Here is a 118849-nt window from a genome sequence, read left to right on the forward strand (position 1 = left end):
CAACAGTTTACAAAAGAAAGAAAATTGCAATCAAATGCATATACTCTTCTAGAAAGATGTGCTTTTTAACTTCTTTTGTTTTTAATTGAAGCAGGGGATGTTAAGAGAAATGGGAACATTGCATTTGCTCTGCACTGCAAAAACAAACTGAAATCCCTCCAAACAAGTGACTGAATATTGTTCTAAATAACGTTTCTCCTGTTGGGAAAGACAGAAACGGTTTTCCTTATTTTTAAACCATATTCAGCTACTCTGCTAAGACGGATCGTTTCTCTTTCGCGGCGTGCAGACCCACGCAACAAATCGGCCCTTTTCGTGGCAAGCACTCAGGCTCACAGCAAGCCTGCACGTCCCTCTCAGTCATCATAATATGAAAAGTCTTACTAGCTTTTGAAATGATGACAATAACTACTCCAAATAACGAGAACAATATATTTGAAGCAAAATGCGCTTTGCCTTCTTCTTTTTTTTTGTTGTTGTTGCTTGAAAAGGGGACGCATCAGGGTAATAAAAGCCCGCTCCATCGATCACAAACTCAACTCCTCACTCTCTCATTGCAACCTAAGTTTGTTTGAAATTAAAGTCGTGTTTCTACACACTTTCCTGTATTCCAGCAGCACAGAGCTGCGATCGTGAGTCCAGAACAGCGCTCGGAGCGAGGTCTGCGTTTTGTTGCATAATCAAGTTCAGCCCGGATCAGGAGCTGAAAAACAGCCCACGTAAAGTCATGGACACTGTGGGTTAGTGTAGCAGGGTGAGATGGGGGTCAATTCTGCTCCGAAACAGCTAAATTCAAGTTGGGAGTTGAGCTCAGGTAAGGTTTAAAAAAAAAAAAAAAAATTCAATCAAGATTTTTCTGCCAGTATCCTCTGGAGGCTTTTAATTTATATTCCATCACCATTAAAAACAAACTGGACAGAATTGACCCCCACCCTGGTAGAAATGCTAGTGAGGAGAGCGCTATTTTCCCCGTTGTTTAAACCCCAGGCACCCGGACTTCGACGGCCCGCTGCGGCGCCTGGTTTCTCCCAGAAACACTGACAGACGACCTCTCCACTCCGTTTCTCTGCGTCCTGCTGCTCTGATAACATTGCAAGGTTATAAAACAAAAAAAAAAAGATCAGTATTTAAAAAACAGCACAAATTTTTTGTTTGTTTGTTTGTTTGTTTACATGGTTAGGAGTCTGATGGCTAAAAACTAAAATCAAAAAGCTTCAGGTTACATTTTTTTGGTGACAATCTAAAAATCTTTAAAATCTACCTCAACCACCTCATGTTTTTAGTTTTGTGTGTACAGTAACATACATATAACACCTTTAATTTCCTGGTTTTGAGCTTTTTAAAAAAAAAAAAGTGGGGGGAAAAAATGCCCATCGTGCAAAGATCGAGCGGGTCGATCTGTGGCCAAACGTCGTCTGTCAGCGGTTCTAGTTTCGCCCTTACGGATTGAATTCGGTTATTAAGGCTCAACGGGCAAGAGGTAAAAGAACAACAAGTGCCCGGAACACGCATTCATAAAAATCTTAAATTTTGATTATGTTTGTCTCAAAAACATGCACACTAACTCACGGACACGCACACGCACTCAGAAAAGCTCCCCTATTCCCTGCACGAGAGTTTTACTTGTATTTTCAATCTATTTGTGTCTCCTCTGTCTTTTTCACAGCCTCAGAAAACAACAAAAAGATCTGACTTTTTTTTTTTTTTTTAAATGTGTTTAGTACGCCAAACTTGGCAAAAAAGAAAAAAAAATGCAGACAGGACTAAAGGCCTTTTTTTTCTTTTTTTGATAAAACAACAGCAACGACGGCGCAAACAAAGCAAATACTCAAATACTGTTATCGAAGAGGGATAAGAAAGGTGTGTGCGGGGGCGGGAGGGGGACAACAACTTGATCGATACAATGAAAACAAACACATTTTTATAAAGTTCACAGTCTTGTAGCTCCCTGTAAGGGGGGTGGGGGTGGGGGGGGTGGGTGGGGTAGCCTCAGACATGTTGATGCTTTTGACGTCACTTCAGCTGCTGTGAATAAAATACATGCAAGCACAAACACAGACTCACACACTGATATGCACAGTTAACTAAATACCTTATCCAAATTTATGATAACTATGTTTTGGTTATTTTGCACCCCTTTTACAAACAATACCAGGAACTAAAGAACCCCAGGAACTACACTATTCCTCTGAATCCACTGCACCTTGAAATCTGAAGACAGACCCAATATTCAGCATTTTTAAAGCAGTTTACAGTCATTTAACTTTAAGTAGCTACAATGATATTTGAAGAGTTTGTCGACAATCCGAACTTCTCCCGTGAAGATATTTTATATTGTCATAAGTTGCCGTGATAAACATCTATTTATGAATGGCCATAGTAAGACAGACATTCTATAAAAACTCAAGAAGTGTTTAGCAAGCTGTGATTGGACGTTTATATGCTGCTTATAAATGCTGAAAGGAGGCTGTGAAGCAAACGGTCAAACACACAGAATTATTTACCTGTTACTTCATCAGAAAGTCCCTTAATATGATCACATTTGCCAATTTTTTTTTTTTTTTTTTTGCCATGGATCCTCAAGTCAATACAGCTGGGGTAGAAAGAAATTCAAAGTTCCCGAGTCCCTAAAAGGGTTCCTGGAAAAGTTGTGGTGGGGACACAGCACCCTCGGAAGTCACCTTTGCTTCCAAGAATCCTTCAAGAAAATAAATTTTGGAGTCACATAAATTCCAAACTCGGGATATGTATAGAATAAAACTGTTAACCAAGAAAAGAGCAGCTGAAGTGACATCTGTGTGTCTCCTCCTCTACCTCTTCGCCTTTTGGATGGACTGTTGCATGTGATGGTTGGATGGATGAATGGATGGATGAATGAATGGATGAGAGTCCCTGCTGCTGGATGCCCTTCAGTCCATCCTTCTCTTTCTGAGAAAGCAACATCTTGTGTGACATCTTATGTGACTGAGTTGGAGGATGGTAGAGAGGACTGCTTTGGGGTGGACGGTAATGATGATAACCACAGCAAAAAAAAAAAAAATTGCGTTACCACCACCGAACAAACACACACACAATTATCCTGTGACTCTGAGATGAAGAAGAGGAGGAGGAGGAAAGGTCCTTTATTCTATCTGCAAGTTGGGTTTAAAATCCCACAGGAGAGCAGAGGGAAACACGAAGTACTGTGTGAGGTGAGGGGCACTGGTACAAGATGTGCTGTGAGGGGGTTTGAGATATCAAAGGGTCAGAGGTCAGTTTGATAGGGAGCCGGGGGCATCAGGGGCGGGGCTGGGGTCAGAGTTCACATCATCACGTGGCGGCGGCGGTGCAGGGAGAGGTGGTCAGACCGGGAGAAGGAGCGGTCGCATTCGGTGCAGCGGAAAGGTTTGATTCCTGTGTGCTTGCGAAAGTGTCGGGTCAGCTCGTCAGAGCGGGCGAAGCGCCAGGTGCAGCCTTCCCAGGTACAGTGGTAGGGCTTCTCTCCTGGAAGAGACGAGGACAAGGGTTAGCAGAAGGGGAAAGGAAGGTAGTGAGGTAGGGAAGTAGGTAAGGAAGAGAAATGTGTTAAAAAAAAACTGATAGCACTGAGTTATTTACTACAATTCTTCCTACTCTACAGAAGGTCCTTCACTATACGCTTGTTGGATAAAATCTGGACATTTTTTCCTCATCTACTGTCTGCGGATCTGTGGAATGGAGAGTAGGTGTGAACTTTGCACTGAGAAATGCTGAGCCACCTGAGGTTATATTTAATTTTGGTAATAAGCAGATAAAATTTAGTCCTCCAAAAAAAAGAAAAAAAGAAATGAAACGCTGCATTTAGTAATCTGTCAATAATGATTTTGTTCTTCACTTGGAGATGCACGCCTTCTTTAAAAAAACGCCTCAGCTGCATTGATTTTGTTGTGACATTATAGGTCCGAACTCACCTGTGTGTATCCTCCTGTGGGCTTTGAGGTGGGAGCTCTTGGTGTAAACTTTTTTGCAGCCTTCATAGTCGCACATGTGGATCCGCCGCCTCTTGATGTCTGGTGAATCTGGGTCGACGGGCTCCAGGTCCATAACCGACCTGAGACACACAGCGAGAGAGAACGGCGCCAGTAATGCTGATCAATGGAGGCCGATGTTCTGATTCTACTCACTTTAAGTGCTCAATAAGAATACGTGTGCCCTGTATACGCACGTTAATCTGAAAAAAACAGTCAAATGCAATTTGATTTCAGCTGGGTCAAATAAAACTTTTCAGAAAGAAATCAGAAGAGAAATTGTAAAATGAAAACAATTCAATCAGATCATTCTTTGTTTTGCATTCTCTCTCATCATGCCTGCTGTTTTGACATAAATCATCAGCACGAATGCTTCTGTCCTCTCAAATACATGGCAGCTTATAAGCTTGGTTTTAAATATAAAAGCTTATGGAAAACAACACAATAATGGAAGCTATGTGCTAAACAGATGTTTATCCATCCTTAGGCAGCTGATCAGACATGTCCCGGAGATAAGACTGCCAATCAATAAGACGAATGCAGGACATTCCCATCACTTCTGTGCACCTTCTGATTTAATGCATTTGCAGTTAAAGTGGAAAAACATGTGCATGACAGTGATCAATACAATTATCCAGGGTTTGCTTTCCCTCCTCAAACCGTTTCTGTCATTAATACTTTACTATAAACATTAAACACCCAAAAATTGAATCATCTCTGTCTGATTTTTGTAGCTCTAAAATGCATCGCATTTGTAACTTATTTACAACTCAAAATGTTTAAGTTACTATCGTCGACAGTTATAAGTAATATGTGTCGCACCCTTTCCTTGGCATCTCAAATGTTGTTTGTTTGTTATCGGAGCACCATGTTTTATTGAGTTAATACACCTCAGTTCAGTGCTAAATTAATATATCAGCACAACAAAGCAAAAACACGACACATCCAGGCTGATCATATGAAACGCTTCCATATGTTTCTGTTGAGAAATGCTGAGGTTTTTTTTTTTGGTTTGTTTTTTCTTTTATGTTCAGGAGAACCTGACACTGATTTAGCCACCAGGGGGCATCAGAAAGTCACACAGCTCCATTTTAACATTCCTCTAATAAAGAATCATTTCACCCTTAAACTCATTTTCTCTTTCTTTCCTCAAACCAACCAGATAAACTCTGTCAAAATAAACCCATCAACTCTTCTCTCTATGTTATCCTTTTCTACCTCCTCTTAAATTATGCTTCAGTTTTTAAAGAATGAGCTCTGTTATCACATTTAAATTCATTTTCATATTCATCAGGCAATCATACTGTAAATAAATCTGAAAAAAAAAAACCAACAAAAACCCACCCCTGATCTCCCTCTTTACAAGGAGGTGTGACCATGAACTGCATTACGTAAGCTTGTTTATATCCTTGTTCTGGGACAGCCCTGCCCTGCACCACACACCCACACCCACACCCACACCCACACACACACACACACACACATAATCTTCCTTACATCCCTTTAAAAAACACAAAATCCACTAAAATGCTTGTTTTCTTAATATAAAACAATAAAACTCAATCTCTCTGTCTCACGCTCACACACAAACACACGCTAGATAACAGCACTGAGCAAACTGTCAACGCCCACACCCTGAATTTCAGTTACAGTCAGGCAGCCTCACCCACTGGGTGTGACCGAAGCTACGTCCTGATTTACTAATAAATGTGCATGACAGAGTCTTCAATGGCACACTACCCTTTAACTCTGCAACAGCCTTTCCAATGTCCACACTTTCCTCAGGAGCGCCTAATGTCCTAATTTATGTAGAGTCTACTGAGACCCACACCACACACACACATGCGCCCACTTGTCTTCCTGTGTTACAGTCTGGGCGTCTCCAGTGTGTTCTGCTGTACAGGAGGGTTATATAAGGTTATATAAGCATCCAGTCATGGCAGCACTGCAGTAATGTAATTAGTCAGGAGCCTGCAGGCGAGGGAGGTGACCCACACAAAAAGAATTCCCCATAAACCCTGTTGTGCATTAGTGTCCCTCTTGCCGACCCTGCTGAGTCGTATTACAGACTCTGCAATCAGCAGACATCACACGGGGATTTATGCCCTTCCACCAGTTTTACAGACATCTGATTTACAGCTGGAGTCTCGGGGTAATATGCTTCTCTAGCAATATTATTTTTTTTCTCCTGCAGTACTTCGGACTTGCCACCAGGAAATCAAGACTTCTGCAGGTTTTGTAGTCCTACATTGCTGTCCATTTGAGTAACTCTATTGCTATGCAAAGTGGGGGATTGTGGGCGTTGAGCTAACACAGAGGTTACGGAGACGCAGCTGCATGGAGCCAACAATCAATCTCGCTACACAATTCACTACAAAGACTGATTCATGTCGCTACGAAGGACTTTGTCTGATATGGCTTCTATTTTAATCGCAAAATTAGGCTACGCAAAAGAACCATGAAGAGCGCAAACATAAAATGCTTACTGGTTGTTCCAAATATCTGACACTGCCCCCTAGTGACACAACATCCAGAACGGGGCCTGCAGCAGCACCTATGACTGCCATGCCCTGCACTCAACTCTGCACACCTCTACCTCTTAGAGACTCTTGATGTTAGTTTTCTTATCTACAGTTTGTCTGCATAGGAGGTTTCCAGTCATGTATTTCAGTGATTTCACATAGGTGTGAAAGCATAATAAACATTTCCAAAATATGGGGGAGCATACTGCCGATGCCTGAAAACTTCCTGTGCCCTGTAACTAAATGCAGCTTGTGCCGATTGCATCACTTTAATTTTCTTTATATTTATTGATTGTGCATAAAATTTTACCAGTGTGGTTAAATACATCTTTACCAAGGACTCACCCTGCATCAAGGCTCTGGGTGCTGATGGAGGCTGATCCAGACTCTGTGCCGCTCTCTGCGTCGCTGTCACTTTGATACTCCACCGGGGATGTTGAACCTGGCTTGATCCGAACTGCAGGGAGAAAAGGATGAAAGGAAGATGGGCGTAAAGAGTGAATGGAAGGACATACAGTGGTAGAAACAGATGAAGGGAAGTTGTGGAGGCGTGGAATTGAAAGAAATTGAGAGGGGGGGAAAAGAAGATGGGGGTTGGGGGGGAAAGAGAGAGAATAGAATAGCAGGGGGTTAATAACTTCTTAACAGCAATGTCTGGTTTCCAGCAACTTAGCAAGACAAAGACTTGCTCCAAGTGTGTGTGTGTGTGTGTGTGTGTGTGTGTGTGTAGGCTTAGGTGTGGTCCGCATGGCTGCAAAATGGATCAAATCTGAGGCCAAGCCCCATGCTGGATTCCTCTGCATGTCTGCTTGTTTCTACATCTTTCTCAAAATGTCTGCTTTAGCCTCCAGTTTCTATTAAAAGAAGCATCTTCCAGTTGTTTTTTTTTTCCCTTTGTTTTTCCTCACTTTCAACAACCTTTTACAATGTCACAGCAGGAGGAAGATGATGTGAGCAGATGTTAATGAAAAATACGCTGAACTCATAGACAATGCTAATTAGCAATTAAGTGAAAGACAAATCTCCCAAAGCTATCGGAGAGCTCCGGCGCTTCTCCTCGAGGATCGGCAAGCTGTTAAAAATTCTCACAAAGGAAGAAAGACGTTTAAACCGAAGGTCCAGCGTTTGTTTCTTGTTGCTTGGCATCGGAAGTGTAAATTCATGTCCTTTTCAGCTGATACGTGAAGGGATAATGGTCTTGATATGATACTACATCATTATAATCATTCATACAGTGATGAAGCAAGATAATTATTACTGAGTCTGAGTTATCTGAGTTATCTGTGTTAGTGTCATGGTCTGCAACTTGAGGTCAGTTTAAAAAAGCAGATGCTGCCTACATAGCACCAGACTAGACAAAGAGCTTTGTGTATTTATGATGTAGATCAACTTTATATGAATTTTTTCTGCACTGACTATGAAATCAGACCGGGTGCATTAATTGTTGGATCTCAAAGTGCCCCCCCGCCCCTCTGTGTGCAGGAATGTGGCAGCTACACTGTTCAAAGTCCACCCAGCCTGGAGAGAGCAGAAAGGGGTGGGGTGGTTGGAAGGGTGACGCAAGGAATTTGGGTGGAGTGTGTGTGTGTGTATGTGTGTGTGTGTGTGTGTGTGTGTGGTGGTGGTGTGGGGAGGGTCATGCACCAAAAAGAAAGAAAAAAGTGGCACTCTTTGTCTCTGGAGACAATTAGGCCACCCCCACCCCTCCACCACTGCAGCCTTCCTCTTTCAAAAGCAGAACGACCCATCTCCTCTCCTTTTGACCCCTCGTGCTTCCTCGCCCTCACGGTATACCCAACCTTCCCTCCCCCCTCCTCGCCGCCTCACCTCACTCCCTTTCTCTGTGCGCCTACCTATCCAGCCTCCTTTTCCTCCCACACAACACCGTAGCACACGAACAGCGAATGTCAGCCGTCTCCAGCTTGTTCGCTTTGCAGGAAGAGAAAAAAAAAAAGAAAAAAGAAATCTAAAAGTTCCCGTCTTCTCCGCTCGCGCCCCTTGTCGTGCTCACAGCCAGAGTCTTTGGTTCCTTTCAGTGCTGTACAGCGACGCGGGGACGTGAAACGTACACAGAAAACAGGTTTTTAAATGAGCTGCGAAAACATGCCGACAACCTTCAGTATCCACTTGGATACTCACTTGATTGATGACTTTAGATTGTTTAGAGGATGCTGTGAGCAGTGAACAAACTGTTAACTGTAAACTGCTCTATCACAGACCTCACAGCAGAAACCTACTCTGGAATCGCGCTCTTGGCATCATGATATAAGGAACAGGACAGACACAAGGGTACGATCTACAACCTACTGGCACCACCTTTAAACTATAACTACCAGTCAAAAAGAAAAAACTCAGTCATACTGGTTTTAAGCAACCCCAACAGGTTGGCAAAAAACATCCTAGCTTAATTTTCAATTATAACTCTGCACACAAAATGAAGGATTAGTACCAATGTTTTAGGTCATTTCTAATTTGTGAAAACCAGCCCCAAGCATTCATACAGATCATGAGGAGAAGTCACTTCATTGCAACATCACTGTCAGGCGTGGCAACAGGTGCAGCGCTGCAGAAACCCACCTGACGTAAAGTTAATCTTCGATACCAAATAACTACGATCATCACTCGCTGAAATTAACACCCGCAAAGTTGACAAACACGACTTTGAATGCCCAGGTCACACTGGTATCGGCACTTCCTTGTGTGATGCAAGTCAACGTGAAACATGATGTTATGTCAGCACATTAGTCACTGAGAGGACTCCCAATTGTAAACAGATAGGCAATGAGTTATGGAGAGGCGGGCAGTTTATTTGGAGAGAAAGAGAGACTTCATAATGACTAATTGGTTTGACCTACAGGCGTGCAGCACGCGCACCGAACGTACATCAATTTTCAAGAGGTTAAGATTTACGTGCCCAGTTATTGTCGTTTTTAAAGGACAAAGAATCCAAAGGAAAGGCTATTAGAGATTGTGCTGCACCATACCAGCAGCTCTGTTTCAATGACAGGAAAAATTACAAAAGGTCTTGTTATTATTTCACTGAATTCTGTTCTACTTGATCTAATAGAAAGGTAATAAAGGAGCAGGGGTGGACTGAATAATTCTCCACCCCAAAGCCCTTAGGCTAACCCTATGTCTTTTTTTTTTTTTTTTTGGGCTGTTGCAATATTAGAATTTCTCTCTGCGTTTAAAAGAAGTTTAAAAAAAGGCTGTTTTTTTTGGGGGGGGGGGGGTATTATCAGTAAGCTGTGTCTTTTCTCTTCAAGGCAAATGAATTAAGCTCGAAATAAGACTTGAGGGGAGATGCAGAGAGAATCTGTATCCAGAGCTGCACAAAAAGATGTCCACAAACAACAACTATCAAGGTTACCTTCAATACCAGCGAGGATATATGACACCCCTCAGGCTGGAATTTCAAATACCGAGACATCCTGAGTTTTTGAAGTTTGCTGTATGCTCCATCAAAAACTCGCTAGGAAGACACCAAACGTAGGACGCAAAAATGAACAGAGCTGGAGGCTTAAACACAAAACCGTGAGACTACATCTTTTAACCAGAGAATGATACACAAAGCGAGCTAAACCTTCCAAATGACTCTCTTTACATTTACACCTCGAGTAAAAACATGAGAAGTCTTCACACACACACATTCACTGAACTTGAACAGCACAAATACACAGTGTTTTTTTTTTACGCTGCACCTCTGTGCATATCTTTAGGATGCATAGGATGCTATGGGTGCTGTGGTGAGAGCATGCAGTTTGTAGGCGAAGGTTACAGAGCATGGACTCTGAGAGGTCCATCAACTCATTTGTGCTTTCATATTAATCGCTGCTCAAATGCACTGCAGCTTAAATTGTCCAGCAGGTCACCGGGAAAAGTTTGCCACTGTACAGAAGCTCTAAAGACACACAAGAAAATTTGTATTATGTTCATAAAACAACCCATTTCCTGTCCACTGTCCCATAATATTGTGCAAGTGAGCACAATGACAGTGCCCTGTATAATAATTATGTAGTATACTGTATGTATGGAGGACCAAAAGTGCCAGAATCAAATGTGATTAAAAACGAAATGATTAAAAATAATGTAAAACATACAGGTAGGCGTTAATTTGTTTATGAAAAAGGTGACATAAATTCATATTTAGGATTCATTTTTATACCTATATGTATTTATATTAGTTATTTTCCGTATCTGTTTTTAATACAGTTAGTCGACAGTCTATTGATTTACTGTATTATATTGGTTCAAAATTCCCACCAATTTTTGTTTCTCCTGGATGATTCATATCTGTATTTTCTTTTTAAACTCCTTAACTCGTTTCTACTTCAGTACACAAACGAGCAGCGTGCCTTATGTTTAACTTTCTGACTGCTGGTTGACGCCAAGAAAAATAAATTAAGTAGTTGCCTCAGGTTATGAAACTACTACAGAATCGAGCTGCTTTATGAGAAAGTAAATAAACAGGGGAATTAAAACAAGGGTAAATAAATAACTACAAATCCTAATCAAAAAAACAAACATCAATTTATCTCACATTCTATTAATAAATGCCTACATTCACTTTTAATATTTCTTGGGCCTTTACTGGCATATTAACTAACGTACTGAGTCACTATTAAACTTTGATTTTCTAAATCAGGAAAGCTCGGGCTGGAAACAAAGTGGGAAAAGGTCAAAACACAAACACACAGCAGCTCCCGGCACGGATGAGTAAGAGTCTGAGAGCATCTTCAGGCCAGTCTGTGTGCTGCAGACTCTTCTGAGATTCAGCGCCTGCCTCGTTTGCATTCCTCAGTCCAGACCGTGCTGTTCTGAATTGAGACCAGGTGAACTTCTCCGACTGCACCGAGGGGACTCGACTACAGTTTGTTAAAGGGGTGGAGACCTATTTTGCTAGCTTGCCTCAGCAAATGTCAAGCTTCCCATCTTGTTTGCTCGGGGATGGATGGACTTCTACCTCACTCGCTGTTGTTCAGCGAGAATCGAGACGAACACTTGGAAGGTTAAGGTCCTCGTTAATAAGTGTCATGACAAATTTTAAGCAGTCAGAAGACGCAGCTCGTATCGTATCATGTGAGGCATACTTGGACTTTTATATATAAAAATATTACAGACAGAATCAGCTGCTCACTGACGAATTTCACCCATTTCTCTACAGCATATGTAACATTTCTTTCTGCAGTTTTCCTCATTTAAGCAGGACTATCAATCATCTGGCACATATGGAGAGTTTCCAGAATGACAAAGATAGACAAGGCAGACAGATGGCAAATCTAACATACCACTAACCACAAACACACACCAGCTCCTTTGGGAGAAACACTGTGCTCCTCCGAGAGTGAGATCCCCCACCCCCTCACCCCTCCATAAATGACAGTTTAAGCAGCGGTGACAGAACATTGCAATGCCAGGCGTGACAGTCAAAAGAGGGAGACTGACATTAAAGAGTGAGGTCTACGACTCATCTCACATTACAAGTATTTTATGACCGATATTGCTTTTGCAACATGTTAAATCAGCACTCAGAGTGCCGTGCTCGTCTTTAACATCCTGTTTCAACATGGCAAAGGAAGAAAGAGGTCCTGAAATGCTACGTCACCGCAACTTAAAACAACTTCCTACACAGGGTTAAATTTATAATTTAGCCTGCTTCTCATAATAGCCAAAATGCAACACCACAGACATCCACACACTACAGAGTTATTACAGTTTTGCTTTTTTTTTTAAATTGAGTTTTATTTATATTGAATTTTAAATTTTTGAATGTAAAAGAAATTGTTTTAGTTCCTATAGATTCAGATTTGGTTTCTATTCCCCATCCAGCTGGATCTGGTGAACTTTCACATCTCTCACTCTACAGTCGAATGCACCTTAAAGTTAAGCATTATAAGGGGTGTGACCACTTTGAGTGGATGCTGTGGAGGCATTTAGGTGTACTCGCAGTATATGGCGGCAACTGCATCTTGTTTCAAGGTATTCCGTTTAATATCGCAGAGGTTACTGATGCACCTCGCTAACCAAGCCAGACAGCAAGTGAACTCTGAGTCAGCGAAGTAGACAAGTGGGTCTACAAATGAATAACACACAAAGTGCTGCTAATGTTGCTAAAAAGCAGAAGTTGTGCTGTACTGGTCCAAATAAGTAACACAGCTGTCTTCTGTTATGCATCCTCCTTGGAGGCTCTCACTGTAACACTCACCAGATCCTTCAGAGCGCCCATCACTGCCTATGAGCGGCACGGTAATGGCTGCTGTGGCGACACCGTCAGTAGGCACAGTGTAGACAACAGGCAGCGACTGCACCACCACGGGGATGGTCTGCAGCTGGCCCACCTTGCTGGGCATGGTCACCGAGGGGATTGTATGGATAACATGGAGAATCTGCTGGCCTCCGGCGCCCTGTGTGGCTAAGATGGAGCCTGGAGAGAGGACCTGGAGGGAAAAGAAGTGAGGAAAACAAGAGGTTGTAACGCTAATGTGCTTTATACTTCTAAATGCAGAAGAGGTAAAGTTTATACTTACCATGGAGCCTATCGATTGTACCGCAGAGGGGACTGGTGTGGCTGACAGGGTGGGCTGGGTCACAGCACTACTGGGTGCTGGATTGACTGTGGTGCTTGTTGTACAAGCGGAGCGAGGTTTGTTGAGCGAGAGGTCGACAGGCTCAGTCTGGTCCTCGGTTGGGCTCGGATGAGGCGAAGAGGGCTCTGTCTTGCACTCTTTCTTCACCTTCAGGTCTGTCGGCTGTGAGCAGTCATTGCCTACATCTGCCTGCTAGAGTGTTAGAAACAAGAAAAGAAACAAAAATCATTCAACTTAAACTAACTACAGTTGATCAGCAAATATTGTTTAATTACAGATTTTACACCTAAAATTGGCAACTTGTGTCTTCAACATAATTGGATTTCAGTTCTCAATGGACAACAATCTGATATGTTAATTAGAACCAAGTAATCATAGTTATGTGAAGCTTGCAAAAAAAAAAAAAAAAAAACACGCTGGTTTATTGTTTAAAAAGTCAGCAGGAGCCAAACAACCCCCCAAAAATGAACTTTGCATTTTTCTTCCATGCTGTAAATCTGAGCTACAGACACACCAGCAGATGAAACACATCATTTGCTTTTCCTTTTACTTACACACACACACACACACACACACACACACACACACACACACACACACACACACACACACACACACAATAGTAGATGCTCATATTAAAAATTGCTAGTTTCCTTCTGTTTAAGGGGGGCTGCCAATAGAAAAAAATAGCCTCAAAGGGAGAACTGGCCAAGCCCAGTATAAGACCATTAGAGATTATTCTAAACTGAATCATGCAAAAATATGCTAAAATTCATGAAAATATAGCACTGGTAGTGAACACAGCATGTGACCTTGAAGGTTTTTTTTTTTCTTTTTTCAGGGTCTCTGTGCTTCGCAGTCACTCTGTATGTCACATGGTCACAGTAAAGAACACCGATAATGCACATCTTCATAAACAGGTGCGTGTAAGATGTAAAAACAAAAACAAGCAGCACTGGACAGAAGAGAAACGCTGCTGGTTGTCTCCATCATCACTGGGACATCAAATAGCAGATGTTACCGATAAATTCCAGGGCGGATTTTTATGTAAAACATTCACCAACGTTCTGCCGTGTGTGCCACTAACAGCCAAGAAAAACCAATGAGCGCTTTTATCAATATTCAAAAGAGTTTAAAAAAAAAAAAAATTCACTCTGCCACTCAAGTGCAATGTCAGGGTAGTATTAGGAACTATGATGGCTTTTTGCCACAGGCTTGATCCATAACAAAGGATGCTGAGACCCATGTGTATTGTAGTAGTTTTCAGCCATTAGGAGAAAAATATAATTAAAAGGAAATTATGAAATTAAAGATGCTTCTGCAACCTCTTCAACCCTTGGGGCATACATCTTTCATGGCCTGACCTAATTTTTCAATGACTGAAAACTGGCAACGATTGGCTAAAGTTTGCATTGAGGAAGTGCTTCAGCCAAGAAAAATGCTTCCTCATAATCCACATCATGGTTTTCCATGCTGTGCAGGAGCATTCGCAGCTTTGATAGGGGAAGGAAACAAGTGTTTGCCTCTACAGTAACCCAGGACTCAGCCGCCATGCAGCTCGAAAGCACAGGGAACAATGGCTGCTGTGTGGCACACTGGGGGGGGTCGGAGGAGAAAGTGAGGGAGACGGCGAGTGAAGGGCTTCATGGGTACAGAGAGAGACTGGTACTGACTGAGAGGGAGAGGGTTTCAAATAGGAAAACACAGGAAGAGCGAAAGACAGGAGAACTGGAGTGCAAGGAGGGAACAGCAGCGAGCTTCCAGTCCCAGAATTGGCCTCCGTCCAGTTCAGCTGAGCGCAGTTTGGCTCTGGGTGAGGAGGAGAGGGTGGAGACTCTGCTACGCCCTTTTATCAGGTCACACAGTTCAGCTGGAGGCTGTTGCGGTGGCATCGGCACAAATATAAGTGGTAAACAACTTGCTGCAGTCAGTGAGCATTATACGCAAATAGCTAGTGTTGCAAAGGTGCGAACCGCCTGTTCTGCATTTCTTTTACTGCATTACAGGTTATTACATGTGCCAATTAGAACATGTCGAGATTTATTTTTAGTATTTGCAATAGGTAATCCATATAAATGCTCACCTTCTGCACTGTGGGTCTAAGGTATTGTCCATTGTTCTCACTTTTTAAAATTGAACAAGTACCCAAAAAAAAGTCATTAACAGTCTCAGCTGTGAAAGGAAAGGAAAGGAAGGGAAAGGAAAGGAAAGGAAAGGAAAGGAAAGGAAAGGAAAGGAAAGGAGGGGGTTTTGCACATAACAGGGAAACACACCCACACACACATACACACTACACCTGCATGAAACTTGGCTGAGGTGAGGAGGGATTTAAGGAGCACTTGTAATAGGCAAAATAGGTAAAATAAGGAGAGAGAGAAGATGAGGAGGAAGGACAAAAAGAGGGAGATCAGCAAAGAAGAGAAGCTGGGCTGTAACGTGATTATACTGAAACGGTCTAAAAAAAAAAACTAAAAAGGAAAAAAGTGAAAAGAAAATGAAGTGTGAAAGAAGTGAGGGAGTGGGTGAGGCAGAGAAAAAGACAGGAGAGGGAGAGAGAGAGAGAGAAAGAGAGAGAGAGAGAGAGTGGGTGGGAAAGGCCAAGCGTTGCCATGGAAACTGGGAGCCATCAGCTGACTCCATGTTTTCCACTTGTTCCCCACCCACCACCAACTCCCTTCCATTTCCCTCCCAGTCCACTGTCTTTCCATCACTTCACCCCCACCTCTCCCTTCCTATTTTTTCTCGCTGTATCGTGACCACACCCCTTTCACCTTTCTCTCTCTCTCTCTGTGTCACATCCCGCCTCTCCCTCCAGCATCTCTCGCTCTTTACGTCAACCACACCCTTGTTTCTTCCCACCTCACCCTTTCATCCCTCGCTGGCTTCATTTCTACCCACTCACCCCCCCTCCGATTTTCCTCTCTTCTCCACTTTTCCTCTTTTCAAGGCTGCTCAGATTAAAACCCACAACTCTGTGCAAAATCCTCAAAAGAAGAGACTGAAAGGCTGAAGTCCAATATTCAAAAAAAAAAAAAGAAAGAGAAAAGAAAAACCCCTCTGGATGCCCGCAAGCAACCCAGAAAGAGGGGGCACAGAGGAAGAAACACTTTCTATGAAGGCAGAGTGATTAGCTTAAAAATGAGGATGTTAAAGAGATCTTTCCTCACTATTTTAATACCCAGCTCCGTGTCAGAGCGATGGCTTTGTTTTTCCAAGCATGTTCTCTATTAAATTTATAAATAATACTCCAGTTTATTAAGTTTTAAGATACCTTTTGCCATCAGCTTTGGTTTAAACTGATTTGTACACCTTCGAGAACCTTTTATTTTCTCATTATATTAGCATTGAAAATGATCGTACTTAATCCTGGAGTCAGAAATTGACATTCGGTTGTAGAGAATACATATTAATACTAACACGGCCAGGTTTGGTAGTATAGCATGCACCATATTATAGTATGGATGTGGATCGATTACCCAATAGTATTTAAATATACCCTGAACACTGGTCAAAAGTGAACATGAGTTGATAGAAATTTTAAAAATACACATAAAATCTGAAGGGCGTCGTTTCTGCAAGTCAATATTTATGCAGATTTCAGGACAGTCTTCTGAAATGTCTGAAGCCCGGCTAAAAGAAAAAAGGAATGAAAGGCAGGAACAGTTTGTTTGGACACTGGCACACGCTGGGCTCTGCACGCCACCACCAAAGATATCTGACTTTCAGCTTAAACTCAAGGGGCTGAACAAAAATATACCCTGAACTACTGACTATTACCATGATCACAAATAAAATGTTAATGTTTAATATGCTGTGGAGAATCCTTTGCAGGCAATGCTGAGTTGAAATCAGCTAGTTTATTAACCATTCTTTCCCTTCAAAAACTTTTAGGCTGCCAAAATCTATTGTGATGGCATCCTAAATTATCGGGCGACCGTCTGATCATTTCCGGACCTAATTGCATACAAATATTAGTAAATCTAGGCGAGCTTTCTCTCACACTCTGCACAAGGCTGTAAAATAACACGATCACAACAATCTGCCACACAAGGCTGTGAGCCTTTAAAACGGCGAACTCAACACGTCAAAATGAAACATGTAAAAAGCTTCACTGTTGCAGTGGAGCTCCGTTCCCCCACCACCGCCACACTTCTCGGTTCATCTGCTCCATCATAAAATGGGTCACAGTCTTCGCCTTGCAATTAATTCATGTGATCTCTAACTTGAATGAAAGTGGGGAGCAGCTGTAGTGGTGAGAGAGCTCAGCGGAGAGAAGGATGTAAAATGTCCAGAGGACTTTAATCACACTCAGTTTCATACACATAAAATAATGAGTGATTAACAGCTGCAATGCAGCTCCGATATCAGTAACGTCACGTGTTCGAAGACGACTTTTTACACGGTGGAGGACAGTGTGACAATATTTAGTACCTAAAGCAGGGAATGAGTATTAACTACACAATTTTCTGTCCTCTTAGCTCCCCATTTGATCACATTAGAAACACATTTTTACTGCCTCTTTAACAAAGAGTTAACAGGTAAAGCTAAACATGAGAGGCAGACTGCTGACAGGGTTATCATGCTCCACTGTCAGCAGCCACATAATTTATTGATGTCAGGTTACATGACATGTGGGGTAAACTGTGACAGCCCCTGTACCAAACTGCCATTAAGAACCTGCTTACTCGCTAAAGAACTGCCTTTGATACAGACAGCATGTCACCATTGAAAGTCACTTCTTTTTTTTTTTTTTTACAATTTTATACACCGCACAGTTTGTAAGTAGAGATATATCAGCCAAATATCGGTATCGGCAGTATCGGTCTTGTTAATTGATATCAGATTATCAGAAAATAAGATGGCACTTAGCTGATATTTATCTGTTGTGTTATGCTTAAGGAAAGTGTGAACAAGAGCTCAAAAGACTTGATTTTTTTCATACAATGAAGGTGTCTTTGCTTTCCTGACACAAAGGGGGAAATAAGCAACTAAAACCAAACACACAGAAATCGGCATCAACTGTAAAGTTAACATAGAGGGTCTTAAATCTGAGTGCTTTCTAATGGCCAGCAGCGTGCAACTAACTTTGCAAAAAGAAGCCTGACTATAAAACTGTCTACAAGAAAATGGCCCTCAGGTCCCTGATCTATGACCTCAGTAAACACTTTCCTGATGAGTTTATGGTCACAAGCTCTAGTTTCAAGTTGTATTTACTACAACACAATGTTCATTTTGTGAATTATGGTCCCCATTAGAGTCAAAATGGACGATAAAAAAGGGTTTGCTTCACAGTAGGTCTACTTTGTGATTTACAAGCTGCTACCATATGAGAATCAGAGACCCTTGGTCTCTCAGTCAAATGCACCCTATGGTCAACCCTGTGATGTTACAGTAGCTACGTACATCTTTTATATACAGTTTATGATTCAAACACTAGTATCAGTTTCAGCTCAGAATCTTACAGTTTTAAAGATGCATAATAATACATGTGATACGGGCATCTCACACTCATAAAAGAAGCTCTTACGAGTCACACAGAACCCTTTTTGATCACAGGGACTTTTCCACAAACGGCTGACACAATGTTATTAATTTAGCTGTTCAAACAAGAAAAAAAAATTGTGCTACTACCTTTTCATATCAGTTTCAAACATCTATTCAAACATAATTTATTCATGCAAATTACACACAACAGCACAAAGACTCATATTTCTTCTGATGCCACATAAATGCTAGAAAGACTAATTTCCCGGATCGTTGGGGAAAATGTTATTTTTTCAAATGGTGCAAAAGGAAACCAGTGGTGACTCTGTAACAGTACCCGCACTGCACCTTCACTGGTCACTGGTGGGGAACATGATCTGCTGTGGTGAAAAGAAAACAACAAAAGGGGCACACAGAGTAAAAAAAAAACCAAAACAACAAAGCTGAGGCCTTTAAGTCTGATGTTTAAATGTTGCTTTTTTCCTACTGGGAAGAAATCAATAGGCCCCGAGGTGAGACAAACACACAGTGACTGTTTATATATGAAAGGAGAGAACGGAGGATGGAGAAGGAAACAGTCGAGGGAAAAACAGAATGACTGAGGAGAAATTAAGTAAGAGGCACATTTGACATGGATTCATTGCAATTTCCAAAGCTTGTATGTGTATAGAATTTATATGTTTATGCACTGTGGACAGCTATATCCATTTATGTGTGTTTGTACACTTGGGTAGCTAAAGTGTGAAGGCAGATAAGGATATGGAGAGAATAAACAACAGCTGGGGAAGACATTAACCACAGGCACAGCCCTGCAGCTCCACCCCTTGGGATCCTTACCCACCCAGTGCAACACCAAGTGCCCCCAGCCTGCATTAAAGCACACTCCCTTCTGCTTCTCTCTCTGCTAACCCACCTGTTAGCAGGCTGATGCTAGCACAGCTCAACGTCTCTCTTAGCCGGAGTCGGTGTTGGCTTCTCAGTCTAATGTTACCTAATAGGAGTTGCCAGTGTTGATTTCCTGGGCGCTTAGTAACTTGTTCACCTCAAACAACTACACAGGACAGCCTGACTGTAAGCTTACAGCAAAATCAGCTCGACTTTAATTACAGCTGCACAGCTTTTTGCACATAAATGTGCACTGCAACAAAAATCCAGACACGCTCACAGCGCAGACCATGACATATTTAAGCTTGTTGGTAAAGAAGTAAATCATAAAAGTAAATGTGTAAGGGTGAAAAGAGGAATCCAATTAAAAGCCACAATGACTAATTATGCATCTGTTGCAAACAGTATTCATTTTATAATTAATGTTGCTATTGTATGCGATTTTTACCACATGTAGGCACAGTAAGCTGGTCTTTCTGCTATAGCTGTCATAAAGTTTCAGTTAGAAGTATCATTACTATTCCACAACCTTTCCAATTAACAGGTGCTTCAATACAACGATCACATTCATCAAGTCATATTTCAAGCCACAGCAAATGTAAAGTTTGCTTCTCTAATTGATGATAATCTGGCACATATAGAAGCCCATTTATTGTGCAACAATATTGTGGCTGATTATACTGATTTATGCATAAGAATCTGAAGAGGGGACAGGACTTCGCACCACAAGTTACTTGGTATCCATTTGTAGCCTGTAGTATTTACCAATCATGTTTAATCTGGCTAAACAGTTTAGGCCTGAGTCACCCAGTCCCAGAGACCTGTTGGCAACCCCTTGGCAACCACCAGTCACAAGGGAAAAATGTGTATCCAATCAGTTGTGAGTGGTTGCTGGCAGTCGATGTGAAATTGATTGCTAAAGCCCCATTCAAGCAGATCTAGAGACCGGTCAGTGACCCCATTTAACCACCGGTTGCAAGAGAAAAGCATGTATTCTGCAACTGGTTGGTGAGTGGTGTCTAGAGGTTGCTGGCAGACACTAGTGTAGAAACTGGTCGCAAAGAGGTAGATAGAGCCCAGTACAGAAAACCTTCTTGTAGCTGCAGCGGTGGCTGTGATTGCCACAGGTGGTTTCCCATAACTTTCATCGAAGACGTTGATTTGTCTGCAAATGCTTGCAAACTACTTGCCAAATGAACATGAAATGATGAAAAGTGCAACGCAAGTTGTGCCTTACTGCTGCACACAAGACATTTAAAAAGGTGCAACTTTTACTTTAAGTTTGCCTTGCACAGAGTAAAGGGCGAGTGTTTGCCGACTAGAGGGCATCTTCCATGGGCAACTGCAGCAATCTGCTAGCAACCACAGCAATCACAATGAGCTTTTTGGTACAGCACCCTCTTTGCGACCAATTTCACCTGACAACAGTCACCAACTTGCAGCAACCACCAACCAGTCAGAGAATAAATATTTTTCCCTAGTGACAGGAGGTTGCCAGTGGATCTCCAACCAGTCTAGGCCTGTCTGCCTGAGGATGTACATGAAAAAGAGACTGGAATGCAATCAATCCACTGATTATTGTCTTAAAATGATTGAACTTGTTCAAATTTGATCTGCATTCATAATCAATGATCAGAACATGGAAAAGGGAGTCTTGAACATGATAGCCATTATAGGCTATCTGGACCCTAGAAGTTCAGAAATGTTGGCCGTAGTTCATCAGAATATAGATGAGATTGGACAAATTACAGTCTGATACAGCTCAATTAGAATAAAATATAAAGTCAAGCATGTCCTTTTTTTGTTTTCTTGTTTCTGGATGTTTATAATAACCCTGTTTCTGTTATTCTTGCCTATTTCATGTGAAGTAATAAAAACATTCATTAATGGAAACTAGAAAAAAAAAAATTCAGTGGTGGTAGCTGTGAAACAAATAAATTTGGTGCTATCATATGCACACCATTGTTTTCACTACCAAAGAAGGATTTACTTGGACTTACCTGTCTAATTATGTGTGTTGGAATGCCCCAAAAATGTCTAAGAATCTCTTCCTGTGTCTCCATCATTATATAGACTTTCATCATATGTAAACATTACTAATAATGGACAGTTTTTTAAAGCCTTTACTATAAATGCCTGCTTCGTGATTCATTTTAGTTTTCCTATATCCGAGCAGGTTTATAAGTCTGTAAGAATGTGCCTGAACTGGATGTGGAAGACACTTATAGAAAGTCTAGGCAGAGAGATAAAACCTCATTAGTTTGGCAAAGTTCATGGCTTTTCAATCCTGACACCTCACAATCGCTTATGTTTCCAGAGCATTTTCTTTCTTTAGTCAGTAAAGAAAGCGTACCATCTTATCAGGTTAACAACGTTATGCTACAATCTGTTTTCTTTCTTCCCTGTTCATATATAATATTATGAAATAAAAACAAAAAATTATCACTAATGAAAAAAAAAAAAGTGCTTCAATGTCCAAATACGATTCTCAAGGACAAGAAAGGCTTTGCTTGTTAAAATCCTCTTTAGAGACAGATACAGCTGAGCCTGGGAATACATAAATTTGCCTCTTTAATTTCATTCAAAAGACCAAAACTGAATTAAGCCCATGACCTATGCATTATTTCTAAATTGTCACTTTTATAAATGGGAAATCTCAAACATTTTGCCTAAACAGTTAAGACGCTGGCGCCTGCGACACCTCGGCTTAACTCTGGGAAACAGTCTGTTTATACAGGAAACCGGTGAATATATTTCGCTCTGCTGACGCTACTTTTTTCCAAGTTTTAATAACATCAGAGTTTGATGTGAAAATATGAGCATGTACAAGCACATTAAAGCAATCATCATGTCTCACCCTTCTCTCTGACAGCCGCTTTTTCACCCAGTCTTCCCGCGTGGCCGTTCAGAACAGCGATTAACAATTTTAGCTTCAGACAACCCGTCACGCAAACTACATCTACATGAAGCATAACCCACCCTGAAGGCTTGACACCTAAAAGACGGAACATAACAAATTGACAGCAGCGAGACGAGAAACAAGCAGCTTGACCCAGGGCAAGCAGCCCAAGCCTCTGATGTATCTACTTGCAGATGATAGGCACCTGACACGTCAAAAATTATCTCCACATATCCACAAGATGACATTAATGATTCCAACAGAAGGTGAGATCTTTCTGAACTCGTTCTAATGATGACAGGAATTTAAGATATCAGCGCTACCTGCATTACTGAAATGATGTCACTATCTCATCAAGTGTCGCTTTTAGTTTTGCACGTCCGCTGGCTACTATTTAATCCCAGCGGCACATGCAAAGTATTAAGTTATATGAGTGTGAGGAGCTGCTTGCACACAAGTTGGTGAAAATTAAATGCCGTGCATCACGTCCTGATTGAAGCTGCCTCTCAAACACATAATTCAAACACGCAGCTCAAGCTGGGGATGCTACCAAAATCTTGTCCGGGTGTTTCAGCACAGTTTTAAAGTTGCGGTACCTTGTTAAACTGGACAAATTATGCCGATATTCAGCTCCGCATTTTTATTCTTTGACTGTACTAGAATAGCTTTGCGTGATTCACACATCAAAATAACCATTTTTCTTATCCTGGGCCTTGGTGCACCAGTTCATTTCTCCATCTGAAACAAGCTGTTTCTGCTTTCTTCTACTTGGCTGCCTCTTGCAAACAGAAGGTTTGTGAGGTGCTGAAAAGCCTACTAATGGGAGTGAAGGATGGTGGGACTCGGAACCACTGTGGACAACCAAGTGAAAATATCAAGTGATCAATTGAATTAATGTGATTTTTTTTTTAAGGGAAAATAAACAATAGTTTGCGGATGCTGTAGAACCGACCTCAACTATATAGTCTGAGAAGAAGAAAATCTGTGGCAAACCAAGGCTTTAGAGCAGACTGCTGCAAATAAGCAGTTATTTCCTAATTATGATTTTGCCCCCTTATTTCAGGAGAATTAGAAGCAATATCTTGGCTGATAACAACCTTTTACTGATGGAGACAGCTTTAAAAAATGTGGCTGCTGCTGCTCCTGAACCCCCAACAACCCCCAACAACCTCAGGCTGTGCTGCGATTTGGAGCACAGACAACATGATCTACTGTGACTGTACTGAACATCAGCCAATCCACTTAATGACCTACATGTTTTCAGATTAGTTTAGAACAACATACTGCTTCCTTTCCCAGTCAGATGTGCTGTATTTGCTTCCCGGAAGCTCCATGCTGTAGGAAGTGGGCTGCCAACAATGACATCATCATCCTGCACCAGCAGAGGTGACTACATCTGCACTGAACTGCAAACCCTCCTCTCTCTCTCTCTCCCGCTCTGCATCCCAAATTGTGAATGTGCTGTCCTTTGAATGGACTGAATGCTCCAGCATAGATGCGCACACACACACACATATACGTGCACGCATATAATATCCCTCACACACACAGACACACACATAATGACTACTAACTAACTCATGCTAGCAAAGCGCTGCTGGCAAAAGCACAGTAAATAGGCCTCGAACCTCTCATGTCTCATGCGTTCGCACACACAAACACACAGGGAGTAATAGAAAGTGTGTGTGTGTGTGTGTGTGTGTGTGTGTGTGTGAGAGAGATGTGGCCTTTCTTTGTGCATGAGTGCTCCTGTTTGCTGGAGGACAACTGACTTGTTTATGTGCATACATCAGTGTGACACACACACACACACACACACACACACACACACACACACACACACACACACACACACACACACACACAGGGCCTCATTGTTTGTTTGTGTGTCTCTGTGTGTGTATGTGTGCATGAGAGAGATTACAGGGCTATTCACTGTGCTGTGCTGGCAGGTATTCAGTGTGTGTTTGCACGTGTGTGTGTGTGTGTGTGTGTGTGTGTGTGTGTGTGTGTGTGTGTGTGTGTGTGTGTGTTCGCCTTTGGCAGAAGTGGTGAGTTAGAAAGGGGGAGAGAGTGAAGAGGGGGCAGGGAAAAGACAGAGAGAGGCACTGGTTGGAAAGGTGGAGGAAAAAAAGAGGAGGAGGAGGAGGAGGAGGAAAAGGAGTGAGGACTGGGTTGGGGGTGTTGGGGGGGTGGGGAGGTCAGGCTACACAGCCTTTTCGGCAACTCCCGCCAGAGCCGTGGTTGCCATGGAAACGGGGTGAGCGGAAGCAGTGCCTCCCTCGACATATCCTATTAGGGTGAGAGAGTGAGAAAGGAGGAGGAGAAAGAGTGAGAGTGGAGAAAAGAGAGAGGGAGAGAAGAAGAGAGTCAAGTGGCAGAGTCTGAAAGAGGAAAAAGAACAATGGGGGAAAAAGAGATGAGAGAGAAAAGTGTGTGACTGACTGTTCTGGGGAAAAACTACAGGAAGAGCAACTGGGGGAAAAAAAAGAAGAAAACTTTCACTGGAAAGCTAAATCTAAGTCACAGAATGAACTTTGACCCCATTCTGTCACTCTGACAAACAATTTAACTTGTATGAACTTGCCATATTGTTTAATCATCTTCCTGTTCCCTCCTCTTGCCCCAACATTTCATTGTCTCCTCATCTCGTCTAAATTTACTGCTGCTCTTGAGTAACGCAGAATTTATGATCCCGCAATGGTTTCCATTTGCGTAGCTCTTTGGTTACGCAGAGAGAGGGATTGTGGGAATTTAACCAACACAGAGGTTATAGAAACTCACTCGAAAGCCCTACGGCTACGGCACCATATGTAGGTCTAATCCTGATGGGTTGAAAAGTCAGCTTCCAAAGAAAAGGGAATATCAGCAAAGAGGAAGGACAAAAAAAATATGAACAAATTCAAAAATGAGAAGCACAAAGAGCGGCTGCAGAGGAGATTTTTAAGTATTTTAAACACTGGTTTTATTTCACTACACAGAAGTTGTTTGTATATTTTTACTTCTGTCTTTCTCGCAGCAGCAGATGAGGCCAAAGGCCGAACAGCGGCACTTACATGAGCAAGTGTAGCCCTCATGTATACGTGTATACATATTTTTTGATACTGATAGTATACAGCTGTGTGGACGTGGTTCTGAAAAGCTCCACGTACCACCTACGGACTGCCAACGCAGTGCCATCACTCGCTGCTGAATGTACAGCGAGTATTTTCAGGTGGTCATTAGATCACATCTATTCCTGACTGATCGCCAAACACTGATCGTTTTGAGTAAAAGTGAAATAAATTGAAAGCAAAGCTGACGAAAATGCATTTTGATCCGGAATTTCAGTAAAAACTGCCCAAATAGGAGAAAGGTACTAATTTTCAGAAAGTCATTCTTCCTCAGGATCCAATTCTACTGACTCATACGAATTACAGCAACTGTCAAAATTAAACTCTTATATCATCTCCATTTGACCTTTTGAACTCTACTCTGATCTTGGATTTGACATTTGTGTTAGCAGGAAATCTGCAATGCTGCAAAGTCATGTTTTTTTAAAAAGCATATTAAAATGTCCCACAAATACTGTTTTTCATTTTTGCTCACACTATGCTGTTAAAAAAAAACACTATGACTCAGTGAAATGCATATAACCTTTGCATTTCCTCTGCTGGTTTCCTGCACTAGTAGCTGATTAAATATGTTTGGTTGTTGAGACATTCATAGACAGACAAGTTCTGAAACCAACTACATATCATAAGATTCTGGGTAACGGATGAAAATGATATTTCTCCATGTTGACAACATCCCACCTAGACAAAAGGCCTTGACCTGGACTTACAGGCCAGACTAAATAAATTCAGCAGGGCTGTATTTGTGAAATGTTATGCTTTCTTCTCTATATAGAACTTTATCTGATGTTTAAATAGCTTGAAATTTTACTATAACCAGATAAGACGACAAGCTGGCAATTTATTTTGAAAACTCAACTATGTAAACAATGCAGATAGGTGTGAGATGTCAACCAATTAAATACCCCGGAAACAGTAACCAATCAGCTATTTTAATTCATCAAAATCCTTAATAAATAGCACATTTTATCTCCAAAGCAGACATCTGCATGCTTCTGAAAGATAGTTGACCAGTGAAATGTGCAAAATATGCACACACACACAAAAAAAATACAATCTTTATTTTCTATAAGATTGTGTTGAAGTTTGTTTTACATATCTTCTAGAGTGGATCCAACATCGTCTCCCATTACTGTCTGAGTAACCACTTCATATGCTGGTCTCACAGACCAGGAGCCAGGCAGCAAAGAACTGCATATAATCCATAGACCATAATATTTTGTATTTCCTGAGGTTTTAATAAAGCTCATCATCTCTTTCTGATGAATAATTTGTTGTGTCTGGCATCTTTTCAAAGTCCTCCCTTGCTACTGCTTGTACTCTGATATATATTTTTTTTACTTGATTTCGTGCCTTCACTCTAGGTTATGTTTTGTCTTGTGGGGACACGTATCCAATCATATGGCAATCATCATTCAAAAAGACCCAGAGTTAGTATTTGGAAAAATTGCATCCCGTTCAAACAAACGATGAGGCAAATAATCATCTTGACAGTTACTGTTTGCAATACATATGAGCTGGAATAAAAGGTACAAAAATGATGATAATAACAGTCTTGAGTAAACGCGTGGCATGTAGCATTAATGTTCTAGGCTCCCGGTGGAGTTCATAACAAGAGGAGGATCTGCTTCCTGGAGACTTTATCTTTGGACAGGAAACTCCACTCCCCTCAGTTAGAGACAGCCACAGAGGTGTGGTCAACACACACACACACACACACACACACACACACACACACGCACACACACACGCACCCTCTGCCTAATGATCTCTTGCGCAATACTACTCCACCCAGCCCCCACCCTTCACTAACCTAAACCACACCAAACCACGCCACAACAATGCACACATATACAATGCACAGGACTCTACTAGACTCCTTCTCCCACATCCCTGCTCTCACAGGCACATGTGAAAATAATTAAGCTCTGAAATATAAGATGTTTCCTTAAAAATAAATAAATCGGCCAATCGGGTTCACCTTGACGTTACACTTTCCTGCAATCAATTCTGGTGTTTAGCCAAATAAATAATCAACTGTGGCAGGCACTAAATGTAACACCAGCATGGCTAATAAACAATCAAGCAAAGTATGTGACATTTTGCTGTCATTTTTTTTCCAGATTCACACCATTGTTTGCATATTTAGTTATAATTTTGCCAACATAATGTATATACATAAAATACTGAGATAATCTAACTGTCAGGGGAGGTAACTGTTGAGGAGTAATTAGTAAAGATGCGAAAGACCAGCAAAAACCTTAGTTTGCCAGTATGATTATTAATCATGTAAATGCATACCGAACTGCAAATATAAGAGGTCCAAGTACTAAGCCTTGAGGAACTCCACACCCAGTTGTACAGTGAGACAAAGTTGTTTCTTTTATGGAGGTAAATGCACAACTATAAGTTCTTAAAACCCTGTGAAAGTTATAGATTTAAATAAACAGAAAAAAAAAAATAAAAAGATTTTACTGCACCAGTAACTGAACTCCAATAACAATCCAGACATCACAGATATGTAACTGGCTTTTTAGTGCAACTTGTTCAAACTAGTGTTGAGAACAGATTTCTAATAATGTGCTTAGAAATGCATGCTGGCCATGTTTTTCAGAAAAGAGCTAAAGTTCAAGCATAAGTTCATTAAAGTTTCTAGCACTCTTTATAAACATGGTTTTCACACACACACACACACACACACACACACACACACACACACACACACACACACACACACACACACACACACACACACACACACACAGGTTACTTTTGACAATTCTGGACATGTATTCATGTCTTTAGCCAAACCTCAACCATAGTCCCAAACCTATCCTTAAACCCTTAAAATCATGACAAGTGTAACTGTAGTGTAACCAAACTGGGAACATTATGACTGTGACACATCCACTAACCAAGTGCCTCTTTTCCACTTCCTCAGCTCATTAAAGAATGCACTAAACAGCAACAACATGTGAATAATGACATTTTATCTCACCAACTCTGTGGCTATTCCCAATCCAGTAAGACAACACACCCTCTGAGCTGGTCTACGAAGACCTGCGGTAGGGGCGGGGCGGTAGGGGGGGGGCTCACTCACACCCTGCAGAATTTTACCACTTATACATATGGACACAAAGACACCCTCCTCTTACTGACAATGGCGGTTAGAAGTAAATGTTTAAAAGTATGAGTTAAAGAGTAATGGTGACCCAAGACTCATTGACGTCTGAGACTTATTTTGGTAAACAAACTCAACCTAATTATGTGATCTGGGAGCACCATTTCTACATGATGTTGCTGAATTCTGACTTCAAATTGCATTTATAGAGACACATTCCTATGATTTTTTCTAAAACCTAAAGACACTACAGCACATGGGTATCAGCTGAGAATGAAAAACAGCAGATTTCCTGCCCGGCATGAAACTTCCCTCTTATATTTATCTCTGCTCCCAAACATACCACTCCCTGCTAACAGAGCTCGGCCTGCCCTTCCCACATTCTCACATACCGTCATAAATGCAAATCTATGCTCGCCCTCCACAGCCGTGGATAAATATGAATCGAGGGATTTTGAAGAGTTTGGGATCACGTGATGCCTTAAAACCTGCTCGGCGCATTGAGGGCTATTTTTTTAATCAGTGAACAATAATGATTATGTGTCACTTTGTGGATCACTGGAAAAGTTAGAGAGTCAATGAAATATAAGCATTTAAAATAACTGTTTAAATGTCAATACTTCAAGATAACAATGTGAATGTTAACTGGTTCGCACAGTTCATGTACCTTATCATTTTTTTACTTGATTTCTTGGATATACAACAACACCTTTCTATGTGCCCTGCAGTTTCTCTCTGTTAGCATTGTTATCTGTCCTGTGTTGAAACCTCAGGGAGAATCTACCCAGACTCTGCACGTCCCTTGCATTTCAACTTAATATAAAACAAACAAAAAATATTGAACACATAGGAGGGTGAAATGGATGGTAGTCATAATCCTGCAGTACAGCCAGTCCTTATCTGACTGTCCACACCCTTTCCACCTCTCTACCTTCACTCCTCTTTCCTCATCGGTCTCCTCGCTGCCAGACTGTTTTTCTCTCTCCCCCCTTTTCCTTTTCCATTTCCAAAAGCTTCTTGTCGTCACACCTCACCCTTCCCTGCCGACAAACACTGTTCACTCCTCTCTCTATAAGTAGGCTTTGGTAATGGCTGCTATACTGTGCGAGCGACTCCACAAGTCTCACCTTATCATTATTGCTCACACCCTTTACTGTACAGCCTTCCCTGTCTGTTTATAACAGGGTGCATCGACCTGCCTATCAGCTTAACAGTAACGCTTGAAATGTCAAAGGTGTAGCAACTTGTCTGCGCTGCAAAACCTGTGAGCCCAGGGCAACACAAAAGCACTCCCATGTATTTATCAGCTTATAATTATATTTAATTGGCGTACAGAAGTCTGGCCACCAATGATCACTGCATCCATAATGAGGATGAGAAACTAACTAGCCACCATGCAAACTAATAACAGCCACGAGAACAGTGAGGGAACCAAGTACAGTTTTTGAAGAATAAGTGATGAGCAAAACAATCTTAAAGCTCTATCAAAGGATTAAAAAGATAAGACATCTAAGCCACTTACCCTTATCAGATTTTTTTTTTTCAATAAAACTGACTCGCTGAACTTAAGTTAGGAGTGTTTTCTTCTACATGAATATTTCCCAGTGAGCCCGAGTGAGCATGACCACTCATAACATGACAAATGAGCTATGAAACGTAAACATATATTGATATATACTGCATCAGCACTGACATCATTTTCAGAGGTATTAAACTTTTTTTTAAAGGAAATGCCAAATAACTATAAAATTATTTTTTTAAAAAGTCAAAGATAAGACGGTCACTCACACACACCCTATAAAAAGCAGTGGGAATAATTTGGGGCTCAGTATTTTGCCCAAGGATACTCTAACATGCAGACTGGAGGAGCTAGCAGTTCTGATTAGTATACAGCCCAATCTACCTGATTACTTACAGCCCAAACAGGACTGAAAATTACCACTTCAGTCTAAAAATGCAGCTACACAAGCAAATTAAAAAAAATTAAAAAATCATGACTTTTTTTTGCCTCCTTGCTCTCATCTCATCGGCCATGTGTTTATGCCTTGGACTGTTCAAACTGTACTGTTTGACAGCAATATTTAAAAATCAATATTTTAATCAAAGAGGGTATTTATACATTTAGACGTGTTTGAAACCAAATAAACAATATGCAACTCAGTATTTTGGTCCCCAAAGAATCAAAAACATGATATATGGGAAAAATCCCCTGTGGCGTGTATATATCTGAGAATAAAAGAGGAACTCCTCCATATAACTCATGAGGAAAAAGATGTAGATATATGCTGCTTAATCTATTAGCTTAATTAATTAGTAAGTGGTCCAACATAAATAGTGTGATCCTGAGAATGAAATCCGCTGGGGAATTTGCTGGGTAACTCTGGCAGGACTTTCCCCAGAATGTATCCCACAGTCTCTTGTCATGTAAAACTTGCTCTGCTGTGACCTCTGACCTCTTCATTATTCATTTCACGGAGCGCATTCTGCTGATGCACTCCCCGAAAAGCCACTCAGGATTAAAAACAAACAAAAGGTGAAATTTGCCGCTTGAAGTGCAGAACCGCAAACTTTAAGAGACGTTTCCACGCGAGAGCAATTAAATGTTTGTTTACAAAGTGTGTTTAATGACTTCCTACAACTCTGTCAGAGCTGCCTAAATCTTCCAGCTCTCGTACTTTTCCGGCATCACGTCAACAGAGCAGAAAGGCTCACTGTACTCTTTAGAGGGCCGTCTCTGATTTCCCACTGACCTGATCCGCTGAACTTCCTGTCCCTCACTCTACCCTTGTGCTAGACAGAGATGCTACAGTACAATCACGCATGCTCCTTTCAGGCGCACTCAAGCAGACTTCAAAGAAGTATAACATGAATTACTACACTTTGATATCCAACACAGTCAAAACAAAGATGACTGTTTCACCTCTTATCACACTGCATCATCTTGCATTTCAAGGAAACTAAACCAATCTCATAACCATACCTCCTCTTCCTCATACTTCCTCAAATCAACTACTGTATCTGCTCAGTCCGACCTCACCTCATCATACATCTCTTTATTCACTCCTCCATCAAATTTGTTGTTACACTTCATCTTTATATCATGAGCTTAAGTGCTTCGGTTGAAGCCAGCTGGACTACTTCTTAGGTTTAAGGAGCTGTTTCACATCTCACATCTGAGGCTTCTTCAGTTCTAAAAGGTGGTGGTGTGGGGGTATCAGGTATTTAACCCCTAGTGGGGGTTCAGGCCCTGGAGGTGGTCCTGAGAATTGTTGACCCGCCCAGTCGTTGTGTGGGTTGTTAAGGTCCTATGAGCCAAGGTGTGAATACTTTGTCTTCAGGAACCTAAAAAAAGAAGTCCAGCTGCCTTCAGCTCCCGCGCTGAAGTAGTGATAAAAATCGAACCTGCCCACTGATGCTCATTGTTTTCTATTTAAGTAAAGTAGCAACGACTACTGAGCTGTTGACTAATAAGTTAGAATGTCATGGTGACAGCTGGCACGATCCAATCGCAAACACGGCCTCTTTTTTTTTTTTTTTTGACAAACATTTGTACCGTGATTGTCTGATTGTCAGCAGGATGTTCAAAGCGGAAAAGGTGTGAAATGGCCAATCATCTCTGATAATCTGAATCTGGGTCTTGTAACACGCACAAACGTTAAGCTACAACTGAAAATGGCGAGCGTCACGTAAACAGCACAAAAACACAAACTCACCGTTGACCTTTCTTAACAGACTGCTGTGACGGAGCACACATTCCTGCTAAACTGCACAACTTGTACAAATGTTTTTTGTATTTGAGAAGTTGATAACCCAGCCAACAGAGACATTATCACAATATTAAGCCTAAAATAACATATACTAACCCTAAAGGGTTTTTATAATAATGGTCAGAGGAAAATCTGAATTCCCATCAGCATGGAGTTTATTATAGATGCAATGTTTTTGCCTCCAGAATTCCTAATCAAACTGATTATATTCAGGTTTTAGCCTGACAGAAAGCACTACAAGGGAATATCCCAGAGAATCCAGTACAGACAGTCCGTATTTGTGCCCGTTTATGTCAGCTCAGGTCTTGCTTTGCAGTCCTAATAAAATTCGATCCTAATTTAATTTTAAAATTTCTAAAGAATAAAACAAGCAAACAGGAAGATTATATGAATAATTTCTCTGAAAACTGAAACTGTAAGTAAGCCCAGCCAACATTGAATTGGTGAGTGCACACATTAGTTAAAGCAAATCAAAGTTAAAACAGGAAAGGGATTGGTTAACTGTGATTTATGTCGCCCTGGGGGGAAAAATACAGTTTATGTTTTCTGCTAAATAATATTACCTCTGATTATTGGCTTGTCATGTTCCCAGATTAACTCAGTGATTACTGCTACAGACAGGAAGTACAAAATTATCAAAATAACATGCAAGTTATGATAAACAAGCTTTTTCCTTTAAGATGCGGGACTTCCGGAGGAAAAGTTGTTAACTTTGACGGCATCAACAGGCACGGAAACGCGCCCTTTGAACGCTGCACTGAATTAAAGTAGCGCCATCGATCTGCTAAAACACCAATCATGACACAGGCAGAACAGCCGAGTGGCACTGGCGTCGGTGCATCTCTGCAAACAGACTGGGGGAGGACAGGCAGACACACCGGGAAGCACCTTTTCCACTTCACAGCCAAGACTAGTGAGAAAGCACCGGATCGCGGTCACTTACAGCAGAAAATGATCTAGCCAACCATAATCTGCGATTAGTGGGCGTAAGTGAAATAAGTGTATGAGATAAAAAAGTTAAACAGCACCGAGTCATGTTGTCGGCCTGGTTTGTGAATTCTTTGTAATTACTTTGTAATCCACTGGCAGAGACCCTGAAATCTGAGCGATCCAGCTGATTACTCATATTGCTTCCTTGCCTGCTCTCCAATTCTCAGGTATTAGGAAAAAATGAATTATGATTAATTTCTTAAGTCAACATTGCACAAACTGATACGTACGACATGACTTAGAGCTTTATTTTTTTTTTTTTTTAAAGCCAGGTAAGTATTAACCCTTCACTGTCTAATTCGAACTCTCCGTGTGTGTGTGCGTGTTCAGTGCGAAATTGACAAAAATCAAACATCTGATCATTGCCGAGCCGACTCCCAGCCCCACCTGTGCACGCCCACCTTGCTCCCCTCCATCCATCCATCTCTCCAGATATCAACTGTTCTCCCTCTTTAACCCCATCCCTTCTAATTAATCAACCAATCACTTCCACTGAACTCCATCTCCCCCTTCTCACCGTGCACTCCATCTCCTCTGGCTCTGGTTTGATCTGTACAGATGGCATGTCTTTCTCGCCCTCCTCCTCTGCTTTCTTTTCTTCCTCCTTCACCCTCACAGACTGTGTCGCCACTTCCTTCAGCGCCTCCTCGCCCAATTCCCCCTTCTCCCTCTGCGTCGGCTGTGGCCTGGTCGCCGGCTCCTCTTTCTTCTCCTCTTCCTGGGCTGCAGGAGGCAGAGGTGATGAGGAGGAAGGTGGTGGTTCTTGTTGGGTCAAAGAGCTCTGCTTGGCTGGGCTCCTCTTCCTCTTCCGGGCACTGACGACACTCTTCTTCTGCTTTGGAGTTGACTGGCACTGAGGAGGAAAAAAGAAGAACAAGAGATGGGTTAAAGGAGGAAGGTGAGTTTAGTCACAAAGAAAGGAAGAATAGAAGGTGGGCAAAGACAGGAAGGGGGGGGGGAGAGAAGAGGTGATAAGGGAGTAGTTAAGGGGATGAAATGGGGGTGGGGAGAAATGGAGAAGAACAAGAGAGGAGGAGGAGGAGGGGTGAGAAGAAGGTTAAAAAAAAAAAAGCCCAAACTTCCAGGCCAGGGAGAGAGGGGGGTCTGTTAAAGGGTATGAGGAAGAAAGTATGAGGAGGAAATGTAGTGAGGAAGAAAGGAGGAAAGAAAATTATATAAAGTGCAGGAGAGTGTAGGAGAAGAATGAAGAGGAGAAAATTGTCAGGTAGGACAGGAAGTAAGGCAGGAAATGGGTTAGTAGAGTTTGGAGGGAAAAGGTCATGACTATAAGCATTACCTCTGCTCTAAAAGCCTGCTAAAAGAAAACCCCCTCTCAAAAATCTGCCAGAAGAGGGGGTAAAAACACACACACACACACAAACTCACACTCTGTCTGAAAGAGATAGAAAATTAAAGGCAAAGAGAGAGACTGAGGAGGCAGAGAGACAAAGGCCTAATCCTGAGGCTGCCAGTGAGGGAATGAGAACGAAAGAGAAATAACAGAGAGAGCAGGGAGGAGTAGCCGTGAACTGACCCCTCCCTCCCTTTCAGTGGCAGGCAGGCAGACACACCCTTTTCTGGAAGCTGAGTGAGAGACAAACACTCACACAGAGAGAGAGAGAGAGCGAGCACTGAGGAGTGCCAAGGCAGAGAGATTCAACACACACACACACTTTTAGAAATGCACACACCCCTTCTCCTCTTTTTGGTCTCAATTTTCTCTCCTTTTTCCTTTCTTAGACAGTTTCTTAGCTCTATCTAAGAATTAAGTCCCTGCAGATAAAACTATCCAAGAACTTGCAAATAGTTTGGCAAGCAGTACCAAGAATGTCCACAGATGTGGAACCCAGTATAATTTGACCTACATTTTTTAAAGAGGTTTAGGGACAGCTATATTTTGAAATGTGTCTTACTTTTGATATGATACCTGTGCTTAAATTATTATTTTTGTCCAAGACTTTCTTTTGAGGCTGCTGAAACAAGGACAGCAAAGCAAGAACTTTGTTTTCTCATAACTGTCAGGAGTCAGAGAAGAATAAATCAAAGCAGCCTGAGGTAAATTAGATCTGCAATAAATTTACTATAACTTTAAATTGGTTATAAGGCAGGCTTTTGGTCCACTTGCATTCATCCGTATTATTTTTCCCCAATGAAACAATAATATAATAATAGCAAGAATTATTATGTTGAGTCTAGTAGCCACCACAGTATACCTTAATACAATCATGACACACATGATTACAAAGCAATTAGTCATTTAAAAACTACATTTACCACATCGTTGGGTATTTTTTAACTCTGAAAATAGCATAAAATGTTTCAACAGTTATTAAAACTTTTTCTTTAATTTCATTGTTAATCAAGTTCATCTAAAGTGGTAGAAATTGCTCATGTAATTTCACTCATATTTTCTTCAAAAAGGAGAAAGATGTCAAAATTAAGTCTAAAGTACACTCATCTACCATTTTATTAGGTATACCAGTTCAACTGCTCATAAACACAAATATATATGCGGTGAAAATGCCTTGTTGAGGTCAGAGGCCAGAGGAGAACGGCCAGACTCCTTCAAGCCTCTAGGCAGGCAACAGTAACTCAAGCAAACACTCATTACAACCAAGGTATGCAGAAGAGCATCTCTGAACACACAACAACACATCAAACCTTGAAGCGGATGGGCTACTGCAGCAGAAGGCCACACCAGGTGCCACTCCTGTCAGTTAAGAACAGGAAAATGACTACAATTCATACAGTCTCAATAAAATCGGAAAATTGGAAATTGAGTTGCCTGCTCTGATGATGATGATGATGATCCACTGCTGCTGTGACATTCAGATGATAGGGTCAGAATTTGGCATAAACAATATGAAAGCACGGATCCAGGCACCAGATCTCAAGCCAATAGAGCACCTTTGATATGTGTTGAAAGGGAGACAAATCTGCAGCAATTGTATGATGCAATCGCGTCAATAAGGACCAAAATCTCAAAGGAACACTTCCAGCACCTTGTTGAATATATGCCACAAAGAATTAAGGCAGCTCTGAAGGCTAAAGGGTCTCTAACCCAGTCCCAGCAAGGTGTGCTTGATAAAGATGGTATATGTCCATTTCTTTCTTTGTTCTTCTATTAAACACGTGCACTGCAAGAAGCCACCAGGTCATGACCCATTATTTAGATACAACTGATTTATACAGACATTCCACCACAAGGTCTTTTTCTTCCTCTGAGTTCAGCTGATGTTGACGTGGTTGTGGTTAAAAAAAATTTTAACTCTTCTGTTTAAAAATCTTTTGGTTTATATCTGAGTAAATGTCAGCAGACACAGCTGGTGTCGAGAAAAGTAACTGTTACAGACTACAAACTAGTGTAAAAATGACAAACACCAACACAAACCACCACCACCCTCAAAAGATTCTCAAACACCAACCAAAAAGGTTTGACGTGTGCGCCTTTCCAGGGCGCCGAGTAGCTCTCAGCCACAAAAACTCTGAAACCCACGCTTTAAAAGAACAGAAACGGGAAGTGATAGTGAAATTATTCCACTCACACGTCTTTATGTGTATTTCTCACGGCGCAAGAAACGCTGATTAAAAAAACAAAACAAAAAAAAGTCCCATACTTCCTGTCTGAGGCGCCGACCCTGCTGCACGCCCAATTAATGGGAAATGCAGTGCTGAGTACTTTGCAGTGCAAGGTTAGCTGTCCATGCAAAGCCCAGTAAAGCCAAATAGGTATCTAAATAATAAAGGTAACAGTTGGTAACAGCAGCAGAGATATGAACAATATTTCAAAAAAAAGCACTTCAACAATTTCAAAATAAAAGTGTGGCATATTATATGAGCAAAATAAGTAAGTAATTGACAGTATGTTATAGCTGCTTTCAGTGTGGAGAGAAGTTTCTCTCAGCCTGGTAAATAATTAACAAGTTAAACTGCCAGCAGGACTTAATGACAAAGCTGGAGAGCATACTCACCAGTATATGCTACTGGATGAAGGAACCTTAAAGAAAGCATCATGTTTTTCCTTCTCTTTTCAGCTCAGCATTTATTTTGCCGGTGAAATACTTAATCTGCCAAAAAAAAAAAAAACCTGCATCCTATTACTACAAAAGGTTTTACAGTACTGAATTCACTGAGCAGTGAATGCAGGTACTTCCAGTGTTACGCCTCCAGCATATGTTGTGCTTTAAAGCAATTAAAGGTAACATACTGAAGGATATTGCTTATAGAAGGATTAGTATTATGTGGGTCAAAGGCAGGTATGAACCACACCTTCTTTCATCATAAATATTTTCTTGCACGAAGCTGTTGATTTTGAGTGAGGACGGCGCTTAATGTGCTGAAAATCTGGCATATTTGCATTCTGCCGAAGCCAAAAACTCCAGGTCAGTGTTAGAAAAGATAGTCTGATACACATTTGTGTTTCTTACTGGGTATTTTTTTTCCAGCTTGTGAAGGCAAACAGAAACTCCAAGTTATGGTGGTGTGTTGCAGGCTGGCATGTGATCCAGCCCCAGTGGATTCCACAGCAAGGTGGGGCCTCAGCCAATCAGCCTGGGTGTGGCTGTATGCACAACCCCTCCCACACACACACACAGAGGACACACACTGGTCTCTCAGTCCCATTGTGAGGGGACAGAGACCCCTCTGTGTCTCTAAACAAAGGTAAAGCCAGCATGATGCCTCACCTTCCCCCCAATTGGCAACCCCCCACAAAGACAGGGCCTGAAGTTTCACCAAACTCCCCTATTGAAATACCTTTTACTTTATTGGGTCCATTATGTGTGACTTTGTAGAAATGTATTCTGTATTAGAATAGCCTGAGGTTTTTCTCTCTAGTAGTTTTTGATCCAACACTAAACATCACACAGAGAAATCATGTAAGAAAATGAAACAGATTTCTACACCAACAAGACCAGCCAAGAATCCACCACAGTTTACACTTCAAGAAATGGCTTCGACTATCCAGTCACTTCAACAATTATATGCTGTTTTGCTGCTTTACCTTTAACTGATATAAAAGGCAAAACTTTTATAAATGGTTCAAATTTGCACACAGTACTCATGTAACTTAATGGAAGTTACAAAATAACTCCATTTGCATTTTAACTACAGGAACAAAAAGTTTAGATTTCAAGAATTAACAGGATGTGCAGTGAAAACAGTGAGAGATGCGCCCTGTTCAAAAGCACAGAGGGTGCTAACTGACATCAACACTGTATGTTCCAGCACACAAAACCTTCCTCCACACCTTGTTCTTTAACCCATTCACTTCTGTAATTAGTGGTTTGGGCCTACGTTTTGTTCTAAAGCCTACGTTTTGTTCTAAAGCGGCCTCGTTATCATCTGTCCTCTTCTGTAAATGGCCACTTTTCAACTGCCATCCATGCCAAACCTGTCCTTTAAGTTCAACAGAGGGGTCCCGAGCAACAACAGCTCTGCTCCGAGACTCATACCAGCCTGAATGAAATCAGACCATTTATAAATAGGGAAAGTAAAAATATAAAACATTTCATTTCCAGCTGAAATCAGATTTGGTACGCCACAGTCAGAGCTTGCTTTAGAGGTTCAAGAGGCAGTTGTTGGGCCATCCTGAGGAGGGAAGATTTGTTGTCTGCTGGGAAGAGCTGAAGGCTGCTGGGCTCCACATCTTAGACCAAACTCTACCAGTAGCTTTAAGTCAAACACACCTCAATTCCAGCTCTTTATTGCATGTGAATGCTTGCTAATTAGCGCCAAACGCAAACAGCTGCTACTTCCTTTGCAAGTTTTCTACCATAGGTTAATCTGTAAATTGCGATTTTGTGAAACTTGGAACGTCTGATTTTTTTTGTTTTCCCAATGCATCAAGCAGAAATCCTTTGATCAAACAGTTTGCCTGAATTTAAGGATCACTTCTGGAGTTGCTGACTTATTTTAGTCTAAACAAAGCAGCAACCTCAGGGGCTGAATGGCAACAGGGAAGCGCCAGAGACTGCAGCTCCTCTCGTGACCACTTTAGGCTGAGTTCAAAATGAGTCAGTCTCATGGACTCCCATGTTAAAATATTCATCTTCACAGAAATAAGCATGTTCACAGCCTTGTACAAAAAAAACCTCCCACTTTCATGACAGCTGTGTATAAAATTTTTCATAACTTGCCCGTTAAAAAATATTGAGGCTTAATATTCTGCATTATTAGGGTCATAGCCACTTTGAGTGACAGGTAGATGTCACATTAGTTTATTCAAAACACTTAACTACACCTCTTGACTATATGTGGGGGCTGGTGCCTTTTGGAGCATGTTGTGCATTTAATTGCACTAAAAGATCATCCAAGAAGTCTGTGCTCCAGTTTTCTAGCATGAAACAAGCAGAAGACAATGGATGAACGGATGGAAATTTGAGCAATTTCTTTAATTGATTTGTTACTTAGCACTAATTAGCAGCCATCTTTATGTGAATGCAGCCATGCAGGCTATGAATGCAGTTCGCTAACACAATCTGCTAGTGTTAGCTGACAACGCTGCACAACAGCCATAATTAGGAACTTGGAAGCAAAACCAACTGATGATGTCCTGGTCACAGAACTGCCAATCTGGTTCGATGGACAGCTGTGGAAAATATGAATATTGTAAAGAAAGGAGGCGTAAATATTAGACTTTGGTCAGTTTTACAGTCTTCTTATTAGAAAAGACATCACCCATGGCCTAGCCTGACAGGTTCATTTGATTTACTGCAGCAGATTTCTTTCCAATGTAGAAAACATGAGACATGTTACTGAAATTACACTCAGTGATTCACTGTGTACTTAAACTTCTTTACACTTACAAAAAAAAGTTAACAATTTAGAGGTGATTTTTAATCTGCCCTTAGACAGCAGCTTTACTGATATGTGGCCCACTATGTAAATTGAGTTTGATACATCATCAGGCTGCAGCACAAAGTCTTGCATTTTGCTGAACTGAGTTCCTTTTCAGAATTCTTAATGACCTTTTACTACATTAATGTTGTAGGAATTAGGAATAAAGCGGATCAGAAAAGTTGCATGCTGCAACCAGACCTGGATTAGCCATGATTTGCAAATAATTCCTTTCCATTTGTTTTAAACCCAATCTGGAGGTCCAGCTGGGTGGAGTTCATAACTCCCGAATAGTTCAGACCATGTGAGGAGTGAATTACAGGGAGGGGGAAAAAAATTCAATTTCAAGCGTTTAGACTTCAGGAGTTGTCCTTCAGCTTAGAAATCGCACCCACTTTATCACTGCAAACAGAACGAAGCAAACACGGAGAATCTTTTTGCAAATCCGACTTGATCCACATCTGCTCCCAGACAAGGCAGCAAAAGAGGAAGGAGCACACAGAGGGGGCCACGAGTTATGTGTGTGCGTGTGCGTGTGAAGAGCAGCACTAACGAGGAGTGATAGTGAGATATGCACATGTTGTGTGTGTATAAATGAGGAATGACAAGGTGTGTGTGTGTGTGTGTGTGTGTGTGTGTGTGTGTGTGTGTGTGTGTGTGTGTGTGTGTGTGTGTGTGTGTGTGTGCCTCCCCGTGGAGGAGGGGTCCCACTGTGGAGTTCCAAGAAAAAAAAAAAAAGGGTGGGGTGGGTGTGACCCTGTCAGCCTCTGATCCTACCACAGGAAGTCAGGGTGGGGGTAGAGAGGGACCAAGAGGATTGAAAAACAGACAGGCAGATTTTTTTTTCTCCTCAGACTCTGTGTAGATGAGAAATCTGCAGCAAACCTTCCTGTGACCCGGCCCACATTTAAAATGATTTCATTTCTCCACAATATAATTACACAAGAGAGATCCAAAGCAACAGCTATGGGGCAAAATGAGCAGCTAAACACGAGTTACTTGCTTTATTTACAAGTTCCAACAGAGTTTTAAAAAAATGACAACAAAGCTAGTCAACACCTAGCTAAGTACTCGTGTTTCCAACCGTTTTTGGTGGGAGAAACACACCAAAAAGATCTGCTCTAAAGCAACACCTGTCAAGTTTTGTATTTAAAATAAGGGAAATTTTCTGCTGCCAAAAAATAGAAGTTGCTATATGATGTCATCACCTAATTTGCATAATTGGTCATTTGCAGTAGTTGCAATCGAGGCTGTAGGAAAGAGAGGAATAACATTTTTGGAGAAACAAAAAGTGAAGCGAGTTCTGGGCGATGCCAAAGCGTATGAAGGGATGCAGTACGAAGGCTTTATGTACGCAAAACACAGCGACAGTGGAGGATTTCAGGTTTCCAGTCTATCTCCAAAACTCTCCAAAAGTCGCCGACGTCACTAGAAAAAGTCACTAAACTTATCGCTAGTCACTTTTGGTAAAAAACAGTCACTACGTGGGGTCTGAAAAGCCGCTAATTTGGCAAGAACTGAGGTCCAGTTGTTGTTCCAGGAACACTAACCTCGCGAGAACTGCCACTCAGGCTACTGCAGGTGGCAGTTCTCGCGAGGCTAGTGACAGAATCCAGTTTGGAGCGGCACAGGAATGCTTTTTTTTTTTTTTGGCCACAGCGGCTTTTTGTGACAGTGGAGAGAGACAGGAAATAGGGGAAAGATACAGGGGAAGACACGCGGGCAAATCGGGGCCGGGACGCGAACCCGTGCCGCCCGTGCCGCCCGCACCGCAGCGCGGCGTGTGTATGTGGTCGCCGGCTTCACCACTAAGCCACCCAGGCGCCCAGGAATGCTTTTTAAAAATTACTATATTAAAATAGGGGAAATTTACAGGAAAATAATAATACGGGAGGACGGCGGGTCAGAGGGGTAAAATACGGGAGTTTCCCAGCCAAAACGGCAGACTTGACAGGTATGCTCTAAAGGTGTTCACACTGTTTTAAAAGTTTGGATGAATGCATTTAAAGTCTGTGCAGAATGAAGCAAATATTCGCCTGTATACAAAAATACAGTTGGACCCACTTCAGAGATAAATGGTACATATATTCCTCACAAACTATATATTATGCACACTGGCTAATAAAACTACAATGAGGTAAAGATTTTCTTTACATTACAGCCTGGTACCAAAAAAAAGCTTTTATATTTATAGCTCATTTTTTATCCCTTTTCAAAAACTGTATTTAAATCTTTACAAAAGGCACATTTTTTAACTGTATTCAGTCAAAGTTATGTATGATTAAGGTCACCCCCCAACAAAGGCTGCTATAGCAGCTAGCTGTCTGCTAGGCTTCCCTTTAGCTAATTCGGCTCACATTAATGGACCTCTTCATTGCGTCTGAGTCATTTTTAACAAAATTATCACATAGATATGGCTCGAAGCCTGTACTCAAATCATTTTGGTGGCTAAAATTCTAAAATTAATTCTAAAATTATGTGTTAGCACTGAGTAGCAGGTCTACAGATGTACCGCGCTAGCTTTTCCTGATATGCTAGCTCTGTTGTTCAAATATGGTCATTTCAGACTCCAAAAAAGCAAAAAGGGAATACCCATGAGGACAAACTCCAAAATGTCCACTGAGCAGCAGTTCTCTGGGTGACCTTGTTGATGTCAGAGGAGAATGGCCAGACTGCTTTGAGCTAATAGGAAGGTAACAGTAACTCAAATAACCACCAAGGTATGCAGAAGAGCATCTCTGAATGCACAGCCTTGAAGTTGATGGGCTACAGCAGCAGAGGACCACACTAGGTGCCACTCCTATCAGCTAAGAAGAGGAAACTGGAGCTACAATTCACACAGGCTCACCAAAATTGGACAACAGAAGACTGGAAAAACCATTCCCTTGACTGATGAGTCTCTTTCTGCTGTGACTGTTAATCTTGAATAACATGAGTGTGACAGAGACAGAGAATCCAAATGTCATGGAAGAGCATGGCAAGGTGGGAAAGGTCACTGTGGGCAAAACAGGTCACTCTGAGCTCTCGTCATTACTCAAAGAAATCAGCAATCAAAATTATAACCAGTTTTAGGCCCAAAAAAGCACTGCAAGAGGACATTAAGCCAAAATTATTGTGGAAATAACTCAGTGAGTTAACAATTTTAGAGACAAACTGGATTTAATGTGGAGTCATTCTGCAATTGCCCGCTAGAGGGTCTGTCCCTGGGCTTCAAACAGGCCAATCTTAATGTTTCTAAAGTCTATTTTTATCCAGTGAAGACTCATTGAGCGTGAACTGAACGCTCTGCTTCATCCTCATATGGTCCCACACATTCACACCCGCTCAGAACAACCAGTCTGTTACTGCTGAGCTGTAGGGAGGTGGAAAGCAGAGGCACGATCCACTACATTGATGAAGGAAGTTTCCCATTCCTTTTCTGCATCCTGGTCTGGGATTCCATCGCTGTAACCACTGCATTCAAATAAAACAACATAAGTACTGGGACCGACCGCAAGGTGTGTTTAGATTTTCTGAGATCTAAAAAGGAGAAAACGTGAGCATATCAATATGAACAGAAAAACTTTTTATCCATGTAAACCAGATCGGCTATGATAAAATTCAGAAGCTCCGACTCAACAAAATGTCTTAATTAAGCCGCAGACATAGCGACATATCTGTATGTTTGTACAGTTTTACCAGGAATAAATGTTGCCAACATCATATTTGCAGCATATCAGAAAATGCAGATGGTGCTAAAGTTGCAGTGCTACAACATGGACTCTTTAAAAAGGTTTATTTTAGTATTGTTTAGTTACTCATTTCTGTTCTGTTGGCTGGAAATGTGAGAATTTCCAGCTTCAGTCTTAATTTACTAAATTAATAAAATCATTTGTTTTTCGGCTATTATTTATAAAAAGCTGATTATTTGACACAACTAGCATCTGCCCCTCGCATCTCTTGGTTGCCAGCCCAGAAACAGTTAAATCTCTTCTTTGTTGTTCATTAAGTTTACAAAGAGCAAAACTGTGAATCCTGCCAACATGTGGCAAGAAGCGAGACAGACACCGGTTCCTCGGCTCATTGAACCTTCGTTCTGCTCAGTGTGAAAGTTCATGCTGGGTTTAAATAAGGCTGAATTCACCATTTGTTTATTTTCATTTACTTATTTTCTGTAGATCTTAGGAAATAAATTGGAACATACACACTTGAACCTTGGTTTCAGAAATAAATACAGTTTTTAAAAGATGCATTTTAACTTAAAAGTTTTAACTTATATTTTCAATCTTTTCTGGCAGAAGTTAGAATAATCATAACTGGAAGATAATGATACCAGCCCTGTTTATGAATACAGCAAAATAAAAACACTTGCAAAGCATATTCTTTACAGTGTGCTTGAGTGAGAGAGGGTGGGACAGAGAGACTATCTGGGTCAGCGCTCTCCTCTCTGTCACTGCTGCGTCTTTCCAAACCGCCCCCCCAGCCCAATACGTGCGTGTGTGTGGGTTTGTGTGTGTGTTATGGGTGAGGGGTGGGGGATTGCCCAGTCGGCAGCACTGTTCATGCCCTGATAGAGACCACGCACAAGCACACATATATGGTTCATGCCTGGCTAGGCCCACACCCCATAAATGCATATGAGATAGTTTCACCAAGCAGGTCCAAAAAAAACGAAACCGAGTGGCAGCTCTCCCAAACAGATTTCAGCAGATGTAAGTTTTCCGTTTCTGTCTGCCTCCATCAGTGTAAACTATGCAGCAGCTTCAGTTTGGGATTCACCATCGTTTCATGTAAGATGGTCAATTAGCATGAACCCCACCCACCACCACCCAATCCATACTGACTGCTTGGTTATACGACTGCGGGTTCAATCCAAGTTCAAAGCGCCGTCTAACATCCTCTCGACACGCTGTCGATAGAATTCAGATATGGAACTGTAATTTGTCACTGAACAGAATGGGACAGCAGTCACACCCCATATTCAAACACAGCGAGAGAATATACATCTTTATAGATTTTATGGCAGCTTAAAGCCTGTTTCTCAATGGAGACCATAATAAAGGGACAGACACAAGGTGCTGGTTGAATCCCAGGTTCCTTTAACCCTTTCATGCATGAATTATGAGAACCTCAGTCAAGATTTTTTTTTTCCCCCCTCGGTGTTTTTATTCCATAAAAAAAACAAAAAACAATGCAATTGAAATTTTGTTTATGAACCTATTTTTCATGGAGTTACAAACATGTCCACTCAGCTGGACATCTGTATGTACTTAACAAACCAATAACAGAAAATGATATTGCGTCCTCAGATCCACTGTCACTACTGCTACCACTGACCAATCCTGATCCTGTGAATTACATTCAAATAAACAAATGAAATAAAACAGCTTCCCATGACTGGCCAATAGGTAGCACTGTATGCAATGACGCACAAGCATCCACTGTGTTATCATAATAATCTCATAAACTGCTCACAGCATAATTGCAATACAGGACCAGCAGTCTTGCTTCACTGCTTCCCACATGGCTAAAAAAAACTGCTCATGAACAGCTCAAAGAGCCTGTACCTCCAAACTCCCCAGATCCCATTTCAATCTCCCATCTATGAGAGGTGTCAAAACACACCCAAACATGACAGGCTGAACCCCACAACACACAGGAAACAAAAGATCCACTGCCACCCATCTCTGTGCCAGACACTGCAGGAAACCCCCCAGAGCTTCCATACCCATGCCCCAAAGGGTCGTGGCTGTTTTGGTGGCTTAATGGAGGGCACAGACAATATTAAGCAGGTGGTTTTATTATTGTGGTGGATTGATGGATATTATATAGCTGTCATCATTTATTTTGATGCCTTGAAACATTCTACAAATATGAGAGGTGATCAGATTGGTTAAAAACCTATTATAGCCTGCAGCAGTTGTTAATGTTAATTTCAGGATCATATTTAAACTTCAGATTCAGTTAGTTTATGGTACAATTTCCATCAACACTTTCTGTGCACAACTGGAATGAGAGAAGAGAAGAGAAGAGAAGAGAAGAGAAGAGAAGAGAAGAGAAGAGAAGAGAAGAGAAGAGAAGAGAAGAGAAGAGAAGAGAAGAGAAGAGAAGAGAAGAGAAGAGAAGAGAAGGAGGTCAGTTCCCATTGGTTTCCAGTTAGGGATCTAAACATTGCACAACGTCTGTAACTGGAGTCCCAAACACATGACAAAAACACACATGCTCCTCCCAATACAGCCTGAACCCTAAGAAGCAAAGGGAAGGAGGCTGTGGAGGAAAACTGAAGAAACACTCAATGTCAGTGTGTGTGAGACAGAGAGCGAGCTATCAGGGTCGAAGCTTTGGCTTGCATTTCCTTCATACAGACAAATTTGAACATGCACACCTGTACACACAAACACAGACCTCTCTCTCTCGACTCACCCTCCCTTCCCTCTCATTTTTCTACCTCTTCCTGACCTCCCTCAGTTTGTGTTCCAGTGGGTATGTAGTAAAGGGTGGGGCTTGGTTTAATAAGTAACAGAGATGAGACGGGCAGTTGGGCAGAGGCTGGTTAGGTGTTAAAAGAGCCATGCCAGCAAAAGTCTGTTTTTGTTCACAAACTGAGCAATGACAAACATTTAAAGAAGATGCATTCGAGCTGGGAGGTTTCAAATCGGCTGCAGACGAATTTGAGATCGGAGCTGTGACAGACATAACAGAAAGACTGTGGCTGTGGCTGTAACCTCAGCAAAACACAGTCACAGGCCTGTCACATCACACCTGTGATGCGCATTGGTTTCACACCATGCCAGGAGCATTTGGTCTGCGGGGGGTGGGGTGTTTTATTCTGAAAACTGACCAGTCGCTCTGTGCCGTTCCTGGGTCTGTGCAGCTTGATGTCACTTCCATAAAAAGTTGCCTCAGCATTATTTATGGCAACGCAGAACAGAGAGTCATTTAGAGAATGCATTTGGTGGACATGCAAGAACTGTCATGAATGGGTGTATTTAGAGTGCTGCAGCCACGCCTGATCTATATCCAGGGTAATGGGATTCTCTCTGTGCACTGTCATGGCAGTTTTTTTCTCATTTAAGATATATATATATAAAAAAAGAAAAAAAGGGGGGGGCAACTGCACCAAACATGTCACTTTTACCATAAACCAAATACAAGCAATAAGCATATCCTCCACCTAATGAAGGTGCTACATAAGAACTTAAGCGAACACCAAAGTAATAAAGTCCTGAGTTGGGAAATGAATGTTTGTAAGGCCATTTTCACACAAGAACTCAGGGGGAGAAGTTGGTAGAACCAGGTCAGGATGTTGCCTGAATTTGCCCTTTCCTACACGCAGCACATGACCGGAAGCAGTCTGCTTCAGATGCATTTTCACTACTGGAAATACTCCGGTTTAGACGAGGAAGTCATTTGGGTAGAAGGTGAGGCGTGTGATGATACTTGCAATCAATTCACATGTGCAGTATAGGCCATTATAGGGACCTTTGCCTCGTGAGCTGGCAGGTTAACGACAGCATAACATATTATCTGACCATGTTGGATATTTGCATTCTCACCGTAAGATTGCATAAAAATGGACACAGAGTCTGGGTGGAAAAAGTGGAATCAAAACCAAAAGTGCCTTAAACCTGGGCAGTAGGGGGAGAAATCAGATTATATTGAAGTCTATGAGGGGGGTGTAGGATGATAAAGCAGGGTATGCTTTAGGGTGGACCTACCTTGTGACTGACTCGTTACTGTATGGGTGTGCAGTGTTTCACAGTCTGATCAAAACCTCAATTGTGACGTCTGGTTTCAGAACATAACCTAAAAGGTTCTGCTCAAGGCTTCATGTCAGAACCTCAGTGTCCACGCCCAACTTTTACACGGAGTCTCACATCAGGTAAACTTACGGACTGCGCTGCACGTGTGGAAATGGTTTATCAGTGGGTCTCATTGAAATGAAAGGTGACTGCATAATTGTTGACAGTGTAAATCTCCACATTTGTTTTTCTACACTGCTGTATTTGCAGTATATTCTGGAGGCACTGGACAGTAATAAAAGTAAAACAGCAGTGGCAAGTTCAAGCCAAGCGATGAAGATATTCTGCATTTGCATCAGATGAGCAGATCAAATTTCTGATAGCCAGAAGCTGGTGTGTAAACAATGTCGTGCTGCATTTAAATCAAAGAAGAAGAAAAAACTTCAACTAGGAATCTCAAAAACAGCCATCTGAATCTGTATATAGAACTGAAGGTGAGAGGTTTTTAGTTTCATCTCCATTTTACCAGCATGATGATTGGTTTTTAGAACACAATCCTATTTAGAAAATGTCTTGATTGCTCTTCTGTATTTGTTACTGTGGCTCGGGGTTAACTAACAAGCAGCAGCATCTCTTACGCCAAGTCCAAGAGGAGATCCGGACAAAAACTATTTAGCAGTAATGGTTTAAATGCAAAAACTGCAAACTGAGTGTACAGTGGAGTAAAGGGAGCGAAGCCCTGCTGTGATCCTCTGTCACACACAGCTGTGACCTTATATGTCTTCCTCCTTCTGTAACTAAAACCACTATTTCTACTAAACGCCCCCTCCTCTTCACAACCCTCCCACACAATCCCTTACTGTTCTAGCCCAGTTTGTCTACAATCATAATGCTACATGTGTAAATTAATATCTAATACATTCAGAGGTAGAGTTCAAATCTTAAAAAGATGTAAAAAAAAAGAATAACAGAAATCATGTGATCACATGACGTTTCAGCATTTCACCATCGCACGCTGACACAGTAAACATGCACACAGCATAGAAACTGCACATTTACTTCTGCTTCACATCGTGCTGTAGAAGACAAACCTATCTCAGTCCCCCGGCCACTCCCTGACAGCTTCCCTCCCCCAACACCAACTTGAGCAGGAGAGAGACCAACGCCTCTTAAAGAGAAAGCCAAGCTCAAGTAAAAGTAAAACAAGTAAAAACACAAATCCTGCTGAAACTATGAAGACTAGATGCAGCATATGCTGGTAAATCCCTTTAACCCTCAAGCCAAGAAGCTATTTTATTGGCTCTATCTGTGTTCATACTTGTAATCTTTCCTTTATACTAATACTAAAACTAAAAGATACACAAAAGCTTTCTAATGCAATTAATGATTTTCAAATCATGTTTCAGCTAAAAATATTCAGGTCAGTGTAATATCTGAAAATTGTGTCAAAATGATGCCTAATTGTGAAAAAAGGACCAACAAACTGCAATAAGATCAAAGCCTATGAAACTGCAAAAACCTGTAGGAGAAAGAGATTCAGGCGTTCATGGCAGCAATTTTTATGATTAAAAATATCTCTATCACATATAAATGACCCCACACAGTCACTTGAAACTTAAGACCAGGTGCAACCTTTGCATGCATGTCCCTCTAGAATTGGGTATGAATCATAGAGCATTTCATTAGTCATCTGTCTTCGGTCTAAATCACATCCAATTCTAAAAGAGAAAGAAAAAGATGTGGGAGAAGAAGGGAGACCAGACATATCCACTTTAAAATAACTGTTACATTAACCCAACAATAAGATATGTCTTCAGCTTCAAATTTAATGATCTATGAAATTAGGGTGTGGCAAATATTGCACAGTTTTAAAGGAATATACATACACATGTTGCAGTCAGTATTAAGAATATTGTATTCCTATATTTAGAGCAGTGTGAAAATCATAAATTATCCATCCATCCATCCATCCATCCATCCATCCATCCATCCATGGAGGTGAGAGGCGGGGCACACCCTGGACTGGTTGCCAGTCTATTGCAGGTCTAACACAGAGAGACAGACAGATACAGACAAACCCCCCCCCAGCCAATTTAGAATCGCCAATTAAGCTGACGTGTCTGCCTTTGGACTGTGGGAGGAAGCCAGAGTGCCCGAAGAGAACACACAAAACGGCCCCAGCCAGCAAGTAGATTCAAACCCAGGACCTTCTTACTGTGAGGCAACAACAGTTCTAACTACTGCACCACCGTGCGCCCCTCATCAATTTATCAATCAATCCACAATCCAGTACTGACATATAACAAATTATGGATTACATACACGCATTAAAATAATCAAATTAGTGATTAAAAGAAATCATCAAAATTCAACCATGAAGAATTACATGAACACTCTCATTATATCAAAAACAAAAGCGACTATTGCTCAAAATAATGAGGCAAACATGCAGTTACTGACAAAGAGGTTAAAAGTTAGAACTGATTTTTTATTACTTTAGATAATTTAAGACTAACTTTTTAAAGTATTCTCATAATGTAAAGATGCAATAAGACCATTTTTGTGGTTTTTGGTTGAAAAATTATTGCATTATTGACTTATTACATTTAAAGCCAACACTGATCCATGGTCAGCATATTACCTATAGTAAATAGTAATCATAATGTAAAGAAGCAGTGTACTGGATAAGGATGAGGACAGTAACAATGTCACAGTCTAAGCTACAGTGACAATATTTTCACTACATATGTGTTCAAAGTATTATAAACATATTAAAGTTGTTTTAGGTTTAATCTATTGGCAACTGTACCATCTTTGATATGTGTGATAATTCATAGTTCAACTAAGTGTCACAGCAGGGAGTACTGGAAGTACTTCTACTAAAGAACATTTCTTCTAAGGAACAGTTTGTCAGACAGGATCACTACCAAATTATCAGTACAGGAACCTGACTATAACTGTTTCAACATGAAAACCAGCCAACCCCTCTGCAAGCCTCGATCTGCATGGAAATGCCGTCACACCAGCAGAATTTTTATTTGCATGTAATTCTCACCTTTTCAAAATCAGATGACTGTAGTTAAGTGTCAATTTACAATAAGTGAAACCTGAAATGGAAATTGCAACGTGTGCTACAACAGAAGGGTCAATGTCTATTGTCAAATCACATCTGATGTTTCTACATCTGTGGAGGCGATAAACTTGCCAAGTCATTTATACTGCCTAATAGTAATTTAAAACAAAAAACAACACCTGTTTCATCACTGACAGTAAATGAGAAGCTTGAACGGAAGCCCTGCACACTGACTCAGTAATTAACATATATATGGCTATATGTTATAAGCTGCAGTTAATTTTTATAGCCATGCATTTGGCTTGGCTTCTTCCTTTTGTTATCAAACAACACAAGCCACTGACATGGTTTTGAATTCAGTAAAATGACGTCACTCAGTGACTCTGGTGCGCTCTGGTCTTGTTCATACTTCACTAACATGAGTCTTGACCACATGCGGAAAGCTCTAAGAATAGGTGTGAATGGCCGAATTACTCACTAAGAATGCACTGGGATCAGATCAAGTCAGATTGCTCAGACTACATTCAAAAGTGGTCCGAGTTACACACGACTGTTAGCGTAGTGTCTGAACAAACTGCACACCACAAACTCAACCAACATCTCTGACTGGAGTCTTCTGCGGAGTCTGCTAATTTCAACTACTGCTTGTGACTCATTTTGCTAACGCTGCGTGGCCGAGTAGAATAAAAGGAAGATGAGGCGTAAGAGTTACATAAATGATTTGGATGGATCCATATTTGACTCGATGATAACTGCAGATTATTGGGTCATGCCAGTAGTCTGCCACAGGTTAGGGTAGAAGTAGTTTTGTAAAATTGGTGAAGTGCATAATGTAAGCCAAGTGTTTATATGGTTATAGGAAGAGGAAGGCAGACCTACAAACGGTCACTGGATTCATGTTGTCAAACAAGACAGAAGAATAAATTAAAAGAAATTTTTAAAAAATCTTTTGAATGGCACCTTCAAAAAAGCTTTAACCTCTTTCCTGTTTTTGTTCAAAAACAGGAAATAGCATATTTTTCTTGCCTGGATTGTTTTTATGTCATCTGAACATTCTGGAAGTCTTTTCATGATTTGCCAGTTACATATTTCATTGATGTGTAATAAAAAAAAAAAAAAAAACAGGTCATAAACGCAAAGACTCATCAGTGCGATGGCTTTGATACAAAAAGTCAAAACTCGCAAGAAGAATTTTGTTTGCAAAATTTATAAAAAATAAATAAATAAATAAAAAAATTTGTAAAATAAAATTTAAAAAATTGGGGCAGCACGGTGGCGCAGTTAGAATACCATCTGGAAGGCCTGGGATCGATTCCACCTTGGCCCAGGTCTCTCCGTCTCTTTGTGTGGAGTTTGCATGTTCTCCCCGTGCTTGCATGGGTTTCCTCCGGGTACTCCGGTTTCCTCCCACATTCCAAAGACATGCACTTACTGGGGTTAGGTTAATTGGCTACTCTAAATTGCCCATAGGTGTGAATGAGAGCGTGAATTTTTGTCTCTCTGTGTTGGCCCTGCGACAGGCTGGCAACCTGTTCAGGGTGTACCCTGCCTCTCACCCTATGACAGCTGAGATAGGCTCCAGCTCCCCCGCGACCCTGAACAGGATGAGCGGAATGGAATGAATGAATGAATTTATAAATTTATAATTTCAAACTACAGTAAAAATCGCCTAAGTCAGATTCAAATGGCCCGTGGAATTTCATCCTGCTCGTAAGTTACGCTTGACTCCTGCGCTTGCCAAGATTGTGGTGAAATGAACTGATTTCGCCCAGTGCAGCCAATCCAGACATCACGTGACTGTCCAGACAAGCAAGCCATCTCCAGGTGTTGTTAGTGTGTGTAGTTGTGCATGAATGAGTGGGCGTGGCGGCAGCTGAGGAGGGCTTCAGCCCTAAACTCATCCGATCACATTTAATTGCAAATGTATTAATATGGGCCCAGAGTTTTCCTCCGAGGCAGACGAAAATCAGACTTGTATGATCCGACTTAGGGGATGATTTTATTGGAATTAACATTAAGGAAAACTGGGACCTGCAGAAGCCAACCGACTAGAGCGAAAATTCCATTTGTGCGACTTCGACTTGGGCAACTTTTACTGTATATTGGATCTGTTACTAGATTAAAATATATATACAGCCTCTGCACCTTGAGCTGTTTGATGGCAACTTTTTTGCAAGTTGTAGCTTCTACTGGTGCCCACTGTTTGGTGGTGAGGAGGTAGTGCACAGTAGTGCAAACCTGGTACGTGTTTATATGGTTAAAGAGAGGAGAAGACCACAATCTAACCAAGTGTTCACCTAAGATGCTTATGGAAATGCATTCTAAGGTGTCAGCTACTTTGAGCTGTCTATTTGTGGCTGGATCACCCAAGACAAAACGCTGATGCCAGGTAGGAACAGGGCCTCAAGCACTTATCTAACCACAAAACTTGCCTCTAAGTTTAAAAAAAAAAAAAAAAACACAACTGACAGCTGTTGAATAACTGAAATGTTTAAAATCAAAATAATGGGATGGAGAGGAAAAAAGAAATGAAGGAATAAATCATAATTTCTGGCTGTGTCAGGGACCGGTGCGTTGTCGTGACTCTAGTTGGAAACACTTATGTGAAAACATCATTTTCTTTTAGCTGAAAAGCGGTGCAGATAATAACTTCATTTCCTTCATTCTCGTTGCCAAAAATAAAAGCAGACCAAAGAACATACTGATGATTCACTCTCCTTGAACACAACAATTTTTTTGTTAATTTTCTCTTTTCTCTGTCATCACTTTGGTATGACTTCTTCAAAACGCAACCTGTTAGCACGATCCTGTTTGTGTTTACAAGTAGTAATATTAAAAAAATGTAAAATAGAAGCTCAGAGCTGTAGAGCTGGTTATTTTTTGTGCATTGTTTACTGTGAGCCACACCTTTTTATATTACGCAATGCCACTTGAGCTATTGTTAACACAAAAGAATAGCTTGTTAAATATTACAACATGTTCTTTAGTGCCAGCTTGTGACCACTGCTCCTCTTCATTGACGCAGTTTATTTGTACTCTCAAGTTGATTTTTTTTACATTTAGCCACACATTATTTGGTCTTTTTAGGAGCTCTGTTACTTGACTCCTGTTGCCACTGATTGGCTCTTTTATGGGCGACAGATGCTGCTAACTGGCATCCCGCCAAACGTGTGCCATCTCTGGATAAGTGTCTGCAACTGCACTTTAGTTACTGGAGATCTTAAAGTCTAAAGTGTGCTTTAAAATATCTGTCTACCTTAATGTAGACCATGCAATGGCATATGGTTGTCTTGCGATTTTCTGCGATATTGGTCAGTCGACACTGAAACACACACACACACTGTGCATATGTGAATAGTGCAGGGAAGAACTGGGTGTGTCTCCATCTGGCTGGTAGAAAGAGCAAGAGAGACCAAGGGAGAGAGAAAGGCTGTCTAGCTGCTATCACACCACACCCTAATGACGCAAAGCCGGCCACCAGTTCTCTACACGCCCTCTTCTCCACATACACATACACACACGCAGACAAGCTAAACAAAGTTATCTGCACAGTTAAATACACACAGATGCACAAAACCTCAGAGCTGTGGTCTGAGCACTTCTCTAAAGCTTAGGCTGAATTCAAAGCACTTACAAGCCAGAACTAACCTCAAACACAAGAAACTGTATGCAGACACACATGCAAACACATTCACAGAATTTAGTTTGTTAAAACAAACGGAACACGTCTCCCATCTGTCAAGCATTCCAAACAGATGGTATCAGATTCAACGTCATTCCTTCTCGACAACATCTGACAAACATCACTGGTCCAGTTTGAGCCGGAGTCTGCAAGGTTCACGTCCCAGACCACTGGGGCACCACAGTGTGGGTCTTCACAGGTCAATTTTTGTCTATCAAGTTGCCAGCGATAACAAGAAAATGCATAGGTTTTTGTCAAATCAGTTAACGGAAAGTCATTGTCTCTACTCTATGAGTACCAATCATGCTTGTGAAAGTAGTAACCCCAGAAAGTACCACATCTATATTTATCTAAGAGGGCACACACAACTGTGTGTAAGAATTTAAACAAGAGAAATCCGTTATTCTTAAACTGTCATCTCGCAAAAGAAAAGCAGCAATAAAGGACGAGGAAAGCTCATTTCACACCATAAAGCGAGCACCTGAGTACCTCCTTCCTCTTCTTAGTGGAGACCAATCAATCCAATCAAGTCATCCGATTGAACCTTCATGTTTCTCAAGTGAAGACCAACACGGGACTCACACAATCACATCAAAGTCTTCAGAGCTGGTTGACTGGTGGCAGGAGGAAAAGAGGAAGACCTCACAGGAGGTTCGTGGATGTAGTGAAGGAGGATATGCAGAGGGTTGGTGTGGCAGAAGAGGATGCTGGGTACGGATCCGCTGTGGTGACCCCCTAAAGGGAGCAGCAGAAAGAAGAAGTCGCCTTCGACGTGGCCCTCTTTCACTGCTAAGATAACGTGAACTTCAGTGACCCAGTAGTTTATTTAAATGGCTAGGAAGGAAACATTTGAGCAGAAGAGCATTCACATGACAGAAAAATAAGGAGCTAGGGTTTTTTTTTTTTTTTTTTTTTTTTTTAAAAAGCGGGGGGCATCCAGTAATTCTTCTTATCTCACACTCAGGATGTGGCCCATATCACTGCTTTCCAGGTAGATTGTGCATTTGAGAATGGATGTGAAGGCAGTACCACAGATAAGGCTGTGATGATGGACACACTGGGACAGTGTATAGCCCTCTTTCACTAGGGCTCCTCTCTGTTCTGGCCATGCAGTGATGAAATGAACCTTGGATGGAAGTCAAGATAGCAAGATAGCACCTCGACACCCCATAACCAGCTACAGAGGTTACAGAGGAATACGCGGCAAATTAAAGTTAGTTTCCCTGCTATTACAAGTGTTACTAGTTTTCTATTCTGTGCAATTCAACGATATAATAGGGCATGATGTTGAGTACAAACTTAAAGAGGGCAGAGAAAAAGCAATTTTAATACACTGAGCAGCAGCTAATAAACACAAGCCTGAATATGAGCCATAAATTTCCAAGTTCTGATTTTATTTGCTGTTAAGCGCAGTACAGATCAAATATAAAATTACATTTGCAGGCTGTAAACCTCTCAGATGCTTTAACGTTTTAATTCATTTCAAACACATTATCAGACTCTTCACACTCGACAATCACCGGCTTGCATTCACGGTCCTCTAAGTCCTACGCGCTCTCTGAGTTGGGCTGACGCTGAAATCATTGTACAAATATACTGCAACTTCATCTTCCTGTACTATAACACTAATAATAAACAGTTAAGTTGTAAAAATATTATATTGTGTGGTAAAGCTGTTTTTTTTTTTTTAATTGTTATTCATCCCTTCTAAAGGAACCCTTTTCAGTGTTACTGCTTAGCGCTACGGTTACATGGTTGTGTTTTTATATATAATTAAGATCTAAAATTCAGGAACTCCCTTTATCATAGCAGAACAGGGTGTGAGATGCTGTTTGAGATAACTGTTTGAATACACATATATAAAAGTCCTAATTAAAAATGTTTTTAAGCATTTACGTTTCTCACTCCAAAAGCAAGTTGTCACGAGTGAGTGACGAAACAAAAACACACCACCCGCGATTTCTCCTGAACATATCTCTCCTGGGAATCTTGTTTACAATAACACTAGATATCCAGGATTTTCACAAGGTCTGGTGGAGCAAACATTAGATTACCGCTGCTGGTGCACCAACTGGAGCTGCAGTTTGAAACACAACACATAAAATCATTTGAAATGTTTCCCACTGACCTTACGTTCACTAACAGCAAGTGTTTTGGGTTTTATGTGGGTCAGTGCAGACAGAGTCTTCCTGTGTTAATGCGATGATGATCAGATGCCCTTCAACACTTTCAGTTTAATCATATGTAGCATTAAAGTGAACGTAAATGCTTCCAACACATCGAGATATAAGATCGATATCACTTTCTCAACGGATCCTGCATGTATGTATGTGCTGATCCTAGGAGCTGCACTGCCATGATTATCTGATCATCTCCCTTTCCCTCCATCAACATCACTATTTTGTATGGCTGTCATTCCCATAACCTTTATCTCTCACCACATAATTTCAGACACACCCTCCCCACCTCAACCACCACCCTCTTCTCTCTCTTTCCCTCTCTCCCTCCTTCACTCCTTCCCTCAGCCCCTCGTTTCCCTCCCCACGTCGCCCTTTTCTTTTCATTGTGGCCTCCTTGGCAGTGCGGCCGTGGTTGCTATGGAGACGGGATTCTTTCCCCACGTTAATGACTGTGCCATGGTTGGCAGGGGGTCACTCTCCACCACCACCACCACCGCCGCTGCCACCGCCGCGTCAGGGCCTAATCTGAGGTGACACAGCCAGTATCACACAAGCACATAGGCACTCGCACACAAACACACACACACACACACACACACACACACACACACACACACACACACACACACACACACACACACACACACGTGTAAGCACAGGCAATGCACATTGGCAAAAACGCCACTAAGAGGCCACTAAGAAGGACGTGTGTGCATGTAAGTGCTAACACACACACACACACACACACACACACACACACACACACACACACACACACACACACACACACACACACACACACACACAGAGCCCTCAGGCCCCACCCCTCAGCACCCTCCCACCACAGCACACGCGCTCATTCACATAATTCACAGTCACACGTTCCCACGAGAGGGACATATTCAGCTATACTCCACGTTCCAATAATGAACGCTCACGCACACACTTCCTCTCCCTTGAACATTCTGTACCAAAAGCTTCTTCTCTGCTTTTTATATTTGATACCAAGGAAAAGACTCGAGGCTACGGAGTTATGACTCCTTATGTAAACATTAAGCCCACTTTTCTTAATTCCAGACTCACAATTTTCAACTTAATCTGTTCTAATTTCAAATGCTTCAAGGGTGTGGTCCAAAAATCCTAAGCCCAGAGTATGTTTGCTTTATGTCTGCATGTGCTTGAACATTGACGGTTGCAACATTCACCGACAAAAGGAAGTAACTAAACAAATTGCATGATGAGAATAAAAATGAGAGAGAGCGGGTTTACACTCGAGTGTAAAGCCCTCTCGTGGCTGGATAATTACGACAGGAGGAAAGGGGAAGAGGAGAGTGATGTCAAACTGACGTCACTTCCGCTGTCACCAGCCGCCGTTTCTGCAGTTCGTACATCTATCGATTTTTGTAAGCTGGCTCATTTGTCATCATAAACTTTGCAGAAAAAAAACACAGCAATTTCTTTGAGTACAGTTTTTGACATCAGCACTGATGCGGCGGTATTTGTCAAGAGGCGACACCTATAGACCCATTTACAGCCTACGTCATCAAAAGATGCGCGCGCATTTTGGCAACAGAAGTGAACTGCTACCCCATTCAAATCAATAAGAACAAGAAGGCTGCGCAGCGTTTAAACGTGATTTAAAAGCGATATCAGCATCAAAATGTCTGGCTGTTGCATGTTTGACTGTCAGAATTTCTACTCTACCAAAAGTGGACTGAAGTTGTACCGAATCCCACGGGATCACAGCTGTTTAAGAGAAAACGGAGGCGTCTGTGGTTGCAAGCCATCAAATGTATTGATAAAAATTGGACTGAGGACACGATCAGGACTGAGGAGAGGATCAGAAATGCTCACGTTTGAAGCGCCCATTTTATATCAGGTAAAGTTATTTAGCTTCCGTTGTTTATACCGGGATGTCAGGTATCTAACATAAACAGTATTAGCTGGTAGGCTATTTGGCTTTTAAACTGTAGTGTGGCTGGCTATTTACAGGTAAGGCATTGCTGGACTCAGGGAGTCCTGATTTTTAAAATATTATTTAATCGCACTATAGATTACAAAATGCAGCGCCAGTCAAAAGTCTGAGTAGACGCACATATGAATGGTTGAGCAAGTCTCACAGTGTAACTGGAACAGTATATATATATATATATATTTTTTTTCATTGTAAATCACTAATATCTGCAGCTGGAAAACTCTTAACAAGCTAGAAAAGCAGTTTGAGGAAGTACTCACGCTGCCATGCAGGTACAATTCGCTGTGAGGACGTAGTTCTCTGACTTGTTTACAATGACCCGAGCCTCATACACAGCGCTCCTGTTTCCTTGTCTTTGACTTGGAAGAACTTGTGCCTTCAAGACACAAAACTCCGAGTCCATGTCATAATATTTGATGTTCGGTACATGGCCGCAAACATAATTATAAGCATCCAGTGACTTATATGCGCTGCAACTCTCCGGTGTGTACGCTGGGTTTCTCCACTAAATACACGTATATATCCGCCCACGGATACTGGGCCACTTGCTAACATACCACAGCGATCGGAGTCGGTTGCTGGTGGTCAAAATTAATTTTTGCAGGTAGTTTTCACGATCTTTCGTTGATAATCCCTTCTCATACATTGAAACGCTATTGAACTTCGCCGTACTTTATTTTGTAAATTACAGACCCAGTTAGAGACAAAAGAGCTAGTAAAGTAAAGCTTTAAGGTTGGCCTACCTTCTTACTGACAATCCACTACTCTATGAACATGCAGTGTCCCTCTGCTTCTCAGATCATTCAACAATTCAACAACAAGATGGCAAATACAAAAATGGTCAGCTCAAGACTTCACTAACCAGCAAGCCACATCATGGTGGTTACATCCACTGTAGCTGTTACAAGGCAAAGTTCCCACTGCAACAAGCTTCTCTTCCATTTCCTTCGTTACAAAGGTTACGCTTCCCGCAGCAGTGACAACACCGGCGGGGCACTTTTGCCCCAGTCTCATGGCCTCTACATCAAACACTAAGGGACTTAAGTGGAACTCTATTTGATTCCCCTGCATGATGAAAAACGAACACCCGGCGTGTTGTGACGCATACAAGTCCCAACCAAGAATCAGTAAATCATAACTTGGCAGTAAGAACAGGTTGAAACTTATCCATAGTTTAATCACAGGCAAGTTATTCTTACTGCTAACATGGGCATCAGGTCAATTTGATGTTCGTGTTGGCCAGAAATATAAGATAAACAAACCAGATTAACTTAGCTCATCAACCAATCCAGATTTCCAGTCTTTATTCATACGTAAATTAAGGCCCTCAAAACCAAAAAGGGCTCTTACTTGTTACAAGATCTGTTAATTTTTGGGTATATGTTTAGTTAAAAAATCCATGCAAATGCAACTTAATTTCAAATGCTCATCCATAAGTAATTTGTTGAAAGTCATGCACACACTCATGTCTGTACACAATCCCATTTCTGCAGAATGAACAGATATAATCTTCAGACTCAGGATGTGTGTGTTTATGCAGACAATTACCTGTCAGAGTTCTGTGGAATTATCATGTACTGGTAGGAAACCCAGCACGGGCGTATTTGCATTACACAGCTTTCAAACTGGAATTCACACTGAAAACACCTGCGCCTGCTCTGAATGATTTATACAGCCGATAAGCAAGTCCACCAGCTTCTTTTTTGTTGCTCTTCAATGGGCACACTTAGTGCTGATGCTAAAACTGCCTCCTTCCAACAAAGGCTGACAATAATTCTGGAAGAAAAGAGGTCCTCAATAAAAATGTAAAAATGGCAGGAATAAAAAGTCTCAGGCCATTGTTTTGTTGAAAATGGAGTCCAGATGAAGCATCTTTAAATGGATATTACCTCACCAGAAACACAATTCTTGCCTCAAAGCTTAAATATGCCTTGACAGCTTACATATAATGTATTATAATAGCAGATGGACTCATTAGAATTAAATGACTGAACTCTATATTTATCTCGTGCAGACTGAATGAACAGCACATAAAGGAGGACTAATGGACTAAAGAATAAAAAAGAACAAAAGGAAAAAACAAGAAAAAGAAATCCCAGAGAAAGAGACATTAGACTCCCAACAAACCCAAGCTTCCTGATGCAGCAGCTCACATGACAAACTCCCAGAAGCTTTATGACCTTCAGATAAACCTAAACTATGTTCCTACTCTTAGAGCCCTTTATTGTTTAGTCCAGAGGACTCTGGGCGTCAGCTCTACACAAAGCAGCCAGACAGTGACACAAGCCACCACCCTACAAGCAAATGGTGAAGTCCTTAGGCCTGTCAGGCTGCAGTGGTAGTAAGCTACTGAACAGCTAGATAATAACTTTTTTATACACAAATGCAGTTATTCTATGTAACTTTGGCAGATGTTATGTAAACAACGCTGTGGCACCACAAATTACACAGTACACATTAGGTCCAGTCACACGGCCTAGAGACCAATCAGTGACCCCCTCGCAACCACAAGTTGCTAGGGAAAAATGATTATTCCCCAACCAACTGTTTGCCTTCAAAGTAAAAGTTGTGCCTTACCTCTGTAACATACTCGTTTCAAAACACTCAACTTTTACTCTGAAGGCAAGTGGGCTCAGTTTCTGGTTTGTGTCGCAGTTTTTCAAGTTTCATTGTTTGCAGACAATTCTTCCATGCAAACCACACATGGCAGCAGCAGTTTGGTAGTGACCAAAGCAATAACAAGGATGCTTTTGGTGCAGCAGCACCCCCCCACCTGCCAGTAATTTTACCTAATGTCAGCCAGCAACCTTCAGCAGCCACTCGCCAATTGCTCAGGTGACCAGAGGTTAACGACTGGTCCGTAGGCCAGTGTGACTGAGGTCTTACAGCCGGTTTAGACTTCTGCTGTGAATCTTTGTAGAGCCTACAACAAAACCTATGCAAAAGGGATCATGTGCATTATGTGTTAATTACCATAATGGTGTTTCATACCTCTGTGTTTTATATGCAGTGCCAGCCACGATCCCTGCTCTTTGTTGTGGTTCATCTTTTTTGTACATTCCCTCACTTCCATCCTGATAGTTTTTAGCAGTCTCCTTGTAGGAATTTGCTGACATCTATGAGCCTTTATATCAAGGTGATGGTAATTATGCTCTCACTGATGCATTAAGAAAATAAAAAACCTGCAGCAAAAAACTAGCTGGAAGTGCGTAGGAGGATTCAACAGTCAACGACTGATTGTTGCAGGTTGCTTGGACGAGATGTGTAGTCACATTTCTAGGGAGGTGCATATCAGGTTATGGTGCAGTTTACAATGTAGGGTTTTTAGAGAGAGTACCTACAGAGTAGATTTAACACACAAGTACAAATCAAGAGTCAGGCTACATTAAAATGTAAATAAAGAAATTACAATTTATTTTTTTGTTTTTGCTAACACTTGTTTTCTCTTATGAACTGCAAAAAATATATAATTACATTCAAGCTTGGTTTATTATCCAACATTGGAAAATCTGTCCCTTCTAATAAAAAGCATATAAAGATATTAAAAAAAAAACCAAACATCTACGGCCATGCAAGCTAGTAGCTCAGTGATGCTTTAGTTACACACAGATGCGTTTTAAAATAAATGTTAACATTAACATGCTAATATAATGAGGATGCTAACAGGCATTACAAGCAGATGGGAGGGGTAACCATACATCGCAATATATATTTACTGTCATTGCACAAATACAACAAAACTGTATGTGATCCAAACATCAGCAAAGGCTTAAAAATACATGCACATCACCACAATCTCAACCACTTATAAGACCACAGTCAGGTCAATGCAAATGTATTAAAGACATCAATACAAAATGTATTTCAGTAGTAATGTAGTCAGCCTGGCTAAACGTATACAGGAGGTAATTTCACGTTTCAGCAAAGAAATACTAATAATCAAACCTGAAGTTACTCTAATGTCTGTCCAAAAATATTCACAGAAATCCCTTCAGTTGTTTGCAGCACTGAGACACTGCGACACAACGCTATTGTGGCTGAAAAAGCCCCTGCATGGTGATCACTGGAATTTCTTTATACTGAACAAATATTCCCCAAGGAAACTGTTGTCAGTATGTCCTACATACATATTAAAAATAATGCAAATGACAACACTATAATTTTCTCAGTATTTTCAATGCCACAAGCTTCCCCCTTCCACTGCAGTCTGAACGAGCCGAATAAGGCAGAGAGCAACAGACAGAAATATGGTCAGTCAATAAAACAGCAGGTCAACCCACCAGCTTAATCTCATCTTTAACTCTATGAAAAGCCTTTCTGCCACTTAAGTGTTTATGGTGGGATGAAGCAACAGCAAACCAAGTCTGAGAAATCCCAACCCAACAGAGAAAAGGAGGAGGGAAAACATAAAACACGAGCAAAGAAACCAACAAGACTTTCAAAATCCCAAGTGAAGCCTTTTAAGTTTTATTGGACACACTGCTAACTGAATCAAACTTACGAGCTAACAGTCCAACCCCTCCCTTCAGATCTGTGCACAAGCGCGCTACAAGATCCAGTCAAGAAAGTAAGTCTGTCTTCATCCACACCACAAGACTATTAAAGACAAACTGAAAGCTACAATACTTTTAATTCATTTAAGCCTTATTTGTGGAGGACCACTAACCACTTAAAGGGGGGGCAGTAAAGTTTAAAAATTTCAGTTTTTTAAAATTGTTATAATGTAGCATTTTCACAATAAAAGCGTTTAATTAAATTCTACATACATATTAGCATTTGTTTTAATGTTTTTTTTATGCAGCTTTTACAATTTAAACTTCAAATCATTAATTGTCTCTGTACCAGCACAGCACCGACAGAGTGCATTAATTGTACCTTTAGTTGAAAAATCTCTGCTCACGGAGGAAAGGTTCAACAGTTAAACAGAACTCCCGCACACTGCCTCGCTTGCAGCTAGTACATTTAATTCAAAATGTCTGATTGATATTGTCCTATCTCCAGAAAACCACTTTTTCTTCTGTTATTAAAATTATCCCTGTTCTTTTTTTGATAGAAAACATTGAATAAAAAAATATTAAAGAAAGCATTCCCCCATCTCACAAACAAGTCATTGATCTGGACCAGGGCATCACTGAGCCCCTGGACAGTCTGAGGTACCAGAGGGGCACTATTGGATTTAGGTCAGGCAAGTGTGGGGGGCCAGTCAATTGTATCACTTCCTTCATCCTCCAGGAACTTCCTGCATAATCTCACCACATGAGACCGGGCATTGTTGTACGCCCGGCGGAACCCAGGACCCACTGCACCAGCGTAGGGTCTGACAATGGGTCCAAGGAGTTCATCCTGATGCATAATGGCAGTCAGGGTGCCGTTACCTAGCCTGTACTGACCCACCGTTAAACCAGTCGTGCTGAACGCTGTTATAGGCAGCATTGCATTTTATGCAAATGCCAATCAGGCTCCACAGTGCCAGGCAGTGAGCACAGGGCCTGCTAGAAGACATCGGGCCCTCAGGCTACCCTCCTGAAGTCTGTTTCTGATTGTTTGGTCAGAGACATTCACACCAGTGGCTGCTGGAGGTCATTTTGTAGCTCTGGCAGTGCTCATCCTGTTCCTTCTTGCACAAAGGAGCAGATACTGGTCCTGCTGATGGGTTAAGGACCTTCTATGGCTCTCCTAGAGTAACTGCCTGTCTCCTGTAATCTCCTCCATGCTCCTGAGACTGTGCTGGGAGACACAGCAAACCTTCGGGCAGTGGCACGTATTGATGTGCCATCCTGGAGGAGTTGGACTACAGTACCTGTGCAACCTCTGTAGGGTCCAAGTATGGCCTCATGCTACCAACAGTGACACTGACCCTAGTCAAATGCAAAACGAGTGACAAACCCCCCCCCCCCCCCCCCCCCCCCCCCAAAAAAACCCAGTAACAAACAGAAAACATGAGGAGGCAAAACATTTTAATGACCTCCACTTATAAAACACGGCCATGTTGGGGGTTGTCTCATTGTGGCCCCTCTAGTGCACCTGCTCGTTTCATGAACACCAAAGCAGCTGAAACTGATCAACAACCCCCTCCACTACTGAACTGACCAGATCAATATCCCAGAAGTTTAACTGACCTGATGTTATACTCTGATTAAAAGAAATGAGAGGAGCACTTTTTCATCAGAGAGTGTACATACACATATCAAAATATAAATGTATTTCTATACATTTGTATGTAGGCTCAGCATATTAAGTTTGGCAACTTTAAACCACTACTTACCTTTCTAACATGTTTTTTTTTTTTGGGGGGGGGGGGGGGGGGGGTGCATATAGTGAAGTCCTCAATGCTGAATAAAATACAAAAATTAAAAACCACTTGCTTTTGTTTGCTGTTTCCAGTGACTGCTCCAGGAAACGATGTGTCCCAGGTTTGCAGTTTGTTTGGAATGAACAGAAGGATAAGTGAAAGCTAAGATGTTGCCAGAATCATGAGACGTACAAGCATGACAGATTAGCACATTTAGGCAGACTAAGTTAAACTGTCACATCAATGTATAGTCAACACAGATGGCTACTGGGCCAGCCAAGCTGTTCCAAGGAACCCAGCTTGTTTGTTTGTTTGTTTGTGTGTGTGTGTGTGTGTGTGTGTGTGTGTGTGTGTGTGTGTGTGTGTGTGTGTGTGTGTGTGTGTGTGTGTGTGTGTGTGTGTGTGTGTACTGACCACCTTTACGCCCATGTTTGTGACAGATACTCCAGGTAAAGATGAAACCAAACAGAAGACCAGGTGTGTGTTATCCACAAAGAGCTGCCAATAATTTCTGTAAAAATATTTTTCCCGGCCAAGCCAGCCATTTATTTTGGATTTTTTTCATGTTCCTGAACTTCAATTTCATGTCCATGAGCAAAACCATTTATATCTCTGATCTCATACATACTGATTTATGTGTCCACGTCAGGGTTATAATAGTTTTGGATTTTACATTATAGTTTAGTTTTAGTTAGTTTTTACTTTTTTTTCTCTAATTCAGTTAGTTTTAATTAGTTTTCAGAGTGGTTTTGCTCGTTTTTATTAGTTTTTATTTTTGGTTTCATGCTTAGTTTTAGTTAGTTTCAGTATTAGTTTTAGTATTTTCATACCTGATCAGGTGCAAGATTCAAGGCGCAAAAGTGACTATTGTGTAATGAAAACTTGACAAAAGATACAGTTTAAAGAAATATAGTCAACAACCAACTGTTCACAAGACGTGCTAAATGTGTGTAATATTAAGGACACACATGAACATCAACAGGGAGAAACAAAGAAAAACATGAACTCCCAAACTCAATAAATTCTACAATAAACTCCACAATAAAGTTCAGCATCAGTGCAGCAGATTAATAACGCCTACATGTGGTGTTAAACAAAAACAAACTCTTTGAAGGAGTCAAAGCTCAAATCCAGCTGCATCCTGATGTTCTCACCACCTGAAGCTGCTTCTGTTTTGGAGCTAGCTTGGTTAGATGCTGCTAATTAAACCTGCAGGGTCTTTGTGGCCTCTGTACACAACCTACAGAAGTTGCCGACCTCATGTCCGCATTTATGCTTGTGTAGCTGGATTGTGTGTGTTAATTACCTTGTGGTCGTGTGCAGGTGTTTGTACTCAAAGAACCTCCATACGGGACTCTGCCGCTTTCTCGGCAGACCGCAGCCATTACTTTGCGGACCAGCGCGGTGAGCGCACGCACATGCGCACTCACACAGTTGTCCTGTGGCGCTCCCAGCTTAAACTCGGAGAGCGGAAAAAATGATTTCATATCAATCCACAAGGCTTAAAAAAAAACCCCAAAAAAACAAGTAAATGAAAGTCAGTTTATCGATAATTTCAGTTAGTTTTAGTTAGTTTTGTAAACTCACAATTCAGTTTTAATTAGTTATCGTTTTTTCCTTTTAATTATAGTTTTTATTTATTTCAGTTAACGACAATGTTTTTTCAATTTCAGTTTTCGTTATTTCGTTCGTTTTCGTTAACTATAATAACCCTGGTCCACGTATACAGAATTATTATTTCCCATTAATAAAAAGGTGAAAAAAATATCCACATTTGGAGGTTGGAGAGGTTGGTGATGGAGCAAATCACAAGTTCAAGTCATACATGTCACAGATTTTCATGCATCATTTCAAACCTTGTGTAGGTTTGAGTTAAAGGATCACAGTCTGGGTTGAAATATAATGGTTACGACACCTTTTAAAGCTCTACTTTCTGGGTTGCTTACAGTGAAGCGTCCCCATTTTCCCCACTAGCATACATCAGGGTTTCCGCGGGGTAGTAAAAGGTAGTAAATTGAACTCTAGGATTCCTGTATAAACCCTGTACACACTGGAGACACAAAATATAATTCCTCTTAAAATAATTACTTGAAAATTTGTGTCTATGAACATGAACAAATAGCGTTTTTGTTTTAGTCTGGGCAACAGTGTCATGTGACACTGGCCTTTTCAGACCACCAATATTAATACCATTTCCAGCCCACATTTCAACACATATGAACTCAGACTATTATGCAGCATTACGAGCAGAAGTTTAAAGAGCATCATGGTGGATAAATCAGTAGGCTGCATCCTCTCATCATTGGTGAATTTTTTGCAGTAGCCCCTCCCATATCCCATATGAAATTAAATAGTGACAGGCTATTTTTTTTTTTCCACAATTTATTATCATTTTATCTAAGAATTAAATCCATTAATATTAGGGGGGAAAAAAAGAGTAATATTAGTTCATGTGCGTAATCCTGATGGCCGTCTCTGTGAATACAATGAGATTAAGAAGGAGGCCATCATCTTTCAAATCCAGAGTGAAATCCAACTGAGACTGTAAAGACTAAAACGCTGAATTACATTCTCATCTATTACACTTGTTAGTCAGTGAGCGAGAGCAAGTGAGAACGCTCTGGTTGCCAGAAATCCTATTCATTTCAGTTTCACCTCCAGATGGTGTAAATGTGTAGACTGTAGTAGTGAAAATATGGAGGAGGATGTGGCCTGTAATAGAGCTACAGTCTGCCTCTTATTCATGTACTGCAGCAGTCTGTGCATCGTGTAACAAACTCGGATAGTCCATCACGACTTGAACTGGATCCCAGTTTAGTCATAGCTGATTGTTTACAGATCTGACAAGCAATGAAGCAGAGTAACACTCCAGATTTCAGTATTCATCTCGTAATATAACTTTTAAAAGAGGCAAGCACATCCCGTAGAGGCCTCCATTGATAATACCTGGCTCTACTGATGGATTCCAGCTTACATCGGAGCATTTAATCACAGGATGAGCTACACGTAATACCAAAACATCTAGTGCGGGGTTGAATCACTGCAAGGTCACAAAATAGATGGGATTCTTTACAAAGACCACAAACCAAGGTGAAACCAGCTCGGTATAAATGCTTTGTCAGAAGACGGCTCTACCCTGGACGAACACTGCTTCATGTCAGGCTTGAATTTTGGTAACACGACAGGAGAATCAGCTTGCTCTGCTCTGCGCTGCCTTTGCTATATAAACAGCACTGTGTCTCTATAAATAGCCCTAAAGCCCTGGGGCAGGGCAGCCTGAACAAGGCCGCCCAGCAAACAGAAAGAAGAAAAAAAAAGGAAAAAAAGAGAGAGACACTATGACACCATGAACAATTTGACTTCCCACTCTGCATCACTCAGTTGAATCCAAGGCAAGAAAATCCACCTCTAGAAAATACAAGTCAATAATGAAATCCCAGCATTGACCAATGAGCATCAAGATCACCAGAACAAATGCAACCACAGGCATCCCGTTGACTCTTCTAGGAAGGATTTTCCCCAAGCCTTCTGAACCTGGCTGTCAGGACTTGCTCCCAGTCAACCACAAGAACATGCAGAAGGTAAGGTTGGCCAGAAAAAGAAAAGGGTCTTCCTCAAAGTGTTCATATAAATTATCTCTGAACCATTTTTGATGTAGCATTGACAGGAACCTATGCTTTTTCTTTTATGCAGCGTCACAGTGGATGTTCATATTAAACAGGGCCAGCCCCATGAGCCAAAAGCCCGGGCAGTCATTTTCTATTTTTGGATCTGTAAAGTATCAATGATAACACTTATCCCTAATATGATTATCTCAAGCACAGCTTTGGATGTGAGCACAGAAGTCCCACCCACCTGATGTTCAAATCTTCTGTTTATGAGGGGCAACCAATCAGAAAACTGGCTTTTTGAAAACAGCTTGTTTCAGACAGAAGATGAACTGAGAAGCTGCACTAAGTACCAGTATAAGATATAGCAGCTAAGTATTATATTGAACTGTGAATCAAGCTAAGCTACTCTAGCAGAGTCTAAGAATAAAGAGCTGAAAATGAGCCCCCTTTAACTTTTGCCCTCACTGAAAGTAAAGGGCCTGACCATTAAACTGTGGACTAAGTCTGCACCAATGCAAAGCTCGAGTAAGTCCTTAAAAGTAAGGAAATTTATGTTTGGGCAAGATTTTGCAAGTTTTTCTTGGGCACAACTCACATAAATATTGGCAAGAAGCATTGTTACAACAAAGAAATAATTTTTTGGAATGAACTATTTTGTGCTAAGTTTATGTAAACACGGGAACAAAACCAGCGTAATTAAATAATTACATTACATACCTGACCCGAGTCTGGATGGCCTAAATTAACTAATTATATGCAACTGATTTGTTCCAATATAATAGTTCTTTGATGTTTTTCCCACACAATAACATCACCGTCCTCTCCTCTTTGAGACACACTCCAACTTTATCGGAACACTGACTTCTATTGTTTTCTCCATCTATTCAGGTCTGTACAAGCATTTATGGATTTATGAGTACAGTATTTAGTGTGTGTGTGTGTGGGGGGGGGGGGGTGTCTTTTCAGGCTCAATAATGAGTTTAGATGGTTTAATTAGTCATTTATGACTAGTATTTGTATATCATTTTAGATTTATCTCATTGAGTGTAATAAATGGAAGAAAAAATGTGAAAAAAAAAAAAACATAGCCTTACTGCTGTGCTTGGCTCTGCACTGGAATCCACAATGACGAGAGGCACAGGTCTGACATTTGCCTCACGTCTGCTCTCTTGACTACCTGCTTCCCATTAATTCTCAGTGATTCAGTGGTTAAATGACCTGACCACACGACCACCTGCCAGCAGTGACCCTTTTCATGGCTCTAATGCACTCCACTCGTGCCTTCATACCTCATTCTCATTTATCTCTTTTTTCTCTGTCTCACACACACACACACACACACACACCCACCCCCAAACAGTCAGGCTGCCAGCTGGGCAGCTAACCAGTTATCCAGTCAGCTGAGGTGGTTAACTACATGATGCATGAGCACATATACAACCCTTGTTCCAAAAAAAGTTGGGATACTGTGCAAAGTAATATTTTAAAAGCATACAGTAATTTGCGAATGATTGAAACTCTATATTTGATTGGAAACAGTACTAAGACAACATACCAAAGGTTGGATTTTATTGTGAGGACAGGGGTATGTTTACCACCGTGTTGCATCACTTCTTTTAAAGCACTTTGTAAGGGTTGTGGAATCGCTGTAGTCTTGAGGTCCAAATCTTTCAGCGCCTCCTTTGTTGTATTTTTCATTTTGTTATTGGGCAAATGTTTTCAAATGGGCAGCAAGGCTGAACTGCAGCCAGATGAGTTTGCCACTCGTACTTTTTTTTTTTTGTGCTTATGTTATAAGTCTCATGTTTCGATTGTTATCGGTCTTTGGAATGGTTGTTATCAGCTGTCATCACTCCCACAGAAATGACCAGGAGCCGATTGTCTCCACATCTACAAAACTCAGCTGGCAGTTATCAGGACAGTCAATGTTGGTAGTGCCACCTTATCAAAAATACATAAAAGGAGTGTTTTAAAAAGCAAAAACAAATCCTTCGAAGAACGTTAAGAAAGTTTGAGTCCCGAGCTGCTAAAGTTTGTGCACTCTGCGTGTCCGTGGTATTTTGCAGCATCCTAGGATGCAAAGCATTCCTGGCTGTGGGAAGGCATTTCACTCAAACTTGATTGATCAATACTAGTCTAATGATATCGATAATTTAGCTTCAGTTTCTCTCCTGTATGCAGTGCTGCGGTTTCATCAAAGATGCGAGCTGACTGTCCAAGTGCCGCTCCTGTCACAGCAGGAACAGGCACACTTTGCTCCTCCCCTCCCCGCAGTGTTTTGACATTATACCGTAACGTGACATGTAACATATTTGTTACAACATAATGTTGTGGAGAGATAATTTTGAACAGCTTGTTTATTTAAAAAAAAGTCCAGAAAATTAAAGAATGAAGGGATTTATTTATTTTGTATTATACTTTCTGAACACTACTTTTCTTCTTTTTAAATTTGTTCTTGAGTGATCATTTTGTACACTTGTACTCATTTAAGAAAAAAAATCCAGACATCACGTGTATGGGGAAAATTGTTTTGTTACTGTTCTAGTGTTTCAGAACAAAAACTTTTATTTCGATAAAGTATTTTACCTATAAATTTTGCCAAATTCTATCCTGGTTTTAACTAATTAATGATTCGGGAGGGGGGGGGTTAAAAAATTACAAAACACTTAAATTTCATGAAAATTCTTCATAATTATTACAAAGTATCGGTATCGGTATTAGCGATACTGGCCCCGAATTTGCTTGGTATCAGATCGATACCAAATCTTGCAGTATCGCACACCACTACAGAAGGGCCTCGCCGCAGTTGTTTTGGTCTGCGCACGAGTGCAAACGAGCAAACCGCGCTAAGGAGGAGGAAAACAAAGCAGAGATCGATTTGAATACCAACTTAAAACGGCCGTTTAACTGGGTGATAACACTGAAAGCAGGTCAATGCCGAATGTGACTTGGCATTATCACGCTGAAATAAGCAAACCCTTACAGTTTGAGGCAGAAAGACTTAACTTGTAGGTTTCAAATAAATGTAATTATTTAGCTCACAAATGTCCCGTTCTATCCCTTTAAGGCAAAACACATCATTGTGTCCTATAAGTTCTTTATGAGCTTCCTTGTTGTCTTTTGCCAACTTTTTTTAATGTTTTGCTGGCATCAAAATAAAATAAATACATATTTTCAATCAACACAATCATGCTGATTCAACATTTAATTTGAGGTCTTTGTACAGTTTTCTATTAAAGGTTTAAATTACAGAAGCAATGAGATAATGTGCGGGTCAGATATCAGTCCAATAGTGATGCAGATCAGGCATTGGATGCATTGAGATGGATCTATTCAGGCCATTTCTATGTTGTTCTCTGGTTACTTGTCATTCATCAGTTGGTTGCTAGTGAGAGAGCCAAAACAGCACGGAGTAAACTAACAGCAAAGCAGCAGCAGTCTGAAGGCCTGCACGCAAAGGCTTTCAATCTACAGGCAAACTCTGGGTCAGGTGACTTCACCCAACCGAAATAGTCCACTATCTGATTGGTTAACTTGTTAGTGAGGTTTTATTGCACTTAAGGTAGCATAACGTGTTCTCATCAACTTTATTACTGTGGTTTGACTTAACCTGTCCTTTGTCAGCTCCACTGCACACGCAGCGCTGGTTTTTGTGAGGGTGTGTGCTCAAAGTGAGAGCAAAGACAAGGAAAACACAAATAGTGTGACTGTAAATAACAGAAATATACAGTAAAGATTCAAACAGTGAGTTGAAATCATCCATGTCCTTTTGTTTTATCCAGTTCAGGGCTCAAGGGTCATGACGCAGGTAACACCCTGGAGAGGTCACCAGTCTATCGCAGGGCTAACACAGAGAGACAGACAACCATACACACCTATGGCCAATTTAGAACTGCCATATTAACCTAACAAGCAGGACCTTACTGCTGTGAGGTGATGATGCTAAACACTGCGCCACAGGGCCGTCCAAGTACATTTTTAAATGTAAATTTTATTTCTCATGGTCCCATTCTTTATTATTTTACTAATAAATACCACTTCAGCAAATGTACATTTTTTTGGATGTATTTATGTTCACCATTTTATTTTACACAGATAGGAATCAAAGTTTAGGCCAGAGTTTAAAAGATGGATTCCCGCTCTTTTCCTCATGGTGAGGAATACCACTTATACAAATTTAACGCTGGTAAAAGTACTTTGCATTGGCAGACACTGAAAGCCAAAAAGTTTGAAATAGCTTGAGCATTATGTGTGTGCAGTTTAAATGACATGCAAATTACTGCCTTCTGTTTTGTTTTTTTTTTAATATCTTACATGACATCACATCTTTTTTGGAAACAGGGTTGTACTCTGCTGCAGTTTAAACAGGCTTCTGTGAGGAAAAAAAAAATGTTGACATCTGTTCACAAGGGTGAAGAGGAGAAACTTTCCGCCAGCAGACTGTCACCCATCCCTTACACTCGTCTCTGTCAGTCGCTTTCAGTGCGGGAGACTGAGGAACTGAAGCTTATTGTACTGCAGCACACTGTAAATTACTTGGAGAGCTTCACATAAAATGGAAAATGGAAAAGCGCAGTGAGCCAGTGAGCTCAGATACCTAGCTGCCACCTGGAAAACACTTACAGGATGCTTATTAGAGCGCCTTTAGCTCAGCCAGTGAAGCATGAGACTCCTAATCTCCAGGTCACAGGTGCCTTTAAATTACAAATGCATCCCTGGATACTTCTACATCATTACAAATAATTGATTTATGACACCCAACACATGCCGACTTCCTCTGGTCAGGTGTATTTTTAGTGAACCTACTTTCTCTTAAACTATTACCTCACCTACTTCGACTTCAGTTAGGGTTGTTCAGGACTGCCTTAATAGGTACACCAGGGTCACATTTACTGATGCAAAAAATGTTTTCTGTTAATGGAAACAACGGTGCAATGGACACCTCATTGCAAACCACAGGTGGCAGAGACTCAAGCAACAATTCCTCTTCCAATAGCTATCCGAACATTAAAACTGATGATTTGATGGAGCAAAAATGACTCTATGGCGCAATAATGGATGATTGAATCACTGCAGTACTCACATCACTGCTCAAGTATTTCTAACAGCTGACATTCTGTTTTTAAGTCACAATCCTGCAAAGTCACCCAAGTCACACACCTTTGGAAAGAAAGAGAAAAAAAAAAAAGCGCCTCAAAATATTTCCACAGCAGTGCATACCAATTCATGTGAAGTGGATTACAACGTGTATGTGTGGGTGGACCAAACAAAAGTACTGACAATGACTTTTTTTTTCCCAATAAAGAAGCAAACCCAGCCCATTTTGCAGATGCATTTATGTTTTAGAACAGTTTGAGACGTTGATCTATGAGAGAGGCAAAGAGACATTCAAAGCTAATTTCTGAAACTTCACGTTGCTGCTCAGTCCGTTTAAAACGAATCATTGCAATCACAGGATCTGCTTATTGAAGAGAAGTAAAATACATCCAAAGCTCTAAAAGACAAGCAGAGACTAAAGCACAAGTCCCATTTGGGAAACAATATAGTCACAATTTTTGTTACCTTAGACATATAGTCAGGTCAATAATATACACACAGACATACTCACAAAAATCAATCAATCAATCTTTAAGTTGTTTCCATGTGTCAACATTTAGAAGTATTTTGGAGCTGCACAGTGGACGTTGCTATTCTTAAAGGTTCTCCAATTCAAAGTGAATCACCAGGCAGAGCAATTGGCAGTCTTGATGTGCGAAAGCTGTGTTTTCATCAGGGAATAATGGCTTTAACTTTTGAAAACTTTCTTTGTTTGCACAGTTAAGGCAAACTTTCGAGAATCCTCTGAAAAGCACAGCGTGGAGAGGACGACTGTGCTGTTGAGACTGATGCAACTTCTTGCGTTTCGAAAGTTTCTCTTCAGGAGTTCCAAGTGTCCAAAAACAACAGCCTGTGTTGAATGCATTGCCCTGCAACAACAACAACCAGACTAACCGAAGGATAAAAATGACGCATGGTTCATTGTTATTCTAGCAGTTTTTCCACAATGATTTTTATGGTTCATCGAAATTAAATGACACACCCTACCACACACACACACACACACAAATGAGCCAAAACCTGCAAAGCCACAAGCATGACTGATGACAGACACTTTTTTGATCAAGATTAAGATTTAAATGGCGATAGATGCAAAAACAGCAGCAGCACTTTCCCCTCATTTCTGAAACACAGATAACCTGAAAAGTCAGTGTGACCAGAGGACTTGGCAAACTGCTGTTTTGAGTGCATTTTGAAGGCTGCGGTGACAAGTTGGCTGTTTCTGGTCTCTCCAATCATCTTTGCCACTCTGACAACTCAATAAAGTGTCTCTCAGTAGGTGTCTTCAAACTAAACAACAAATACTTCAGATTTTCAGGTTATATCATCATCAGGACTCTAGCTGATCAGCCCCAAATATATTATGCAGCATTTCAACTTCAAGCATACAGTCATTAAAACCAGTCTTCTCTTAAAAAATTTTAAAAAAATGGTATGGCCTGCCACTGACTCATGGACTCAGTCTGGATTTCATAAAGAAACAAAAGACAGCAAAACACAACCTTAAGAAACCTTAAGAAAAAGAACTGAGGAGAAGTTCTCCAAGGGTGCTTTTGGATCCAAAGGACATTTTCATAGTTCTTTTAACTTTTGAAGGACGTCCCCCTTTATGTGTCCACAAATCAGGAACTGGGCACATCAAAGTTCCTAAAACCAAGGTTTGTGGCATCTTTATTAGCTCATGCTTCAGAGTAGGTACTCTCCAGTACAAGGGGAACCTTTGAGTGACACAAGTACGGTGATTGGCCTTGACATTAACCTGCTTTGATTGGTGCAGCCCTGGCACCCATCAAATTAAATAAAAATACAGAGACCTTTTAGCAGGGCTTTGACATTGGCTGTGTCAGTAACATTATAATAAGTAGATCTGGCACGAAAAGAACCCAAAAACTAAATCTAAAAAAAGGATTTCTGCTATAGCAAAGATGGGAGCAGATTTTTTTTTTTTTTTTTTTTGAAGCATCATGTTTGACTGGTGATTCCAAATATGCAGTTTTCAACTCTTTGTGACCACTGAAATCAAAGTTAGTTTACATAATACTTCAAAATAACTGCCCAAATAAATGCCTGGAGGCATTTTATGATGGCTGCCAAGAGGACAAACTTGCTTCTAGAAGGACTTTGGAACACATAGAGCTCCAAAAAAAAAGAAATACTACAAAGAGAAATGGATGCACAGTTAAGTCCAGGCTGATTTGAGTCTACATGAGACAATGAGAGCGTGGAAGTACAACATAATTTTGACTTTTTTTAAAAGCTTTCTGGGTGCTTTCTTGGCTACATACAGGAATATGGTGGTACTACAGAAACAACAGATTCATTAGTCGGGCTTTTGGATGTTTCTCATTAGCAGTACCATGAGCTGTGGGCCGCCTCCAGAAGCATTCCTACTGCTTGTGCCAATGCAGGAAAAAAAGGCCCTAAAGGTATGCAGTTCTCAGAGGACCACCCCACAGGGTAGTTACCCTCAGGCAGCTCCCAGAACTGTTTGATCCCACTGGCAAAGCACTGTGAAAAACTTGTTGTCCCACCAAAAACTGGTGAGTTTTAGGTGTTTTCTATAGAGCTGGCCAAAACTGGCCTAACACAGCTATATCGGTATCAGTGCATCTGTTGTCTGATATGGAAAAATTGCTTTTTTAACAAAACATATTACAGTAAAAGATGCTTCAGGTAGTTCCAAAGCTCTGTCTCCATTGCTTACAGTCCTCTTAGCAGTGTCTGCAGCACACTCAGCAGAGTAGCATCACAGCTGGACAGGGTTTCTGTCAGTGTATTACTAGCCCAGTGGCCTGCCTGGCCAAAACTGACCCACAGCTGGGCCTAAGCATGTTTCATTTGACACAGGTGCTACTTTCCCACCGCCGAGGTTCCGGAGCCAGAGCAAGTTCCCGTGCCGATCCCAAGGAACCGGCGAAACGATTAAGAACGGGCCCGCGTTCCCACCGCGTTTCTGTGAACTGCTCCTTTACGTATGAGCGTGGGCAGGTCCTCGTCTGGACACGGAAGCCGAACCGCACAAACGTGGGAGAACACGCTCTCCTTTCTTGTGCTGCAAATACGCTTTACGGTCCAAACCAAACTACTGCAGCATCTGTGTGCAGCACAGAGGGAAACACAGACAGGGATGTGCCTACGTCAACACGTCTCAGCTCTTCTGTCTGTGCCTCACAATTAGCATTATAGTGGGTTCATACCACTACAATAACTGAGTCCACATTAGGTTGCTCCAGGCTCCTCAAGGGCCAGTAAAGCTGCCAGGGTTAACCGTTTTTCTGGGGGAAATGCTGAAGCTGCTAACCAGTTTGTGAAACACACAGCTGGAAAGTTAATACATTAATAAACAATGACGCAGTTATTTACTTTCTCAGTGTGTCTCTAACAATATTGGAATTGTTTACTCCCTGAAAGTAACATAAATTATTAATAAATATTCAGTGTAATTCCCAAAAGGCTCTATTTTCTGTTTACATTTGAATGTTAAAGAAAAATGAAAAATACAAATTATTGTATTTCATTCCAATGGCCAAAATTTTTTGCATAGTACAGTATATGTGTGCAGGGATGAGGTGACACAACATCCCTATTCTGAGAAGTTTGCTCAAACTTTGTTGAGCATTGTTAATGATTGCCTACTGGGTGGCATCTGCTCACTCTCACACACACACACACACACACACACACACACACACACACACACACACACACACACACACACACACACACACACAAAACAGCTAACTGGGTCAGAGGTAAAAGTAAAAAAAAAAAAAAAGGAGCTGAGAAAACCAATGACAAAACAACAACAAAATGTTCATCTATTATACTCCTCTAAAAGGGAAAGTTCAAAGGAAGTGTGCAGCGAGGTAAGTTTACAGCTCAGCGTGGGGGGATGCCATTGATGCTTACATCCTGTCACACTGTCACAAGCACATCAGGGACACATGCACACTTCTTTCTGCACAGTGACACTGTTGCTGGTGGTAGTTCGATTAAAAAAGAAAAAAGAAAAAAAAAAGGCTGTTCCCACATGAAAGTGCTCACAATAAAGTTTGTTGTTGTGGTTTTTTTTTTTTTTTTTTTGTCTTTGCATAACCAGGTCATGACCGGGCCAAGACACTTTGAGCACCACGTCTACAGCTCATATTTCCAAATCTGGGCAATTCACATTATATTAATCATATATGATCACTATTGTTACTGTATATTTCACCATAATCATCCTTTACATGCTTGTCTTTGTCCAGTTATATTTTAACTCCTAATGTGCGAGCCAGTGATGAATCACCACATAACCTAAAATAATAGCCAACATTACTGTAAATAAATGTCTGCTTTGGGACTAATGTAACAACAAACTGCATTAAACTGTTTTCATTACAGTTCACAAAAGCTTTCAGAGGCACTGCTGGAGCTACGTAGCTTTGAAATTTCACCGCCACAAAGGAAGGGATGAGTTTTATTTTCTGGTTTGTTTGGATTAACAAGAAGGAAAAATGTGACAGTTTGCAATGACTGCGAAAAACTCCAAACCGCAAAGAGAGTAAAGGTGAGGCATCGTCTCGGGTCTATGAGACCTCTACATTACAGTTCCATCTGCATGAGTGCAGTACAGAAAAAGACACAGTAACGGGGTGCATGCAGGCATGTGAAAATGCTCAGCAAACTGACTTTGACCTAAAAAAGATCACCTGCTAGCTGCACTGCTGCTTGCAACTTTTACAAAAAATAGAAACTACTATACCTTTCAGGGGGGGGGCTGACAGCCGCAGCCAAATTACTGAAATGTGGCACCAGTCATAAAAGTCTGTCTCTATTTAATGGATTCACTCAAGGCTAATTATAGTCAATGCAGGGATCGGCCGTGACAACACCTAGCTCAGTTTATAGCAGGCTGAAAGCATCTCACAAGTGTTAAAAATGCAGGGCTATACAGCATCTGGGGTAAAAGTGGTCTTCTTCAGGCACAAGGCTTCAGATACATCTATTGGATTCCACTTTCAGTTAAAAGCCATTCATTGAGCAAAGCAGTCACATGTTTGGCCAGGAGACCAAAGCACTTTGACTATTCATACATATTTTAAAAAAATAACAACAACATCAACAACAATCATGCAGCAATTTACAGTTATGCTCCATCATGTAATAGAGGGAAGTAGGTAATGTTACAGAGACAAAGTGTTCCTGCCGTCATCTGAAGAAATGCTGAACTTTAAAACGGGTAAAACTAGCCTGTACAGTGAGACAGAGACCTCAAACATCCTTCCCATTTAAGGGTGTAGTCAACAGCTAGAAACACTGAGATCATTTCAACTTCCACATCAGCTCTACTTCTCAGAGAAATGTTTGTGTAACTACAATTCCCCAAGCTGCCATACTCTCACTTCATTTGACGTGGATGGCTGTTATTTTCATGTTAGGGTCTGCTGATCATTCTGCAAGTAAGAGAAAATGCATTGTTGCTCAAAGGTGAGATGCAGGGTGTTTTGTGACAGGGCTGATATTTGCATGGTATAGCTGCTTTAATATCATGACTGCTTCTTTCAGCAGTGGGTCTAAAAACAATAGATGCAGTGCAGATCTGATAGAGAAAGAGGTGCACTGGGTGCATAGGTAAGGGTCACCAAAAATGTCACATTTTCCACAGCTGTGAAAGCTTTAAACTAACTCTTATTGGTGGTGTGGTGGTTAGCAGGGTCCTGGGTTCAATCCACTGGATTCTACATCAAACAACACCATACTCTCTCATCCTCGTAAGTCACATAATGCCTTTTTGTTAAGGTGTCCTTTGGTGGCAGATCTTGATCTGCTGACTGCAGCATTATTGGCTGCCATGCCAGTTTTAGATACCTACAAAGTCTGAATCTGGAGGTTGGAGGTGCAGCATAAAAAGAAGTTTTATCAGCACAGAGACTGAGGTGCACATCCCAACCCACTGTTTTCTGTTTGTGCCACTTCATGATTTTCACATGTACACACACACACACATATATATATATATATATTATATATATATATATATATTATATATATATATATATATATATATATATATATATATATATATATATATATATATATATATATATATATATATATATATATATAATATATATACACACACACACACACACACACACAAACACTAATGAAGAAAAACACACCATTCACCACTAGGTGCTGGACCCATAAGCTGAGTGTGGCACATCTGCTACTACGAAAACAACAGTAATATGCAAAGCAAGGGTACTAACTGTGTAAATGCTGTAATATAAAGACAGCATCTCACGTTCATTTGGAAGCAGTTGTAGAGGGTGGAAATTTCTGAAAATGGTTGAATAATAAAGGAGAGTTTTCCCTGAAAAATGTATCCCTACTTTTTACTTTTGCTTTCACCCTGTGGTTAGGCTTAGGCACAGAAATCTACAGGACAGGACGGGTCGAACACTAACCCTGCATGTTCCAGACTCTTTTATTGGGGGGGTAAAGTTTAATAAAATAAGGTAAAATAGTGCACTTCAGGAGCATGCCAAACTATATTGCATGCCAACTAAAATAAACTCTTAAGCGTCTTTAAAAAAGAAAATTGCCACAACTGGATTCCATGCCTTTGTGTGCACATGCTGGCTAAAAGCTGGCTCCTTTACAACTTCCCATTACACAGTCAGCTGTAAGTAGTAAATAATCTCTTGCAGCTGGTTGCTCGCCTTCAGAATAACTTTCATTTAATCAACGAACCAATCAGCTGCTTGATGCTTTCTTCTGGTTTCCTCATTGTAAATTCAACATTTCTGTGCCTGCCACAGCTTGGACATCTTTCAGCTCTGAAAACAACAACTGTATTTAACACGGTCTTCAGTACAACAAATCCCACCTGCCACCCCACCCCCTCCACGACACAGGATGTGATGTCATCAGTGTTTCATTATATATAAACTCAAATTTAACTGATGAACTGATGCCGAGTATGTGATCTAGCATCTGCTGCGTTTCGCCATTGGCTGCTCATGCAAATCCACAGATCAAAGTTCACTGCTTTACTGGGGAACCTGAAAGTGCTGCAGCAAACTGCAACTGGGCTCCATCATCTACCCAACCAGCCAGCCATCAAACAAACAAACAGATCTGGAGCTGCAGTGAGGATTACACTTATTGGTGTCAACTCACGCCATACGCCAAGTTTCATTTACTTTTGAGCATACTGCCATCCTGACTGACACTTCAACGCACTCCACTGAAGCACAGAAAGGAACATCTCGGCAGCAGGAGCCCGTGCAGAGTTAAGCTGGAGGCAGTGCACCTGGCTGCTTTCCCAGAGTTGTGTTTGAAAAGAGGCTGCTGGCCCTTTAAAAGCTAAGATGGTGTCCTGCAAGCTGCAGTTGCTGCCTTCCGTTTCCTTCCTGCCTTTCAGAGATCACAGAGCATTTAAAATTGAACCTGAACTAACCTACACAGAGAGAAAGCCAGTTACACAGGACACACGGAGGCTTTTGCATTAACCATGGAAATTAGAGGACTCTCAGAATGATGTTATTGCAATGCAATGAGGTCGCTGTTTAAACTCTTCCACTAATTGCAAAATAAACTGCCTGCAAGGATACACTTGTGACTGTTATAGGCGCACAAGCTATCCTCACTCACTGACATTCATATTTGTCTCATGTTGGGTTGACAATGTCAACTCTGCTTGTGTACAGGCAGATCACCCACACAGGTAGATGTTTCTTTTTCTTTTTTTTTTCCACTGACCAGGGCAAAGCCAATAACGTGCACTTACTTTCTTGTTACGGGTCTCCGTGTGCATCTCGGTTGCCGGAGCGGTGCAGCGGCGGAGGGGTGGAGCAGCAGGAGCAGGAGGGGGTCGGTCGGGGCTTTGGGTGTAGCTCTATCTGAATAAGAACTGTCAGGGAGAGAGGAGGGTTTGGGGGGGGCTAGTTTTCCACCTTTACAGTAAATTTTCGGGCTATAGGAACACGATCCCTGCCTCATCCAGTGTTTCTTTTCAATTCATATCCGCGGCGTCGAAGGCTCCCTGTGGTCCCCCCCCCCCAAAAAAAAAAAACAGCCAGTCTCTCTGTGCCTTTCCCTCTCTCTCTGTCGGCGTGTTGTTGCCGTGTATTCAAGGGCTGGGCTCTCTCTCTCTGCCTTTTCCTCCTCCGCCTCTCCCTGCTTGTGACCCCACCCTGCGTCCCCACCCCTCATCTCTCTGTCAGTCAGGAGCTGCGCAGCCCTGCAGCCCTGCAGAGGAGCGGAGCTGAGCCGCTCTGCCGGCGACCCGACACCGGCTGCAGGCGGGCAGGCGGACGGGCAGTAGAAGAGGCGCTGTAGAAGAACCTCCAGCGCACAAATGCAAAGGGAGGGAATTTAATTGCATTGTACAAGCACCGCTCTCCACATACCCCCTCTCACCCACTAATGCTATGCTGCAGCAGCTTATTGCTTAGAGATGATGATGGAGAGAAACACCCATGTCACCTTACTGACGTCACACAGCAGGCTAATTGAGGACACTTAAGCTGGGCGGGGAGGGTGGGAGGTAGGAAATATATCAAGGCTTTGCAGCATTAGGTCTGATAAATATTACGCCGTGTACAGTCATGATGGAAGGAGAGGCAGCTAGTTCCAATGAAAGCTGGAGTCATAACCACACCCTCGGTAATAGAGCGGGGTGTGGCAAGTGCGAGGGTGTTATTTTTTATTTATTTATATATTTAATTATTTTTTCTCTCTTCAGTAGAATTTTAAACGAAGGAAAATACACAGTCTGTATGTTGGGACTAATGAGGATTTGCATATAGCCAAACAATGTAAAAAAAATGCAATCTACAGTAATAACACAACAGGTATTTGTTGCTTTTGTTTCCAGCCCAAAATATTCATAATTTAAAATGTGATATTATTATTACTATTTTTTTTCTATTAATTTTCACTACTGTAAACCTGAAAACGGTGCTTATAGTTTATTTGTAGTTTGTGTCGGACTACATTTCCCATGATCCCATACCGGAACTGGTAGTTCTACCAGGAAGCATGAGGAGGTAAACAAAGCTTTCAGTCATCTTTGTATATTACTAATTTTAAACATTTGTGCCACTTTAATCAAACACATTGGGTTTCAGACCCCATTTGACGGCACCGTAAGGAAAAAAATAATAATGTAAAGCCGTTACGTACATTTTACGTGTGGCCCACGATGTTGTCATGGAGATAGCAACTAAAACATCTAGCGTTAGCTCCTCTGTTAGCCTGGCAGCCGTTCAGACTACTTTACATGTTTATGCAGCACTTATGTAGATTCATAGGTAAGCATAGTCCGTCTGCTAAACCTATGGCTGTTACCTTCGGCCTGGATAGTGTTTTAAAAAAAAGTCAGATATAATAGAAATACGTTAGCTTCGTCTCATGCACCTCAAATGCAAGTTGGGGCTTTATTTGCGCTTCCTCTGAAGGTGGGACAGTACTGGGATTTTTCACAGTAACCATTCGTGTTGTATTCATACAAATGTAGCGACTACATGAATAAAGTACTCAAAGACTGAAAAAGGCCACTAAATGTGTGAAACATAATTATTTGCACTGAAGGAGCGTGTCCGACAGAGTTTAAGTGGTTAATGTGGGCTAATTTACCTGGGGCTGAATTCACGCTGTGCAACAGTGCGGAAAAAAAATGCGTAACTGCTCTGAGGTCTGTTATCTGTCGTTTGGGTGGGTGTGTCAAGACTGCTGCCCAATGAGGAGCTACCAGGATGGACAGGATTAGGAATGAGTATGACAGAGGGACGGGGACAGCTCAGGTTGAGCGGCTTGAAGCCAAAGTTAGAGAGGCAACGTTCAGATGGTTTGAACATGTGCTGAGGAGGGATCGTGGAAATGCTGGACAAAGGATGATGAAGATGGAGCTGCCAGGCAGGAGGGAAAGAAGAAGACTGCAGAGAGGATTTATGTATGTAGTGAAATAGTGAAGGAGGACATGGGGGGGACATGATGGAAAAGGTGTGTCTTTGTGTATGTATACGTTCTTTGGGCAATGCAGATTTTCCTAAGCAGCACACTTTTGTTACAGCTGGGTCATTACATCTCAGTTTTTTACATCAGATTTTCTGCTTGACCATCTCTGATTTGCCTAAAAGTTTTATGATGCAAAGTCTGACCACATATAATGATTGCTGTGAAATTTTAGCTTCATATAACAAATACTTCTCTACATCCCCCTTTTTTTTTTTAAATGACCCATTCACCCATTTCCAGCATGTTTTTTTTTTTCTTTGCTCTTTGAAATCTGAGGCCATGTTTGATCATGATTATCTCAAAAACTATTAAGGATAAATGTCTAAAAATTTCCATGGTCTTTCTTAACATAAAAGTGAATTGGATCTGTAATTTTGGGACTGATATATCAAAACATGTATGAGAATTGGCTAGTTAAAATATGAAAAAAAAAATACAGTAGCAGTCAAAGTTTGGACACACACCCATTCATATGGGTAAGTGTGTCCAAGACCAGTACTGTAAATAAAGCAGTCCTGTAAAGTCACATATTTGAGCACGTAATATAAAAGACATTGCAAAAGACACCTAGTAACAATTTCTGAATGGTATATAGTTGTGTTTTACAAGAACAACAAGAAAACATAAAGATCTAGATTAACGCTTATCAATTCAACATTGGTTAATTGAGGATAACACAGTTATCATGTGAGTACCAACACACTCAGGAATATCATGAGAAGGCGGCAAGGTGGCAAAGTACAAGCATTTTTCCTTTATACAAAAAACTGGTACCCCCCTGTGAAGAGATTTTGGCTTTAGACACACTCACCCATGAGGGAGTGCATCCAGACCTTTGACTGTTACTGGAAGTGCAAGTTATTTGGATGTGTCACCACTTTGCCAAGGTCTGGAAGAAGAACCAAACTGTCACCCTCAGATGAGAGGAAATTGGTCAGGATGCTCAGAAACAACTCAGCGTCTCTATGAGTGAAGTCTGTTTTAAATCGCCATGGACTGAGGGGGAGCCAACCAAGAAAGGAGCTCCTGCTCCAAAATCGACACCTTCAAGCTCGACTGAAATACGCAGCTGCCCACATGGACGAGCCAAATGCCTTTGGGAGAAAAGTTTGATGGATGTCGGACGATTCAAAGGTTGAGCTGTTTGGTCACAATAACGAGGTATTTTTGGAGGAGTAAAGGTGAGGCTTTCAAAACTAAGAACACTGAACCAGCTGTCAAGCATGGTGGTGGTAGGATCATGCTCTAGGGCTGCTGCCAGTGGTACTGGCACATTGCACAAAGTGGATGGAATAATGAAGATGGAGAACTACCTCCAAATTCTTCAACTTCACCTCAAATCACCAGCTAAGTGGTTGAGACTTGGACACAACTGGGTGTTCAAAAGGATAAAAGCATGCCAAAACTGATGTTGGAATGGATAAAGCAGGCTAACATTAAGCTGCCATAATGGCCTTCATAAAGCCCCAGCTTCAACTTTATCGAAAATTTGTGGACTATGCTTAAAAGTCAAGTCTGTGCCAGGAAATCAACCAGTTTAAATGAACTCTACCAATTCTGCGAAGAAGGGTGGTCAAATATCCAGCCAGAATTATGCCAGAAGCTTGTTGTGGCTACCAATAGCATCGGGTCAAAGTGCAACTTGCTACAGGACATTTAACCAAATATTAGTGGGCATGTATGCATACTTTATAATTTGATCTTGTATGTATACTCTTGACCCTGTGTGGGTTAGAGAAAATCTCAAATAAATTCACACTTTTGCACCCAATTCTTGTTTTTTAAAAAAAAGCCATTAAAGATGTATGCTGTACCGTTCAAAGAAATCAGTAAAAGCCCCAAATTACCATGAAGTGTATGTAAACTTCTGAACAAAACTGTAGGCCACTCGTGCTTATGAGTAGTCACCTCTCAAAAGGCTTATTTTGAGCCACAAAAAAACGTGACGATAAATGATAAACTTTCAAATTCAGAGGGGAAAAGAGGAGGAAACAGTCAAACAATGGCAAGAGAAGTGGGATAATACAACAAAAAGCAGACATTTAGATGGGATACGAAAAGGGGGCTCCAACAGGAAAGAAGAGATAATCATCAGCAGTTTAAGCATCGGACACAAATTTAAACAGTTCACTTTTCATCATGTGGAAACATCCTACTGCCTATTGTAATCAGTGACATGACACAGAGAAAGCTGAGCACAGTCACATCTCATGCAGGAAGTATGAAGAGGCAATAAGAGTTATGATCAGAGGAATGCAGGGATTGAGGCAGAGGTAGGCCGGGCTTAAAATATGCTCAGTAGAAGAAGGGAAATAAATTTTTAGATTTTTGAAACAAGCTGTAGCAAATTCTGGCATCAGCAAAGATTATGGATGAGAGCTTTTAAGAACAGAAGGAAGCAATAATACAACTGCCATAAAACCCCAAATAAGAAGACGTATAAGGCAGCAGCTGTGCTTACAGTGCTTTGGGTAAAATAACAGGGTGCCTTAACCCCACAGTTTTCAGTCAAATAAACATTTTGAAGAGATTGTCCATGTTCACCAGGTGCAGCATCCCACTTGACTCCTATGAAAGTTTGTGCATTTAATAGGTGTCAAAAGGTCACTGCACAAGTATGTTTTGGTGGTTCTTCATACCGGGGCTGTTCTGCAGAGTCTGGCATCCACAGAAGAGGGATTTGTGGGAAGCAGGCAGAGATATCTGGCAAATTGTAGGACTGTAGAACAAGACTTCACTAACCAATGGGGAATGTCATGTTGGCCAAATCAGTCATACTGTATATGGGTCATGAAAGGTAAATCCAGCCTGTATTTAAGTCATTTTTGGGCTGAATGTTTCACCCAATAATTCAGTACTGCATCTTTACTACAAATCTTTTAGACTGAAATGTAATAGTTATGCACCAATAGATCAGCTAAGCATCAGTAATAGTCGATATTGGCCTTTGTCACTGAATCAGCCTATCAGGAATTAACATGACATTTAGCAGTGGCCCATGTTTATCTCCTGACCGAAATATCAGCAAGATAAAATACCAGAGAATTGAACTGACACTTTAATCCAGAACACGTAACAGTAACGAGAATGTAGGATTATTTTTATACCCTTAAAACAAATCCCACAGTCCTTCAGTGCTGCAGACACCCACTGAGCCTGGGACAAGCAGTAGATATGACAGTATGACCTCCTACGGTGTATCTACGTACATATAGCAGCGCATATTGCAAAACCCTTCTGCAAGCTTGCACAGGATTCTGTGTTTTCTGAATATTTGGAATTCCAAACAAATTCTGGCACTTAATGAAAGTGCTTGTCGATTAAAATGATAGCCACAGCAAGAAATTGTTGACTTTGCACCAGTTTAATTAAACTGTGTAATGAAAGGCTGAAAACACCAGATATTTATTGATAATAGAGTTCTTTTAAGAACAAAAAGTATCTGTGTGGGCTGTCAGCCAAATTGTCAGTTAAAAAAAGAAAATCAGCCTTTTTTCCAGTTTCTGATGTTCCTATAAAATACAGCCCTGTTTAGTGAATTCAAACATCAGCAATAGCTTGGTGTGCCGGGTCAATTTTCTTAGGAAAAACACCAATCTCTATTCTTTGTTTGCTTATTTTCATTGAATATTGTGAGGTTTTCTGCTGTTAGTAGTTGTAAGCAGGTGATCGGTTGACTGCTCGGGATTCAGGTCACCATGATGGTCATTTTTCAGCATGTTTAGACTTTTTATTTGGGAGCATCAAGAAGCTAAAATAAAATACAGATGTGCACAGTTATTACTGCTGTTCATATCAGATATAGTTTAGTGATTTCAGACACTTTTTCCAGAAAGCTGCACTAGTTACCACCTCCTACTGGATTCAGTGTTAAAAACAGCATAGTTGTGGCCCTTTAAGCCAGTTTTGAAGGTGTCTATCTTTTTCTTACTGTTATATCAGCATCTGGCGCGTCTGAACTGTTGTGTGTCTGTGTTAAATTTGTCAGAGTGAGCCGGCAGCCCTGTGAGGAAGGCCCGCTGCTGGAGGAGCAGGAGACGGAGGGCCAGCGGCAGCTGCACAGCCTTTTGCTGCAGCAGCTCCACACCGACGTCGACATCGAACGGTCAGAACCCGTCCGCCTGCATCCGCACAGGACGAAACATTATACATGATGTCTGCATAACGTTGAAGCAGAATGCAATATTCAGAGTCCAGCACAGTGAAATATCACGTCATGTACACGAGCTGTGGTGTTTGTGCTTAATGTCATGTAGATTTTCTTCCAGTGCTGCAGACATTCAGTGGACTTAGGACAAGTACTAAATATACTAGATACCACATGTACCACACTGAGGGAGCGTCTACGTATACTGTATAGCACTGTATTATCTGCATCCGCTCACTAAAAATAAAAGGTAATAATAATAATAACTTTATTTGTATAGCACTTTTTAAAACACACAATTATAAAATGCTTCAGTGTTTAAATAAACACACATTAAAGATAAGTCTACATATTCAGACATGCAGGCACACAGTCAAACACATGGTCATACATTGATTCCTGTATATACACTCCCATACACATATTAGAAGAACAAGAGCCAGAAATAATGGGCGAAAGATTAAGGAAATGCTAGTCTATAGGATTCAGCAGTCATTTAAAACAAACCACAGATTCAGATGGGCTGAGGAAGGAGCTCCAACCTCAAATGCGTGGTCACCTCTATATTAAAAATAAGAGCTTGAAACAGTTAAAGGACCCTGAGCCGATGATTCGAGAGGCCAACTGCTGGAAAAAGGTCTCAGTAGCTCCGCAACATCTGCAGGAGCCTGGCTATGTAGGGCTTTTTTAAATGAATTATGAATTTCACTGGAAACCAGTGAAGGGAAGCAGGAATCAGGGTCGTGTGGGCACGCCGGCTAGTTCTTGTTAGCAGCCTGGGTGCTGTGTTCTGGACCATTTGAAGACAGGCTATGGAGGACCGAGAGATGCACGTGACAAGTGAGTTACAATAATCAGGATGGGAGGAAATTTAAGTGTTTATGAAAAGTTCGACATTATTGGCTATCAATAAAGGTTTGAGTTTTGCAAAACAAGACTGGATGAGCTTTGAGATGTGACATTCAAGATTAAAGCTTTGGTCAAAAATAACACCAAGAGTCTCTGTAGTTGATTTGATATTGCTGGCGAGGGGGCCGATCTAATGACTGTCCTCCTATGAGACATTGTCAGGGTCAAACACAAGAACCTCAGCTTTGAGGTGGAGGAAATTTGAAGCATTCAGCAGACTGTTTGGCTTAAAAGAAAAACACAGCTGAGTATCATCTGCATAGCAATAGTAGGAAATGCTTTTGAAACTGTTTAGTAGATGGCCCAAGTTCAACATATATAAAGAAAAGAGAATTGGACCAAGGATTGAGCCCTGAGGGACCTCCGATATAAGGTTTGCTGATGTCTACAACAGTGGAGAGGGTTTTTAAACAGAGGGATAACAGTGACTGTTCAAAAGTAATCTAGTATGCACCCAGATGATAGAGAGTGATTGATAATAGAGAGAAGCTGGGGAGATGACAGTTTATTGACTACAACAGCTTATTGACCTTACCCAAACTTAAAAATACTTTTTAAGCAGTTTAGCTTAATATAAACTGAGGAATTGCAATTTAGAGAGAGGGTGGGGAGTGCAGTTATTCGGGAGGGGCTCAGATTAGAGCCGCTGCTCCTCTACATCGAAAGGAGTCAGATGAGGTGGTTCAGGCTGACTAGTATGCCTTGTGGTCGCCTTTTGGAGCAGGTGTTCCGGGCATGTCCCACCAGGAAGAGACCCCGAGGGCAGACACACTGAAGAGATAATATCTTTCAGCTGGCCTGGGAACGCCTTGCTGTCCCCCCAAATGAGCTGGGGAGAAAGAGGTCTGGGCTTTTCTACTTAGGCTGTTGCAACCCGGCCCTGGATAAGCGGAAGAGGATGGATGGATGGATGGATGGATGGATGGATGGATGGATGGATGGATGGATGGATGGATGGAATCGCAAACATTTATGTCAATATTTACAGTAAATTCATGAATTGTCTTTTAATTAATGGATTTTAATTAATTTACCTTTGTCTATATATTGGTCATAGTGTAGTTATATATATATATATATAAGTTTTGCTACAGACAACAATGTAACAATGTACAATTTAACAGTGTAACCTTTCCATTATATAGCATGCAGTGAATAAGATCTTTTTGCAGGCCCATTTGATTTATGCATATTTAGTTTGGGGTTTAGCCAGCCTGTGGTTTACCTCTTGCTGGATGAAATTCATGTCACACAGTTAAAATATATAAACACTGAACAATGAGACCTGTCTTTGAGTTCTTGTGTTACTCAGTGGGAGGACAGCTTCATTTGCACTGAGCGCTCTGTGCTTTATAGAAGAAAAACCCCACACTTTTCTTACTGTGAGGTGCTTCAAATAAAAATGTCAGTCAGACGCTGTGTCATGTTATCCTCACTGTCCCACAGAGCGGCACAACCCTCAGGGCTACAGAAACACACACAGTCGTTTCTCTTTGTAAAACATCTGAAGCTGCCATGTGACCTTTAAACCAGTCTTAGATATGGCTACAGCTGCTTCTGCAGAGCTTAAAAACCCCCTCCGTTTTGATCTCGTTCTGAAATCATTTTTATCTAACAGATGTGTAGCCAAGAGGCAGTGCTTCGCCCCAGCGGCGCTCTATCGGCCGTTTGGGGAGCAGGCAGCGGGAGTGAAGAGCCTCTCCCAGTTCCAGGCCCTGCAGGACGGGGAGAAGGAGCTGGCCAGCCTGCGGGAGCTGGGCCTCACTGATGCCGAGATCCAGCTGTGGCAGAGGAGAGATGCACCGGAGACAGCAGAGAAGGTGAAACATCCCGGGGGACAGAGGGGGGGCCCGAACAGGACAGGCTGGGCTTGACTGGTGGTGGGGAGTGTTTGACAAATACCTGTGATTATACAGCTGTGCCAAAGTCTTGCTGGAACAAGGGTGTCAAACAAGAAATTTTTTTATCCTTGTAAATTTGAGTGTATTTTTTTTTTCTTAGTCAAACAACCTCACAGTACAGTCGCTTCAACACGATCATGTAAGTTTTCCTTGTAAATGTATAACTCAGATATTTTTCTCATTAATTCGTCTTTTTTTTTTTCAAGTAAATTTATTTTAGTCACATAGAATACACAATTTATGATTTTCAAAAAAAAAATTGAGGGTATTATCTTTAGAGAAAAACATTTAAACAATTTTAAATACATGGTAATACATGGTGCTATGCCTTTCTGCCCATGCAGTCCCATGGTGTGTGCGCAGCTCCGGGGGCAAGGCAGCAGCGCCTGCAGGCAATTAAGGACAAAATTGCCGCCCGGGTGGAGCTTCTGTCCCGGCCACAGCGGTTCGCGTCCAGCCGCCCACTGTCACGCCGGGAGATGGAGATCGAGCAAGCGCTGTTTCAGGGCAACGACCGCCGGGGTTTTCTCACAGCGCTCTATCATCGAGGTACAGAGTGCTTGGTGAAACAGAAGTAACAAGTGAGAAAGGTCGAAACTCATAATTACACTTCAGATTCTTAATCAAGAGCTTTACAGCAGTCAAGAGTCGGCAGGATAGGGACTGAATGTTTTTGACCTTCCAGGCTTTAAATTATACCTTTCACACAGTTTTAGAAATCACACGTTGTGGTTTGTATTGTGGAACTGATATTAAGGAAGTAGCCAGTGTTGACCTCTCTTCTGAGTGGCAACAGCTGCTTTCACTTTTAAATTATATTTTAAATTATTTTATAATGTCTTAAACACAGATTTCTCTGTATTTTGAGCTATAAACATATACTTTTACAATGATGAGGTCAGCGTATGTACAACTAATCACTGTGGGCCAAAATTCAGACTTCAGACTGCTCTAAACACTCCATCTCTTGGTTCTGTACACTGTCAGAGAAAGTGGATATCCTGAATCTGACCATCTGAAGCACACAACTCTGGCTGTGAGCACAAAAGCCAATCAGTGAGAAAGTTGTCCTAAAATGAGCGCGGCTTTAACCCATTAAACCACATGTTGGCTGTGAAGTGCGATTTCTCAGCTTTCAGAAACCATTTGAACCATTTGAATAGGACAAAAGCCCATCGCATAATTACAGAAATGCAAAGTGCGCTTGCACAAATGTGTCGCAGACGATACACGACGGTGTCAAAGGGGGAGGAGCTAAAGCAGCTTGTTGGAGAGCGAGGATGAACTGAGGGGCTACACCAAGGCTCAGTATGTGATAAATAGGGATTATTTTGATCCAAAAGTCATGCAAAGCCTCTCTAGTTAGAGTGAGATAAAAAAGAAGAAGAAAAAATATGGAACTGTAAATGACTATAACTTTAAGAAAAGAAGAAACCAGCCGCATGAGCTTAAAGGGGTTATTAGCAGGCAGACGAATGAAGGAAGTGAACTAAGACAGAATCCTAAATGAAACCTACAGCTGGTTGAAGTAACAATTAAAAGTAATCACTAACTTACGAGCCGGTGTGCTTCAGGGTTTAGCAGAGAAAAGTAAATCTATATTCATTTCAAAATGTCAAAAAATCTGCAGTAATCTAAAATTATGGCATGTGAAAAAGTGTAACTATGTCATTTCCATCACAGGTGAAGAAAATGAGGAGAGCCAGCAGGGGGTGCCGTCCTCTGACCCACTGGACTCACTCTATAGAGATGTTCTCAGCCAGGAGGGGAAACAAGCTTCGCTGCACAAATCTGAGGGAGAATCAGCAGGAACGCTGCACACAGCCGAATCTGACCAATCACAGAACTCACAGACAGACAGAAATCAATCAAGAGGCGCTTCCGACCATCAGTCAGACCTGCAGGGTAGAAGCAGTTGCTTGTTCGTCCAGTCACAGCCAGGTTCAGACACCTCGGATCAGCAGCACGTTCAGAACAGACCAGAGCAACTGCGAGTGGCTCCTCAGAGACAGATTAATATAAGCCAGCCAATCAGCAGCCTGTGCGGCGCGGCAAAGGCAAGGCCGAGCGGACCGTTGACCGTGACGGGGCAGATTGAGACAATTACAGACGAAGAAATCTTGAAGAATCGAGAATCGGAGGAAGGGATCCGGAGCATCCCAAGGTTCCGAAACTACCAGCCGGGGAAACCCTCCAAGGTCTCGGCACCCCCCATATCTTTATGATGACACCTAAGGATTAGTGCCTTTGCTTTAGGGCAGCCATGGCATAAAAATATTATTGCTGGGTTTTCTGCTCTTAGCACTTCCCAAACTGTTGTTTTTATCCGGCATAGCTGTCGTTTAAGGCATTACATCATCTGAACGTGTGCACATCCGTCTCAGTGTGTGGTGTATAGGGATAACATTAAAGACACAGTGAAGCTGTATGTTTGCTGCACAGTAATGCTGCACAGTAACGCTGCTGAAATGCACACTAAAATGGAACAAATCATCTCACAGCAATTCACAGCCTTGAAGATCTGCAGGTTGAGAAGCACTCACTTGTAAATTGGGCTTGATGATAATTGTTGTATACTGTAATTATAGTTTCCTGCAGCGCGTCTACGCTGCAGCTCTAAACAGAGGGCGACATCCTGGCATCATCAGGCGCACTTTGAACACAACACAGTGCGACAGTCTAGAGAGAGGAGTTAATGCATGACCAGCTTCACTGAGCATCTTCAGAAACTGTTTGTGTCTGTGCTTCCTCTCTCTGTAGGTTCTGTGTGTGAAGAACTTGAGCGCACAGGCGTCAGTGGCCCAGCTGGTGGCGCTCTTCTCCAGATTTGAGACGAAGGACGGGCCCCCGGTACTTTACCGGCTGCTGACCGGAAGGATGAAGGGTCAGGCTTTCATCACTCTGCCAGGTGAGAAACAGTTTTTATACGTACGAGGTGAGAGCGGTGCAGTCAGGTGTAGGCAGAGCATCTGTGTGCAAAATTAGCTGCAATTCAACCAGGGGTGCAGCAGGGGGAGTTCAGGAGCTCATTCTCGATGAATAGGAGTGAAGGGAGCTAAACTGCTAAAACAGTTATTTACACCAGCTTCTGTACAAAAAAACCTACATTTTCTCTCCTTTCGTTGTTCTTACAGTGAAGCCGACTGTGCCCCCAAAATGCTAGCATTCTGCTGAAGCACGCTGATTGGTCCCTTATGTTTTTATGACAGGATGCACCAAACCTCCAAAGCTCAGAAATGAAACCAAAAAACTGCAGTTTCTCTGCTTCTTCATTTGAGGCTGCTACTGAAAAGGAGTCAAACTTCATAGAGTAACACAGTAAACTGCATTAAAAAGCATGTTTACAGCCTGGGGATTTTTTTTTTCATCCACCTGGATAGTAGAATTAGGGGCATAGCCACTTTAACTGCGAGGCTGCTAGAGCCTGTTAGCATTTCCTGGTCCTCACCTCTGCTTATTGTAGAAACCTCTTTTATACTCAGAATGGCACCTGGCACAAAAAGTAACTAGGAGTGTAGTTAAACCACAACAGAAAAACAAAAAAAAAAGCAGCTGGTTGTGGTGGGTGTAGGTGATTGGTATCAGGAGGCTCCTGCTACTAATTCTTCTGCTGCTGCTGATGCCTTCATGCCTGAAATCAAACTAGAGGATGCTGTGAAAGCAGCTCGTAGTGCTGTGGCACTAAAGTTAACAGGCTTTTGCCATCAAAACCCATACAACATTGGAACTGCAGGTACCTTCTTTCCCAAACATGGGATAAATTAATGAAAACTGCTAGAAGAAAAACACTTACCCTGCAAAACTGTAATTTTTGTTCTGCAGCTCCACAGGGCCCCATTCACTCTAGACCCTCCCCCTATTAAACCGGAAATCCAGAGAGTGGGAGTTCTTATTTTTTATTTTTATTTTTTTGTACTATCCTTGGGGTGTTACTTGTTGTGCTTGTTTTTCTTTGGCAGATGCTGAAACTGCCCAGAATGCCTTGCAGTTGGTCCACAGATACCGGTTGCTCGGGAAACCTTTGGTGGTCGAGTTTGGCCGTGAACGACAGGAAGAGGAGAAACAGAAGGAGAAGGAAGAGTGGGAGGAGGAGAAATAAAAAACACAAGAAAAATGGTTTATTTGTGAAAATAAGACATTTGCAGACTGAAATGAACGTCACAGTGTATTTTTTTTTTTTTTTGTGCATATAAAGTTGCCTTCATTGCCATATTAATGTCTGCTCTGCCTGTGTGTTGAGGTTTCTGCAGGACAGCCAAAGGAAATCTGTTTCTTTTGATAATCAAACTTTTGTCAGCGGGTATTTAAATAAAGCAGAATCCTAAATAAGTCAAGCACAAGAGTCCAGTAACACAAATCCATTATTAAAGTGCTCAGATTTACATGTTCAGACACAATCCACAGTTTTCAGCTGATACACGATTACAATGAGGGCTTGTCTGAAGGGTTTGTTGGCGGTTTAGGTGCAAATTCACTGTTATTCTATTTTTGGACGCTAGATGGAGCCATTCAGCCATTAAAGTTAAGGTGGGGAGGAAGTAACAGGTTATTACAGTTAACCCAAAGGAGAAACTCAAAACTGAAATTAAGAACGGAAAAAACAAACGTTTTTCTCAACTTAGATAAAAATAAAAACTAGACTTTAGAAAAAAGTTTTACAAAACTAACTAAAAAGAAAAGAACATGCAGGAAACTCCAGTTTTAAAAGCAAAACATAATGTTGTCATTTTTTATATCCTCACTCTGATCTTGTTAATGTGCAGCAGCTCCATCTTCACTGTGACTGTTAAGCAAAAAAAAGCTTGCAGTCACTCGAATATTGCGAAAAGTTTCACTTTTTAAGACCAAATTATTGTATGTTCTAATAGTTTTATTATAGGCTGGGAATTTATTACTGCAGAAAATTAAATTTATGACCCTCGAGCTTAATTATGTTTTAATTTCATATAAATAAAAATATAAACAGCAGGAAGGAATAGCAGGTTATGTGGCAAGTGACCTGATATTAAAATGAGCAGAGCGCAGTTGTTATGCAGACAATTTATGTCAATATACAAATCAAAGATTGCTTTTTGGCAGCTAATTCAACCTGATCGATCCTTTCTTCCTTTTTAGTAAACTGATACCTGTGCCAACACATACACATACAACACACACGAATATGTTCTTTTTTATGCTGAATTGGTCCTTCAGTTGGTATTTTGAATGTTTATTTGGTTATTGTAGGATGCTGTTGCCTAATTCCTTTGTTCTCGGGTCATAAAATCTCTGCATGAGATTCAATGAGCCACCGCAGCACTTAATTACTTTCTCAAAGTAAGTTAGTCCAGGTCGATGCTGATCCATAGCAGGTTGGTTGGTTTAAAAATTTTACCCTTTCCTCTGTGGACATGTGTGTAATCTACAGTATTGTGTTGACTGTTCTTAGAATGGATTATTATTGAACCTTTTTTTACTGCAGGTACTGATAACAGTGACAGAGACCGTCCTCATTCATGAGGTGGTTACATTCCCATAAAGAAACTGGAAATGTTCACGTGGCTCTGCAACAAAGAGGTGCTCAGGAGCATTTTATGTGTGTTTGTATTTCTCACAGCCTCAGCGTGCGTGCACACTGTCTACTTATCAACAGTGCTCTGGGTCAGGGGGTTGCGGTCTGCAGGATTTTAGGAATGTCCTCTGGCACCCCCACTGCCCCACATCCCCCAAAGATGGGCTTGTCTATTGAGAGCAGAGCTAAGAGGCTCTCCTTTGCATTGCATTTTTATACTGTATATGCACCTGGACCAATCTGTAATTCACATTCAGTTTCACAATGATGTGTCGTCACTGCACTGTAAAGTGCTTAGACTTGTAATAATGTATATAGGCTTTTTAATAATTCATTTGTACACCATGTTTTTATACAAAAAACTGCAATAATGTATATAGCTTTAAGAATCCTTCAGCAGCTTCAGACAATAAAATTGGCTTTGACTAAAGGGACAGAAAGACTAATTTAAGGCAACTTTTTTGCACCTCAAATCTCAAAACACTTATCGCAGTTTTGTGGGTGTAAACTGACCCAGTAAGCAGCCTCGCAGTGCAGCTGTTGGTCGAGCTCAAACTGCTTATTGATCGGACTAAAGTGAGGGCTTTGTTTGTTCAGGTCTGTTTGTGTCAGATTTCTGTTTGCCCTCGGTTCAGGGTTGTAATCTTTTTCTCGTTCGAAAATGTAAAAACAGCGGGCGAAACTCAAACAACACCAGCAGTCTTTAAACATTAACAGCTGCTATTTAAAAGTGTCAGATATTTAGCTGTATATCTAATGGGTATGTGAGACCCCTTTTTCAGGTTTAGAGATGAAACCAGACGTCATGAGTGAGGGGTGGATCTGAGAATCAGAAGGATGCTGTGCACTCATTTGGTAATGCCATCTAAGTCACAGTAGCACCGCCCCAAAGCACCCTTGCCCTTTTGGATTCCACTGTATTCTATGAGTTTGATTTAGGGGGAACTGTGAGCCATTTTCCTGTAGACTTCTATACAATCTTATTTTTGCAATCAGGAATCACCACCTGCTGGTCTTTACAAAGAATGCAGGTTTAAGACTTCCACACTGACTTCACTTTTCAGGTCTGGAAGCTACACTATATTGCCAAAAGTATTCGCACGTCTGCCTCCACATGTATATGAGCTTGAGTGACATCCCATTCTTAATCCATACGGTTTAACATGATGCCAGCCCACCGTTTGTGGCTATAACAGCTTCAACTCTTCTGGGAAGGCTTTCCACAAGGTTTAGGAGTGTTTATGGGAATTTTGGGCCATTCTTCCTGAAGCACATTTGTGAGGTCTCCGCTCTAATTCATCCCAAAGGTGTTCTATCGGGTTGAGGTCAGGACTCTGTGCAGGCCAGTCAAGTTCTTCCACACCAAACTCACTCATCTACAAGGGTGGGCTGAAAAGTTCATAGGCTGACAAAGAAGGAGTTACCATACAGTAATTACATTTGACATGCCTTAAATTCAACCTTTACTGGTGCTAATGGTATGTTTTCTTTCCAGATAAACCCACATTGCATTGAGAACTTGGAAAAGTAGTACTAGAGACATTGGATTTGAAAATGGATCAAATTTGGCACCATGGCATTATCAAATATCTGCAGAAAAAGGGGTTAGCCGCCAAGGACATTCATGCTGACATGGTTGCTACATTAGGGGATGATGCTCCAGCTTTATGAACAAAAGTGGGCAGCTGAATTCAAGAGGGGTACAGAGAGCCTTAAAGATGACCCAAGGTTGGAACGTCCTGCCACCACCCAAGAAAACTGTGATGGTGATGGATGACGGACATTTAACTGTTAATCACTGTTAATCAGATAGCTAATGCTGTAGGCATCTCCTGTGAATGAGTTGAGAACATTTTGCGTACATTCGCGGGTGAACTTGGCACTTTTTGAAGCAAATCCAGGCAGTTTTATTGAATGTTTCCCCACCCAAGATGAATGTTGGGTTTACGAGAGACCAAACAGCAGTCCATGCAGTGGAAACACCTGTCTTCTCCCCCACCACAGAAGGCCAAGGTCTGACTATTTTCTGTTCACCAACCTTTTTTGAGGGTCAGGATGAGAGCTTCTATACCACAGGAAACCAAGCGCTGCAACAACAATGGCAGGAGTGTGTGGACCGCAGGGGAGACTATGTCGAAAAATGAAACACATTTGGTCAAGTTCGACCATTGCATCGTGGTCAGCCTATGAACTTTTCAGCCCACCCTCATATGTCTTTATGGACCTGCTTTGTGCATTGATATGCAGTCATGTTGGAACAGGAAGAAGCCATCCCCAAACTGTTCCCACAAAGGTGGGAGCATGAAATTGTCCAAAATGCTTTGGTATGCTGAAGCATTGAGTTATTTTCACTGGAACTGAAAAACAGCCTCACACCATAATCCCCACCATGACCACCACCACCAAACTTTACACTTGGCACAATGCAGTCAGACAAGTACTGATCTCCTGGCAACCACCAAACCCAGACTTGTCCATCGGTTTGCCAGACGGAGAAACGTGATTCATCACTCTTCATCACGCCATTGCTCTAGAGTCCAGTGGCGCCATGCTTCACCACTGCATCTGATGCTTTGCATCACACTTGGCAATGTAAGGATTGGATTGGCTGGAGTTCACTGAGCTCCTGAGAGCGACCCATTCATTCACATATGTTTGTAGAAGCAGTCTGCATGCCTAGGTGCTTAAATTTATACACCTGTGGCCATGGAAGTGATTAGAATGAAGTCAAAGTTCTGGGTGGGTCAATGAATACTTTGGCAATATAGTGTACATTATACAGTCTGATTGCATCAGGTGAGCAGGGTTTATATGTTAATGCCATGGTTTTCCCTTTTCAAATTTAACACACTGTGTGTATATTAATATGAATAATATTGGCAAATAGATATGCTGGAAAACTGTATCAAAAAAATCTGTCAAGCTCTACTGGAAATATAATTTTGATACTGTGATATTAAGACAAAAGACACTTGCAATTCTCTGAAAATGCATCCAAAGTTGCAAATAGATGGAAATTAATACATTTTACTCTTATATATTTTACACTTTGCATGCACAGTCCAACTCGGTTTCAGTTAATACAGTACTGTGAGAAGTATTCTTTCAGATTTAGATTAGAAACATCAGGGCTGGTTTTGGCTGCAAAGGTCAGATGTTTTTTTTACACATGCAGCAAATACAGAGCATTGATGTTCCTACTTGAAACAGGTCTTGCAATCAGCTATTGTATTTACACTGGCATATTGTTTCAGTGATTCATTCACAAACTGTTTTTACTGACAAACTCTTCAGTTATTTCTCTTTAGTTTGTTTCTAGTTAGTTTACATTTCACAGGGATAGTAAAGGACTGAAAATAATACCAAAAAAACATGATTAAAAAGTGATACAAATCTGTGTTTGTTACAAATGTTAGTACATTTTAGGTTTTTTTATATGATTTTACATCATTGCAAAAGCGTGAAAACTATACAGAAAAAGTCAAACAAATACAGAAAGATAACTTTAATAGTTTTGCACTGTTTGATTTTGTTGAAATATTATGATTCCTTCTCAGAAAGGTTAAGAAAATAATGCACCATAGATTGCAGAAAATCCAGCACACTGATAACATGTATTCATTCAAAAACACTATAAGAATACATTTATTGAACTTGAGCTGTGAGGCAGTTACAGTTAAAGGCGTGATAGATGGGTGAACCCCTTAGACATATCCCGTGATGTCATATCCTGCTGCAGGTTTCCTGGCTCTCTGGGCTCCATGCGTACCTGACTCTGAGCTGCCACTCGTACTACGAACCAGTGTCTGCCCCCTGCTGGCGGTATTGACACCCCCCACCTGCAGGGTGGGGTTGCGGTAGGTCTGTGAGGTTGTTCGCATCCCAGTGCTTGATATGCCGCCTCCTACTGGATATGGATATCCGCCTCCGTGGCGTCTCCCACGGCCGCCTTCCTGCTCCTCACAACATGACACACACAGCATCCCCCCACCCAGCATGGAAATGAGTGCAGACGCTAGACCAATATATAGGCACTCTCCCAGCTCATACTTCATGCTTTGAGGTACATTTGGGCGGTAGAAGGTCTGAACCACCTCATGCGTGGTCCACGAAACGGGTATGAGAGCCAGGAAGCCTGCAAAGACAAAGAAACCCCCACCGGCACCTGCCACACGACTCTTAACTGCAGAGCCCTCCAAGCACAGCGTGCACTGCATTCCCAGAGCTGCCATAGCAATTGCAAGGACAGACAACACTATGGAGATGACCATGAGGGCACGAGCAGCCTGCAGGTCAGAGGGCAGAGCCAGCATCGAGTTGTAGGCCTCACACTGGAAGGCCCCCGTGCTCTGATAGACGCACTCCATCCACAGGCCCCTCATGTTATTCACAGCTGTGACAATATTGGACCCAATGTGTGCAGAAATCTGCCAATATGGAAGCACTGTGGCCACCAGGGTCCCCAGCATCCCCAGCAGGCCCAGGAAGAAGCCCATCAGCTCCAGAGCTGCTGATGCCATAGCTGCAGCTATGATGGAAGAGGCCCAGAAGCAACCAGAAGAGACGAGCTCCTGCAGAAGCCGTAGAAATCTTTATTGCAATACCATTTAAATAAACATTAAGTCATAACTGTAAACAAACAAGGTAGCTAATTAACTCTTACAGCTGCTATCAACTATCTGCAAAATACTGGTTATGTAAATCAAATAACTATAGTTTGGTCAGATTTCTATTCAAATATATTAAATACTTTTTATAAATGTGTGTTTTTTTTTTAATTGAGTTTTATTTCCTAAAAAAAATGTAAAGAGTTGTAATTAGCTTGGCTAACTAAACCAGGCTTTAGTTTTGTTAGCTTGCTAACTGTGTAGCAGAGGGGAAACAGTAAAATAGTAACTAATATAACAACAATGATGGATTGTACTGAATAACAGAATAATATTTGGCATAATATTTTGAATAATGTTGATATTTTCTAAAGTGTTTATTTATGCAGCAGGGTCAGTTATCAAGCTAACTACCCATGGTAGCTAGCTAAAAGTAGCGTAAATCAAATTCTGCTTTTGTTTTTGTTTAAATTCCTAATTTGCTAGATTTTGTTCATCTCATTTAGTTCATTTACAAAGTGCAGCATGTAAAGGAACCTGGAATTTATGCTGTATTCACAATAGGAAAACCTTACATTGCTCATGTTCTCTCCATTGCTAGCCTTGCAATCTCAGGAAAAATAGTCCAGCAGTATTCATACATCTGTATCACTACTCTCATTTTTCATGCACTCACCAGATACTTCTTAAGTACACCTTGCTAGTACTTTGGCCTTTAAAACTGCCTTAATTCTTTGTGGCATAGATTCAACAAGGTCCTTGAAATATTCCTCAGAGACTTTGGTCCACGCATTTAACACATTTGAACTTCCATGATGTAAATCTCCCACCACATCCCAAAGGTGTTCTACTGGACTGAGATCTGGCGAAAGTACAGGAAACTCAATGTTATGTTCAAGAAACCAGTCTGAGCTCTGTGCCATGGTGCATTATTCTGGTGAAAGCACCCATCAGAAGATGGGTACACTGTGTACCATGGTCAGCAAGAATACTCAGGTAGGCTGTGGCATTTAAATGATGCTCAGCTGATACTAAGGGGTGGAGAAAATATCCCCCATCATTACACCAGCAGCAGCCTGAACCACTGATACAAATCAGGATGGATCCATGCTTTCATTTTATTTATGCCAGTTTTTGACCCCATCTCAATGTCTCAGCAGAAAGCAAAACTCATCAGACTGGTTCTCCAATCTTCTGTTGCCCCCCCACCCCCCTTCCAAAAATGTTGGGATGCTGTGTATAATGTAAATCAATGCAATGGTTTGCAAATCTTATAAACCCAGATTTTATTCAACATAGAACATAGAAAACACATCAGCTGTTTAAAGTGAGAAAATGTACCATTTTAAGAAAAATATTAACTAGTTTTGAATCTGATGGCAGTAATGCATCTCAAAAAAGTTGGGACAGGACCATGTTTACTGCTGCGCAGCATCCCCTCTACTTTTAACAACAGTCTATAAATGTCAGGGAACTGAGGAGGCCAGTTGGACTTTTGGGAGAGGACAGTCCTGGGTCTTCTTTGTCATGCTTTTTCTTTCATAATGTGCCAAATGTTTTCAATTTCTTTTTCTTTTTTTTTCTTTTTTCTTTTTTATTTCTTGAAAGGCTTGGACTGCAGGCAGGCCAGTTCAGCGCCCAGACTCTTCAACTATGAAGCCGTGCTGTTGTAATAGCTGCAGTATGTGGTTTACCATTGCATTTGCTTCAATATACGACGCCTTCCCTGATGAAGACGAAGACATGTATGTTGCTCTAAAACCTGTATATGCCTTTCAGCATTGATGGTGCCTTTCCAGATGTGCATGCTGCTGATGCATCCCCATCAGAGATGCATGCTTTTGAACTGAGCGCTGATAAGAAGCCAGATGGTGTCTGTCCTGTTTAGTCCAGAAGACGTGGCATCCATGTTTTCCAATAAGAATTCCAAAGTTCAATTTGTCTGACCACAGAACAGTTTTCCACTTTATCTCAGTACATTTTAAATAAGCTTTGGCCCAGAGAAGACATCGCCCTTCTGGATTATGTTCACATATGGCTTCTTCTTTGCATGATAGGCTTTAACCTGCATTTGTGGATGTCACGGCGAGCTGTGTTCAGGGACAGTGATTTCTGGAAGTATTCCTGAGCCCATGCAGTGATTTCCATGACAGAATCAATACTGGTTTTAAAATTATGGATATCTGGTACTGATGTTCAGCCTTGCTCCTTGCACACAGAGATTTCTCCAGATTCTCATTTCATGATATTACGTGCTGTAGATGTTGAGATATTTAAAGTCTTCACAATTTTACCCTGAGGAAAATTATTTTGAAATTGTTCCACAATTTGTAGATGCAGTTTTTTGCAGATTGGGGAACCTCTGCCCATCTTTATTCCTGAGAAACTCTGCCTCTCTAAGCTCCTAATTTTTATACCCAATTGTGTTACTAACCTGTTGCCAATTAAGCTAATTATCTGTAAAAAGTTCCTCCAGCTCTTTTTAGCACCACTTTTTCCTTTTTTGTCTTTATTGAGACACGTTGCTGCCTTCAAATTCAAAATGAGCTAAAATTTTTCATGAAACAGTAAAATGTCTCAATTTAAACATTTGATGTTTTTCATGTTTTTTTGTGAATAAAATGTGGATTTATGAGATTGGCAGACCATTGCATTCTGTTTTTAATTTATATTTTATACAGCTTCCTGGGCTCACAGCTGACAGGAGTGGCACCCGGTGTGGTCTTCTGCTGCTGTAGCCCATCTGCTTCCAGGTTTGATGTGTTGTGCATTCAGAAATGCTCTTCTGCATACCTTGGTTATAACGAGTGATTACTTGAGTTAGTGTTCCTGTTGGTTCAATGCAGTCTGGCCATCCTAATATGACTTCTGGCATCAACACGTTATTTTTGCCCAGAGAACTGCAGCTCACTGGATTTTCCCTCTTTTTCAGATCACTCCCTGTACTGTAAACCCTAGAGATGGTTGTGCGGGAAAATCCCAGCAGAGGGCAGCTTCTGAAACAATCAGTTGACCCTGATAGATTGCATATTAACAGCATGTTCTGTCCTATTTGTGTTTCATGGAAGATTAGAAAGATTCAGTTCAATTATTATCTGGAGAAGCTCCCGCTGACACAGTGGCAGGTGCATTTGGACAAGATTTCGACCAGAGGAATCGAACTAATTTTAGTTCACAGGTCACATACAGTTCAGTTTGGTGGGTCAGACCAATAAAAACCATTATACACTAACCCATAAAAAACTTTAAGTGTAAAAATGTACAAGTATTTATTGAAAAGTTCACATCAAACAGATGATCAACATCTGATATCTCAAATGGCTTCGGAAAAACTAAGTGTAATTTTAAATCACATCTCAGTTCTTCCACTTTCTCTCACCCTACAAAAAAAGTTTTTTTTCCTTTTTCAATTATTCAAAGAATATTATTGACATGGCTTCTTGGTTTATAGGTCTTTAAAAGCTACTTTCGGCCATTCACTTATTCAAAAGAGGTCACCACAGCAGGTAGCTCCACATATGTGATTTAGCAGATTTTTATTTATTTATTTTTTTGCATTGTATCCCCTTCCTGACACAACCCCAAAGGGACTGTGTGTTGTCTTACATCTGAAAAAATAAAGTGAAAAGGACCAAAAACGATGCCCTTCTCTTCTGTAGTTTTAACACTTTGCAAAGCCATGCAGTGGGCAGCGTTGGACCCTTTGGTGGGACAGTTCTGCCCTACGGGTCATATTTGGCACCTCTGATCTTTACTGTGTGAGGTCACCATCAGTTTGTGACCAGCATTCCCTGTTTGATGTAGGTTGTGTTTGATGCACAATTTTATTTTCCAAATTCTTCTAAAAATGTTAGTTTTTCGACCAGTGCAAAATTGGTCAAAAACAAAGCGCATGCTGCTAATTATTTGCCTATACGAGTCAACTTATTTAAAAAATAAGAGAAAGCTGAAATCCTCAATTGGCATCCCAGCCTGTATGACCGCAATAGCTAAACTCTATTAATTCAAATTCAAAGTCCTTTTGTGAGGTGTTAGATTAATTCAGTTTTACAGTCAATACATCCTTCCTCCTGAATATGCAGTGGCAGCACACACAGCCCACGTCCATGCATTACCTGAGTGCTGCAGGTTATGGAACAGCCAGGCGCCGGACTAGTCGAAGATTCGTTCCTTTGCTGCAGGGTGTGAAGTTGCAGCTGGAGCGGAGGATGAGGAGGTAGAGGATGAAGATGGAGCAGAGCCTGCAGCCTGCATAGATTGTATTCACCACTGGTATGTCTGTTGAGCCTGCTCTTGCTCCTCCAGTAGAGAAAATATTTCTTTTTCTCGCTGTATCAGATTCTGTCTGCTTCCTCAGACCTTGACATAGTCACAGCTGCTGTACTTTTAAAATGCCACTTACTCTGCTGCTGCCTGGATTAGAGCGAGGGAGCCAAGAAGGAAAAAAAAAAATACTTGTATCACAAAGGAGAGAAGAAGAAATGCAGTCCTCAGGACTGCCTGTTGCAGGCTATCCACTTTAAAACAACAATAAAGCAGGAGCGCAGATGCCAGTGTTCCCACACATTGTCTGTCTTTCACTGCCTTATTTCTGTCTCATGTTTGTGTGTCTCTGTCCCTCATCCAGACCTTCACCTACTGTCATGTACACACACTGACATCTGTGTGACACACATATCCTGGTGGGCCAGCCAGGTTAATCATTCTCTCATCTGTCATTTCTCCAAAACAGACCTTTGGAGTGTTGACGGCAGCAGATTGGCCCCAAAACTAAAAGTACTGCAGACCCCTGTGAGACAGAAAGAGACAGTTTCAGGATATTAGCTTTCTGTAAGTTTGGAGAAAAAAAGTTTCAATTAACCAGACATTTAATCATAAAGAAAAGAGCCTAAATCAGCCCTTTTATGTAACAGGAGAAAGCATCCAGCTCACTCTGCAGAAATGTGAAAAAAAAAAAAATGCTTGTGAGCACTTCTTTGCATTTTTAATTCAAATAAGAAATAAAACACCCTCAGGTTATAAACATTACAATAGAATAATGGGAAAAGTGTATGTTTGGTTATTTTAATTTAGTTTGATTTTTTTTAAGTGTGGAGACACTTTTAGTTCCATATTTATTTGTTTAATTTACTCAGCGGTTTTAAAGAAGCAGATACCTGCTGATGGCTTTTTTGACCTCTTATATTACAGCTGCAAGAGATATATTGGATCATTATCCTCAATAAACAAACAAGTCTAATATTTTAATTTCATTTGCTTGAGTGTGTTCTCTTTTAGCATGTGTTAAAATTGGATGATGCTTTAGGTCAAATTTATACACAAATAAATAAAATTCCAAAGGGCTCGAGCACTTTTCCTCGTTTATGTTTTCGGAGATACTCATTAAGACTTTCCTCAGATTTGTTTTAGATTGAATGTTGGCGGACAAACACGTTTTCACCCAACGTGAGACGACTGCTCAGTTTCAAACTGTATTTTTAAGCTCTGAGTGTTTAAAACAATGCGAATGTGAAAATACAAAAAACAACTGAGGCTAACAGATCTGAAATATAATCTGAAATGTATACAAAACTGATCATTTTCATCAAATTATGATAAAACAACAAATATACAGCTGTGCTCAAAAGTTGACACGCCCTGGCACAATTTGTGATCGGTTGTGGCCATTTTTTTCTGAGAATATGAATGATAACAAAAGCTTTTCTAGCACTTGTTGTTAATGGTTGGGTGAAGCTATTTATTATCAAACAATTGTGTTTGCCATTTGTTTTTGGTTTTTTGTTGTTGTTTTTTTTTAATCATAATGACAACAGAAACTACCCAAATGTCCCTGATGAAAAGTTTACATCCACTAGTTCTTAACTCTGTGTATCGCCTCCTCTAACATCAGTGAGAGATCGGAGTCTTTAGCGGCAGATGTGGATGAAGCGCTATTTGCTCAGATGGTAAAGCTGCCCATTCTTCTTGGCAAAATTCCTCCATTTCCTGTAAATTCTCAGGCTGTCTTTCATGAATTGCATGTTTGAAATCTCCCCAAAGTGGCTTAATCATACTGAGTTCAGGAGACTGAGATGGACGCTCCAGAACCTTCACTTTCCTGCTGTAGCCACTGACAGATTGATTTGGCCTTGTGTTTTGGATCATTGTCATGTTGGAACATCCAAGTGCGTTCCGTGTGCAGCTTCCAGGCTGATGAGTGCAATTTTTCCTCTAGTATTTTCTGATTTTTTAAACATTAGAGAAAAAAATTATTCATAACCATCTCAAAGATTATTCTTCATGTTCGGCTGCTTTCAGCACTGCTGGCATTTGTTTAGACTCTTTCGCTCCAATACTTCCTCCAAACCAGCAACATGTTTATTAGATCCCATTCCTACTAGCCTGCTCAAAGAAGTCTTTCCAATTATTGATGCTTCTATCCTAAAAATGATCAATCTGTCTTTATTGGTTGGCTATGTACCACAGGCCTTCAAGGTGGCTGTAATCAAACCGCTGCTTAAAAAACCATCACTGACCCAGCTGTCTTAGCTAATTATAGGCCAATCTCCAACCTTATGGTTAATTATGGAGTTCCACAGGGTTCTGTGCTAGGACCAATTCTATTTATATTACACATGCTTCCCTTAGGCAGTATTATTAGAAAGCATTGCATCAATTTTCATTGTTATGCAGATGATACTCAGCTTTACCTATCAATGAAGCCAGATGACACACATCAATTAGTTAAACTGCAGGAATGTCTTAAAGACATTAAGGCCTGGATGACCTCTAATTTCCTGCTTCTAAATTTAGATAAAACTGAAATTCTTGTTCTCGGCCCCACAAATCTTAGAAACATGGTGTCAAACCAGATACTTACTCTGGATGGCATTACTTTGGCCTCCAGTAACACTGTGAGAAATCTTGGAGTCATTTTTGACCAGGATATGTCCTTCAATGCACATATTAAACAAATATGTAGGGCCACACAATATTTCTAAAATTAGAAACATCCTTTCTCAGAGTGATGCTGAAAAGCTGATTCATGCATTTATTACTTCTAGGGTGGACTATTGTAATTCGTTATTATCAGGCTGTCCTAAAAGCTCCCTGAAAAGCCTTCAGCTGATCCAAAATGCTGCAGCTAGAGTACTGACAGGGACTAGAAAGAGAGAGCATATTTCTCCCATATTGGCTTCTCTTCATTGGCTCCCTGTTAAATCTACAATAGAATTTAAAATCCTTCTCCTCACATACAAGGTCTTGAATAATCAGGCCCCATCTTATCTCAAAGACCTCATAGTCCCGTATCACCCCAACAATTAATTAATCATTAATTGTTATTAATCTCTGTTTCTCTTCCACAGCATGTCTTTCTCTCCCCTCAGCCCAACTGGTCACAGCAGATGACTGCCCCTCCCTGAGCCTGGTTCTGCTGGAGGTTTCTTCCTGTTAAAGGGAGTTTTTTCTTCCCACTGTCGCCAAATGCTGCTCATAGGGGGTCGTTTTGACTGTTGGGTTTTCTCTGTATTATTGTAGGGTCTTTACCCACAATACAAAGCATCTTGAGGCGACTGTTTGTTGTGATTTGGCGCTATATAAATAAAATTGAATTGACCTGATTTCATCTTGTGAGTGTCAGTGGAAGTTATTGGTGGGTTTTTCATTGTGGCTGTTTCAACAGAATCCCTCACTTTCTACTTCCACACTTAATTATAGTTTGAACACAGCTGATTGGCATTCTCAGTTCCTTGGTTATCTTTTCACATCCTTTTCCTGTTTTATAAAATTCAGCTATCTTCTGAATCTGAAAAATGGCTCAGTAAATGTAATTAAAGAAATCAATAAATACATTTTAATAGAACTTCTGCCAACAAAGGCAGCCGTCATTTCCTCTTTAGCTGTCTTTATGTTAAATAGAACTGTATATAAAAACAAATCACAAAATTTGTAAAGCATGAAGCAAAATGTGAGCTCGTGTATTTCCGTAAATTTAACCGCAGACACAAAAATAGCAAATGTCCAAAATGAATTCATTCTGCAGTTCCACTTTAAAGTTCAAGCATCATCGTGTGAACACATCTGTTTTGTTTTTCCAGTTCATTTATGTTTCAATGCAAATTTTAATGAATCAGAAAACATTTGCATGGCCCCTCTCAGACTCCATCCACAAACCTGCCATAATATATTACTGCTTGGTTAGGCTGACACCAGACTTGGCCGCCTTCTGCCTTTTGTCATTTATCAAATGTTTTCAGGCCTGTCAGTATGAAGGCTGCTGATGCACAGGGGCAGAAAATTACAAAAGCAAATAATACATACCATGCCAGTGGATCTACTGCTGACAGGCGAGAAGACTCGTCCTCCCTCGTTGGTCAGTGCCATCTAAGCTGGTGACGCGCTCCATCAGAGTGTGCTTCAGCAGTCATTACAGTCAGCTAGTTTGTCGAAATCGAGCCCTCGGTTTCTAATCCTCCAGCCGGCCCTCACATGGCAGCGGCATCATAATGGGATTAGAGTGTAATCCAGTCACTTCCCTTACAAAGCAGTCTGAGGGAGCAACGTCCACACACACTCAGAAACACTGAGCCATTATTACAAACCACAGAAAGGCATTATCTGGACATGCTGCATATTAATGTGGCAGCTCAGGTCAGCCCGTGACCCTTTTGTTATACTCTCGTGACTCTGGCTGGTGCTCACTTACTGTGAATGAATGAATGAATGAAAAGAAACAAAGAGCTTGAAACTGTTGGCAGTGTAGTTTTGTAAATCGCGCCATAAAAGTATGCACCATGCTATATGATTATGCTCTTTTTTATTTATTCTGTCTTCAAGAGATAAAGTATTCTGCACCACTGCTGTGCATTTATACTCACTTTTATCTCCCTTCTGCACTCGACAGCACCTACTTAATGAAAAACACTTCTGACTGTTTAGGTGATTTAAAATCCTCAATGGATTTCCTTCAACTAGATCATAGCACAGCTGAGGTAACTTTATTTGGCCTCCTCTACCTCCGTCCCTATCCAAAAAAAAAAAAATGCACTTGCTTAGTGTATTTCTTTCATTTTAATAACATTTTTAATATATTTTGTTACTGGTGTTCCATTTGTTGTTATGGTTATGCCTTTTTATGTTTGGTGGGTGTCATGAGTTGCATTTCTCTCATAGTCCTTGTCCATGGATTGTATACTACACTGTATACTGTGCAATATGAATACAATGATGTGACTTGACTTCACTGGGAAAGGCTTGACCCCCACCCCATGACACCCCACGTGAGGTAAAGAAACTGAATGGCTTACTTGACTATATGTCCAAAAGTATGTGGACAGCTACACATCATGCCCACATGCAGTTGCTGAACACATCATACTGTAACTATCAGAGTTAATCTGTTGTTATAATAACCTGAACACTTCTGGGAAGGTATTCTGGAGCATGGCTGCAGGGATTTGCTCCCATTCCCTTCAAGCGCATTAGCAATAAGACGGGACTCACAGCTTATCCTAAAAATGGTAAATGGGGTTGAGTCAGGTCTCAGTGGTTTGAAAGTGATGGAGAATTCAGTTCAGTTCAATTCATCTGCTGTGACCGGTTGGGGCTGAGGGGAGAGAGACAGGACCAGAACAAAACCAAAGCAGGGTCCTTCTAAAAGCAAATCTCACAACTCAGCAGAGCAAGTTTCAGCAAACTGACGTCACTCTGAGGAGGCTTTTCAGAGCATTATCTAATTAACTTTTAATCTCAGGCTTTTGAGGGACTTCCCATGATGCAATGAACATTTTCTCTTCAGTTTACTTTTTGCCACCTGTTAGCTTCACATACATTTTTGTCACTTTTTTCCCATCACTCACACCAAAAGCTCTTGGCCAGTATGAAAGAAGTATGAAAAGAAGTACAGCAAACACAACCTCTCACAATCTTCATGTGGTCTGTACACGTCTCAAGGATTGTCCACATACTTTTTGGCTGTATTTTATACACCCTTCCCCTCTAGGCCAGAAGAGGGCCCCCAAACCTTGGGTTAAACTTGTTTTGCTTCACTTACCTGAAGTGAGTGGGTAAGAAATGCCTTTATTCAGAAAGAAAGGCGCATCATGCTTCTGGTTGTTTCAAAGCAGGAAAATTCCCTCAAAGATGATATGTTCACAGTGAAACAATTTGAAAATATTCTCTATGAAAAGGCCACTGAATTTTAACATTTTACATAAAATACTTAACTTTAAGAGGTGCAGAATACTTTATCTCTTGAAGACAGAATAAATAAAAAAGAGCATAATCATATAGCATGGTGCATACTTTTATGGCGCGATTTACAAAACTACACTGCCAACAGTTTCAAGTTCTTTGTTTCTTTTCATTCATTCATTCATTCACAGTAAGTGAGCACCAGCCAGAGTCACGAGAGTATAACAAAAGTATAACAATTTTCAAATTGTTTCACTGTGAACATGGAGTTTACTTTTAAACATTTGTCATTTTATTCTTTGGGTAAAAAATAAAACCCCAACACTGACACTGGAGAAAAGTTGACCCTCACGTCCCTCGAGGTTGTTTGTTATCCAATAATCTGCGGAGGGATCTCACACTTCATGTTTCTGTCACTTTACTCTCACATTGGGGTTTTCTCTCTAACATTTTAGGCTCAGTATGAAGCACCTCGAGGTGATTTGGAGCCATATAAATGAAATTGAATAGAATCGGTTTCCTATATATTTAACCCCACATTAACTGTAATAACAGTATGCCTGATTTTAATCATTTTCCTTTTACATAACCTGTTGGAGTTTGTGAGGTAAAGAACCCAAAATCAGATAATGAAGAATAAAAAGCAAGCTGTTTATCGGCTGTTGGAAAGTCCATAAAAAAAACTTCCTTTTTGTTCTTCAAAAAATATAGAAATTAAAAACCTCAAGGAAGAGATCCAGCTAAACACAGAGAGTTAGAAAAAACACAGAGAACATCAGTAGCATTAAGAAAAACTCTGACAAGGACAAAGATGGAGACTGAACTGTTTCCGCACACTGGGCTGGTGAACACAGGAGGATGACCAACAGGAAGCTAAACTGCCCCAGGACACAAAAGAAACAACCCTTCAAAGTAAAACAGGAAATCACCAAGGGAGATTAGAACACTAACACTAAAAAAGAAATGAAGGAGACAATGAAACAAACTGAAGCAAGGCTTAAACACAGTGTGAAACAGGGGAGAAATGCTGGGGAGACTACTTCTGCTAAATAATACTAAAAACCAAAACACAAGGAAACAGAAACTAAAATGTAAACAGCAAGAGACTCAAAATAACCAGAACTAAGAGTAGACTGATAACGAAGTCGAAACAGGAATCCAAAAAACACAAAAATCTAAACTTTACAAACAGGAATAACAGTAGACCCTAAACAGAAACTGAAACTTAGGAATATTAACTTCACATTCAAAATAATATCAAAGTATCAAACCCACCAACCATGATGTAACTTTACCTTAAACCAGTGGTTCCCAAAGTCTGGGTTTGTACTTTTGTCTTTGAGTTGCATCACAAATATTTTAATGTTAAAGGTAAGGTAGTTTAAATGTTTACACAGCACACACTGCTGTGTTCTGTGGCAATTTATTAAAAAAAAAAAATGCACATGAGCTTCCAGAGTCTCCCATAGAGTCAAAAAGGTTGTGCTGCCCTCAAGTGGTCACTAGAAGAATATGCACCAGACAGATAGAGTGTGTATTTGGGTTTTGGATTCTCGGTTAATATTTAGGAGTTTTTTGTTTTACTGTTATTCTAGAGTTTGAAGTTTTGATTTTTGTGCTTGTTGAACCTTTCTGCTGTCATCTCGTTAGTGTTCTTGTATCTGTGTTTATTATTTGCCTTTTCCCCCAGTTTTACTTTGAAAGCTGTCTTTCTTTCATGCCTTGTGTTAGTTTTACTTGTGATTGCCCTGACTGTCTCCACCTGTGTCTTGTTCCTTTTTATTATTCAGGTTGACTGCCTCCTGCTTTTGGGTCTTCTCCACAGCCAGTGTATAACATTTACAGCAGTATGAACCTCGAGCTTCCTAAGAAGCACAGTAAGAAAGCTCTTTTCTAACACTGCTGATTCCTGAGACCTTTTCAGTCATCTTATGGCAAGTCAAGTCAAGTCAAGTCAAGTTTATTTATAAAGCACATTTAAAACAACGACGTTGACCAAAGTGCTGTACAAGATCTGTAACCCCAAGGACTATACTAAATAAAAATAAAAATATATAAATAAATAAATAAAATAATAAAATAAAAATAAATAAATAAAAACATTAAGAACAATAAATAACATAAGAAAATTAAAAATTAAAACGTTTAAAACAAGTACCATAAAATACCATAAAACAATCATCTAAAAGGAGGTAGCACTGCAGCCAAATGCCAAGGAAAAGAAATGTGTTTTTAATAGAGATTTAAATGTGTGTATCGTCTGAGCTGTGCGGATATGGAGAGGTAGATCGTTCCATAGCTTTGGTGCTGCTGCTGCAAAAGCTCGATCACCTCTCTGTTTTAGTCTGGTTTTAGGCCTCTGTAAGAGCAGCTGGTTCGATGACCTCAGAGCTCTTACAGGGGTGTGACAGTGAAGCAGCTCAGACAGATACAAAGGTGCCAGTCCGTTTAAGGCTTTAAAAGTAAGCAATAAAATCTTAAAATCGATTCTAAAACGGACAGGGAGCCAGTGAAGGGATGACAGGACTGGGGTAATGTGTTCATGCTTTTTTAAACCGGTTAAAAGACGAGCTGCCGCATTCTGGACTACCTGCAGGCGGCGCACAGATGATTGATCTATGCCAAAGTACAGAGAATTACAGTAGTCCAGGCGGGAAGTAATAAAAGCATGAATAACTTTTTCCAGGTCCTGCTGCGGGAGATAAGGTTTTACCTTGGCAATAACTCTGAGTTGGTAAAAACTGATTTTGGTAACAGCACTTACTTGCTTCTCCATTTTAAAACTACTATCTAAAATGACACCCAGATTTTTCACAGCATCACGACAGTGAGGAGCCAAATGACTCAGAGTGCCAGAGGAGTAGCTTGAGGGGTCAAATTTACCAAAGCATATGACCTCGGTTTTGCTTTCATTAAGATTTAGGAAATTGTTTCTCATCCAGGACTTGATGTCACTTAGACAGTTCAGCAGGGGTTCCCATGGATCTCTGCTGTTCAGTTTGATGGGCATATACACCTGGATGTCGTCAGCAAAACAGTGGAAACAAATATTATGTTTCCTAAAAATCGACCCTAGAGGCAACATATACAATGAGAAAAGAATTGGGCCCAGAATGGACCCCTGAGGCACTCCACAAGAAAGCTTTGCTGTGGTAGAAAAACAGTTTCCTAGATGGACAGAGAAACTTCTATCAGTAAGATAAGATCTGAACCAAGTCAGAACCGTGCCTTTAATGCCAATTTCATGTTCTAGGCGGGATAGAAGGATCTCGTGGTCCACAGTGTCAAAGGCAGCTGACAGATCTAGAAGTACTAAAACTGCAGGACTACCAGAGTCCACAGTTAAAAGCAGATCGTTAAAAACTCTTAAAAGAGCCGTCTCTGTGCTGTGACGCATTCTAAAACCTGACTGAAACTTTTCCCACATTCCATGTTCACTTAAAAATGCTTGAAGTTGCTTAAAAACAACTTTTTCAAGAGTGGCCAAACTGTCAATCTGAGAAGTCAGAACAAATTATTTCATTGACCTCGGTGACGTGTTCATCATCTGTAATGTCCTCATTGTCTTCAGCTGGTTTGATATGTCCAGTTTAACACATCTGCTGCCTAAAGGAAAAGATTAAGCCTGGGTGACAGTGCTCTGTGTCATAATTGTGCAGCTTTTGTGCATGACAACTTTGTACGTGACTTACTCGTGTGACACATCATGTAGAAAAGTAATGGTGAGACACAGTCAATGGCCACTTCATTAGTCACACCATGCTAGTACTCCCTAGGTGCTGGACCCCCCCTTTGCCTTCAGAGCCACCTCAGTTCTTCATGGCATAGATTCAACAAGGTGCATTCCTCAGAGGTTTTGGTCCATGTTGACATGGAGTGCATCCATGATGAGAATCTGAAACCGTTCTGTTTCTAAAATACTAAACTGTCTGACACCAACAGCCATGTTCAAAGTCACTTGAATCACCTTTCTTCCCCATTCTGATGTTCAGTTCGGACCTCAGAAAGTCATCTTGGCCATGTCTACATGCCTAAATGCTCTGATTTGCTGCCATTAGATATTTGGTTAACAAACAGTTGAATGTACCTAATGAAGTAGCCGGTGAGTATATTTCAGAGTTTTATCATTCTAATGGAAGTTAGTCCAAATGACCCCCTCTTCACTTCTCCCAGTTCAGCTGATGGGATCTAGAAGGAAAAGCCAATCTGGTTTTTAGCCACATGGGGCCTATTCCAGGAAGCAGGTTCAACATACCCTGAGTTGATCAACTCTGAGATCGGCAACTCTGAGTTTCCCGTTCCAGAAAAGCTGATCAGAGTTAGTTCAATCAGCTCTGAGCATGTTCGCCCTGAGTTAGCGCGTGCGTGAGGAAGGAAAGAAAACCATCATCACTGGAGCTCTGATACCAGGATTCACCATGGCAACGGGTAAATAAAGAGTGGAGCCTCCATTTTAATCTGGTGGATGGAGGATCGCACGTGTCAGTGTGGTGCGTGACGGGTCACATTAATCAGCCTGACCCACTCTGTCATCATCATAGACAGAATAAAAGCTTGTTATAAAATATATAATTTCTGCTGTCATCATTTACACAACTTGAATCTCCATCAGATGAAGCTGAATCCTAATTTTACATTTGATTTATCAAATCTAATTAATCAGCCTGACGGACAAACTGCAGGAGACAGAAAGTGACGATAAAAATGTGGAGAAACAGCTCAGACTGAGTTTACTGACCGACCTGTGTGTTAGAGACTGAGACAGCAGCAGACCCCGGGGCAGAGCTGACCTCAGGTCAGTTCATTATTTAATAAAAACTGTTTTTGCTGCAGTTCATGACAGTTCAGTTTGTAGTCATTTAATTGTTTAAATACCGGTAATTATACAGTAAAAATGGAATCTATTGATGGAATAACAACCTCGCTGTATTTGTTTTTTTAATGGCGAATTTCATTATTTCTGTCATTACTGGATAAAAATGAGTTATGAGATTTACAGAAAAACTGCTTTAATGTTTCCAGTTTAACTGTTTCTAATCTGATCTAAGATCAGCTTCAGTGATAGATGACGGCTCTCTGACAGCAGCAGAGATGTTTCACTGAGTTGCTGTTAAAGGTCAGAGGTCAGTCATAGTTTCATATTTAGCTGAAATGAATGTAAAGTTTTACCAATAAAGGAAAACATGTTATAATGAATGTCTCAGCTTTATAGGTTTTAATTATTTCAGTACAGTTTTGGGAGGATGAGACAGTTAACGTAAAGATTCCAGATTGTGTTGGGAAAATGAATCCATTATGAATGGATCTGGACTGGATGAGTTGGGAAATGACTGAGGCCTGAACTGGATCTGGACCTTATCCGGTCTGAATCCCTGATCCTGACCCATTTGGATCCTCCTGCTGTGCAGGTGGACTCGGACATGGTTTGCAGATCCGTTATAAAGCTGATGATGACCCATTGAGGTGATTTTCAGTGGAAAATGTGTTGAAATTCATACTCTGAATTTCAGACAGCAGAACTTTCAAAATGTTGATTTAAGTCACTTTAAATCCATTTAGTTCAGTTCTCAAGTCTTCAGATCATTTCAGCCTCATCTTCACTCAAACATTCACATCAGGGAGCTTTTCCAGCACAACCAATGATCGATCATTGATCACTGATCGGTCTGTTCTGTGTCTAAAGCTTCATCCAGATCAGTCTGATGTAACAGTGATGCTACAGTAACTACAGTAAATGTTTCAGAGGAACTGACTGACAGTCTGACAGCAGCAGCTGCCTCATTATAAATCCGTGACATCATCGCTGTCTCCGTCCTTACAGCCTGTTGACGAGTGAACGACTGTAAAAGCTTCATGTTACGCACAAAAATAACGAACTAACGTCTAACTGGGATTTCAGTGCTTGTAGAAACATAAACGTCTGCAGATGAATTCGCTCCTCTGATGCTTTGCAGCGACTTTATGAATGAGAAAATGAATGGGAGTGTCAGACAGGTGGTTCAGGTGCGGCAGGAGAGGAGGAGAGACGCTCAGAGTTTGTTGGATAAAACCTGCCAGCGAGCAGGTTAGGTTCACAGAGTCTTTTACCCCGGTAACTAACTCAGAGTTGGAATTAGCTCTTTCTGGAACTGAAAACTGGAGTTTTCCTCATTTTAGGGTTAACAAACCCAGAGTTCTTAGCTAAACCTGCTTCCTGGAATAGGTGCCAGGCGACTTTTATGCACCAACAAACATCAACAAACAAACAAAAGCTGGACAGTTCTGCTGCTCGATGCTACAGTTCACAATCAAAATCTGAAACCTGTCGGCGTCCAGACGCAACAGATAAAAACGTGCGACTTGAAGCCACCACGAGAGGGCACACCTCTTGAATACAAATAATTATTTTTTCCTCTATTTTTAACATAATTTGTATAACTGTATGAGTGTGTTAAGGTTGTGATAACACAATTTATGTTCATGCGTTTGTTATTTTTAACCTCATCCATTTTGAGCATTCGTTTTATGCACAATTAACAATTTGGTTAAGAATCTGAATTGTCATATTAAATGTTTTGCTCAATTTGGCACTTTTTTCAGATATTTGAATTCTCCCACAGCCTTTATGTTAAAGCTTAATGTTTGAATGGGACAAGACAAAGCTGGGTGTTTCCAGGATATATGTTTTTTTTCATTTACTGTACCAAAACATGGCAGGAGGAGCCCAGAGGAAATTACAATTAGAACTCAGAAATAAATATAGTGGTGTGGAAAACACTGGAACTGATTTGAAGGCTCATGTGCCGCTGTGTGCAATAAAACAGAAGTTTTTAGACTTTTTACTAAACTAAAATAGATAATCCTAATAAGATAGCCTATTAGATTAAAAGTTTTAGCATCAAATTATACTTAAAGTAGCTAAAGTAAAAGTTATGATTATGCAGAATGGCTCTTTTCAGAATATATTATATTAGTGGGTCATAATAAGAGACATTATGTATATCACTTTACTTTTGCAACTGGAGATGATTTCAATGACATACTACATGCTGTAGTGGACCTTTACAGGTAATAATAATAATACAGCAAATAAAAAAAATATTTTTTACACAATAGTAATTTGAAAACAAAACTAAATTTCCAAGTAAAACAAATCAAAATGAACACATAATACAAAACTAGTTATAATAATAAAATAATAACTAAATAACTACGAGTAAAAGCCACTTATTTCCAGCAAATGCAGTGATCAGTCCAGTACACATAACATGGAGGTGGAATAAAGACCCTTATCATTTTTTTTGTGAATCTGCACCCCAGTTTATATCTGAAAAACTGGCTTCATAACACCTGTGAGTGGCAGGGAGTGGATTAGATTAGTGTGCAATTGAACTTCAGAGGGCTCTTTGGCGGACAGCTGTCAAACTGGGCACTCCAAGAAGCAAACAAACTGACCAATCACAGTGTCTTTATAAAACTCTTTTCAGTCCTCTGACCAATCAAGACGTTCAACATCCAACCGGAAACCCAGACGCGATCCATATAAAGATTTTTGGCTCCGCCCATAGCATCCAAAAAATAATAAATAAATAAAAGCCTGCCCTGGGGTTATACTGGCCCTGCTATTCTTCCATACACAGAATGTTTTTCAGACGTCTCAAAAATCCCCGTGAGCCGCACTGACAAAACTCCCATTAGTTTTTCTACTATTGAATATTTTCCACTGTTATTTGATTCATTTCAGAGCGCCTT

General features: G+C 41.0%; 3 protein-coding genes across 8 annotated transcripts; 1 reads left to right on the plus strand and 2 right to left on the minus strand.

Moving 5' to 3' along the window:
• Positions 1–1972: 1972 nt before the first annotated feature.
• klf8 (Kruppel like factor 8) lies at positions 1973–81892 on the minus strand. Its single transcript, XM_030745749.1, has 7 exons — positions 81600–81892; positions 33872–34207; positions 13036–13287; positions 12714–12945; positions 6854–6965; positions 3930–4069; positions 1973–3483 (listed from the first exon to the last, which is right to left on the minus strand). Exons 1-7 carry the CDS (start codon positions 81624–81626, stop codon positions 3302–3304), a joined length of 1281 nt encoding a protein of 426 aa, XP_030601609.1. The 5' UTR covers positions 81627–81892; the 3' UTR covers positions 1973–3301.
• Positions 81350–96752, plus strand: rbm41 (RNA binding motif protein 41). 5 transcript variants are annotated; one of them, XM_030745746.1, is made up of 9 exons: positions 82917–83124; positions 83583–83765; positions 87819–87935; positions 90505–90706; positions 90888–90926; positions 91132–91336; positions 92471–92985; positions 93548–93695; positions 94747–96752. In XM_030745746.1, exons 2-9 carry the CDS (start codon positions 83707–83709, stop codon positions 94884–94886), a joined length of 1425 nt encoding a protein of 474 aa, XP_030601606.1. In that variant the 5' UTR covers positions 82917–83124; positions 83583–83706; the 3' UTR covers positions 94887–96752. The 5 variants fall into 5 exon arrangements, with proteins under 5 accessions (XP_030601608.1, XP_030601607.1, XP_030601606.1 ...); XM_030745748.1 differs by lacking the exons at positions 82917–83124; positions 83583–83765 and adding an exon at positions 81350–81370; XM_030745747.1 differs by lacking the exons at positions 82917–83124; positions 83583–83765 and adding an exon at positions 82832–82860.
• Positions 96753–99828: 3076 nt separating this feature from the next.
• cldn2 (claudin 2) lies at positions 99829–112497 on the minus strand. Of its 2 annotated transcripts, XM_030747263.1 has the most exons (3): positions 112414–112497; positions 109247–109474; positions 99829–100909 (listed from the first exon to the last, which is right to left on the minus strand). In XM_030747263.1, exons 2-3 carry the CDS (start codon positions 109307–109309, stop codon positions 100043–100045), a joined length of 930 nt encoding a protein of 309 aa, XP_030603123.1. In that variant the 5' UTR covers positions 109310–109474; positions 112414–112497; the 3' UTR covers positions 99829–100042. The 2 variants fall into 2 exon arrangements, with proteins under 2 accessions (XP_030603123.1, XP_030603124.1); XM_030747264.1 differs by lacking the exons at positions 109247–109474; positions 112414–112497 and adding an exon at positions 101622–101932.
• Between the last annotated feature and the right edge of the window lie 6352 nt (positions 112498–118849).

Source organism: Archocentrus centrarchus, chromosome 14 (assembly GCF_007364275.1).
Source record: "Archocentrus centrarchus isolate MPI-CPG fArcCen1 chromosome 14, fArcCen1, whole genome shotgun sequence".
In the NCBI taxonomy this organism is placed as follows: Eukaryota; Metazoa; Chordata; class Actinopteri; order Cichliformes; family Cichlidae; genus Archocentrus; species Archocentrus centrarchus.

Coding starts and splice junctions, on each gene's coding strand:
- klf8 (XM_030745749.1), bottom strand. CDS start 81,626: ATGCACACGGAGACCCGTAACAAGAAA. Junction 13,288..33,871: donor CAGAGGAGATGGAGTGCACG/GTGAGAAGGGGG, acceptor CTAACACTCTAG/CAGGCAGATGTAGGCAATGA. Junction 12,946..13,035: donor TACAATCGATAGGCTCCATG/GTAAGTATAAAC, acceptor TTTTCCCTCCAG/GTCCTCTCTCCAGGCTCCAT.
- rbm41 (XM_030745744.1), top strand. CDS start 83,569: ATGGACAGGATTAGGAATGAGTATGACAGAGGGACGGGGACAGCTCAG. Junction 83,766..87,818: donor AGACTGCAGAGAGGATTTAT/GTATGTAGTGAA, acceptor TAAATTTGTCAG/AGTGAGCCGGCAGCCCTGTG. Junction 90,927..91,131: donor AGTCGCTTCAACACGATCAT/GTAAGTTTTCCT, acceptor CTGCCCATGCAG/TCCCATGGTGTGTGCGCAGC.
- cldn2 (XM_030747263.1), bottom strand. CDS start 109,309: ATGGCACTGACCAACGAGGGAGGACGAGTCTTCTCGCCTGTCAGCAGT. Junction 100,910..109,246: donor GCAGTAGATCCACTGGCATG/GTATGTATTATT, acceptor CGGCTTCTGCAG/GAGCTCGTCTCTTCTGGTTG.